The 144,179-nt window shown below is 33.7% G+C and overlaps 1 long non-coding RNA gene across 8 annotated transcripts; it reads left to right on the forward strand.

Moving 5' to 3' along the window:
- Positions 1–3,213: 3,213 nt before the first annotated feature.
- On the forward strand, positions 3,214–79,734 carry LOC140608072 (uncharacterized). Of its 8 annotated transcripts, XR_012010037.1 has the most exons (10): positions 3,214–3,334; positions 38,897–39,049; positions 40,195–40,290; positions 44,821–45,040; positions 48,060–48,114; positions 50,805–50,884; positions 74,441–74,535; positions 76,436–76,586; positions 77,939–78,137; positions 79,522–79,734. It is a non-coding gene; the product is annotated as an uncharacterized lncRNA (long non-coding RNA). The 8 variants fall into 8 exon arrangements; XR_012010035.1 differs by having other exon boundaries at positions 74,441–76,586; XR_012010033.1 differs by lacking the exon at positions 50,805–50,884.
- Positions 79,735–144,179: the final 64,445 nt, after the last annotated feature.

Raw genomic sequence — 144,179 nt, forward strand, 5'->3', positions numbered from 1 at the left:
ATGGACTTTCTTCAGAGAGTTGGAACAACTTATCTTAAGATTGGTGTGGAATCAGAAAAGACCCCAAATAGCCAGGGGAATTTTAAAAAAGAAAACCATAGCTGGGGGCATCACAATGCCAGATTTCAGGTTGTACTACAAAGCTGTGGTCATCAAGACAGTGTGGTACTGGCACAAAAACAGACACATAGATCAATGGAACAGAATAGAGAACCCAGAAGTGGACCCTCAGCTTTATGGTCAACTAATATTCGATAAAGGAGGAAAGACTATCCATTGGAAGAAAGACAGTCTCTTCAATAAATGGTGCTGGGAAAATTGGACATCCACATGCAGAAGAATGAAACTAGACCACTCTCTTGCACCACACACAAAGATAAACTCGAAATGGATGAAAGATCTAAATGTGAGACAAGATTCCATCAAAATCTTGGAGAACAAGGAGTACGCAGGCAACATCCCTTTTGAACTGGGCCACAGTAACTTCTTACAAGATACATCCACGAAGGCAAAAGAAACAAAAGCAAAAATGAACTATTCGGACTTCATCAAATAAGAAGCTTTTGTACAGCAAAGGATACAGTCAACAAAACTAAAAGACAACCTACAGAATCGGAGAAGATATTTGCAAATGACATATCAGATAAAGGGCTAGTATCCAAGATCTATAAAGAACTTATTAAACTCAACACCAAAGAAACAAACAATCCAATCATGAAATGGGCAAAAGACATGAACAGAAATCTCACAGAGGAAGACCTACACATGGCCAACGAGCACATGAGAAAATGCTCTGCATCACTTGCCATCAGGGAAATACAAATCAAAACCACAATGAGATACCACCTCACACCAGTGAAAATGGGGCAAATTAACAAGGCAGGAAACCACAAATGTTGGAGAGGATGCGGAGAAAAGGGAACCCTCTTACACTGTTGGTGGGAATGTGACCTGGTACAGCCACTCTGGAAAACTGTGTGGGGGTTCCTCAAAGAGTTAAAAATAGACCTGCCCTACGACCCAGCAATTGCACTGTTGGGGATTTACACCAAAGATTCAGATGCAGTGAAACGCGGGGACACCTGCACCCCAATGTTTCTAGCAACAATGTCCACAATAGCCAAACTGTGGAAGGAGCCTCGGTGTCCATCGAAAGATGAATGGATAAAGAAGATGTGGTTTATGTATACAATGGAATATTACTCAGTTATTAGAAATGACAAATACCCACCATTTGCTTCAACGTGGATGGAACTGGAGGGTATTATGCTGAGTGAAATAAGTCAATCGGAGAAGGACAAACGTTGTATGTTCTCATTCATTTGGGGAATATAAATAATAGTGAAAGGGGGGGAGAAGAAATGGGTAGGAAATATCAGAAAGGGAGACAGAACATGAAGACTCCTAACTCTGGGAAATGAACTAGGGGTGGTGGAAGGGGAGGAGGGTGGGGGATAGGGGTGACTGGGTGATGGGCACTGAGGTGAGCACTTGATGGGATGAACACTGGGTGTTATTCTGTATATTGGCAAATTGAACACCAATAAAAAATAAATTTATTATTAAAAAATATTAAAAAATAACCACGGCTTCTTGAGAATAAGAATGCCATATAAATGTTAAAATAATGAACATGAGAAATTTTTATTTCCCAAAAATACACAAACATAGAGATGAAAGAAGCCAAACTGGGAAACCAAACCGGGACCCCCCACTTTGCCCAGCATGTTCAAAGCTGCTACCAGTCATTCAGAAATAGTTGCAGGGCAACCTCACATTTCTATGTATCTACAGATATGTTTTTAATTCTTTCTTTAATTTATAAATTCTATTTCAAAAATTCTGTATACTGAGTTGCAATATGACAACAAATCACTATTCAGATTAGGGTACTAATGACAGATAGCAAGGTTCATTTAAATAAGGACCGGGAATAAAATTGAAAATTATGAAATGGATAAGTTTTTGAAAACCTTCAATCATGGATAAAATTGGCATGTTAGACAAAAAATGACTATGGCAAACGATTGGCTACTTGTAAATCTTTTGCATAACAGGTCCAAAAATGTTACAAGTGGTTTGGGGGATAGGTGAAATACATAAAGAGGATTAAATTAAAACTTACAGTTAGAAAATAAATAAGTCACAGAGATGAAAAGTACAGCATAGGGAATTTGGTCAATAATACTGTAATATGTTTGGTGTCAGATGGTGATTATACTGTGGGCAGTGAATAATGTATAGAATCTTTGAATCAATATGTTGTACACCAGAAATGAATATAACATTGCATATTAATTATACTTCAATTAAACAAACGCTACAGCCTACATATACTTGTACCTTCAGCTTGAGTAAGCTGTACTCCTGGAAACTTAAATTAATAAGTGTATAAGTTTGTTCCAGTCTTGTAATACTGGAATACCATGACTTCCACTTTGCTAAGATAAAATACAGTTACAGTGTGGTGAACCACAGCAAAATGATGCATTTGGTGGTCATAGTACCTTAACTTTTGGTTGTCATAGCTGATAAAAACCGGGCATAAAAACAATAGGCTTTATCAGGGAAACTAGCAAAGCTATGTATATACACCTACTATTGACTCATAAAGTTTACTTTAATTCAAATGTATTTTCAATATCATTCCCTGTAGGTACAGCTATACTAAAGAAAATATGAGTTAAAAATAGTGATAATTTACTAATCCAAAAGCACTGTTGGGGATTTACCCCAAAGATACAGATGCAAGAAATTCTTAAGCAATAAACCTGAATGAACTTATTTCATCCCTTCATTCCCTTAATTTACTGCGCATCCATAATACGAGAAACATACCGGGACATGCAATATCTTAAGGACTTAAGGAAAATAGAGCATATGCCCAGTGAGTTTTGCACATAAAATGAGTACAAAGAAAGTCTAACAAAATATAGGAAAGGGAAATACAACTTAAAAATGGGAGTATGATGAAGTTTCCTGGAAGAAGCTGATATTGAGGCTTAAAGAGTACACAACAATGAGGAAATCTCTTCTAATGCTTAAGGAAAACAAAATAAAACACCCTAAAGAGAGTGGGAGGTACTATTTAGGAAACCTTCCCCTCTTGAGAGAAATAGGTGATGGGGTCACACTAAAGAGAACCTTCCATTTCTGGCTACAGCATTATGACTTCAGATGAGGGTCACTGGGCACTAGGGAACCATTCTTAGGTCGAACAGGTAAGAGCCAAACTACATGCTATGCTCTTCCGAGGATAATCTGACAGTTACAGTCTGGTGGGATTACGGAAGAGTGGTATTGAAGATATCAAGAAAATACTTTTATTATAAAGGTAAAAAATAAGCTAAATTGCCTTGGCTAGAGTGTGAATAAAATGAAGCAACTTAAAAAAAAATAAGAGAATGAGGAATGACAACTGATGTGGCTTAATGAGTGGGAAACAGTGAAAAGATAAATCTTTGATGTCAAATGTGGGAAATAAAGGTAAGTAGGTATCTGGGTCATTGAGATAAAACAAGGAAATTAAGAAAAGGCATACTAGGGACTAGAATAATCAGAGATTCTAGGGACGCCTGGGTGGCTCTGTGGTTAACAGACTGCCTTCGGCTCAGGGCGTGATCCCCAAGTCCCAGGATTGAGTCCCACATCGGGCTCCCTGCATGGAGCCGGCTTCTCCTAATTCCTGTGTCTCTGCCTTTTTCTCTCTCTGTCTCTCATGAATAAATAAACAAGATTAAAAAAAAGAATAATCAGAACTATTATTTTTTATTTTAACAATGAAGAAACAGGGTTTGAATAAGTTATAATAATTTACCCATTGTCACAAAGCTATAGTCATAAATGGATATTAATCCAGACTGCCAGACAAGATCCTAAATTCTTTTTTTTTTTTTTAAGATTTTATTTATTCATGAGAGACACAGAGAGGGAGAGAGGAAGAGAGGCAGAGACATAGGCAGTGGGAGAAGCAGGCTCCATGCAGGGAGCCTGATGTGGGACTCGATCCTGAGACTTCAGGATCATGCCCTAGGCCGAAGGCAGGTGCTAAACCGCTGAGCCACCCAGGGATCCCAAGATCCTAAATTCTAAACACAATATTGTGTTACCATTTTGCCTGAAACAATTTAGTACTTTCTGTGTTAGGAGCACCATTCTACATACTTTATAGGCATTAAATCCTTAAGTCTTCAAATACTCTTATGAGGAGAATATGCTCATTATCCTGATTTTAGTAAATGGTAGAACTAAAAAACAGCTTCTTGTCTGCAGAGGCTGTACTCTTAACCACCTACACAACCTGCCTTTATAAAGATTGGTTTTAGACTTATTGAATTTTAAGTATAAATGCAGCATTCGAGTGCAAATACCCAGTTGGAACTGAGGCATGGATCTCAGGAGAAATTTGACCTGGGCACAAAACGAAAAAGTTTTAACTTAGAAAGATGGTACCTAAAATCATAGGAAGGACTAAGCCAACAGAGTAGACAAATAGAGAAGAGAAATAGTTTTATATACAGTTAATATTACATATTATACAAAACCTACAAGCAACAAACTTCCTTTATATGTTAAGGAGAATTAGGGTATGTTTGTCTACCAAAGTTTGCTAGCACCGAGTTAAACAATAAAAATTTTAATTTAGTAGTCAGCCATAGCAATAACAAAGCCATATGTTAAATAGAACTCGTGAAAGAAAGTTCACAAATGCAAAAAAGAAAAAAAAATCAAATATTTCTCAAGTATTTTCATTGCATCATTGTTATAATGGTCACTTATGATGTAGGAAGGACATTAGGGTTCAAAGTCAAAGCCAAAAGCCGAGAAAGAATTCTTGAGACAACTTTGGTGCGCAAAGGTGGTTTTATTAAAGCCTGGGGACAGGACCCACTGGCAGAAAGAGCAGTACTTGGGTCATGAAGAGTGTCCCATTATATATACTTTCAATTTGGCAGGGGGTTAGGGAGAGCATAAGTCTCTAAGGAATTTTGGAACCAAGATTCCCTGGACCTTGAGGGAACTAGCTATTTTTGGGAAAAGGTCATTTATTATTGTCTAATAAAACCTTAGTCATGAGACCCTTCAGATGTATATCGGTGGTGAGCCATGTGCTTGAGGGATGATTGCCAACACGTACCTTGAGGAGTAGATATAAAGGAAATTCTTTCTTTTCTTTTCTTTTCTTTTCTTTTCTTTTCTTTTCTTTCTTTCTTTCTTTCTTTCTTTCTTTCTTTCTTTCTTTCTTTTTCTTCCTTTTTTTTTTTTGATTTTATTTATTTATTCATGAGAGACAGAGAGTGAGAGAGAGAGAGGCAGAGACACAGGCAGAGGGAGAAGCAGGCTCCATGCAGAGAGCCCAATGTGGGACTCAATCCCGGGTCTCCAGGATCAGGCCCTGGGCCAAAGGCAGGGGCCAAACTGCTGAGCCACCCAGGGATCCCTGATAAAGGACATTTCTAAAGGAATTTTATATGTTAAAATAGACTTAGAGAATCCTAGAGATTAGGCTAAGATTGCTGCTGCCCTTAGCTAAGTATTAGCATCAAGCCAGTTGAGTCCCTAGAGGAATGTCACTCTGCCTGTTTCAAGGATTTGTCAGTGGGCTGCAGGAAGTAAGGAAATTTAATAATTTTTCTTCTGCCTTTGTTTTCTCCATCAATTTAGGGGGCAAATCAGACAATCAAATTCTAGACAGCAGGGGATTTAATTAATACCCCATGCCCTTTTTATTTCTTCTGCTTGACTATTTTGGGGATCTAGAAAAAGAGTTTGTTTTCACAACTTTTACAACCAGAGGTTCTAAGTTAGGGAGAATCCAGTATTGTTTCTGAAGTCATTACACAGTAACTTGATAATATATTTGAGGATTCAGCAATATTGATCATAGAAACAGTGTTTTAAATTTATTTTCAACTCAGTTAGTTTTATAATCTTTAAATATTTAACCTGATACTCAAGATTTCTAACTGCCATAATAATAATAATAATAATAATAATAATAATAATAATAATACAGAAGGCAGAAATGACAGAAAGGAACCAAAAGGATTTGTGTGTGAAATATAGACATCTTACAAATAGCAATAGTGCACAACAGGGAGTCGTGTCATTTTCCACAAGTTTTCAATTAAATAAGAATTAAAATTTTAGTGAGCTACGGTCATTTCACTCACTATAATGAATAGGGATGCATTTTATTTATTGAGATAAATAGATTGTTGCCATTAGAACTAGTTTTATTGCATTATTCGCCAATTTAACCATTTTTATGAATTATACTAATTTTATTTTTTCTTTAATGGACTCTATACCTATAAAATTATTTTTATTTTATTTTTTTCTTCACAGAGGTAGGCTCTATGGTAATAAAAGAAGTGCAAAATTTTTGAAAATAAGAACTGAGCCATCAGTAGTTAGCTAGCCCATTACTTATTTATATTGTCAATTAATTATTTCTAATAGAGAGTGGAAGCTGCCAATAATCCTCACCAAATTACTGGAAGAGAAAGTGGAAAAAGATCAGTTCCCAAAGTTCCCCCATTCCCTCTCAGAGTCTACAGATTCCTCATTAGCCCCTCTTTGATCAAGTCTTAAAAATGTTCAAGTTTAAAATTAATATTTCAAAACATAGTGTGTTTTGTTCACAACAAATTACAAAAAAGTGTGTCTGGTACATTCCAGTGCTCAAGAAATGTTAACCGAATGGATAAACACAGTCATGTTATGCTTTATCTAATAGAATACTTCTCTAGAAATGTAATTCAGAAGTAAATATTGCAGTAATTTAGTGAAAGTACAATGGACCTATGTTATGAATTTGCCCAGGGTCTGCCAACAACGATTACCCTATTAAAAAAACAAAACAAAACAAAAACAACAACAACCTGCTCATCAGATTAATTAAATTGATTAACTGATTGTTATTTTAAAAAATTCTGACCGTTCAAACTACCTGCTTCCCTTCTTATCTCTCCCTTTTTCCTTTCTTTATTTCTTCCTTCCTTCACACAAGTAAAGGAATTGTGATTTATATATATTCAATTCCTATATCTACTTATAAAACTGAATATTAAAAAAGTTATCACAAGGATCCCTGGGTGGCGCAGCTGTTTGGCGCCTGCCTTTGACCCAGGGCACGATCATGGAGACTCGGGATCGAATCCCACGTCGGGCTCCCGGTGCATGGAGCCTGCTTCTCCCTCTGCCTGTGTCTCTGCCTCTCTCTCTCTCTCTCTCTCTCTCTCTCTCTCTCTCTCTCTGTGAGACTATCATAAATAAATAAAAATTTAAAAAAATAAAAAAAAAAGTTATCACAACGTGAATCTTAAAATTTCCTTCAATATTAAACAATTTCCCTATCTAGGGATGAAGTGACAATATGGCCTTTATTTCTTTTTTCTTTTTTTTTTTTAATTTTTATTTATTTATGATAGTCACACAGAGAGAGAGAGAGAGAGAGGCAGAGTCACAGGCAGAGGGAGAAGCAGGCTCCATGCACCAGGAGCCCGACGTGGGATTCAATCCCGGGTCTCCAGGATTGTGCCCTGGGCCAAAGGCAGGCGCTAAACCGCTGCACCACCCAGGGATCCCTGGCCTTTATTTCTAAGAGAAGAAATAATTACAACAAAATTCTGTAATACATGTAGATAACCAGTTCCCCCTGAAAACCAAGCAAGCAAATAGAATTAGCAATCTGACTAGAGTGGGACAAAGTCAGGAATCAAACCATTTAGAAGCACTACACATAACTGTCATTACTATGACTATTGTCATTTATATTCTATATTCTAGCCCAGATAAAATAGCTTTACTCTAAATCTGTCAAAAGATCTTGTATATGCTGGTTCTCCTGCATGAAATGGTCCTTTCCTTACGGTATTTTATTTATTAACTCTTAATGATTCTTTTAAATTAAAATGCTACTCTATCCAAGGGGTTGGGGTGGAGGACACTTCAGTTTTATTAGAGCATTTTAATCTCTCACTCATGTTTCCTTATGACTCTGGTCCTTTTGCAAGTTTTTACAAGATATTCTTTTTTTTTTTTTTCTTTTTGCTTCTTTCCTGCCCTGAGCTTTATTGAAACATACAACAGTGTGTAAATTTAAGGTGTACAATTTGTTGATTTGATATACTTATATAATGCAGTATGATTACCACTATACCATTACTTAACACTTTCATCATGTTATCTAATTACCATTTCATTTTTCTTGTTTAAGAGCATTTAAGATTGATACTCTTAGCAACTTTAAGGTATATAATACAGTATTGCTTATTGTACTGTGATATATTGTAACGCAATATATCGTCATGTGGTACATTAAATTCCCAGAACTTTTCAACTTCTAACTGGAAGTTTGTACCCTTTGACCAACATCTGCCTGTTTCCACCCCCATTCCAACTCCTGGTAACCACTATACTACTTTCTAAGAGTTTGGTTTTTCGTTTATTTGTTCCACATAAAGTTACATCATGCTGTATTTCTCTTTCTCTTCTCAACTTATTTCACTTATATAATGCCCTCTAGGTGTATCCATGTTGCCACAAATGCCATAAGTGGAACTTTGTCTCACTCTAGTCAGATTGCTAATCCATTTGTTTGCTTGGTTTTCAGGGGAAACTGGTTATCTACATGTATTACAGAATTTTGTTTTGGTAATTATTTCTTCTCTTAGGAATAAAGGCCATATTGTCACTTTATCCCTAGGTAGAGAAATTGTTTAATATTGAAGGAAATTTTAAGATTCATGTTGATAAGATTTTTAAGTTTAGTTTTAGTAGATATAGGAATTGAATATTTCATTTCTTCTGTGGCTGAATAATAGTCTATTGTATATATATATATATATATATATATATATATATATATATATATATACTATGTTTTCTTTTTTTTTTTATTTATGATAGTCACAGAGAGAGAGAGAGAGAGAGAGAGAGAGAGAGGCAGAGACACAGGCGGAAGGAGAAGCAGGCTCCATGCACCGGGAGCCCGACGTGGGCTTCGATCCCGGGTCTCCAGGATCGCGCCCTGGGCCAAAGGCAGGCGCTAAACCCCTGCGCCACCCACGGATCCCTATACTACATTTTCATTATCTGTTTATCTGTTAATGGTCACTCAGGTCATCTCCCTATTTTGGCTCTTGTGAATAAACATGAGAGTAGAGATATCACTTCAAGATTCTCTTTAGTTTCTTTTAGATATATCCCCAGAAGTGGGAATGCTGGATATATGATAGCTTGATTTTTTAAACTTTGAGGAAACTCCATACTATTTTCCATAAAGGTTAGAACAATTTACTTTACCACTAGCAGTGCACAAATATTCCCTTTTCTTCACATCCTCACCAATACTTGTTAATCCTTGCCTTTTTAATGCTAGCCATTCTAACAGGATGCGGTGATATCTCACTGTGATTTTGATGTGCATTTTTCTGATGGTTAGTGATGTTGAACATCTTTTCATGTGCTTGTTGGCCATTTGTATGTCTTACTTGGAAACATATTTAGTCAACTCATCTTTCCATATTTTAATCTGATTGTTATTTCTTCACTGAGTTATATGAGTCCTTCACATATTTTGAATATATGATTTGTAAATATTTTTCTCCAATTCTATAGGTTGCCTTTCCATTTGTAGTTTTTTGTTGTTTTTTTTTTTTTGACTGTGAAGAATAAGTTTCTTTAAGATTGACTTATTTATATAAGAGAGAGAGAGAGGTTGAGCTTGAGCAGGGGAAGGGGCAGAGGGGGAGAATCTCAAGCAAATTTTGAGCTTGACATGGGACTTGATCTCATGACTCTAAGATCATGACCTGAGCTGAAACCAGGAGTCAGACACTTAACTGATAGAGCCACCAAGGTGCCCCCTGCTCCCCCCACTTTTAAGATTTATTTATTTGAGGGAGAGAGAGAGAGTGAGTTTGAGCAGGGGGAAGTGCAGAGGGAGAGAATCTCAGGTGGCTTCATCTTCTTTCATTTTCAACAGAATATAAATTATTTAAAGGCAAGAATCATGTTTTATTCAATTTAGCATACCAAATTCCTAACATAATAAGGTTCATGCAACAAACACTTATCTATTCAATTAAAGAATGATGCATAAAGACCAGAGGCTATAACTTTGTTAGAGGTATAACCACCATGTTTTATAGCACAGTAAGTTAGAAAAAGACAACGTAAGGTAATTGGATTCCAATTCAAGTCAAGAAGCATATATTGAATATTTAAGTCAGGCACTGTTTCAGAGAGATCATGTTGAGTAGCAAACTTCAAAATGTATTCCTCTTGTACTTTTAACTTATGAATGAGACTGTGGTATATATACATAATAGGATATTACTCAACCATCATTTTGGATTTTTAGCAGTAACATCTAAAAATATGATAAAATTATATTTTAAATGATTATGACAGATATCAGAAACATAAGTACTATTTTTAAAAAATTACATGTTCATAAGGGACTCTTAAAATATAAATTATTAAGGAACATATGACAGTAAATATAAATGGAATTTATACTGTTCTCTTATCAAAATTTAATAGATTCTTAATACAAAAAGTAAGTGTATGGTTAAAGAATCTCAATAGTGGTGGTGATGATTTTTTAAAAATTTATTTATTTTTTTTGAGAGAGAGGTGGGGTGGAGAGGCAGAGAGAGAGGAAGAGAGATACTCTCAAGCAGACTCCCCACTTAGCTTGGAGCCTAATGGAAGGCTTGAGCTCATGACCATGAGATCATCACCTGAGTCAAAATCAAGAGTCAGATGCTTAACCAATAGAGCCACCCAGGTGCCCCTCAATGATTTTAAATATAAAGAACATATTTTTTTCATTTAAAATAGTTAAATTAATCATAGGACACTGAAATGGAAGGGAAGGACTGGGTCTAGCATATAAAACAAAAGGAAGAGATTTCTCCAGAAATCTCCAGATTTCTCCATTCAGATATGTAAACCCAGTTTATGTACAAGTGGATTTATCTGATAGTCGAATACTGCCATAATTCAAGGCCATATTACAGTAAATGTAATACATTAAAAAAAAAAACATCAATGGCTACAGAAAAATCTTGCAAGTTGATCATTAAAAATAAACCACCACTGGGGTACCTGGGTGGAACAGTGAGTTAAGCATCTGACTCGATTTTAGCAGTCATGATCTCAGTGTTGGGAGATAGAATCCTATGTCAGGCTCCATGCTCAGCACAGAGTCTGCTGGAGATTCTCCTCCCTCACCCTCAGCTCCTCTCCCTGCTCACATTCTCTATGTCTCTCAAGTAAACAAATCCATCATAAATAAATAAATAAATAAATAAATAAATAAATAAATAAATAAATGGAAGCCCAGGTGGCTCAGCGATTGAGCATCTGCCTTCAGCCCAGGGGTGTGATCCTGGAGTCCTGGGATTGAGTTCCACATCGGATTTCCTGCATGGAGCCTGCTTTTCCTCTGCCTGTGTCTCTGCCTCTCTCTTGAAGAAATAAATAAAATCTTTTAAAAAGAAAGAAAGAAGAAAGAAAGAAAGAAAAGAAAGAAAGAAAGAAAGAAAGAAAGAAAGAAAGAAAGAAAGAAAGAAAGAAAGAAAGAAAGAAAGAAAGAAAGAAAGAAAGAAAGAAAGAAAGAAAGAAAAGAAAAGAAAAGAAAAGAAAAGAAAAGAAAAGAAAAGAAAAGAAAAGAAAAGAAAAGAAAAGAAAAGAAAAGAAAAGAAAGAAGGAAAAAAATAAGGGTGCTTGAATGGCTCAGTTATTTAAGCATCTGCCTTGGGCTCAGGTCCTGGTCCCAACGTCCTGGGATTGAGCCCCACATCGGACTCCCTGCTCAATGTGAAGTCTGCTTCTCCCTTTCCCTCTACCATTCCCCATACTTGTGTTCTCTCTATCCTTCAGTCTCTCTCAATCAAATAAAATCTTTATTTTTTTTAAAGATTTTTATTTATTCACGAGAGACAGAGAGAGAGTGGCAGAGAGACAGGCAGAGGGAGAAGCAGGCTCCATGCAGGAGCCTGATGTGGGACTCGATCCTGGGACTCCAGGATCATGCCCTGGGCAGAAGGCAGACGCTAAACCACTGAGCCCACCCAGGGGTTCCCCAAATAAAATCTTAAAAATAAATAAAAATAAACCACCACCACCTCCAAAACAAAACATGGGGAAATAAATAAATATTTAATAATTATAAGACTTCTTTTTTATTTTCTTCCGTTAAAATGGCATCAACAGAAGAGTAAAATTTCTCCATGGCTACTGCATAAATGAGGCAGAAAGAAGCCAATCCAAAGAGAGAGGCAGTCCCTGTGTATGTTTTCAGAATATATAGAAAGGGAGAGAACTACTTTGTAATTTAACATAGCCTGAATTCCTAGGCTAACGAATTTACAATAGTAGTAAATACTGTTATAGATATATATTTGATAAACATTATCCATAAAATATGAATGTAAAGCAATTCAGAGAGTAAAAGAAAGAAACTAATATCCACTGATCATCCATCATGTAACAGGGTATAATTTAAACTTCACTGACAACCAATAATTTAGAATTCTTAAATTCATATCATAGATGAAGAAAGTAATTCATTCACCCGGCAAATATTTAATGAGTTGCTACTACATGTCAAGTGCTATTTAAAGTCTTGAGAATGTAGCAACTAAAGTTCCTTTCCTGTTAGAGCTTATATTTTTGTGGGGATTGACAGACAATGAGTATATAAACAAATATATGTATTATATGTCAGTTGATGATGTGTTAAAGTGAGGAACTAAGAATAATTAAGCAAGATTGAAGATGTCAGAGATTAGGGGGAAGGTTCAGAGAGTCCAGAAAGAGTGTCATGTGAGTATTTGGGAAGAAAGCCAAGCATGCCCGTGAAGAACCAGACATGCTCCTCTAATGGAGGTTTTCTGATGTTTTCTAATGATTACATGGGGGTTATGGTTTTAGGGGGCAAGATCATAGAGGTAACCACTCTCATTACATCACACCAAGAGTGTATACTATCAATATGGTTTATGAATATTGCTATTGACCTCGATCATCTGCCTGAAATATATTTGTCAAGTTTCTCCACTGTAAATTTTCTCTTTTCCTTCCCTTTCCACACAGTAGTCATTGGAGACAGGTCCTATACACAAGCTTACACTTAGTGAGAAGGTATGCTCTCCCTTCTTTAGGGTTGAATAAAAAATTTATTTAGAATTCTTCTGCACAGGAGATTTGTCCCTCCTTACCATGTATTAATTGATTTAAACATTTATTTATATCAATATGGACTCATTGATGCTTTTATTTTTCATACTTTGGATTATAATCCAAACTATTCATTTGGTTGCTCAAATTGTTCCAGTTTTGACAATAGGGAGCACTTTCAGTTGATTCTCATACCTCTTTCACATATCTGGATCAGTGATTTATTTTTTAAATACTAACATCTCTCTGGCTGTACAAAATGTTTCAAGGCCATATTGTATCTTGTCTGCTGTAGTCCTGGAATCAGGCATTTCTCCAAAGGTCTCTGGTTCCTTTTATTGGAGAATGGTATTCAAAACCAGTGTCAGGGTGCTTTCAGGTGTTTGTCAATGCTATTTTTATTTGTTTGTTCTTTTGTTTTGTTCAGCTTTATTGAGGTAGAAGTGACAAGGTTATAAAATACATAAAGTGTAAACGGTTTGTGAAAAGGGTTCACATATAATTAACACATCCACCAACTATTTGTCTATTACTTTTGGTGAGAAAATTTAATTTTTACTCTTAGCAAATTTAAATTATAAAATACAATGTTATCAACTACAGCCACTTTGTTTTACATTTGATCTTTAGATCTTATTCACAGTTGAAACTTAGTACCCTTTTACCAGTCTCTCCCTATTTCACATCTGTCTGAGTCACTTATATTCTCAAACTTGCAATGCCTGAGTGGCTCAGCGGTTGAGCCTCAGCCTTTGGCTCAGGGCGTGATCCTGGGGTCCTGGGATTGAGTCCCACATGGGGCTCCCTGCAAGGAGCTTGCCTCTTCCTCTGTCTATGTCTCTGCCTCTCTCTGTGTGTTCCTCAGAAATAAATAAACTTTAAAAGAAATTTCAACCTTAAGCTACTGTATTAAACAATTTAAAAAAAACAAAAAAAAGAAAGCAATAATTTTAAATATAGAGTTGAAGTTAGAACTGAATATTTATAATCAAATATCAGTTTTTTATCCTCTCACATCTTGTTCTCTGGTAAAATACTCTCGTAAATCAGAAATCCTCACTCTTCTGGGTTGATGTTACCGATTACAGACAGTGATATAACTTTCTTTTTCATCATTATTTGACTAATACTCAGCACCTTTTTTTTATATGGGTTAGTCATAAATGATCACTGATTACAAACATGATCTGAGAAATATCATAGCATTCTCTCTCCTCTCAGGGATCACTTTTTATATGAAAGTTTAACTATGTTGCTATCTAAACATATGCTTCCCATATAATATAGTCAACTGCTTTCTTGCTTTCCAGGATCAAATTTTACCTTCTGGTTACAAAAATAATATAAAACAAATACAAAACCATAAAATCACTAAAATCACCAATCTGGACAATGAATCACTACTTATTCAATGGCGTCTACATGCAATGTGTACCTCTTCTTCCAGATTATTTGGATATCTTTGCCTTTTTGCATTTACATAAGTTTTAGAGTTAACTTCTTATACTCCTCAAAGAAACCCTAAGATTTTTATTTTTCATCATTCTTATGGAGAATAAAAAGAGACCAAGGACAAACAGTTGGACCTCCAACCATTAAAATAGCAAAACAGCTATCAATAATACTAAAGAATAATTAGTGAATAAAATAAAGAGAAACACAAGGAAAGTAGAGCATCAAAGAAGCTAAGAAAAAAAAATGTTTCACAAAGGTGCATATGGGCAAATGTATGAAACTCATTTGGCCAAAGAGAGAGGGAATAGATAAGAAAATATAAATATTTGCCTGGGAAATAGGGATGGCTTTTATAATCTGATAACTACAATTCAGTGAAATAGTGGAAGCTAAGGGCAAATAGGGTACTCAATAAAAAAAAAAAATTAAAGGTGGGAGAATCAAGACCAAACTATGGACCACTGTCTCCTTCAGTTTTGCTCTGAAGAATAGAGTAAGAAGGTATTACAGAGAGGGAATGTGGGATTATGGAGTTTTTTTCAGGGAATTTTGTTTTACTTTATGATAGGAACATTTGAGGTGCCTGGGTGGGTTAAAGGTTGAGTTTTGAGTTCACCTCAGGCATGATCTCATGGTCCTGGGATCTAGCCTGGCATCAGGTTCCGCATTCAGCAGGGAGTCTTCCTGAGGATTTTCCCTCTCCCTCTGCCTCTCTACACCATTCTGTCTTTCTCTCTCAGATGAATAAATAAATCTTAAACAAAGAAAAAAATATAGAAACTTTGAAGCCTAACTTTATAATAATAGAAGTAATTCATGATTGGAAAAATTTGATGACATAAGAGAGTGAACTAATTTCAGAATCAGAGTTCTTATCTAAATAAACACAGTGCTTTAATTTTAGATGTCATTGTGTGTGTGAAATGCTAAGTATAACTATTTTTTCTTTTACTGGCTATAAGCACAAAACATTCACTTCATCTTATAGCACTAGGATTTTCTTCCTTGACAGTGATTTATAACAACAAAATAGGTGTGTTTTAACCTGAAGTATTTAATAAATGCCTGCACCTATGTATTAATAAGCAGGTAGCAATAATTCTTTCCCATGGTTATATATTCTGGGTGACATACAAGCAGATATTTTTCTTATATATAGATTTATGCTATATAATGAAATATACTAATACAAATACTTTTAAAATATGTATTATGTATCAGTTATAAATGTTACATATTCTTGTTATGCTAAGTATTTTTTGACTGATTTGGGTGGTTATAGTGAAGTTGAGTATGAAAAACAATATAAGTAGATATTCACATTAAAAAAAAAAAGAATCTAGACACAGATGTTACAACCTTCACCTACACTCACAACTGATCATATACTTACTTAAAACACAAAACTATAAAACTCTTAGAAGATAACCTGGAAGAAAACCTATATGACCTCAGTTATGCGGATGCTTTTTAGATACAACACTAAACAAATAGCCCATGAAAGAAATAATTGATAAGCTGAAATTCATTAAAATTAAAAACTTCTGTTATATTAAAGGCAATGTCAAAAGAATGAGAAGATAAACCACAGATTGGAATAAAATATTTGCAAAAGACACATCTGGTAAAGGACTGACATCCCAAATATACAAAGAACTCTTAAAACCCAACTAGAAGAGAACAAATTACCCAATTAAAAATGGACCAAAGACCTCAACAGAGAGCTCAGTAAAGAAGACATACAGATGGCACATAAGTATACGAAAATATTTTCCACATCATATGTCATCAGAGAAATGCAAATTAAAACACAGTAAGAAACCACCGCATATTTATTAGAATGGCCAAAATCCAGAACACTGATAATACCAAATGCTGGTGAGAATAAGGAGTAGCCACAGGAACTCTCATTCATTAGGGTGGGAATGAAAAATGATACAGCCACTTTGAAAGACTGGCAGTTTCTTACAAAACCAAACATACTCATCGTCTGATCCAGTGATCACACTCCTTGGTATTCAGCCAAAGGAATTGAAAACTTATATCCACACAAAATCCTTTTTAAAAAAATTATTTAAGATTATTTATTTATTTATTCATAGAGATGCAGAGAGAGAGAGAGGCAGAGACACAGGCAGAGGGAGACACAGGCAGAAGGAGAAGCAGGCTCCATGCAGAGCCTGACGTGGGACTCAATCCAGGGTCTCCAGGATCACGCCCTGGGCTGCAGGCGGCGCTAAACCGCTGCGCTGCAGGGGTTGCCCACAAAATCCTGTACACAGGTGTTTGTGGTAGTTTTATTCATAATTACCAAAACCTGGAAGCAACCATGATCTCCTCCAATAAGTAAATTGACAAGCTACAGTACTTCCAGACAGTGGAACATAATTCATTGCTAAAAAAGAAATAAGCTATCAGGCCACAAAAACACATGGGTGAAGGAATCTTAAATGCATTTTAGTAAGTGAAAGAAGGCAATATAAAACAGACTACATATTGTATGATTCCCAACATGTGACATTCTGGAATAGGCAAAACTATGGAAAGGGTAAAAAGATTAGTGGTTTCCAGGCATTGGTGGGGTAGGGATGAATAGGTAAAGCACAGAGGAAATTTTAGGGCAGTGAAAATACTCTGTACAATATTATAATGTTGGATACATGTCATTAAACATTTGTCCAAAATTACAGAATGTACAACACCAAGAGTAAACTATAACGCAAATCACGGACTCTGGCTGATTATGATGTGTCATTGTAGGTCCACAGTTGTAGCATATGGATCATTCTGGGGAGGAATGTTGATAATGGCTGTGTCCATACATATGTAGGAGCTGGAGGTATATAAGAAATATCTGTACTTGCCCTTAGTTTCATGCTCTGAACATCAAATTACTCCAAAAATATAAAGCCTTTAAAAAATATTTAATATACACAAAGTCACAGGAAAAAAAGGAGGTGAATGATATTTGGAAATTCTAGATCATTTTGTAAACTATTCAAAAACTTTAATCTGATAATTATTTGAAATGATTTTTTGAAATTAGTATTATTACCTCTTACCAAAACCAGACAAAAACACAACAATAAAAACAACAACAACAACAACAACAAAACATCTAAAGGCCAATATCCCTCAAGAATATAGACTTAAAAACTCTTAAACTATTATCAAATAGATTTAAAAAATATATAAAAAGAATTGAATGCCATGACCACTGGATTCAAGGACTAATATCTAAAAATGTAAAGATACTTAAAAGTCAACAATTTAAAAAATTCGATTATAAACTGGTAATGGGAGAAACATTGTACTGATTCACCCAAAAGATATGTGGAAACACATAAGAAAAACTGTTGAGTATAAGTAGCCATTATGGAAATGTATACGAAGACCACCATGAGTTATCCCTACACAGCTATCAAAACAGCCAGAAAATGTGCCAATTACAAATGCTGGTGAGAATGCAGAGAAACTGGATCTCTCATACATTGCTGGTAGGTTTGGATATTGATATAGCACTCTGGAAAAAAAACAGTTTGTTTGGAAAACATACATTTATATAAAATTAATTTTTAAAAATATTTATTTATTTATGAGAGACATACAGAAAGAGGTAGAGACATAGGCAGAGGGAGAAGTAGGCTCCCTGAGGGGAGTCTAATGTGAGACTGGATCCCAGGACCCTGGGATCATACCCCGAACTGAAGGCAGATGCTCAACCACTGAGCCACCCAGGCGTCCCTACATAAAATTCAACAGTCACACTCCTTAGCATTTATCTTAGTAAAATGAAACATGTATAACCACACAAAATCCTCTACACTAATTTTTAAAGAAGTCTTATTCATATTCAATAGCTAAATACAGGAAAGAACCAAATGTCCTTCAAAAAGCAAATGTTTATCCAATCTGTGGTGGTAAAGCCATTCCATGGGATACTCAGCAAAAAAACAGGTGTGAGCGACTATTACATGCAGCAACTTGGATAGGCCTCAAGGGTATTATGTTCACTGCAAAAAGCCAATCCAGAAAGGTCATATACCATATGATTCCATTTATATAACATTCTCAAAATGGCACAATTATAGAGATGGGGAATAAATTACTGGCTAACAGGCATTGGGGATAGCGGAGGGGAAGTATATAGAGGGGTACCGAGAGATCTTTTGCACTGATGGGATAGTTATAGATCTGGCTTGCAGTAGTGCTTACATGAAACTATACCTGAGATAAGCTGCAGAACTATACACACACATTTACCAGTGTCAATTTCCTGGTTTTAATATTAGATTCTAGTTACATAAAATATAATCTTTGGGGGGAAGGGCACCTGGAAATCTCCATTTTATACTTGTGATTCCTAACGAGTTTAAACTTTTAAAGAATAAAAAGTAAAATGAAAAAAGAAAATATATTTATGGAAGATTAATGCCTGAATATAGTCCTCACAGGAGAGAGTCTTAGATATAATCAGGGCTGAACGTACGATACTTGAACTTAGTGTACTGGTTTTGGTCAATGACCTGATTTTTCTGTAATTAAAAACCTTAACACCGACAATAACAGACATGCAGATCGCAGTGAAATCTCTTAAATTTCAATGTTTACCTTTCCTGGCTGTCAGTGGATTTGACATTCTGTAGTGATTCAAAATAGCTAGTTAGAGAGGCAGAAAAATTTTATTCTTTAAAACATGTTTTATGTAGTGTTAAATCATGCAGAATGCTTTGAAATAAAAGATTACGCTGGATTTTTTTATTTTAACATTAATTTACTTCTAACGGGGATGAAATTAATTCAAATTGATAGAGAAAGTGAAGATGGTGAACTTCATTGCCCAGATGGAAATTGAACAAATACAAGCAATCCATCAGAGCTGTCCTAACACAAAACAAAATATTCATTAAGGAACATAAATGTGTTGTTTATTCCTCTTTCAGAAAAAAAAAAAACCAAAAAAAAAAAAAAATAAAAAAAAAAAAAAATAAAAAAAAATAAAAAAAAAAAAACAAAAAAAAAAAAAACAAAAAAAAAAAAAAAAAAAAAAAGAAAAAAAAAAACCACGTAGCATACTAAAATATTCTACCTTGAACACACAACTACATAAAATATGCTATTATATGTAATAGGAAGCAAATGTCCTGATTATTAAATATTATGTTTATAAAAGGAAAATCATCCATTTTAGCTCCATTTTCTGAAAAGCTTTTTTTCTGAAAAAAATTTTTTAAGATTTTATTTATTTATTCATGAGAGACACACACAGAGAATGAGAGGCAGAGACACAGGCAGGGGGAGAAGAAGGCTCCATGCAGGGAGCCTGACATGGGACTCAATCCCAGGACTCCAGGATCACGCCCTGGGCTGAAGGCAGTGCTAAACCTCTGAGCCACCTGGGCTGCCCTTCTAAAATGTTCTTAAAAAATGAGTTAACTTTAAAGTACAAAATACTCAGACATCTGGGAAATGTAAGTCTAATCTAGCTCTTCCACTACAACTATATGGTTTCTGTGTTATCCTTTTTTCACCATTTTCTGTGTTAAGAGAATCGATTTCAGCATATTACACTGTCATCTAAGAGATTTTTTTTTTATAACCAGCTGATCAACTTAGAACAACTTTTGTTTTCAACTCGCAATGATAAAATCATCCTTTGTGCATATAATTGCAAGGTGTGATATTTAGCATTGTGCCATTCTAATTCTGAGATTCATCCTGTCTGGTGCAGTTGCTCAAAAGGGTTGTTCTGCTTTTGTACTAAAATGTGGCTCTCGGCTTTTTGTAGCTCCACTGTAGAGACACCCTGTTGCTCTTTTGTGGTGGTGATCAAACTCTAAGTTATGTCCTTCCTGGACCTATAATTACAACTTAAACTATGAAATGAAAATTGGTTTTTTAGCTTCTTTCAAGATCTTAAAGATAGGCTTAAACAATCGAACAGGAGAAATGGCAAGATTAGCTCTCTTTTACCCGTTACAAGGGGCCTTATAATCACATTTGAGGAAAGAAAGCTATAGGAGTGTCCCCCAGTACATCAGTGGAAATGGACAGTCCTGGTTAGACTCAACAGAAAAGATGCTTATTAAAAACACTGAAAACTGTCATAAATTGAAGAGACAGTGCTGTTTTTACAGCTATTTTTTTCTGAGTATAGCTGACACAGTTTATATTTGTATATGTGTAATTATAAATTATATATGTAAATTATATAAATATTATGTGCATAATATAATATTTACATATAATATACACAAATATTAAATATTGACACAAATATGTTGACACAAGTTATATATATACTTGGCCATCACAGGCATTACAAATAGATCAGCTCTATTGTTCTGTGAGCCATGTTTTCTTAAGCACCCTTCTTTGGGCAGGTTGTAGGTAACTGTTAATCACAGCATCTGCATTTCTCAGAATTAGAATGGTAAACAGCAAGCTTATGCATCTTTTTCCTTAAGTGGCTCTTGTAAGTGTAACTTCAGTCCATTATAGTACTGTGTGGCAAATGCACATCCTGTCTTCTAGCTTCTTACTGAGTATATAATTCCTTTTTCATTTTTGTTATGAGATAAGGTATCTTTGTGGTTATTACATACTGCCTATTAAGGATGCTGTATCCTATAGTAATTACTTGTTGTGAGAATGTACATTTGTCTATTTAAGCTTTATAGCTTTACTTTTCTCTATGAAAAGTACAAATCTGAAAACATGTAGTCCCTTACATATTAGAAAATAAATCAATTTTTATATCTTTAGATGACTATATTAAAAAATCCATATACATATAAATATACTTATAAACTCAGATCCTAATTTTGCTTATAAAAATATTAAAGACTAAGACATATTATTAATCTTTTATTCAGTAATGTTGAGGGTTTTAACTATGATGACTATAACCTGGGCTTTCAAAATATTTCTGTAGGATAGGAGAAGGCTATAGTGTCTGTATACCCAACTGACAAACTTTTAAGGTGGATTTAGGAAAAAAATATCGATATCCTTACTTTCTCCTGAGGCAATGCATCTGACCACAAGGACAAATTTTCCTCGTAGAAGTCTGGAATTTCACTTAGATTCTGTGAGGAAATGCACTTGTCTGAAAAAGTTGCCAAGCAAATACATCAAAGCACTACTGGTATGATCTCCTGTTCTCAGTTCTCCTGAGGGAGTAGCCAAAAGGATTGAGAGGTACTTTGTGCAAATGGAAAAGATTTAATAATGATAGTTCAGTCGCTAAACAATGGTAATATCACAGAAAGATCTGCAATTAATTTTTGGAATTGCATACTTAGCTGATTTTTATACTTTAATTTCACACTGGAAGACAATTTTTCTGCAGGTAAATCAAGTTACTTGTAATTGAGTGTGAACGAATGAATAACATCACCAGATTGTGCTATTCTAGAGAAGCAAAATTAATATACTTTACAAACTAAACATTTGTAAGAAACTTAACAACAGCAATTATTACTATATAATAGTTGGGTTTGTTGAAATTTCAGACATGATACATTGTTCTAGAACATAGAGGCAAAACTGCTAGCAAAAGCAATGACTCACCCCCAGATGTATATTTTTTTACTTCTGATACAGTGTTGTAAAGACAGTGTATCTAGGCATTGTAATACTTTATTGTAATGTAAGCAGAATCACAGGGCTTGTCTTACACCTATTCCTTATCACCTATTTTTATTAACTGCACATATACTGAAGGAATTTTAGTTTATTAATGCGCTTAGTTCAGTAATGACAGTTTTTGAACAAAGTGAGTCATACAAAGTGAATTAGGGGAGTCTACAGACAATGGGGACAATGGTACATGTCTTCCACCTGCATTCTGTAGAAGGCTTTTATAAAAAATGAGTTTACTCAAATATTTTATTTTTTTCCTTTTTAAAAAAATATTTTATTTATTAATTCATGAGAGACACACAGAGAGAGGCAGAAACACAGGCAGAGGGAGAAGCAGGCTCCATTCAGGGAGCCCAATGTGGGACTTGACCTCAGGTCCTGGGATCACACCCCTGAGCTGAAGGCAGACGCTCAACCGCTGAGCCACTCAGGTGTCTCAAAGATTTTAATTTCTAAATAAACATTTGTTAAGCTAGTCATAAAACAGAGTGCAGCAAAAAAGTCTAAGAAGGTAATATGAAACTATAAAATTCAATTTACAAATACTCTGTGTTCCTAGACAATACAACTCAGGGCATTTTAAATGTTACTGTGTATAACAAGGATGTGTTTTTCTTTAAAATGCAGATGTCCAAATAATGCCCTGAGATAATAATTCAGTAGGTGCCCATCAGGATTTTCATAGACCATCTTTGGGAAAAGGCAGATTAAAGACATCATCACTTCTTCATTGCCACAGTTTCTAACAACTCTTTCATTCCTATTCACACTTTCCCTTGTAACCTAGGGGTATAATTACATATGAAATGTACTTACGTGTAGCTATGTTGCAAGTGGCTGTGACTATATTCCTTCCCTGCAGGTTCATGTTTGAAGGAGAGACAGAATGGTGCTAGTGTTCCAGATTTAGTAACTATAATTCTTGATTTCTACTGGCATCATGTACAATCACATTTAAAAATAAAAAGGAAATGGATATAAACAAATAATGGCTTGAAAATATTCCATATATTGCTAGAAAAATGAATGTAATTTTCGGTGGAACATTATTTTTAAAAGATCCCCAAATGTAGAATGGGACACAGCTCATTACCCTTTTTAAAAATTATTTTTAGAAAGATGTTATTTGAATTATTTCTGTGAAACTTTGTAACGCCTTTCAAAATACCATGAAATACGCTTTACAAGTAATTTAGTCTATTACATTTTTTTTAAATCTAGAAAGGGCACATGCACATTTCTGATTTTGCCTAATTCATCCCTCCATTGCAACCTCATACAACATAGTACAGTAATCAGTAACGTGTTTATATCCACAGTCAAGTGATTTAGGGATTTAACCATCACAACATTTCCAGGCCAACGAATACACTTGTTGCCGAGATACTGTAGGTAGAAATGTTACTGTGATTCTCTGAAGATGTGAGCGTATTTAAGAGCTACTAATCTTCAAAGGTCTGTACTACAAACAATTTTATGCTTCATTTCCAGTGTACTTAACCTTTATTAAGTAATAACTATTCTACAATAATCATGTGTGAGTTAAAGCTGTTATTTTGCTAAATGAATCAAAGATGAAAAAGTTACATATTCATTCAAGAAATAAATTTATTGAAAGCTTGTTATATATATTTATATACATATATAAATATAATTATTTTATAGATATCACTGTATCTGGCTCTATTGTAATGTGCTGAGGATTTTTGAAGAAGATGTGCTAAGCCAAAGTGATTTTGGGAAGAATTCATAAGACAAGTGACTTTGGATGATGAAAAGACTTGTCCTACCTATGTTATTCATGAATTATCATTAAGTTAGTGTTATACTTTCTTTCTTTTTATTGAGATTATAGGGCTGAATTGAGCCAAAGAAGAGCGGTTTCAAATATGCCTGTTTAGAAGGATGTGATTTCATTTATTTTGTAAAAACAATTTTATCTTATGTTCTAATTATGTAGTTATTCTAATTATCTAGTTTTCTATTGCTGAAAATTTTGCACATATTCTGTGTTTGGAGGAAAATAGAAAGATGAACAAAAATAATACAAAATTATATAAGTAGAGCCAAAAATATAAACCCATCATGTATCTGGGGTTTCATATACTTTAAAAATATTTGTGTGTGTATATATATATATTTTTTTTATAAATATATAAATATGAGTGCTCTTTGATTATTTAGTTTTTTGTTATTTCTACAAAAAGTGAATCATGAGACTATCCTTTCCCCATTCTATATTTTTGTCTCCTTTGTCATAGACTAACTGACCATATAAGTATGGGTTTATTCCTGGGCTCTCTATTCTGTCCCACTGATCAGGTATATATTTTTGTGCCAGGCCCGGACTGTTTTGGTTTCTACAGCTTTGTACAATACCTTTTGGAAAACAGTATGGAGGTTCCGCAAAAAAATAAAAATAGAAATATCATACAATTGAATAATTCTACTACTGGGTATCATCCAAAGAAAACAAAATTTGTAAAGATATATGCACCCCTATATTTATTGCAGCAGTATTTATAATTGCCAAGATAGGAAGTAGCTGAAGTGCCCACTGATAGATAAATGGATAAAGACCATGTGGTATGTATATATATATACAATGGAATATCACTCAGCCATATAAAGGATGCTGTCTTTTTCTTTTGGACAATAGAGCTGGATCTAGAAGGCATTATGCTAAGTAAAATAAGTCAAACACAGAAAGACAAATACTGTATGATTTCACTTGTATGTAGGGTCTTAAAAGCAAAACAGATGAATAAACAAACAAAAAGTAGAATCAGGCCTTTACAGGGAATATGAGTAAATCATGGGAGTAAAAAGTAGAGTGTAGGGAGCGAGTCATTGGTATTGTGATAGCATTTCATGGTGACAACTGGTAAGCTACAGTTGTGATAAGCATAGCATAATGCATGGCATTGTTGAATCACTATGTCTATACCAGAAACTAATGTAATTTCACGTATTAACTATACTCAATAAAGAAAAGAAGTGAGTCATGAAGCCAGTTATGACCTCTTTAGATTTTGTACTTGCTTCATTTTTAAATATAAAGCTAAAATAGCTATTTGTATATTTTAACAGATAATATATTTTATCATTTATTTTTAAAAGTTTAAAAGTAAATAAAAACAGTGTTTTATTGAAATTGTTTTCTTCCTCAGTGATAAGACATTAATATATAGTCATTTTCATATTGTTTATTCCTTTTACTTTGGTTTAAATTCATTGACTTCATATTAGTAAACCTCATTAAAACAGTAAACAAAAAGTAAAAAGTGTATATATATATATATATATATATACACATATATATACATATATGTGTATATATATATATCCAAGATTGATGATAGATTTTAGTAGGCTTGCCCACTTTATATGAATATTTAATGAATACATATATAAGGTAAATGAGCCATTTACCTTACTCTGACATACAATAAGGCAGCTAAATATTGGTTCAATTGAATTACAATAATCTGGATACAACTTTTGGATGACTATTATAAAAATCATAAATAAATGTATTCAATGAAAATTCATATACAAACCTGGAAAGCCAAAACTCTTGAGGTCATTATAATCTCTTTCTTTTATTCATAATTCTCATTTCAAATCACTAGTAACAGCAAATGCTTTGTGCTACACTTTCAAACATATAATTCTTAACACTTCCTAGCACTTTCACTGCTGTCACCCTAGGCCATCTCATCTTCATTTCTCATCCAGATTATTCTAAAAGCCAACTAATAGCCCTCTTTTTAATTAATTAAGTAATTTATTTTTTATTTTTTTGACATAGATACAGAGAGAGAGGGGATCAGAAAGCACAAAAGGGGAACAGCAGAGGGAGAGGGAGAAGCAGACTCCATGCTGAGTAGAGAACCCCGTGTGGGGCACCATCCCAGGATCCCGAGATCACGACCTGAACCAAAGGCAGACACGTAACTAATTGAGCCACCTAGGCTCCCCAATTTTATTTTTTTAGGGATGTATTTATTTTAGAGAGAGAAAGAGACAGACAGAGGGAGAGAGAGAGACAGAGGGAGATAAAGAGAGAATATGAAGCAGACTCCACACTGAGTATGGAACCCAATGAGGGGGTTGATCTCACGACCCTGAGATCATGACCTGAGCCAAAACCAAGAGTCTGATACTTAACCAACTACCCCACTGAGAAAATCTGGCTAAAATTTTATTCTTAATCAAATGTTTAAAAATACTAAATTAATTCCTGGACTCTAAATGACTTTTTTCTTTTCTCTTTGACCCCATTCACTACTATGTTGCATTTTGGAACATGCAGAATGTACTTCTTCTTTAAGGTCTATATTAATGTAACAACATTACCATAGATACAGTAGTTGAAAACACTCATTTAACAACTCAGTCTCTAAGGTCAGAAGTCCAGGCATAACCTAACAGGGTGGTCTTCTGCAAGCTCCACAGGTGATAATCAAAATGTCAGCTGGCAGTTTCATCTAAGGCTTGATTCAGAAGGATCTGAGTCAAAACTGTGGGGAGGAATTACTTTTTTAAGGCCTATTGACCTAAGGGCCCCTTTCTTGCTAGCTACAAGCCAAAGGCTGCCCTCATTTCCTTATTTCATAGCTAGTTGCTGGCTGGAGGCTGTCCTCAGTTTCTTGCCACATGAGTCTCTATAAAGTAACTTCTTGTTTTATCAGCCATCTAGAGACATAGTCTTCTAGTAAGATGGATATTGCAACCTTTTGCAATGTAACTGGAGAAGTGACATCTAATCACCATTGTGTTATTCCATCAATTAATAAATATCAAGAGCTGAGGATCACGGGATCCTCTTTAGAGGGTGTCTGCCACAGGATCTTTCTACCTGTCATTTTTGTAGCTTCTCTGAAATATTTTTCTTTGAATATCAGCCTTGTTCCTTCTTCTCATTTTGCTGAAATCTGCACTCAAATGTCACTTTATCATAAAAGTGTTACTCATCCTCACTTCTATAGAGTACTGGCAGACAGTTTTTACTACATTACCTTGCTTTAGCCTTTTTGTTCATAGCGTTTATCACCACCAGATATAGTACATATTTTGTTTCACTCTTCCAGATATAAACTTGGTTATTTTCTATGTATTATTCTCAGATATATTCCCATCTTCTAAAACAGTACTAAGTCCGAAAGAGAAGATAATAAAAATTCAGGATTTTTGAAAATGAATCATGTATTTCCCAACATATAATAATATTTAAAAAGCTTTAACACATATCTGTACTGTCCAAAATGATAGCCACTAGACATATGTGACTATTTATTTTAAATTATTAAAAATTATATATATTTTAAATATTAGTTTATCAGTTATGCTAGTCATATCTCTGGTGGTCAGTAGCTGCCAGCAGCTACCATAATGGACAACACAGGTACTAAACAATTTTACTGTTGTACAAACTCTATTGATCAACTTTACTTTATATATTCACCAGATTTTTTTCTTTCCTTGCGAAGTTTTGAACTTCCATAGAGAATAAACTATCTCTAAATTATCCTTATATCTTCCATGTTGACTCTAATATAAAGGAGCCTAGTTCATTTTACAGAAAGGTTGGTTGAATGGATAGATAGATAGATAGATAGATAGATAGATAGATAGATAGATAAATTTAGCTCCACACCCAGCATGGAGCCCCATGCAAGGCTTGAACTCACAACTCTGAGATCAAGACCTGAGCTGAGATCAAAGTCGGATACTTAACCAACGGAGCTTTTGTCAGGCACTCTGAATAAACAGATGAATAAAAATATAAAAATATGTATAAAAATATACATCCAAGCTAATAAGGGATTTATCCTAACTAATGCAATGAATTAATCAGCAGATATAACTGCTGCTTTGATTTCTATGTTACTTTCTTATATGAGTTCACAAACATTTGTTTTATTATTAACAAAATGGGCAAGTCAGTATGAATTTTGTTTCAGAAACAAGAAAGTCACTGATGAAAAACATTACTGTGAGTATAAGCAGAGGGTAATACATAGTATTAATTTCCCAAATACTATATATAATAATGCTCTCTTTTAAGAAACCACAGTGATATATCAAATCATGCCTGCAGCCCAGCAGATCTCAGTAGCACTAGGCTTGTTTCATCTTGCTCTGTGCCCCTTGAAGCTCATCACAAAATCAGTAGGATTTCTCTGTTTAAAGATAGATCAAGACAGAAAACATTCCCTTCATTTTTGTGAAGCATAAAAATTTTTCTGGTAAACAACCTGTCAATTTTTTAAAATATAAACTATTATTTTGGGAAAGAGATTGTAACAGAAAGAAAGGATTGTAATAGGTAAGATGAAAAATATGATTGAAAGAATGTTTGCTAATACATCTCTATCATACAGATATATGTGTGTGTGTGTATCTATGGCACTAAAGTTATTGGTTTGTTAAATCTTATAATATTTGTATTTGCAAAATATTTATAAATTCTAAGTTTTGGAATTTTTGTTTTATTCACCAATTATATATTTAAGACTTAATTATGTATTCTTCAAAATTAAATTTAATTCCTCTATTCGTGCACTGAATAAAAGATGTCTGAAAAACATGTTTCTGATATCCTAGATCACAAACAATAAAAATATTTTTTGTAGTAAGTTCTCTCAAGGCCCATTCACAAACAAATCAGAAAATAGCATATGAAGACATAACTCAAGCTTAAAACTAGAAGGCTTATGGAAACAAATATAGTGCAGGCATACGTTGGAAATAGGGTGAGTTGGATCCAGACCATAGCAAGACAAATATTTTTGTCAAGACTAAGTGAAACAAATCTTTTTGATTTCCTAGGATGTATAAAAGTTTCGCTTACATTATCCTATAATCTATTAAGTGTGCAGTAGCACATGTCTAAAAAAAACCCCAATGTGCATATTTTACCTAAAAAATACTTTATAGCTTAAAAATGCTAACAATTATCTGAGCTTTCAGTGAGTTATACTATTATACTATTTTTGCTGGTTGAGGGTAGTTCATTAATGTTGATGGCTGCTGACAGATCAGGGTAGGGGTTGAGGAAGACTAGTGTAGTTGTGGCAATTTTTTAATATGAGATACAATACATTTTGCCACACTGATTGACTTTGCCTTTCAGAAATGATTTATCTGTAGCATGTGGTGTTGTTTGATAACATTTATCCATGATAGAACTTCTTTCTAATTGAAGTCTATCTTCTAAAATCTTGTCACTGCTTTATCAACTAAGTTTATGTAATATTACATATCCTTTGTTGACATTTCAGTAATCTTCCCAGTAGGTTCACCAGGAGTAGACCCCATCTCAAGAAATCACTTTCTTTACTCATTCATAAGAAGCAAGTTCTCATTTGTTAAAATTTTATTAAGATATTACAGCATGGATGTCTGGGTGGCTCAGCGGTTAAGCATCTGCCTTTGGCTCAGGGCGTGATCCTGGAGTCTCAGGATCGAGTCCCACATCGGGCTCCTTGCATGGAGCCTGCATGGCCCTCTGTCTATGTCTCTGCCTCTCTCTCTCTCTGTGTCTCACATAAATAAATAAATGAAAAAAAAATAAATAAATGAAATCTTAAAAAAAAGATATTATAACAAATGAAATTATATCTTCAGGTTCCACTAATTATCTTGCTATCTCCACCACAACTGCAGTTCTTTCAACCACCGAAGCCTTGAACCCCTCAAAGCCCCTCAAGGTCATCCATGAGGGTTGGAATCAACGTTTTCCAAACTCCTGTGAATGATGATATTTTGACCTCTTCCCATGAATCATGAATATTTTTTCTGGTATCTAGAGTTTTGAAACCTTTAGTCTTGTACATCTTTATCAGAGCTCATAGGTGATCAGGTGCATTGCCAGTGAGCAGTAATATGCTGAAAAGAATCTCTTTCTGAGCAGTAGGTCTCAACACTGGACTTAAAATAGTCAGTAAAATCATGGTGTAAACAGACTGTTACACAGGCTTTGTTGTTTCATTTATAGAGCAGAGGCAGAGTAGATTAATATAATTCTTAAAGACCTTGGCATTTTCAGAATGGTCAATGAGCACTGACTTCAGCCTAAGGTCACCAGCTGCATGAGCCCCTAACATGAGTAGGCCTTTGAAGCCAGGCATTGACTTCTTCTCTCTAGCTATGAAGGAACTAGATGGCATCTTCTTTCAATAGAAGGATTTTTGTAGGGGCCCTTGAGTGGCTCTGTCAGTTAAGTTTCCAACTCTTGATTTCAGCTCAGGTCTTGATCTTAGGGTCATGGGATGGAGTCCAGCACTGGGCTCTGTGCTCAGCAGGGAAGTCTGCCTCTCTCCCTCCACCCCTTCTGCCCCTTGTGTGCAGGCATGCACTCTCTCTCTTTTTAATAAATAAATAAATAAATCTTTAAAAAAGTGTTATTTTGTCTCTAATGAAATTTTTTTTTTTATTTTTTTTTAAGATTTTATTTATTTATTCATGAGAGACACACACCCCGGTCCGAAGGCAGCGCTAAACTGCTGAGCCACCTGGGCTGCCCTCTAATGAAAATCTATTGTTTAGGGAAGCCACCTTCTTTAATTATCTTAGCCAGATCTTCTAGATAACTTGCTGCAGCTTCTATATCAGCACCTGCAGCTTCATCTTATACTTTTATCATATAAAGATGGCTTCCTTCCTTAAACCTTATGAACCAACCTCTGCTAGCTTCCAACTTTTCTTCTTCAGCTTCCTCACCTGTCAGAATTGAAAAGAGTCAGGGTCTTGCTCTAGGTTAGGTTGCGACTTACGGGAATGTCATAGCTGGTCTGACCTCCTATCCAAACCCCTAAAACTTCCTCTGTATCAGCAATAAGGCTGTTTTGTTTTCATATCTATACATTCACTGGAGCAAAACTTTTAGTTTAAGAACATTGCTTTTATATTCACAACTTGGCTGTTTGGTATAAAAGGTCTAGCTTTTAGACTATCCTGATTTTTGACATGCCTTGTTGACTAAACTTTTGATTTAAAGTCTGAGGTGACTCAGACTGTGACTCTTCCTTTCACTTGACCACTTAGAGGCCATTGAAGGGTTATGAGTTTGCATAATTTCAATATTGGTGCTTCTCAGGGAAGAAGAAGGCCTGAGGAGAGGGAGGGAGACTGGGGAACAGCCAATTGGTCCAACAGTCAGAACACATGCAACATTCATTGATTAAGTTTGCCATCTTACATGGGTGTGGTTTGTAGGGCCCCAAAATAATTACAATTCCAATATCAAAGGTAATTCATCACAAATCACCATAACAAATATAATAATAGTGCATTTGATATATTACAAGAATTACCAAAATGTGACACAGAGAAAGTGATAAAATGTTGGAAAATGGCACTGAAAGAATTGCTCATTGCAAGGTTGCCACAAACCTTCCGTTTATAAAGAATCCTGCAATATCTGTGAAGCACAGTAGAGCAAAATGCAATAGAATTAGGTATGTCTATACATATGATAATTATGGCTGAGGGCAAAATAAAGCATCTTTGGCATCTTTTGAAACCTACCATCTAAGAAGATTCTATCGCTCTCTTAGAAGACATGGAAACATTACATGTATGTATATACATGAAGTAATATGAAGAATACCTGAGGATGGAAACTAAAATTTGACCTTTCTGGTTTTTTTTTTTGTTTGTTTTTAATGAAAAAAAAACATGCTGAGATTTTTATAGTCTTTGAGGATTAAGTTGAATTTTCACACAATATTTATATTATCTAGTGGATAATATTTCTTTAGTCAGACATCTGTCATTGTTAGATTTACTAAAAAGCACACTCACACACAAAGAATTTGACTTATATCTAACTATTCACATGGATTTTTTTCTTTTTGCATTGCACAGTAATATAAAATGCCCCCAATTATATCCCTTAGGCTCACAAATCAATGATTTCTCTTCTTAGCAGATGGATATATTTTTTTTCAAAATATGGTGATAGTAAGTTCTTCTATTTTTGATGAAATATTTCAGTAACACTCTATTAGAAGAAAAATAAGAATTATTTAATTATTTATAAGAAAATTCATCAGAGGGAATACTTGTAAAAATAATTTCAAGTTCAATAGAGCCGTATGGAAAATTCCCCATTTTTTTAACCTAAGAAAATGCTATATTCATCTGTGTTAGAAAAACTGAATCAAGCATATTGGATGTCAAGTATCTCTGAGTCAATTTCTCACTTTGCTCTGCATCTCTGCAGAGCTGATCTGAGCATACAGATCCTTTGAAATCAATGGGAGGTTGGCAGTTGGATTAGTTCAGTGCCATCATGCATGACTAAGAATTGGTCCTTTGTGTCATTTTCAATGTTTTCTCTCCTTGTGAGCTAATAAAGACAAGAAACACTTATTCAGCAGTAGCATTGAATCTTCTTATTAATTCAAGCTTTGTCATTTAAATTCATATATAAATTTCATGTTGTCATTGACTTCCCTAATCATCTGATTTTAATATCTACCCCACATATACATAACTTTATTTTTTTTTTCTTTAAAACATTTAGCACTACTTGATTTTATATTACAGTATATTTACTTATATTTTGGGAGCTTTTTTTCTGTTTTGCTTATGGTTACAGCCCCCGTTTTAGAACATTTATCACAGTGCAAGTACTCAGTATATAGAAGTCCCTAATTTATTTATAAATATCTATAAGCAGTGAGATATTTTGATAAAATTGCTCAAAATTAAGTTTGAAGTATAGTGGTATCCCCTTTATTCATGGTTTTGCTTTCCACAATTTTAGTTACCTTCAGTAAACCATTGTCCAGAAGAAGATGATTCTCCTCCTGATGTATTAGAAAGTCAATAATAGCCTAATGCTATGTCACAATGTCTATATCATTTCCCTCAGTTTATCTCATCATGCAGGCATTTAATATCACACCATCACAAGAAGGCGGCAGACTATAGTAAGGTATGTTAAGAGTCCACGTTCATATAACGTTTATATCATATTGTTATAATTGTTCTATTTTATTATTAATTACTGTTATTAATCTCTAACTGTGCCTAAGTCATAAATTAAATATTATCATAAGTATATATGCATAGGAAAAGAAACATAGCATGCGTAGGGTTTGGTCCTATCCATGGTTTTAGGCATCCACTAGGGGTTTTGGAACTTATCCTTCATGGGTAAGTGGGGGGACTACTGTATTTACTAGTGATGACATAGCTGAGACTTTCTCATTATCCTAAACAGTCTCATTATGCAACAAGAAATGGAAGCCTTTGTAGGATTTTTTAGGCAATGATTGTTGTTGATAAAGGAATTAGTGATCTTGACATCCAATTCTAACTTCTAATACTCCTCAGAAAGTATCTGGGACTCCCAAATAAAGAACCATTCATCTTTATTCATTTCTTCTTGTATTTCTAATGAATGCAGGCCACACACTCTTATTTATAATATATAGTTAGTGAAAAATTGTGTTGATTTCCGCCAGCAGATGAGGAGGTGGTGTGTGAAGAGATAAAGCAAAATTCTCTGACTAACTCTTTGTTTATGACACCAAAGGAAAGAAAGCAGCAGATTTTTATCTTGAGTACTATAAGGCACCAAGAATTCTCTACTTTTCATGCAGAAAAGGAACCCCAGTGGAAGAATACTGATTATAAGAGTGATCACTATAGATAATTTTAAGAAAAAAATTTTAAAAACATGCCTATCATACAGATATAAAAGTAAACATGTTAAAGATTTTCTTAACTCATGAAAGAACCAGACAGATTTTATAACCGTTTCAAAAGATAATTGAAAGATTAGATCAGGAATACTGAAATAAATATGTAAATGAAAGCAAAACTAATTGTTTTCCTCATGATGGGAATAAATATAATAGAATTTCTATTGAACATTATAGAACCTGCATGTCTACAACCAATCCCAACTTGTCTTTGCAATATAAAATAGGTATACTGTAGACTACTCCTTAATGCTACACATGTGGATAATTCTGGAATATTTTCCTCACGTGGGAATACCCCTTAAATTCTCCAGTTCCTGAGTATACATTACTGACAGCTGCAGTCTCTGTATCTCATCTACTGACTATACCTGGAATTTGCTTGCATGTTAAACATTGTGCTATACTTCTGATAAGTGTTTATATGATATGATTAGTCACTAAGTCATTTTTGTAATATTTATACCATTAAAACTTATTAATTTAACTTTTTTTGAGTTATTAAAATATTCTTGAAGATCTATGATACATAATTCATATTTCTAGCCTCCTAGGCTAAAATAAAATAATTACAAAGTGAGAGATACTATCATTTGCTTCACTTTGTTTTCAGTTGATGGAGTATTAATTTAATAACTCCAAATAATCACATGGAGAATTTTCACATTTCAGAACTGAGGAAATGAGCTTGCAATAGTGATAACCAAGTTGTTGAATATTAAAGATCTCAGGAAGTATTTGTCTAGAATGTCAAATTTACAGAGAACAATCATATCCAAAGATTTTTAGGCATCTGTATAAGTCATGGGTTATGTTTTCATACTTCCCTATAGAAAAAGGGAACTGAATAAAGGGGCAAACAATTGCCTTACACTGGTGGTCAAAACAGAAAACTCCTTAAATGTTAGTGTTTATTATAAATTTTAGAAAATCAAGTTAACTTGGAGGGCTTATAACTTCACAATTAGATAATCTGTCTTCACTTAGGGGTTCCAATTAGATATTGTGATGGAACTGACTGCTTTTTGCTTCTGCTTTACCATGCTAAGATAATATAATGGTGTATATTTCAGTGGGGCTATTTTAGGTTTAAAGAAACAAAATGCTTTAGAGGAGGAAACATAAGATTAGTAGTCTTTTAATGCATTTATTCTATTTTGATTCCATCCAGAAGGCATACAAGTGTCAACTCATGACTATTTTTTTAAAAAGATTTTATTTACTCATGAGAGAGAGAGAGAAAGGGGCGGGGGCAGAGGCAGAAACACAGGCAGAGGGAGAAGCAGGCTCCATGCAAAAAGCCTGATGTGGGACTCGATCCCAGGTCTCCAGGTACAGGCCTTGGGCTGAAGGCAGCGGTTTAACCACTGAGCCATCCGGATTGCCCAACTCATGACTATTTTTAAGAAACAATATATCTTAAAAAGTATGTGAAAGTTTTCTTTTTCATTTTCTTTCTTTTTTTTTCTTTTCTTTTCTTTCTTTTTTTTTTTTTTTTACTGGATAGGCATTAGGTTTTCAAATTAAATTCTGACCTTAATATCTGCTAATTTTTACTCCTGTCTGTACCAGAGATAAGCTTATCTCTAGGTAAGTATTGAAAGTATGTTCTGTTTTATTTTAGAACATATTTATTAGCTATTATGAAGAAAAGAAATCTCTAATGAGTACCTGTGATGACAATTGCAAAACTACTGTGTTTTCTTTATCTTGCTTTAGACCATTATTATCAAATAGAATTATTAGCAATAATGTAATGTTCATAGTTTTCCTACCCTATACAGTCACCACTAGTCACATATGACTGTGGAGTGCATGACATATAGTTTGTACAACTGAATTTTTAGTTTTATTTATTTTGATCAATTTAAATTGTCACATGTGGCTAATGGTGAACATATTAGAGCAGTTCCAGACTTTGAATGGGGTTTAAAAAACATTTCCTGCAAAGCAAGAATTCATTACGCAGTTTCAAGTCTGTTTCTCCCAGGGGAATTCCTGGAATAAGAATAAATGAGGAAGAATCCGTGAATAAGCAAGAGCCGTGGGACCTCAAATACTGTGTTAGAGAGAAGGTCTGGAATAAAGCTGTTTCTGGTGCTTTTTCACAAAACTTAATTGGTTTGTGTGACTTCCTCCTTTTCCCCAGAAACTGAGCCAATCTTTCAGAGAAAAAGTCCTTTCTTAGTAATAAAGGGCCAGAGATTAGATTGATTCATATAAATCTATTATTTCTACTGGAAAAACAATCAGGTCATATGCTAGCTAGAAGAAATGTCAACTACACATATAAAAGACATTTCATGGTTTTGGCTCTAAAGCTCAGGACATTAAAATACAAACAGTTTTGAATTATAGGAATGCCTGGGTGGCTCAGTTCAGCATCTGACTCTTGATTTTGGCTCAGGTCATGATTTCAGGGTCATGAGTCTGAGCTCTGTGGCAGGTGCTGCAATGGGTGTGGAGCCTGCTTAAGATTCTCTCTCTCTCTCTCCTTATGCCCCCCCCAACCCTGTCTCAAAAAATTTTAAAAAGTCTGTTTAACAAAAATAAAATTATATATGTATGTGGTTTATATTGTGTAACTGGTGACATTGACAGTATTTTGACTTTCCTAGTCAATAAAAATAAAATATATATTAAACATTCAGAATGAATAAAATAAATGAATATAATGGGAATAATGATGGAGGGATGGGAAGAGATAGTATATCTATTTTAGTCCCACTAATTCTATAAAACTAAATGGATGTGATGAATTAATAGACTAATTGAAGCTTTAAAGATAGTTTTTTGACTCTCTCATATCGGTGGTATCAAAGGGGATTGGAACTGGAACAATTGAATGAGAAGATAAATATTTTCTTATGCGTGGGATTAAGAAAAATCCACCAGGCTCTAATCAGCCAAGGTGATATCTGGGGCTACTATAATATTGTTCATTCACATGCAAAAAGAATGATTTTCTAGAAGACATTTTCAGTAGAATTGGTTTGCTTTACACAAATTTATTTATCTAAGGCAGAGGCTGTTCCATTTAGGGCCTGTTTGTCATGACTTTTATCTGAATGCTCCATGAATTCTGAAGTATCAAGGACTCAAGATGCCATGCCATGTAAAACCATCAATTGCCAATCACAGTTCCATTGATTCCCAAGTGAAAAATGGTGCCTCCATAAGAGTGTACCACTCAGTGCCTCCACTCACTGCAAGAATGATTATGCTAGGAAATTCAAAAAGAGAGGGAAGAATTTAGATAAACTCAATGTACAAATAAGTTTAAATGAATTTCTACTTTTAATCTAGTTTCTACTAGGTTTTCACATTTAAGTCTTGTGCTGGTTATTTATCTAATGTCTACTGAGCTCCATCCATGTCCCTCTGTGCTAATTTTTGTAGTGCTGGAGCTGAAAAATCCATAAACTACATGTCTCAGATAACATTGTATGATAGATTCATATTTGATACTTCTGATTTAAGGCTCTGTTAGAAGATAAAAAAAATCAGGAAGGAAAGAGAAGTGTCTTAATTCTAACTCTAATAGTAAAAGTGGTGGCAGGAAGTTGATAGAGATGTTAAGAATGAAGCACTTAGAAATTCAAGGAATTGTTAAATAATTATATTAAACACCTGAAATTAAGATAATATTATTTATAATACTTGTGTTATAAAAATAAACACAAAAAATAAATAAAAATTAAGAAATAAAAAATGTGTTACAGTCAAATAGTAACGATGATGATGATGATGATGATGATGTAATGGGAGCAGGAGCAACAATATGTCAGTGGTTCCAGCACTAAAAGTATCAGTGGACCTAGCGAATTGGTCAGTGTGGACTGGTGAGCTCCAGCAGAATCGTACAAGCAGCCTTCTGATCAGATACCACTACTGCTTTTTTATCTATTCCTACAGTATTCACATTACTATTTCTGTGCATTTGCTCTTCAAATTTTTTTAACCATTTCTCTTCATTAAACCCATGCCTGAAATACTTTGTTCCTTTACTATACCAAGCCCAACACAAATGTCCACAGAATTTATCAATTTCTTCTCAACAAAATGTTCTCTTTCAATCTTTTCAAGATCCCATGAACATGTTATAGGCCTCTTGTCTTTCTCGACTTTGTTTCTCCCATTTTCTTATGTAAAACTTAATGTGTTGCATATTAGGCACACAAAACTTAGACCTTCTATAAGTATAAGAGGCTTTAATTACAAAAAACAAACAAACAAACAAACAAAAAAACGTAAGAGAATGAAGGCCTTGAGAAGTTAAAGAATAGTTTCCATAGGTGAAGAAAGAAAACCATTAAAAAACAAGACATTGTATTAAATATTTGGCTAATGAATTTTAACATTTTCAAAGTGGTATGGTTGTTTACATTAAAAAGGTACAGAGTGTGATCACTGTTATGGAATATAAGTGAAAAACAACTCCATTTAACAAAGCCCAAGAACTTCTCCCTTCATATTTTAATTAGTATTCCAGATAGATTTTAGTGGTCCTGGGTAACCACATACTTAGTTGTAGGGAATAAAGCTGAAATCCTTTTTACCTATGTTCTCAATGAATGTAGAAAATTGATGCTACAAGTTAAAAGGTGTCAAGGACAGCACATAATGAAAATGATGGAATGAGCCTGCATAAAATCCCAAAGAAGCAGAATTTATTCTGTGTGAATTGAGAAATAGTGGGCTGCAAATAATAGCAATCTAATTCCACTTCTGGGGTCTTTATGAAGCAGACTATGGGAGAAAACAGTTTCTCATTGACAAGTCTGCAGAAAGACACCAATGGGAGACACTCAAGTTTTAATTATGCAAGGAGGGAGAGAAACTTTTCTATGATGAGAATGAGGATGGGGTTTTTGTTATAACAGGATGGAAATTCTAGATGATGCACGCGGAAGAGGACATAAGGATGCATGCAGAAGAGGACCCTGATCTGGAAGGGCATGATGAAAGAGATAAGTGAAAATACTGAAGCAGAGAATAAAGACATCTAAGAGGCCTGTATTTTCTTCAATAGCTAGGTATCACCAATCCCATAATAATGCAATTTTGCTCCAAAACAAAGTTAGGTTTAGGATTGCAGCCTACGTATTCAGCATGGAGACAGAGATTTCCAAACACACCAGTGGCGTGCCAGCAAGCATTTTTAGGAGAGTGGAAGTAATAAAACTGAGTTACAAAGTAGATTTGAGGATAGTAATGTTTAGTTAATGGTCACATCAGATTCATCCCCTTGGTGTTCAGGCAGTGAGATCATTAACTCAAGGGTCCCACACCTTATTTTCTTTACCTAGATTATGAATTTTTCATGTAATTGTTGCTCAATTAACATTTTACTTAATTCTCTTATTATAACACTCCTAGACTGTGTGAAATTGAGCAGGAAAATAATATTGAGGGTGCATATGTTCATAAATAATCCAATTAATACATATTAATAATGTTTTACATATCAAAGGTGTTAATGTAATATTTAATGAGCAGTAACACCAAAACTATATTATGGTGATGCTTAAAACTGAAAGTAAATGTCAGCAGACTTGATATCCCATCACAAGATAATAGTCTCTGATTCTACAAAAATGCTCAGTCACAGCCAAACCATAGTTTCAAAGATATTGATCTTGTGACAACATTCTTTTGAAATGACTTTATTTCAGTTCAAACAAATGACTCAAGCAGATTTAAAAATGAGGTTGAAGCCACATAAAGGAATTTACCTTGGTATTATGAAACTGCTTATTTTGACTGGCTGGGCGAAGTAGTATCTAATTTCCTTAACAGAAATATGAAACACTCAAAATGATGGAATGCACTGTGAGCTTTATGGATTAAATAGTTCATAATTGGCAATCAAGTTTCTAAACTATTTTCTTCTGATAATCACCAAATATTATTGCCTTGCTGAAATTTCATTTCACAAAAATTCAATAACTTTTAATAAAGGTACAGTGAACTTTATTATGGACACCATTGTGAATTTTTTATAATCCATAATTTCTAATAAAATCTCTATAGGGACTACAAACTTTTGTATAGACTTGCATAAGACTATGTATAATCATCCTTTTTTAGGAAGTCTAATCTAATTTAGAAATAATTCTAATGTGTGATATTTAAGTGTAAAGCAATGTGACTACATTAAAAAAATGTATTCCATTTTCAGATATTCATTTCCATTCATGTTAGTCTCTTCAGAGCAGCAGATACATGGCATAACGAATGTGAAAAACTGGGTATGACAATGAAGTAAAGATATATGGTAATGATAAAGTTAGTTATCAAATACCTAAATTGTTTGAAGTATAGTTCTGTTATCATTTTCTTCATCTACTCCCCATCTGCTTGTTATAGATAACTGGTTGTGGCTTTTAACAGCTTGAAACAGTTGTTTTTGATCTTAACAACATTTTCACCCAGATGATAAGATAACACTCACTGCACAGCACTATGTGGACAGGTGATAGAAAAAGACAAGGCAGTGCTTCATAATATTATCTGTAAATCTATAATAAAATAACCTGAACAAGCAAGTACGTGATAACACAGAGACTATGCATGCATGAAGCCTACATGCAGCATTTTATGGTGGGAATGTACTTAGGAGAGCCACCAGGAGGAAATCTTAGCTGTGTGAAGACTTGCTATGTACACTGTTGGCAAAACATTTACTAATTAGAAATCTAACAGTAGATGGAAAATTTATCAAGTGCAAGCGAGAGCCTAAAGAAGGAATATAGAAAATTGGAATTGATGCATGGCCTCCTCAACACAGAATAAACATTGAATTGACCTTAATGTTATGAGCATCTGGTAATTTTCCAGAAACAAATCTAATCATTATAAACACAGCAAAATATCATTTGAAGTGGTGCTAAAGGCAACATAATTTTGGTATGTATTTTTATAACTATTTCCACATTTTTTTTTACATGATCAGAATTGTTTTATTCAATCTGGTATCAGACTCTCTATTTGGGTATTATTACACCCTCCACCTTAGAATTTAACATTCACAAAACTAAGTAAATTCCGAGGACTCAAATACACTTTTTTCAATGGATGATTCTAAATAGTCATTTAAAGCATTCTTTTTGTGTTTGAAACTACCACTAGCAAATGACATTTTGAGGTCAAACAATACGGGAAAAAATAAAATATTTATCTTCTACCTGATATTAGCTTGTAAACAAATTCTGAAAAATATTATTGCTATTATTCGTTATACCAATTCATCCATCTATCTTCTCAGAAATAAATCTGCTGAACATCAGGTGTATGATAAGTATGTGGAATAAAGAGATTAATATGGCCTAGTTTTGTCTATGTGAAATGAAGTGTCTAGAAATAAAAACAGATGTGAAATAGTGTAATAATTATATTATCATCTGGGGTACATTTATCATCTGTAAAGTATTTTACATATGCTTTCTTATTTACTTTTCATGATAATTATATGAGTTAAGGCTCATTATTTCCATTGGGATTTAAAATATCTGATATATTTCAAACTATCTGCTCTTACATGCTTTAATAGTACCTTAATGCCATGGTTGCAATATGAGATTGTGAACACTGTTTCTAATAAGCAATTAAATAACATCCCATTGATATTAGTTTCCTAAAATGACTTTAACAAATTACTACAAATGGGAGCTTAAACAAGAGAGACTCATTCTTACGGTTCTGGACACCAAAGACCGAAATAAGTTTTGCTGCACCCTGTCAGCATGGTCATGGTCTCTTCAGAGGCCTAAGGGTTCAGAATCATTCGTTGCTCTCTAGAAGCTATCATTCCTGTCCATTCTCTACCTCTATGGTCATAATACCTTCTCCTCTTTGAATGTCAAATCTCCTTCTGCCCTCCCTCTACTTATAAAAATATAGGAGGATTACATTTAGGGTCCACTCAGATAATACAGATAATACAAAATCTCCATATCTCAACATCCTTAATATGTAGTCTTTTTTTTTTTTAATTCTTTTCTCCCACATTGGGTGTTACACTATATATTGATAAATTGAACTTAAATAAAATAAAATAAATAATTTCTTTTCTCACTTCCTTCTCTCCTTTACCCTTCCACCTTCCCTCCTTACCTTCCTTTCTAGAGTAACATTTACAGGTTCCAGAGATGAGCATGAGGATATGTTTTAGGTGACCATTATACCACACTATTCTAGACCATACTAAACTTTATCCTGAATTGTTGCAATAGGTGTTTCTTTAACTGGATTCCCAGTTTACGATTTCCTCTTTTCTAAAAAACTTCTATAAACTAGCAGATCATCTTCCTTAGATCATTTTTTCTATTGTAAATTTTTTATAGCTCTAATATGCACTGATTCATATCTGGAAAATTCTCCCCTCTAAAAGACCCTTTAGATCTTACCCTTCCCCATCCAACTACTTTCCTTCTCTATCAATGCACATTCTTGATTTTGGTCAGACCAACATCATCACTCTCCAATTAGTACATAATGCTCATTCCTTATACTGTTCCTTTGCTTATACAGATTATTCTCACTTGAAAACTCTTTTTTTTTTTTTTTTTCCTGATTTAGCTATCTAAATTACTTTCAGGGAAGGCCAACATCTCCAAAGGAAAAAGAATAGGCAAAGAATGCAAAGAGAAAAACAATAAAATGATTAATATGTAAAACTGTTCCATACCAAGCATAACAAAAAAGGGAATTTAAAAATATAAAATGAGTATTTCTTTTTTTTAAAAAAAGATTTATTTATTCATGAGAGACAGAGAGAGAGAGAGAGAGAGAGAGAGAGAATGGCAGAGACAGAGGCAGAGGCAGACAGAGGGAGAAGCAGGCTCCATGCAGAGAGCCTGATGTGGGACTCCATCCAAGGACTTCAGGATCATGACCTGAGACGAAGGCAGGCACTCAACCACTAAGCCACCCAGGAGTCCCTAAAATGAGTATTTCTATATTCATTTCAGTTGTATACCTAAGTATTCACAGGTGGAGTAAAATAGTCATGCTCATACACTGGTTTCCATATTCTCCATTTCTTTTCTTTTTTTTTTTTTTTTAGTAATTACATGCCTGTTGTAATCCATTATTTGCTTAAATTCATCCAATCTAATTAATATCTCAATCTTAGCTTTCTTGGGCTTTTCTATGATTTAAACTCCCTGAATCTAATATGATATAATGAGTCAATATTAAAAATTCCCCCTGTTATGAAAAAGTTTTCTGTATTATATTTGAGTAGGAAAGCTGACTATAAGAGAGTAAATTTTTCATATGGTTTTAAAAGAAATTGGATGTCCAACAAAATATGAAATCTTTTTGATACAGAATCTAAACCATATACTAATTCATTCTATACAGTATTTAAATGATTTTGGAAGCATGCGTAATGTTAAATACTGTTTATAAACTAAGATAAATGTATAGCTTCTTCCTTTCCACAGCAAAGTGTAGTTAAAATGGAAGATTATCTACCACAAATGTAAACAAAGACATTTTCATATGAGATAGTCACATATTGCATTGGCAGAAAATGTACAGTTGTACACAATATATTTTTCCCCAATCACTACTAACAATAACAACAGAATAAAGCCAAATGTGTAGGGGAGAATTAGAAAATTTGGAATGAAAATGCATTTCAATATCTAAAGAGAAGGCCCTAACTAGGATTAAAGAGGCTAAGAAGTCTTTGATTCATGTCATACTTAGTGCCACTGCTTCTCCAAATCAAAGGAAAGTTTTTTTTATGGAAAATTTTCATGTTTTCATTGCTACGTTGTCCCCTATGAAGAGTGGTGTTAGAGATGTATAATTTTCTCTTTTTCTGGTAGTTCATCGACAAAGTATTTTTTCTGTCATTCTCTTAAAACAAAATTGATTCTCATAAAATAGAGTACAAAAAAATGCACATTAAAAATGCACATAAAAAAAATAAAAAATAAATAAATAAAAATAAAAATAAAAATAAAAAATAAAAATGCACATTAAGTGTTAATGTGTTTGTTATACCGAAATTTTCTGGATTTCTTTTTTTTTATTTTCTGGATTTCTAAAAGAACTACTTATATCAATTCTACTAAATGAAATATAAATAATTAAAGCCAGATCTTTTCTGACATAAAATAGATACCTGAAATATTTCTAGCTTATATTCTTCAATTGTAGTTATCTGTTCTTTAAAAGCCAATTCAACATTTCAAAAAAAATATTTAAAAATACATTTATTTTTATATACCACCTAAATGCTCACTGAAGCGGTTTATGATTTCCTCCTACTTATTTCTGAGAATATTATTACCTGGCATTATTATTCTCATAAGGCAGACATATTTTAGGATTTAAGAATGCCACTTAAAATAATTAAACATTATAAATTAAGTGTTTCAATGCTATTAAAATTATCATGATATTCTTGAAAAATTTCCCCCCTATCAACACTGGTTACCTCCTCACATGAATTCCCATCATCATCATGTCATGTCAAGACATGAGCATAGCTCTTTTTAAATCACATTTTTATTAAAAAGTTTTCTTAAGAGTCTTATCTCTAACTTAACATGTATAACTCTTTTTTTTTGGCCTCTGGAAGACTCTCTTCACTTTTGGTTTTTGTGTTACCCTTTGTCCTCAACTGTCTCATACTTGACTCTATGCTCTTCTTTTCAGTCACCTTTCAGAAGAAAATCCTCCTCCTCTGTGTTACAGTCCGTATGTTTGTGTCCTCTCTGAAATTCATCTGTTGAAATATAATGTCCAATGTGATAGCTAGGAGAACTAATACCAATAATCTTTGGTTTAGCTAGGAGGCCTTTGCAGATCATTATCTCATGAGGGTGGAGTCCACAAGATTGGAATTAGAGCTCTTACAGAAGAGGCCCCAGACAGCTCCCTTGTCTCTTCTGCCATGTAAGGATACATTAAGAAATCAGCAATGTGCAAATTGGAAGAGGATCCTCCACAGAACCTGACCATACATTCTGGCATTCTGATCTTGGGTTTCCAGCTCTAAACTGTGAACAGTAAGTTTCCGCTATATATAAGCCAACTAGCTTATGGTATTTTGCAATAGTAGCCTAACTAGACTAAGACACCTCTCTTTACCCTTCAATTTTTTTTTTTTTCAAAGTATTGCTCTTTGCTGTGTTCTCATTCTTTAGTCATCACATGGCAGTTACCCATGTGCCTATGAATTACACTGTTACTCTAGCTCAGTAGTTCCCATCCAGGGATGATTCCGTCCCTCTTTACAGGGAACATTTGGTAATGTCAACAGAATTTTTAAGAATTATTTTATTTTATTTTATTTTATTTTATTATTATTTTATTTTTTACAAATAGAAGGTGGTACTAATGGGATCTAGTGGATTAAGGCCATTGACACTTGCTAAACATTCTATAATATACAAGATGTTCCCCTCACTACAAAGATGTATCTGTCCACCAAGCTCAGTGCACCATAGTTGCTATAGTTTGAGGTATTACAAACTTCTAAGTCAAATGTTCTGAGAATGAGGTAAGTACACTACAACTGCCTGGAGGTCCTAGAGACCACTAAACTTCAATGTGCTCATCACTGAGCTCATGGTGAGAAACCATATGTTTTTCTAAAATTTAAGCACCAAATTCATGAACATCAGACCAACTATCAAGTTTCATACCCTGATTCCAGAAACACAAACAAGTAATAAGCACCTGAATTATAACTGCCAATGTGTTTCCAATATTCCATATTCATTCCTCTTTCTACCTAAGTCACCTTTTTATGTAAAGAATACTACTTCTTGGGCAGCCCGGGTGGCTCAGCAGTTTAGCGCCACCTTCAGCCCAGGGCCTGATCCTGGGGAACAGGGATCGAGTCCCACACTGGGCTTCCTGCATGGAGCCTGCTTCTCCCTTTGCCTGTGACCTCTCTCTCTCTCTCTGTGTCTCTCATGAATAAATAAATAAAATCTTTAACCGCTGAGCCAACAGGCTGCCTGACTCTGTTTTAAAACTGAAATTTCAAACAATCCAATCATGAAATGGGCAAAAGACATGAACAGAAATCTCACAGAGGAAGACATAGACATGGCCAACATGCATATGAGAAAATGCTCTGCATCACTTGCCATCAGGGAAATACAAATCAAAACTACAATGAGATACCACCTCACACCAGTGAGAATGGGGAAAATTAACAAGGCAGGAAACAACAAATGTTGGAGAGGATGCGGAGAAAAGGGAACCCTCCTACACTGTTGGTGGGAATGTGAACTGGTGCAGCCACTCTGGAAAACTGTGTGGAGGTTCCTCAAACAGTTAAAAATATACCTGCCCTACGACCCAGCAATTGCACTGTTGGGGATTTACCCCAAAGATACAAATGCAATGAAACGCCGGGACACCTGCACCCCGATGTTTCTAGCAGCAATGGCCACTATAGCCAAGCTGTGGAAGGAGCCTCGGTGTCCAACGAAAGATGAATGGATAAAGAAGATGTGGTTTATGTATACAATGGAATATTACTCAGCTATTAGAAATGACAAATACCCACCATTTGCTTCAACGTGGATGGAACTGGAGGGTATTATGCTGAGTGAAGTAAGTCAGTCGGAGAAGGACAAACATTATATGTTCTCATTCATTTGGGGAATATAAATAATAGTGAAAGGGAAAATAAGGGAAGGGAGAAGAAATGTGTGGGAAATATCAGAAAGGGAGACAGAACATGAGAGACTCCTAACTCTGGGAAACGAACTAGGGGTGGTAGAAGGGGAGGAGGGCAGGGGGTGGGAGTGAATGGGTGACGGGCACTGGGTGTTATTCTGTATGTTAGTAAATTGAACACCAATAAAAAAAAAAAATAAAAAATAAAAAAAAAAATAAAAAAAAAATAAAAAAATAAAAAAAAATAAAAAAAAAAATAAAACTGAAATTTCCTAAATTTTCCCATTAAAGTGGTGCTCTATTAATGAAAATAAAAATACAAAGAAAACATTTGTTCTGTCTTCATTTATTTCCTTAATTATCATGTCCTTAAAACCATCCTCTCTCATGATACTAGAATCTACCAAATTACAGAAATGTTTAGGTTTGATTCAACATCTGATCCATTTTACCCAACATATCTGATAGAAGCTCCCTTCAGGGACAGTGGAGTGAAATGGAAAGGATGCATGAGGAGCTTCAATGTGGGATATATGAGACTGAGAATTTTCCTGTTGTGGTTCTGCTTACTGAATAACTCGTCTGCAGTAGATTTATTCAATGCATTGGTCGGCAGAACCCATCTTCTTAATAATCTTAACTAGTATCCTTCTCTTATCCAATCTCAAATAGCCATGCAATCCACATTTTGTATGGAAATGTAGGACTCTTCCACTAGTGCAATCCTCTCTTGGCATTCAAGCAAAATACTGTTCATAAACCTCCTTATTTAGAAAATCCTATGTATTTGCTTGCTTATTTTAGTCTGATTCATGTGTAGTCCATTATTCTTTCTGAGGAAAGGGGCAATGGCTCATTCAATGACACAGGCTAACGTTCCAAAAGGTATTGGTATTAGTTCTATTAGATTAATTAAAGACACTTCAGGTAAAGAGTTGATAAAGAAAATGCTAGGGAATATAGAATTATCATTATTAACACTATAGAGTAAAAGAATAATATCTCCTTGACATTTTCTGAAAATTATATGAGTATACATTATGAAACAAGTATGTCTAGGAGACGGTAATCTCATAAAAACAAGAGTTTGGTATAATTATCTCTGAATAATTATTTTGATGATTTAAACTAATTAACAGTTAACGTTACCATAAATAAATTATATAGACTCATTAAAATTATTATAGTTTTTATAGGTTTATAAAATATCTATTTTAAAACTTATATTTTGGCAGCCTAATTAAGGGGGGGCACTTAAAAAGCCACATTTCATAAATTTTGAAAGTTAAAAAAGGAAAAAAGTCATGAATGAAGAAAAGCAACTTTGATATCCTGTGTAACATTTATGATTTTTTTGTTTGTTTCTTTTTTTTTTTTTTTCGCACTGCCCAGAAGATATGTTTGGCATATCTTGAAGAAGTGGAAATATCACTGTAATATCCATCAGGTAAAGCAATTTTTATCCTATTAGGAGGTCTATGAAAGACATGAAAAGACAAGAAAAATAATTTTAGGTTGAAGAGAAAATGTACATTAGTGTTACCATCTGCTTTGAAAGAATGCCACATAGATAAGAGTGAAAACCCATATGATGGTGATACCCTGTAAGAAACTGGAATAATGAAATTTTATTTCTTAAAGACAAAACTCAGAGATGCTTAAGAAAATTGGAAAATGCCAAGCAGACTGGCAGTGAACAAGACAGACATACTGTCTATGTTAAAAACAGAGTCTCACAGTGATAGACAGAGCTCTTCAACTACATTTGCTTAAAATATGATGCATGGAATCCATGAATTATCCTATATTACTCATTATAAAGAATATAGCTACATGTTTTGAATCAATAACTATTTTAATGAATGCTATTTGTAGTTAAATAAAAATGGGATTTCTGCTTTGGATGTTTGACTGTTGACAGATTTCAAACCCTACCATCCCTCCTTATCCTTCCTTCCCACAGCTAGGCCTGATAAGAGAGAATTGGTGTTCCCTCCTATGGCGCTAGTGTTAAAAATATGCAAATCCTGCCCACCTGGGCACTCTCCTCAGTTCTACTCACCAACTACAATAAAAGACAAAGCAGTTGTCCCTTCTGCTCTCTCAGATCATATTAAGACCTGTTTAAGGGTCTGTACTATTCTTGCAAGGAAGCCTAATATATAAGTAATAAATCTCTTCAGAACTTCTTGGTATATGTGTGGCATCATCAGCTCTAACATTTGAACCTAATTCTGTGTGGTGGTGCCTCCTCCCACCTTACAGGGTGACTATAACACACTTTTAGACATGAACATATACGTAAGATAACTCACATAAAACACATATGATAGAAGTTATAGACTATAGAACACATCCTAATGCAATATAGCTCACAAATGTTAACCTAAGAAAACATTTTAGCTTAGTCTTAAGTATACATTAGGTTAACTACTTAGATTAAATAGTTAAAGGTATCATCCTCCAATCACAATTTTATTTTCAATATATATATAGGTACTAAAACAGGAATTAAAGTTTAATGTTTAAATGAAATCCTTAACTAGGAGAGTCTGCAGTCACAATGATTTGTAGAATATAAATTATGAATGCTTCCTGAAGACACAAAATCTGCATATTAATAAGTACATTTAGAGAAGAGAAAAATATAATCATTAATTTTGTGCCTTGATTATTCAATCTTAACCTTGACAAATATTTACAGAATACAGGGTTAATAAGTTGTGGTACAAAAGAAAAAATACATTATTTTTGTTCTTCACTGAGTTAATTCACATGTTTCTATCTGTATATCTAGATATAGATGTGTAGCTGACTGGGATAGGAACTGATATATTGGATTAATATTTCTTCACTACTACATCTAAATGCAAGTTGATTCCAACCATGGGAGTTTAAATTAGTTATGCACACAGAGACATACAGAGACATGCATACACAGACGACATTGGTACAGACATACATGTATATATAGACTATTATATGATATATGTAAAATACAATATAGAACTATATTTATACATGTATTTATAAGGCACACCAAATTTAAAGTGCTCAGGGATACATGATAATATATACTCACATACTTTAATATATACAATATAATGCATTGCTTGATCATTCCTCCAAATATGGACATTTCTAATAAAAATAAATAAATATTTAAAAGGATCAATAATATTTCAAAATGCCTTCCAAAATATACGAGCTCTTAATATATTTTATCCCTGTTAGTGAAGATCTAAAAATATGAAAACCGAGTCTTCATAGCGGCAGCAATGAATCAAACCTATTACTGAGGCTTTAAGCCACTCCAGCTGCATATGAAGGAGGTGTGAAAAAATGAAAGTTCAATAATCTAAAAAAACATAGTGCCTTTCCGCACTTTGTGGGATGGTGGTGATTGTGGAGCACACAGAGTAGTATTCACTCAGTGGGTGATTTTTGCAATAGCAGTCTGATCTAAGACTAAATCCTAATCCAAAATTAAAACTCAAAATGTGTTTCATTGCGTCGGAGCCAACATTTTTCTAACATGTATTCTCTAACTAAGCTCCCTTAAATCTCTGATTGTCTTAAGATTTTACCTTATTTCAATGTACATCTTTAAAATATCTATTTTGCAAAAAAAGAAAAAAGATCCCATTTTAAAACACATCTGTTTGGATGATTGCTTCTTATCTCACTATCTCATTTGGGAAATTGTAGATATTCTCTTACATATGGTAGAATAATAAAATGTAGGTGAAAATATCTCCAGAATATCATGTTTCTAATTGTGATAACCTGGAAGATACTTAACAGAATATAACTAGACAGATTTTTACTTTTCTAATTTGGGGTGCTAGAAGTGATTTAAATTGTGACAAACATTAATTATTATAGTAGCTGAATTTTCTTTTGGTGGAATACAAATATTAATTGCTATTTTTCATTCATTTAGTGTTCTGTCATTTAAAGAAAATAATGCAGTAATAACTGATACTTTTTAAAGTGAACTCATTAACGAAAAAATCATAGTTTTAAAACTACTGAACAATTAGTAATTGTTAATCTATAAGTACATGGGGAAATAAATTAATAGTTTGAGCTAAGTCCTTTGTACTTAAACTACATCTAATAGAGCTTTGTTTCTAGAAGGCAACATGAGATATACGGCTTATGAGGAACATTTTCCTAATGTTTGATACTTAACACAAGGATGAAATCAAAGCAAAGTAGGTTGCAAATATATGTGACCACTTAGATGACAATAAATGCTAAATAAAATTTCAAAAGTGTAAAACCAACATTTGTTATATACCAGTTATGTTTATTGAAGCAATAGTCACAACAGCCAAAATTTGGAAATAGCCTAAGTGTCCATCAACAGATGAATGAAGAAGATGATATGTGTGTGTATGTGTGTGTATATGTCTATGTTTATATAGGTGTGTGTATATATATGTGTATACACACAGTGGAATATTATATGATAAAATCTAATACCCCTTTATGATAAAAATATTTGACACACTCAGAAAAGAAGGGAACTTCTCAACCTCATAAACGGCATCTAGGTAAAAACCAAAGCTAGTATCAAACTTACTGGTGAAAGTCTGAAATTGTCCCTAAGATCAGAAACAAGACAAGGATGCCTACCTTGAATATTTGTTATTCTTAAGATGAATACTATCCAAATTGACTTATAGATTCAACACAAGACCTAACAAAATACAAGCTGTCTTTTTTGCAGAAATCGGTAACCTGATCTTAAAATTCCTCTGGAAGTTCAAATGACGCTTTGAATTTTCTGTACAGAACAAGATTAAGACAGAAGTACATAATTAGAGGACTTACACATCCTGATTTTACAACTTATTGCAAAGCAATAGCAATCAAGAATGTGTGGATCTGGTATAAAACTAGGTTTATAAATCAAGGGTATGAAATAGAAATTCCAGAAGTTAAACCTATAGATTGTATAGTCAGTGATTTTTACTATCCAATAGAGAAAGAATATAAGATAGTCCTTTATATAAAGAAGTTATGCAACTCAATACTAAAAAGCAAAAAGCTCAATTAAAAAATGGGCAGGGGACCTGAACAGTCATTTTCCCAAAGACATACAGATGGCCAATAGACACATAAAAAGATGCTCAACAACACTCATCTTCAGGGAAATGCAAATCAAAACCACAAAAGGATATTACCTCACACCAATCAAAATGGGTACTATCAAAAAGACAAGAAATGAGAAGTGTTGGGTAGGATATTGAAGAAAGAAAACCTGCATGCACTGTTGGTGGGAATGTAAATTGGTGCAACCACTGTGGGAAAGATATGATGGTTCCTCAAAAAATTAAAAATAGAAATACTACATAATCCAGTAATTCCACTACTGAATATTTACCAAAATATCCCAAAACACTAATTTGGAAAGATTTATGCATCTCTATGTTTATTGTAGCATTATTTACAACAGCCAAAATACGGAAGCAATCGAAGTATGGTTCCATAGATGAATGAATGAAGGTGTGATATATATACATATATATACATATGTATATATGCAGATGTATACACACAATGGAATATTACTTAGTCATACAAACAAATGAGATCTTGCCATTTGTGATGACATAGATGGACCTAGAGGGTATTATGCCAAGTAAAATAAATCAGACAAATACCATATGATTTCACTTTTATGTGGAAAACAAAACAAAACAAAAACAAATGAAAACCCCACAGACATTTATAGAGAGAGAACAAACTAGTGATTGCCAGAAGGGAGATTGGTAGGGAGATGTGCCAAATAGATAGGATTAAGTAAAAACTTCTAGTTATAAAGTAAGTCACAAAGATGAAAAGTACAGCATAAGAAATATTAGTCAATAATTTTGTAATAACGTTTTATGTTGACAGGTTGGTGACTATGCTCAACCTGGTGAGCAATGAGTAATATATAGAATGGTCAAATCAATATGTTGTACATCGAAAACTAATAATACATTGTATGTTGACAAATAAGTAAAATATAATTTTACTTAATCAATTGTAAAATAACAAATAAGTTTTTTCAACAAATGTTGCTCCGGCAACTGAAAAAAAATAAGTAAATAAAAGAAAAAATAGAAAAGAAAAATGAAATTGGACCTCATCCCATGCCATATGCAACAATTAATTCAAAGTGGATCGATGATCTAAATATAAGATAAACTCAAGAACAGAAGAAAACAGTGTAATTCTTTGTAACCTTGACTACACAATATGTTCTTATATATGACACATAGGGCACAACAATTAAAGGTGAAATAAAGTGGACTTTCTCAAAAATCTCCTTTAAAGAAACATCATGAAGAAAGTGAAGAGAATTTATATAATATATTAAAATACTTGGAAATTATAGATCTGATGAGGTTCTAGTATCCAGAATATAATTTTAAAGTCTTTAAACTCAACAACAAAAGAGAAATAAGTGAATTTGAAAATGAACAGAAGGTTTGGGTAGAAATTTTTCCGAAGATTTACAAAAGGCTGATAAGCACAGGAAAACATGCTCAGCATCATTAGTCATTCAGGACATGTAATTTGAAACTACTATGAAATTTCATTTTGTATCTATTATAATGGTTAAAATTAAAAACAGATGATAGCAAATATTGGCAAGAATGTGGAGAAACTGTACTTCTTGTGGACTGCTAGTAGAAAGTATTTCCTCAAACAGTTAAATGTAAAGTCATCTTGTGACTTAGAAATTCCATTCCTAGGCATATACCTAAGAGAAATGAAAATGAATCCACATGTTTCACACAAGTACATATTGTACACAAGAAACATCTAAATGTGTTCATAGAAGCATTGTGCATATCAGCCAACAAGGAAAAACAATCCAAGTGGTTGTCTAATGTATAAAGAAATTATCTATCCATGTAATGAAATATTCATCTACCAAAATAAATGAAATACTCAAATCCTTCAACATGAATTAACCTTGAAAACATCATGCTAAGTGAAAAAAGACACAAAAGGACACATTATATGATTCTATTTACATGGAAGGCACAAAATAAGCAAAGCAAAGGATAGGAAAGATTATTAGTTCTTGGTGATTATTAGTTCACCAAGAAGAGGAAAGGAAGGAATGGTAAATGAATGCTAACGAGTGCAGTAATTTTTTTGAAGTAATAAAAATGTTCTTGAACTAGATAGCAGTTATGATTGAACAACCTGTGATTCTAAAACAAATCACTAAATTATACATTTTAAACCGATACATTTAATGGTATGTGAATTGTACCTCCATTAAAAAGTGTTTTATCTCATTCTCTACTCTCTACTACAAGATGCTCTCTTTTCAAAATAAGAAAAAAAAAAAAAAAACAAAAACAAAGTAAGAACAAGTGTACTGAGGAAAAGGTAGTATTAGGATCAGACACTGATGATGGAACTAACACAGAATTAAAAACAACAATACATTAAAAGTTCTGATGGGAAAGGTAGATAATACACATGATCAGATGATACATTTGAATGAAAAGATGTAGATTTCAGAAAGACTTGAGTAACAATTCTGCAAATAACAACCAAAATCTAACAGAGATAAAGAGTGTCTTTATAGACTCATCTATAATTGACCTGGCTGAGAAAAGAATCTGAACTTTAAGATAAATCAGTAAGAATTATGTAGTCTTAAATCCAAATAGAACAAAGTGTGGAAGAAGGAGAAGGTAAAGAAAAAGAGAGAAGAGGAGGAAGGAGGAGAGGGGTAAAGGAAGTGGAAGGGAAGGATAAAGAAAAATGTGCTAACATACATATTTTTGTAATCGCATAATACCCTACACAAAGCCACATACCTCACAAATGGGAAAGTTGTATTTTACAGTGTTTCAAACTTTAAAAAAATGTTTTATTTATTTGAGAGAGAGAGAGTGAGCAGAGGGGAGGGGCAGAGAGAGAGAGGGAGAAACAGACTCTCCACTGAGCAGGGAACTCAACTCGGGGTTCAATCCCACGACCCTGAGAACAGAGCCTGAGTTGAATGTAGACACTTCACTGACTGAGCCACCTCAACTTTCAAACTTCTAACTCAGATATTATACAAAGTATCATATTGTCTTTCAGGCAACCATATATACACTGTAGTAGACTGGATAAATTAATGCCAGTTGCATGACAATCCCAAATCTTTGGCTTAACCTGACTAAAGTGTCTATCTTTGCAAAGTCCAGTACTTCTCCAAACCCAGAGTTAATCTACAAATGGTACCCCAGAGTTCAGGAGAACCTTATTATTTGTTATTCTTCCATAACAGGAGAGAATTTGGTATATCTCAAAAGATATTTTATGGCCAGAATTGGATATTGCATATAATACTTCTGCTCTTATTCTACTGAATAGAACCCAGTCACATAACCCCAGTACAAATGCAAGTGATTGGGGCATGCCTCTTACTTATTTGGCCAGGAGGAGAAAATGAATGTGATGCATATTTAGTCATTCTCTATGAATATATACATATCATGTACATATGTATATGTGGTATCTGAATTTACACATGATTGCCCTATATGTGTATATAATATCTAATTATTAACACTTAGGTATATCATTGTTTTCTTTTTTATATATTACTTTTCTCTTGTTGCACAATAGTTAACCCAAACTTAGTAGCTTAATAGAAAAACAATACAAATTTATTACTTCAGTTTCTTTGAGTCAAGAGTCTGGACACTAGGTGAGTCCTCTGTTTAGAGTCTCAACAGGTTAAAAATCAAGATCTTGGAAAAGGCTCCAATCTCATTTGAAGCTTGGAGTTGTCTTCCAAGCTCACATGTTGCTGGCAGCAATTAATTCCATGTAGAGGTAGGAGTGGGTCCTCAGATCCAAGAGACTATTATTCCTGCCATGTGGCCCTCTCTAGAACATAATATTTTGCTTTTTCAAGTCCAACAGTAAAAGCAGACATACTGATTCAAAACTCTTCAATTTATTTGAAATAGCTCTTTAAATTCTCTTTTTAGGGGCTCGCATGAGCCTCATCTTCTATAGGTAATCAGTTAAAAGGATCCAAAGGCTATACTCTAAACTTGTTTCTCATACCATATGGTGGGCTATCAATGCTCTCCTTACTACTGGAAACAGAACCATTAGTGTCTTTAAGTATAATCAAATTGGAAAATCAATTCCAGAAAAATCCAAAAAAATTTTAAATAACACATCTTTAGGATTCTGTTCTTCTGGAATCAGTTGTGGTATCAAAATACTATATTAGCTGGGTCCAACAATAGAACTAGGGGGAGAATAATATAATATAACATATTATATCATATTATATTATATTATATTATATTATATTATATTATATTATATTATTGTATTATATTATATATGAATTGGATGCTAAAGCAATTGTGAATATTTGCCCAACAAGTTCAAATATGGATACTGACTCAGCAGGTTCAGAGTTGGAAATGTCATGACCAGGTGAGAACCACAGAAACACGGGCCAAAGCTGTTATACTAGTGGGTATCTCTTTCTCACTAAGAAGGTCCTAATCTCACTTTTAAGAATTTACAACTAGAGAGTATCTTTTATAGTCCATCCTACCCAGACATACTAGAAAAGGAAATCTGGGGCACATAATTTACCTAAGCTAATCTGACAAACGGCCAAGTCGTTTTAGTCTACTCTGATTTAGCACTCATACACATCTCTTTAAACAGCACCTAATTTTAAATACAGACAATAACAAATTAATATTTCCACCTATAAGATACTAGGCCTTTCCCCAAAAAAGGATATAGAGTCTTTGGATGATATTCCCTTTTCTCCATTGGTATCCAAACCCCTGACTACCCAGCCAAATCAGTAGCTATAGCCCATGCATAATAGGATTTTATTTCTGACCATCTCTTTCCAAACAAAACAAATAAAACAAACAAATAAATAAATAGATCTCCTAACTGGGAATTTTCTCAATTAATTAATTCTTATTGGGAATCTGCCCAATTAGGAATTTAGAATAACATTTTTTTAAAAGATTTTATTTATTCATGAGAGATACAGAGAGAGGCAGAGACATAGGTAGAAGGGAGAAACAGGCGCTTCAGGGGAATCCCGATAAGGGTCTTGATCCTGGGACTCCGGGATCACACCATGAGTCAAAGGCCGACTCTCAATCCCTGAGCCACCAAAGGTCCCAGTATAACTTGCTAAAGTATTCCCAATCATAGAGCATTAAACTTGCAGAAAGCTGTAAGGAATATTTCAAGAAATACATTTCTCAAGCTTAAATTCTAGTTTGGCCCTGAGGAACAGTGGTAAAGAGAAATCCTCCTGGTGACAGACCTTGAGCCATGCATTTTAGCTCTGGAATTTGATTTTATCCTACTTACAAGCAAACTTGGCCTGTTACTGTTTCATGCATGTCAGCAGATAACATGAGATTCTCAGGGGGAAACAATGGTCTTTATTATCACAACACAGCAATGAGCATAAGTGTTAGTATATTTGCATTAGTTATTCTTGCTCCTCATTCACTGTGGCAACCTGATAAACCCAAGTGGATGTTACACAAGCAATGGATTTGCATCACAGCTGAAGAACACTGAGTTTGGGGAATCTATTGCTTTTATACCAGTTAGTCAGACAGCCTGATCCTTGGCTGAAGGAAGGGAGAAGCATTACCTCACTTTCCAATCTTCAGAATGAGAAAAAGCCTAGTGGCGTTGGGTTTGCAGTCTGGCACACCCAGGAACACATATAAAAGTGCAAGAGACCCAAAGTGTACCATCCCTCCAAACACTATATTTTATGAATCATTTTCATTCACTTATTTATTCATTCACTTGTTGCCTTTTTAAATCTGTTCTATTTTTCTTCATGACATTTTCATCAATATTTCCTATCTGTGTCTCCCATCTGAAGAGAAGATCTAAGAAAGCATATTTTGTTGTTGTACTCACTTTTATCCCTAGAAGTATTCCTTGCTCTTTATGTTTTATGAAATATTTGTGGTTGAATTTAAATATTTATTTCCTGAAAGCTGACTGCTTTTCTTGGTACCAATGACATAGCAATTAACACGATGAGCAAGGTTTCTATTTAAACCCTTAAAATCTTTGTCAGTAAAGTATCTATAATAGTGTCTATCTCGTGTTGAGATGATTTAATGAATAATACAAGTAAAATTTTTGGTAGAATTGCTGTCCCATAGTGAGTACTCAATTAGGTATCAAAATATGCTACTATCAATAGTTCTTGCACTATTCACACTTTATACTTTGAAAAATTTTACTACAATGTTTTTTCTTTTTATTTTTTTTAAATTTTTTTTATTTTTTTTTTTATTTATGATAGGCACACAGTGAGAGAGAGAGAGAGAGAGAGGCAGAGACACAGGCAGAGGGAGAAGCAGGCTCCATGCACCGGGAGCCCGACGTGGGATTCGATCCCGGGTCTCCAGGATCACGCCCTGGGCCAAAGGCAGGCGCTAAACCGCTGCACAACCCAGAGATCCCCTGTTTTTTCTTTTTAAAATAAAACATTGAAACACGCAAACTTGTATAAAAATAATACAATGCAAGTTAACTGATGTAAATATTTTACTTTCCTTCCCAGAATACTGTTAAATTAAAAAAGAGTCACAAATGCAGCCAATACACCATCCAGTACTGTCCTCTCTTCTCCCTCTCCAGAGGTAACTACATCATGTCCATCCCTGTTCTTGAATAATCTGGATTTTAAAAATACTCTTACAGGGCAGCCTGGGGGGCTCAGCTGTTTAGCACTGCCTTCAGCCCAGGGCCTGATCCTGGAGGCCTAGAATCGAGTCCCACATTGGGCTCCCTGCATGGAGCCTGCTTCTCCCTCTGCCTGTGTCTCTGCCTCTCTCTGTCTCTCTCTGTGTCTCTCATGAATAAATTAAAAAAAAAATATTTTAAAAAATAAATAAATAAAATAAAAATAATCATATAAATGTCATCATGCTGGAAGTAGCGTTTTGTAACTAACTTTCAGAAATTTAAATCCAAAAGTATTTCTTTAAGGCATGTCAGATCTTCATCCTTCCTGAATTATCCCAATGATATATTTCTGAGTGAAAAAAAATGTGAAATGGTAACTGAATTGGTTACAATAAAGTTATTTCACCTCCCAAAAAAATCCAAATTGAAAATCTTGACCCTTCATTTCCTTTAAGTCCCCACAGTTTCTCTGTCCTTACAAGCGTTGCAGATTTTATTGTCCAAATATGAAATCTACAGTTTTTTTTTTTTAAGTATTGGAAGATTCTAACACTAAGCAATGTTCAGGCTGAGCAGATCTCAACACTGGCAAATGCACGTTTGAGTTAATGTTAAGGAAAAACCATTTATAAAGAGAAATGCCTTCTTTCTATTAGTGGGAGTTATCTTTAATCATTTTTATTATAATTTTAACATTATAGCCAGTAAACATGATCATCAAGAACACTGATTTTAGTCCCCACAGAATGAAAGAACATTCCAAGAACTTTTCATAGATACGGTTTGACTTATTGGAAAAAAAAAAAAAAAAAAAACAATGCATAGTCTTTCATCCTACTAGTTTGACAGCTTGTTGTATTTCCTTTAAAAATACATCTTTCTGCAAAATGTCACAATATAACTAACACATAAAATTGTTTATATTTAGACTATAGAAAAACAGGGAAAAATTAGTGTGATTCAAATCAGGCAATAACGATAATTGAAAAGAATACAACTATGATCATACAAATTCTGGACAAACTATAATGACTCTTAGAGAAATAAATTTTCTATGATATTGAAAAATGTCACCTGTCTCTAATATCTATCTTTCATGTATAAATATGGTTGAGGGAGTAATATCTGTCCTTAACCAATGTGATACAAACTTACTTATTAACAAGGTCATCTGTCATTTGTATTTTCTTTGAAATTGTGTATTTTAGTTTGTTTTATGTCATATTCAGGAAATAAGAATCAAATATTAGAGGAATACTAGAGGATCATGGCTATTAAGTATAAATTTACCATAATATATTTTATTTGGTTGGCATAAACTTTTATCTTAGAGTTAGAAACACCAGCCAGGATATATAATGTGAGCATAGCTTCAATAATAGATGGTACTAACAGGATAAATTGGTGAAAATTCCACAAAAAAATAGAATTAATAAAAATCAGTAGTCCCTAAGCAGTATGATTTTTTTCCTTCCTGTGTAGTAAAATAATGAATCGTAAATCAGAAGGTGTTTTCAATGTCTAGCCTTCTCTCTCTATTTTACATACATATATCACTTTCATCATGAGGAAATGAATTTTCAGGTGATTATGTAATGAGATTTAAATATGTTGGCATCACTCTTTCCAATTTTAATGGAAAATAAGACATAAAAAGTGTGTATTCTTCACACTATTACAAGATAGCATTTTACACAGAGAACTGCAGATAGATTATAAGACTTAAAAGTCTAACATTTTTAGAAATAGTATAAAGAGCATCATTCATTAAATAATGATTTATTGAGTCTAATTATAAAGTATTGTGTTCAACTACTAATGTTTTTTCAACTCAACAAGTAGCTATTCTCTATTAGGACTAAAATAATAATCAAATACCTAAATCAGATTTGAGAAACAGTTGTGATATGAATCACAAAAGTATAAAGATTCATTCTTTTTAATTTTTTCAGTGACTTATTTAATAGTGGCTTATCTATGAATAATTTCATTGATGAAGACAACGGATATATGAATAAACAACATCAAATTAAAATGTCATATACTTTTAAGTATGAATAATTATGAATGTTATACATTCTTCATCCTTACTTTTCTTGACATTTTGTCTCAGGTTTTTAAACTCTTTTTGAGCAAAATTTCCAAAGATCATCCTTCCATTCCTTTCAAGAGTTTATGTTGTTAACTTTTTTTCCTCATTGTGTATGTGTGTGTGATTAAAGTATCAGTAATTCCATGATTCTTAGATGTGCTATCAGGTGGCTGACGTCAGAGTTTGGTCAGTGTTATATATTGTTTTCACCCACATTTCTTTCCACAAATTAAAAATAATGCTGCCTTATCACAAGTTCACTTTGATTTGCAAACTTATATTAGGGAATGATGCTGTGATAAATAAATCTCTTGCTTAGATTTAAAATTAAAACTTGCAATGTAATCCCCCATTTTGAGATAAATTTATACAGGAAAGAAATCCCTGAATTACTAGTCATGCGACATATGAAACCATAGCCTCCTTCTTTCCTTTTTGAATCATTCTTACTTCTACGTCTCATGTAACTGGATTCAATTTCTTTAGTATTCTTTTTTTTATTTTTTTACTTTATAATAAATAAATGTGCATAGTAAACATTCATATTACACAAAGTTCAATTTAATGTAAATTAGTTGTATTTTATACATACAAATCTTTCAATTGTAGAAAATTACCAGCCTTCATAAAAGCAAATAAAAATTCTAAACATATATATTTAATATTATTTTAATTTTAAAATTATTGGGTAATTGTGATGGACTTAATCTGTTTAATTATTAGCAGTTTGTGCATATCTGTCAGTACCATTATTTTACACATATCAAAAATAAGTTCATTATGTCAACACTTCTACTTATAGTAGTAAATGTTTACCTTCCCAAGGAAAAATAGATTCCTATCTATTAATTTGTAAAAAAGTGACAGCAATAATTTTGTGGTGAATTTTGTACTTGTAAAAATCTGTGAAACTACTGATTTCTATGAATATGATATTGCCTATGCTTTAGAATTTCTGAATTATGTAACTTTACTGAAAAAGGTACAGGAGTTTTACATAGAAGAAAATAATCTTCCAAAAACAATTTATTTTCATTCTGAAACCTGTTTGATTAATGAGAATATAGCAGCACACAGAGACTTATAGTTATGTACTAACAATATGAATATTTTATCATTAGTTTTTCAAATCAAAAGATTACCCATACAATAACCTAAACCTGTTTCATAATAAACTTTGATATTATAAATTGTGTACTTTTATTTTCAACAAGATGATATCAAAATTTAGAGAAAAATATTGCTAAATTCAATTTTTTAATTGTGAACTGTGTGGTCCTAGCCATGAAATGATATTCAAAAGGAAAAGCCCAAGTTAAAGAAACATTTATTGAAAACCCATTAGGTATTGTTCTCAGGTGATGCATAAATAAATAATGCAGTCTCTCACCACAAGTTTGTTAAAATATAATGGAGAGAATAATATGCAAAAACAAATGATTACTAAGTGATATATTAAGTATTAAACTAGATTATAATTGACATTCTTTAGGAACATGATAATCTACCTTTTTATCAAGATAATAATATTTTTCATAAAGGAATTGGCATTTGTTCTCGAGGTTAAAAGAGACTATTTTTATAAGCCTTGCAAGTGCGAAACCACAGGGAGAGATGGTAAATTAAGAGTGGATACAAACAAAATGCTTACAATTTTGCCTCAGCCAAAAAGGAAGTTGCCAAAGGATACATGGATGGCATGGTAGGGCTTTTAAAACTAAGGGTGTAATCAAGAATTTACTCCCAGAAGCTTTTAAAGCTTATATTAGGGATAACATAGAAACATGGTTCAAATTTTAAATATACACAGAGCCTACTATGCCTAATACTACTGTGGGGACAAGAAAATCATTATTTTTCCTGTAAGAATGAGGATATCCAGCTTTTCTAAAAAATTGGGATATCTGACAACACTGATCCAACATTTTTCAAAGATAGCAATTGGTAGGGGCTGTTTTCTGCATTAAGCAGGGCATGGTTCCTCATCCAATATATTTTTTGTACCTCCTTGTGGTTTCTATGACATGATGATAAACTCAGTTGCTATTTACCATTGCACTAGATATATTTGGTCCTGATAGATCTTAGAGAAAAGTGAAATATTTTGGTACCAATCTCTGCCAGAAGTTCAAAGTCACCATATACACCATGAAGGTTACAGTGTTGTATAAAAGAGGATATAATATTCCCTTGGGGAGAGTGTAATACTCAGACATGTTTATGTAAAATATGTATCTGAGTTAAAATAACAAATCCTGAACATATTATTAACCAATCTTCATATCTTCATCCAATATCTTATTTACCTAACTCCTCTAGTTATTTGAGTAATAAATTCCGTTTTCAGAAAATACAATATTAGCTGAAAACTCACTAAATTATGGATGAAAGGATGAAACAATAAATTTGGTTACTGGGATCCCTGGGTGGTGCAGCGGTTTGGCGCCTGCCTTTGGCCCAGGGCGCGATCCTGGAGACCCGGGATCGAATCCCACATCGGGCTCCTGGTGCATGGACCCTGCTTCTCCCTCTGCCTATGTCTCTGCCTCTCTCTCTGTGAGACTATCATAAAATAAATTAAAAATTAAAAAAAAATAAATTTGGTTACTATGACAAGATATGATAGAGAAAGAAATATTGGTACTTTCAGTAATCATAATGAAATGTTAAATGTCATTCCCACAGTTCATATCACTTCAGCATCTCTAAACGTATGGAGATTTCCTTTAATTCACAATCATTCTCTTTATATTAAATGGAAAATATCTTTATAGACTACACAAAAAACCTTTTGCATTAGTGTATAACTTTTGTTGGTAGATTTGATCAATCAGATATATTTTTACCTGTGTAAAATTTACATATCCAAATATATTTTTACATACCCATCCTTCTTTGGCTTTGGAAACCAAATGGTGTACATTATTCTTGGCTACCCTTTGGCAAGAAAACAAAATAAAAACAAAAAAATAAAACCTCTTCAAGAATTTCTTATACTGTGATTCTTTTCTGAGAATCCAGATAAAATTACATTCTATTTTTATACAAATTGCATAGGAGGCAATTCCAAAACTAAAGCGTTATCCCTTTCTAATTTCTAGCCTTCATATCAGTATGTGATCTACATAATTAAAACATTCCTTGATTCCTTTATATATTGTAATTCACTCCTTCAGTAAGCAGGATATTTTAGGTAGTAATTTATTAAATAATCACGTTACAAAAGTTAATAATCCATATTCTCTCTCTCTTTTTTTTTTTTTTTTTAAGGAGAAGCAGGCTCCATGCACGGGGAGCCCGATGTGGGATTCGATCCCGGGTCTCCAGGATCACGCCCCGGGCCAAAGGCAGGCGCCAAACCGCTGTGCCACCCAGGGATCCCCATATTCTCTTTTTATAAAAAAGATTATTCAATAGATAAGCAAACAATATACAACATAATACGTTGATATGTAGAAGGTAAGAACCATAACCATAGTATAATACTCAACATTCATTAAAATTGCATACACACACACATGCACATACACACACACCCCACATACAATAGAGTATTTTTCAGCCATAAAATGATTGATATCTTGGCATTGCAATATCTAGAGGATATAATGCTAAGTAAAATAAGTCAGAGAAAGACAAATGTCATATTCTTTTACTCATATATGTGCACTTTAAGAAACAAAACACATGAACAGAGGGAAAAAAAGAGACAATTCAAACCAAATCAAAACCAAACACAGACTGTTAACTATAGAAAACAAACTGATGATTACCAGAGGGGAGGTAGTGGGGATGGGTTAAAATAGGTAAAGAGGATGAAGAATAGACTTATATTGATGAGCAGTGAATAAAGTATAGAATTGCTGAATCACTGTATTGTAAATATGAAACTAATGTAACGCTGTATGTTAACTATAGTGGAATTAAAATAAAATTAAATAAAAATTATATGCTCTACCTTAGCACTTGTGACCCAGTTAGAAAATATGGTGATTAAGTATTCCCTTATGTGTTTTTATGTGATTTAATACCTAAAATATAGATTATGCAACAATGGAACAGTGAAATATTAAACACTGAATAAAAATGTGTATTATGCAACATCATGCTATCAAGAAAATAAATTGACATTATTTAAAACAAATGATAAATTCTTAAAAATTTAATAAAATTATTTGCTGTATAGAGATTTAAAATCCCTAATTCATATAAATCAAAGCACAATTAGGGAATAAATTTATTTAATTCCTAATGCTTATAATGATGTAGTCTAGACATAGTAACAATCTCAATTAAAATGTTTTAACTATATAATATGAAATAGTGCTTGCCTTGTAATAGTTCTATTTTTGAAATGATAGATTTTATCACTTAAAATTGGGACATATGCATAAATAATTTCTAAAATGATTTTTCAGGATCATTTCCATTAAGATGAAAAGATGAAAATTGCATTACAACCACATTAGGGTCAATTAACAAAAATTTTTAAACAACCACTACTGTTTTTCACTTATAGATGATATCTTTTTAAAGTCTTGTATGATTTTGCAATCAACAAAAGTTTTAACTTTTTTTTAAGATTTTATGTTATTTGAGAGAGAGACAGAGAGAGCAGGAGCAGGGGGAGGGGCAGAAGGAGAAGCAGACTCCATGCTGGGCAGGGAGTTCCACGTGGAGCTCCTTCCCAGGACTCTGGGATCATGACTTGAGCCTAAGGCAGACTCAACCAACTGAGCCACCTTGGTGCCCCAAGTTTTAATTTTCTAAAAAAGTAAATGGATCTTATAAAATACATACTTTGTATTATTTTAGAAGAAATTTCTTAAACTTGATTGTCATAGATTTCTCATTTTAAAATAAAATATTAATATTAATATTAATAAAATATTAATATACAAGTTACTCTGCTTTTTCCTTTCAACTGTCATTTCCCACCCATTTACTAATGAAGAAAGTCATATATTGAAGATTATTACTAGTATGTCCAATTCTCTCATTCTTCAGATATCAATACTCTGAAAACTCTTATCTTCCTAAGAACTTAAAGAACAAGAAATCAAGGAAATTACAAAATATAATGCAGTAACTGTACATGGAGTGTGTATATTAATTTAATGTATGTTGTGTGTTATAGTTTTAAAAGTTGCTTCCCACTTGCTCATAACAGAACATTTAGAACAACACAGTTCTTTTTTTTTTTACACGATTTTATTTATTTATTTATTTATTTATTTATTCATTCATTCATTCATTCATTCATTCATGAGAAACACAGACAGAGGGAGAGAGAGGCAGAGACACAGGCAGAGGGAGAAGCAGGCTCCATGCAGGGAGCCTGACCCCGGACTCCATCCCTGGACTTCAGGATCATGCCCTGGGCCAAAGGCAGGTGCTAAACCGCTGAGCCACCCAGGGATCCCCAGAACAACATAGTTCTTAATTGTCTGAACATCTAGACTAATATATATTTTTAAGGGGTGGGGTGCACATATTTGAGTTGCTCTGAACTTAATCCTATATAAATATGTGGTCGGCCAAATAATGAAGTGTATGAAGCTTTTGTTTCTCATATAAGTAAATAAGGGAAAATAAGATTTAAAATAGAATTCTAGCACAATCAACCATATAGGATAAGAGTTCTGAAAAAAGACCTAGTATTTCTCATTTAGATCTATCATTTAACGTAACTGGAACCTATTTATTTCATATTATATGACTTATATGCAATATTAGTTCATACCTAAGATTTTTATATAAATTTCTTCTATACGCAGGAGGGTCTATGTCTAATTTTATTTTATATCGATATTGTTATAGGGTCATCGGGGTGGCTCAGTTGGTCAAGCATCTGCCTTTGGCTCAAATCATCCCACAACCTGGGATCAAGCCCCCCATTGGGCTCCCTGTTAAGCAAGGAGTCTACTTATCTCTCTTCCTCTGCCCCCATGTCCCCATTCATGCTTTCTCTCTCACTCTCTCTCTTAAATAAATAAATAAAATATTTTTAAAAATGAGTTTATACTGATATTGTTATATATTACATTTCAGTTCTAATATGGCTCCCATAAATATTGATGAATGTGTAGAATGATACCAAAAAGCTATTTTATTTTATTTCACTTATTTTGTATGTAACTGATGTTTTACTATAGTATGCTATATTATAGTATTAAATAGTATATATTGGTAATTAAATGCTATATTTAATATAGCTATAATATTAGACAGTATATATTATTAATTAAATGCTATATTATAGTATTAAATATTACAATATTTAATCAAAGTATCCATCATAAAGCAAATGTACTAATTTATAATTGTGCAAGTATTGATACATATAACTGTATTGAAAGCAGAAGCTAAATTGAGATTATGCAGAGTTGCTCAAGCTAAAATTCATTTTCAATTATTTTTAATTACAAAGATATATCATTGTAATTTAATTTGGTTTTCTAATATCTACCACTTAAAGTGGTTCACACAAATCTACTTATTTTTCAGTTTCTGAAATAACAACAAAGTTAAGCTGATTAATAAATAAAAACTAGCCAAATTGCAGATCAAGCAAAGGATTTCAAGTCATTAGAATTCAGTCTTTTGTTTGTCTAAGAAAAATTGACATCGAAGCTTTTTATATCTTCCAGAATGAGAATGCTTTAAATAAAACAACAACAACAGCAAATAGCAAATAAATGCAGTTTCAGCAATGCTAAAATTTTTACTCAGGAATGAAATTATACCTATTGCTGAATTCAAGGATGATAAATTGAAACAATATGAACAATAAACAAGAACTAGTACTCTGAATCACTTTCTGCAGATTGTTTACTTACTACTTTAATCTAACACTATATTATCATATATATTTCCTAGTGGACACCTTCTCAGTTGTCAGATTGTCCCTGATCCCCTTTCCTGAGAATTCCCTATCCTCACAGCCATTGATAAAATGGAGACTCCAGCAGGCTCATTAGCACTACGTGCCCTTTAAGTTTATTTTGTTTGCTTTTGGTTGGCATTGACTAACTAACCAATTACTTCATGAATTCTGCAAAAGCAAATCCAGGAGGCTTCAAAAAAAAGGGAGCAATTTTACATTCCACAACACACACAAACCAAAAAAAGAGAAAGAAACTTGGAAACGGTACTAACCACTGTAAAGAATGAGGGGTTTTAAGTGATACTTGTTTAATAGGTAGAAAATTAACCATAGTTTAGTAAAATTTCTTTCCCAGGTTATTAATGATGCCATGAATGGGTGTTCTGAAGAGAAAGAACTATGGAATAAGGAAAGATGTCTTTACCATACAATCAAAATGATTAATTCTCACCAAGTGGACTGAAACACACACACACACACACACACACACACACACACACGTACGTGTGTGTGTGTGTGTGTGTGTGTGAAGCTATGTCCTCAAATCACTCTTTTCCCCCCTCGTATCACATAACTGGCTCTACATAAGCCATTTGTAACCAAAACAAGTTCAGCTCAAATTCACAGTAATGAGAAACTTCATTTTTATTCTTGAAGATATCATTTGAAATGCTTGGGACACAGTATCGTTTCGAAGATACTTAAAGTACTTGGATAGGAAAAACCAAAGAAAAATTCACACCAAAGATTTTATTTTTGTACTGCTTGTGCAGATTTCAGCATTGTAGAAGCAAGTGGCATTTTATATAATTAAATAATCACTGTAACACTACCCCACAAACAGGGGGTGAGCTGACATAAACTTAAAGTTGCTCGTTTTCTGGCTGCAATTGAGACTCGTTCCCCAGTCTATTCTTGGCCAGTGGAATTTCTTCAGAGCCAGAAGGAGTTTCTTCTAGAGAATGGGCAAATTATAGTCCCTTTGGTGTTATTCAAGGTCCTTCTGCCACTATCAAAAAATGTAAAATTTTGTCTTTTGGTGCTTTCTTACAATTTACACCTAATTCACTTTTTATGGAGTACATATTGGTGAATATAATGCTACCTAGTAGATGTGAACTATGCCTCAAACTAGGATTCATATTCCATTTAATTTATTTTATATTATGCCAGACGCTATGTGAAGCCGAAGGATAAATATAGTTCATGCTCCTGGAGTGTTAATTTCATCAATGGAAGTTGATAATTTCATCATTATCTTTATATTAAAATCCAAACACATAATTCAGTAGAAACACAAAATGAGAATTTGTTAAGGTAAAAGATGAGAATTTACAGATATATTGACCGTTCAGGTGAGCTTCTTAGACTTTAACCCACACATTCAGCAACATACTAAGTCATTATCCAATATTAATTTCTTGGTTAAAATGAATTTGCAACCTTTGGCAGTGTCATCCAGGAGAACTTCAATGTAACATCATAAAGGATTATCAGGATTTGATAAAATAGAAGTTGTTCAAAACTGTTTAGGGGAAAATAGCAAGTGGGAACTAATATGTTAAATCTGGTTTATGATGTACTTTGTTTAGCTGAAATATTATTTTAAATAAATTTAAAACACCCACAAAAATTTACATCCAAATTACATCCTCCAAAATTTTAAACATCCTCCAAAATTTTAAACCTTAGAAAAACACAACACAAAGTGAATTTCTAGATTCTCTTGAACACATGCAAATTCAGATAAGATTGCTACCACAGTCTTTAAAGACAACCAGGGTAAGCTCTCTATTTGTGAGCTTTACTATCTCTCCACTGGCTTCATTCACTTGGAGGACTGGCATGTAATTATAAGACTCCAAAGTCTTACAGATGGAAAAGTCTTGACAGAGAAATGCCAAAACACAGAATGAGATGTCACTGGTTTCTTTTGAAGGGCCATCCCAATAAGAATATGCAAAACCATACGCATATCATACCATATTCCATATAAATGCAAACACAGCTACCATAATAGATTGTATCAAAATTGCCATTTGGTTATGGTAAAATTAGTAAAATTACCAGAGGAAGTCTCCCACAAATTCCTTGTCTGGAAAAAAGGCCGCATTCACAAAAAGTCCAAGCCTTTGTGAGTAACTACTTAATCCATGTATAAAAAGAAGGATCATCAAAATGTTATGACTTTCTGAGATACGAAAAAATTATACACTATTAAAATAAAACCATTTGGGCAGCCCTGGTAGCAGTGGTTTAGTGCCACCGTCAGCCCAGGGCCTGATCCTGGGGTCGAGTCCCAAATCAGGCTCCCTGCATGGAGCCTGCTTTTCTGTCTCTCTCTCTCTCTGTCTCTCATGAATAAACAGATAAAATCATTTAAAAAATAATAAAAAATAAATAAATAAATTGAATTGCCTATCCAAAAAGTCTGGAGTTTTAAAAAATGCATATGATGATATATATATATATATATATATATATATATATATATATATATATATATATATATAGCAACTATGTTCTGACAGGAGAAAAATGTGAGATAAATTTCAGTAGTATAAACTTTTAGTTTATGCCTGAGAAGATGAGATTTGATCAGTGAGGCTGTAAGAATGACATTTATTAGTAAAAGGAAAACCACTTTCTTATGTTCCATAAAACAGATTTAGTAGTTTTCAAAACCTTGCTGTAGGCAAATGAAATTTGAAACAACTCTCTGCCAATGTAACTTTTGCTCCTTTGCAGTGAGCCACAACAGTTCCTTGACTTCATTAAAGAAAGCAAGAATTAGAGAGAAAAATCACCAAATAAGAAACATTGTTTCAATGCATGCTGTCCTTTTATCTTTTCTCCGCATACTTCTTTGTTTACTAGATTTCTGCTGGTCGGAAGGTATCATTGAATCCTAATATGTCACTGCTTGTCAAGTTTAGTTGCTTTATGTACTAAGCAACAACTAGTTCATTAATCAGAGCATTTGGGGTATTTATTTTACAGTTGGGACCCTCAGAAGTGTAAAAGTGTATATGAATAGATAGGTCAGGGCAATGATTCCTTGTATCTTTTAACTTTTCCTATTATACCAGCTCTTGGTTCCTTTTCATTGTAAAATTAACTGGTTTCTCCCAAACAGAACATAATTTCTGTCATGCAATTTCCTTGTTTGGTGAGCTATTTCTAAAATAAGAAGTGGGAATATTGATGGTTGTCTCAGAAATAGTGTGAATGAGAAATAAGTGGTACTGAAGATGTAACAGGTTTAAATTTAATCATTTTTTGAATCAGTATCCAAACCTCTGTTACTGATGCTCCATTTGATCTGAACTTATTATTAAGTATTTTTTAAAGCAATATGTCTTTCCAAGGAGAGGTACTGAATACAACTATGTAAACCATATCAGAAAAAAAAAATAGTACAATCCAAAACCAGCTAGAAAAATTCACGTCTTTTTGCTTCCAACCCAACTGCTGTTGTCATACAAAAAAGGCTCAGATAATCAGATATCCATCATATCTTCTTTCAGAAAAACATAGACTGCAATGCTGGTTCTACCTAATAACTATACTGCTTTTCATCTCAACATATACTGGTTTTCCCTAAAAGAAAAAAAAATGGGCTGAAACCACAAAAAACTATAAACAAAATAATTAAAACAAAAAAAACAAAAACTTTTGGTATAATGTAGGAGATTTCTTCACTGGCCTATCCTTTTACATTTGCTATATTTAAGAAAGAATGACAGGTAATGGCTTGAGACTGTAGTTAAACTTACAAATTTTATAAATGATTAATATTAAAATCTTTGTTTCATAGGAAATAAAAAATAAGAATCATTCACAGATTTAAGAATACAAAGTCAGGAGCCTACAGTCCTTGTGATGCTATTTTCATTTATTTAAAAATGGATATAAAGGCCTACAAGAAACAAATTCATAATACAGTGAATGTAAGGTTACATATAAAAAAGTATTACACTGTTGAATACTATTTTATTTGTTTTGACTTTTTTGTGTGTATTTCTGACAAATACCATCTGAAACTATGTTGTAGATGGATTTCAAGAAAAAAAGTAGAGTATATGCCAACAGAGATGAAAATGTTTGTCTTGAAATTCCATAAATTGGAAACATTTATTTCAAATTACTGTTTTTAGTAGGAATTTCTCGAAATTTATTTTAAGTATATCATATACTATGTATACTATTTCCCAAGCTATTTTTTCATTTATTAAAAGTTCCAATGAATGTCTGAACTTTTTCTCTAAGGACTAGTTTTATTCTAATTATATTGTGTACTCTTCCCATCAATCAAATAAGACATTGCATAATCCTTAAGAAAAGGCATAAAGATCATTTATCTTCTCTGTTTATAATTTTAAATATCTTACTGTTAGGAACTACACAATAAATTGGCACCAATACTCTAATATTTTAGTATAGTTTGAAGGAATTTTATTTCATGTGTAAAAATTTTTATATGGCCAAATTATCTCATTTCATTAACTTAAATATAAGCTATTTAAGTTATCCCTCTTATACTCTCCTGGAAGTTCTAATTATTTTCAGGGTGTTAGCAGATCTGACATTTAAAAAGACAAAAATTAAAGGAAAAGTAAAAAAGAATGCCAGAATTTGGTGTTTAGGCATGCTGTATTCTATCTGGGGGTAATTTAGTATTTTATTGGTCTTCATTGATTTACAAATATATATATTACTTATATATATGTCAGTATATACAAATATATATTTTTATATAATGTTTTACATATTATATGATTAATATATAATATAATACAATTATCAATTGGATATTTAATATAAATTTAATAAACTATATTTACATCATAACATATAATTTTATATTTAATATAAATATACTTCTGTAAAAAAATCATATGTAATATTGTAAATATATAATTATATGATATAATATATGATCATATATTTATATATTAATTATATATTATATAAATTTTTATGATTATTAAATATATATTTATATGAATACAATTAATACTAATCATGTGTGAATAATTATTCCATATTATATTTTATAGGATTATATAATTATAATTATATATAATAATATATATTATAAAATATATAATATATAGTGATAATATATTATATAATTTAATTATGTATATTATTATATATATAATATGTGTGTATATATATATATACTTATTCCTTCCCCTCCCCACAACTATAACAGGATGACTAAGCAATGACTAATTATAGGCACTATCATTGGATGTACATATCACCATTAATTTTATTGCAATGAATGTCATTGCCTTTCAGAATGTAGATCATTTAACATTCCATTTAAATAGCTTAATGAATAAAGTCACTTTAAAATAGTTCATTCTCTTTAGGAAGTCACAAGTTCTTTTTGTTTTATCAAGATATGATTTATATAACATTATATTGATCTATTTAAAGTATACAATTCAGTGTTTTGGGTGGATTTTTGAAAAATTTGGCAATTTTGTCTAAGTGTGGATTTCTTTGGGTCTACTCCAGAATTCATAGAGCTTCTCAGAAGTGTAAATTAATACATATCATTAACATGGGGATATTTGACCATTGTTTCTTCAAATATTCTTTCTGCCTCGTTTTCTGTTTCCCACCCTTGGGACTCTCAATTTGTTTAGATTGGTATGCTACTTCATTGCCCACAGGTCTCAAGGATCTTTTCACTTTTCTTCACCTTTTTTATCCTCAGAATGGATAATCTCAAATGACTTTCATTTTGATATTTGCTTATTTCATTTCCTGTCTGCTCACTTTTTTTTGTTGTTGTTGAGCTATTACATTTCATATTCCATTTATTGTACTTTTCATCATCATAATTTCAATTTGGTTTCTTTCTATAATGTCTGTCTCTTTACTGAGTGATTTAAGGTCTTTGTAAAGTAAGTTCAATGTCTGGAATTCTTTGGGATTTCTATTTTTTCCATATATATGCCATATACTCTTGTTGCTTTGCAGGTTTTTTTTTCCTTTCAAAACTGTACATTGTAGGGATACCAGGGTGGCTCAGTGGTTGAGTGTCTGCCTTTGGCTCAGGGCATGATCCAGGGATCCTGGATCCTTGCATGGACCCTACTTCTCCCTCTGCCTGTGTCTCTGCCTGTGTGTGAGTGTGTGTGTGTGTCTCATGAATGGATAAATAAAATCTTTTTAAAAAACTACATTTTAAATAATATAGCATGGCACCTTTGGAAATCAGATTATATACTTTGGACAGGATTTTTTGTTGTTGCTCTGCTATGTTTATTTATGTTATGAACTAATTTTCTAGTGTGTATTCTATGTCATGTAGGGTCACTAAAGTCTCTGCTCAGTTAGATTAGTAGTCAGCTAGTGATGGGTAAGGGGTTTCATTAAATGCCTAATACCTCTAAGACTCTGAGCACTGAGGGGCTCGATGTGTTTATTGAGGGACACCTTCAACATTCAACTAGGCAATTTACAACTCTGCCTTAGATATACTCCCTGATTTCACAGAACTTCAAGATCCTCCAAACATAAGAATTTAGGGACTTTTGAGATTTTCCTAAGCATGAGCACAGCTCTGGTTATGAATATAGTACATGGCCTTCTAGATTCCCAGGAATATTTAAGAGTTTTGACAGACCCTGATGAATATCTCATTATCTGGTATCTCCTTTTAAGCTTTCTGATTAACCTATTGTTTGCTGAAATTGTTATCTGTATGTAGTTGGTTTGAATCCATTGCCTCTAATTATTTCCAACAAATGCCTTTGCATAATAGACAAGATCTAAGTTAGTCAAATAAAAACCAACAGAAGTGAGATTTCAAGAAAACAATAAATGGGTCTATTAATAAGAATTCTATGGGACTGGGATTTTGAAGGAGCTTTAACTTATCCTTCTCCATCAGTGGCAAGAAGGCTGCTGGTTTTCACCATGAATGCTGTTGATTTTCAAATATTTAACTGGGGGTGAAAGGATGGAATGGGGTAAGGTAACAATGTCATAAACCTTGCTGTTCTTACTGAGATTCAGTTGTTTTTTCTTCATATTTTACCCCAGGTTTCAGCAAGACCTTGATTAATTTTCCAAATTCTGAAAATATTGATTCTGCCAAGTTTGACCTTGTTCTTTTCATGGAGGAGAAGAGATTTGAAGTACTTTATTATGTTATTCTCACTGATGTCACCTCATGATTTTATTATTTGATATAAAATACAGGGGAAAGAGATACTTACAATATCCTAATGTCCTCTCATGTCACTTACATTTTATTCATTAATTGATGGCTTCTAGATAATTTTTAATATAAAAGTTAATAATCTGCAGATGATGGACAAACTCCTCACTGTTGCTTCCCTATTCTTCCAACATTGTCACCACACACACACACACACATGCGCGCGCACGCACAAACACCTCTTACATCTACTCTTACATTAATGTGTTTCAACTAAAACTATAGTCAAGTGTTGTGCTTTCTCCAAATGTGCTTGTTCCACTAGAGGGTAAGGATGCTAGAAAGCTTTACCCATATTCTAGCATCTTTAAAATTTGAGCATAGGCTAAATATATACCCATGCTTCTCACTATGTATAGACTTTTATGAAGTCAGTTAAAGTTCAAATTCATATTATAAGCATAATCAACATCTAAATAACATTTAGCTCATAAAAATAGAATCCTTCAGATGAAGTACTGCTTTAAATTAAAAGTAACTTACTATTTCATTTATTCATAGGAATTAGTACAGAAATATCTCAATAAAATATTTTGAGTGATATAAAATTTTCAAATATTATTCATTCTGTGCAACTTATTCAATATTAAATTAAAGATTAATCTGCTGATCCTTGCTGATCTTAACATCTTATCAATGGTTTTAAAAGAAAATATTTCTATATAATTTGATTTTAAAAGTCTATTAACATTGAGATGATTTTCTTTGGCTTTATGTTATTTTGCCCTTCACATGTGTCCTAGGAAATTATGTGGAAAAAAGAGAGAACATTTTCCCAAAAATCTATGAAAACAATGAAACAAGTTAATAGGATGAAAAATAAGTATATGTGGGAAGTAAAGAATGTACCCAGAAATTTTGCCTGGAGACAATTTCCTAAAGTAGAGTTTATATTTTATATCAGTAATCTGCTGATGCTGATGGTGACTCTCCCAGCCAATCTTACACCATCACTGATTGCCCTCCAAGAGAAATCTGTAAACCTGTGTAACCAAGCAGCACATCTCCAATCTGTGTTCCAACCTTCAGGTTCAGAGTGGAGTCAGAAAGAAATGTTCATAAGTCACATTCATTCAGAGAAATAAATGTGACTCTGAATGAACATAGCTTCCATCTTGTAAATGGAAAAGTACACTTTAGTTACTGTCTATTGACTCTAACTTCAGTGAAAGGAATAGGTAGGAATTTAAAAAAAAAAAATTATTCTGCTCATCCTCTTCTCCTTTTGAGTGCGTTTCCCAAGCCTATTTTCCCACATATTTTGTTAAATTGATTTAAAACATATGGGATACATTCTCATTCCAAGAAATGGACATTGATCATTATTGTCAGAAGTCCTTTCTGTATGTAGGAAGGAGCATGGCTTCCTCAACCCTCAGTAGTAATCCTACCCCATCTCTGTGTTTACTATCCCCTTGATTTTATCCCTCACTTTACTACTTACATTTATGTCTCTAAAAATATGCATTATTTAGCTTTGCATATTTTGAAGTTAAATCATATTAAATTTATCTTGCAACTTGTTTTCTATTTTCCATATTATGTTATTGAGACTTATCTATACTGCTGAATGCAGTGTTTTTCATTTATTTTCACAGCTTTATCAATTGTATGAATGAAATGATATGTATTTATATAATTTTCTATCATTTACATTTTTTCTTGTGTTTTGCTATTGGGAACAGCATTTATAAAACTATACTCGTACAAGCTTCATATGGAACATATGCAAACTTATTTAGGGTGTATATCAGATAAGAAATTGTTAGATCAAGGTAAGTACATTTTTTTATGATTTACTTATTTATTCATGAGAGACACAGAGAGAGAGAGAGGCGCAGAGACACAGGCAGAGGGAGGAGCAGGATTCTGGCAGAGAGCCCAATGTGGGATTCAATCCCCAACCCAGGGTCACGCCCTGAGCCAAAGGCAGAGGCTCAACCACTGAGCCACCCAGGCATCCCGAGGGTAAGTACATTTTTAACTTTACTCAGTAATACTATTTTTTCCATAATTTAAAAATTCCTATGTCTTTCTACAACATGAGACAAGATATTAAGCATACCCTCACATCCTCTGTTCTCTGCCTGCCACTAACATAGGTTGATACTTAATAGAAATCTCTCACTGTGTGCCTATCATAAATAAAAAAAAATAAAATAAAATAAATAAAAAAAAAATAAAAAAAAAGAAATCTTTTTCTGAGTTATTATATCTTTTTCCTATGATCTCAGCTATTTTTAATACAACAGTAAATCTTTAAAAACTGATCAATATACTTCAAACATCTCTTGCAATATCTATTGAATATATTACTTTTGTTATATAAATATTATATCCAAACTGTTTTTCAGTATTTGTCCATATATGTCAGATATTCTAAAACATACATGCCTAAATGCCTAAGAATATTTTTAATCTAACATCATATCTGAATGACAGTTCTATTAAAATTCTATCTCCCCTGTATTTATAAAATTTGCATTCATTTAGTTAATATCATCACAGAAAAATCTCATGACATTCTGATTTTATTTATTTTAATGGAAACACTCTTTTCTACTGAGATTTTAAAACTTTAGTTTGTCGTTGATATTTTAAAAGTTTACTATAGGTGTCTAAATCTGAAATGTTCTTATCTCTTTTTTTTTTTTTTTAACTTTGAAGGCTTACCTGTTCATTTTTTATTCTAGGACACTTAATAGTATCATACAAGCAGATATTTTTGAGTCTAAATTTTCAAAATTTTCTTTTATTCTATAATCCTATAATCCAGATATTAACACTTCTACATTATTTTTTATTTCTTTTTATATACTTTTCATTAACTTATCTTCTCTTGGTATTTCTGTGAGAATTCTTCAATCTGATATTTCCATTTTCAAATTTGTTTCTCACAGGTAAATTTTCTCTAATTACCCCATCTTAAAAGAAAGAAAGAAAAGAAAGAAAGAAAGAAAGAAAGAAAGAGAGAGAGAGAGAGAGAGAGAGAGAGAGAGAGAGAGAGAAAGAAAGAAAGAAAGAAAGAAAGAAAGAAAGAAAGAAAGAAATTACCCCATCTACTGTGTTTTTTTTTTATTTCAGTTCTTTTACAATGTATTCTGGATTTTTTTTTTTTTTTGCCCATATATCCTAGTACTAGTACATATACCTCTTCTATGTTTAATGTATGAAGTTTGATGATGATACTCTTCTTCAAGAGTATCAAAACATTTGCTTGTAACTACATCTATGTTTGATCCACCTTGTTGACTTCCTTTGAAATAAAGGTATTCCTCAGAGAGTGTATTGATTTGTTTATAAGCTCCTATTTCTTGCAGTGAGAATGAGAGAGGGAGCCAAGGATACACTGGTGTCTGTATTAACTCTATTCCACAAAAAAAGAACCTGGTGAAAATAACTCCTGGAGGAGAGAGCTCTAGGCTGAAAGAACAATATTTATCCTTCCACATCCCACAAAATAACTTCTCTAGAGAAGGATTTACTCTCATTCTTCCACAGAAACAGCATCAGGAAGAGGTACTTGTTATCAGTGTGTCCAACCTTTGATGAGTATGAGGAGGTATTGTTTTCTGTTTTTTTTATTTTATTTGTTTTTAATCTGAGGAGGTTGAAATAATACTGATGACTGTATCTCATTCAGATATTCTGATTTAATTGGTCTGGTATGTAGCTCTGTATGAAATTTAAAAAGAAAATCCAGGTGACTCCAATGTACAATCCAAGTCTAAGAACCACTGCCTCCAAATAGATTCCTCAGCTTTGTGTGTAGAAAGGGTTGAAGATGGAAAATGGACTTTACAAAGCTAGTCAAACCACAATGTTTTTTTTTTTTCAGCTTCTCACTTTAACCAGGCTTTTCGGAGTTGTCCTGATTTTGATCCTATGTGTTCTAAAAACAGAGGATTAAGATATCACTTAAGAGGACAGATTCTGAATAACCTAAAACAAGTTAGGAGAGAAACAAGAGCAGAATTAGAAGTTTCTTTACTGTATCATTCTCTCACTGACACATCTAGTCTGGAGAAACTGCTTCTCAGTCACATTTCAAAGAAGCATTTATCTCCCACACTTTACAGTTTACCCTTATTTCCTTGATTTTTGTCTTTGGTTGGAGTAATTCTGACGCAGGAATTAAGCAGTTTATGCTAGTTCGGAATCTTAAGAAAAAACACACACTATTAGAAATTTAAGAATGAGGTACAGTGTACACACATTTTCTATCCAAAGTATATAATGGTGTCACTTGTTCATAGGCATCAATAAACAAATACCAGTTGTATAAATAAGTGTACTTTCTTCAACATGGAAGCTAGTACAATTGAAAAAATTAAGAAATTCACTGTCACATCTATATTATGTGATTTGAGGTACACTAAGAAGGACATCATATTTGCCTTTTACTAATCACATTTTCCAAAATAGTGTAGTTAAAATTCATACATTAAGTATATTTTCAGATGCATAAATATCTTCAGCATGTAGTCTCTCTCCATATACATATTATTACACTGAGAAACCATACTGTAAACCCAAAAAAAAGCTGCCTAAATTATTTCTAAAGAGATTGATTTCTTTGGCATACACATTATACTCTGTCCAATTCCTTTTATATTTATGCATGCTCATCATTTGTTTTGTGGTTTTGGATAAGTCATGCTATCATCTTGGAACTCATTTTCCTCACTTGAAATTTAAAACTAGACATAATGACCTGTGAGTCAGTTCAAAGTGTGCAAATTTCATACAATTATATTATACTAAACAAATAAAATTGCCAATACTCAACTCTTTTGACTTATTAATATGGCAATTCCATAATGTTTAAGTTAATATTTTTGGCCTTATTTTTTGTGCACTTGGTTTCAGCCAGAAAATTCTTTTTTTTTTTTTTTTCGGCCAGATAATTCCAAATGTATTACATACTTGGAAGTTTGAAGTGTTTTAACAACTGGAATCACTGAAAGTGGAAAGAGCTGAAGGAAAGAATGTAGGAAAACAGACTATTGATGGAAATATTTCTGCTTGAAAAGTTAATCTACAGCTATCTCAGAAGACCACGTATAGTTACTGCCAATCATCAAGACTTATGGAAATAAATCACTTTGTGTTACTATCCACCTCTTCTTCCTGGCTTTAGGGTGTCCCACATTCTTGACACAATGAAACTGGATTGCTTACATAGTTACTGACAATAGAATATATCAGCATTCTTATCTCTTTGTTTTCAATCTTGTTAACTAAGGGTGGTGTTTTGTTTTGTTTTGTTTTGTTTTTTTCCTTTCATTTTTCCTTTTGTTTTCCCTACTAAGCGTTCTGTAGTTTTGAGTATAGATCCTTTACCTCTTTGGTTGGGTTTATTCCCAGATACCTTATGGTTTTGGGTGCAACTGTAAATAGGATTGATTCCCTAGTTTCTCTTTCTTCAGTCTCACTGTTAGTTTACAGAAATGCGACTGATATCTGTGCATTGATTTTGTATCCTGCCATGTTGCTAAATTGCTGTATGTGTTCTAGCAACTTTGGGGTGGGGTCTTTGGGTTTTCTGTATACAGCATCATGTCATCTGCAAAGAGGGGATAGTTTGACTTCTTTGCCAATTTGAATCCCTTTATTTCTTTTTGTTGTCTGATTGCTGACACTAAGCCTTTTAGTACTATGTTGAACAAATGTAGTGAGAGTGGGCATCCCTGTCATATACACAGAATTTTAATATCTCTTACAATGGAGGTAATCACATACCCATTACTGAGAAGTGTATATGTGTGCTCTATTATAGTGCCTGAGAGAATCAAAGGTATTTAATTCCCCGTAAAAAAATGGTATATCTGGGATCCCTGGGTGTCTCAGTGGTTTAGCGCCTGCCTTCAGCCCAGGGCATGATCCTGGAGACCCGGGATCAAGTCCCGTATCAGGCTCCCTGCATGGAGCCTGCTTCTGCCTCTGCCTGTGTCTCTGCCTTTCTCTCTCTCTCTCTGTCTCTCATGAATAAATAAATAAAATCTTTTTAAAAAATGGTATATCTGTCCTTGTACTACAGCAAATATGTATGTAGGTAATGTATATTTTAAAGCTAATCTTCAGTTTGAGCATTTAAAAAATAATCACAATCCAAATTAGTACATTTGGATTAGGACAACCTCCTTATTACAAATGAATCTATACTAGGAGTGATGTGCTATTTTTTTAATGATGTGCTTTTTTTTTTTTTAAAGACTTTATTTATTGAGCCACCCAGGAACCTGGAGTGATGTGCTATTATATAAGTGATGTAAATTTAAATGACCACCTATATATTTAGAAGCCTTATGTTAAAAGATTGATGTGAAAATTTCAGATATTTGTAGACATCTATTTCTTTCGATCGTCAAAATAAAAATCTATAATTTTTAAAATACTCTATGTAGCGTACCTATATATGTATGTATGTATGTATGTAGTGTATGTTTCTACCTACATGCATGTAAGTGAAAGAATAGTAATATATTAAATATACACACAATATGTATTGTTAACATTCATTTTACAGGATGTATATATTTACCTTATTAAAAACTCATATTTATTTCATTTCTTATTACAGTTTGGTGAGTAATTGACTACCCATAGGCTTTCTATAGAGGTATATTTCATAAATAGCTACATTTCCCTAGAAAATATCCATTAAAAAACCAGATCTTATAAGTTCTACAACTCTGAAGTATGATTTATAAAAATTTCATGCTCCTGGGTAGATTCTAGAATTAGATTCAAATAATCACTAAAGGGCTGTGTTACTGCAGATATGATTTTAAACAAAGCAGTATCCCTATGTCTAAAGAATTTCTTTCTTTCTTTTTTTTTATTTTATTTTTATTTTTTACCTAGCCACTTTCATGAATCTGCCTCTGGTGCACATAAAATGAATCCCTCTTTGATCATGGGAGTGAAATTCAATAGCCTCTGAAAATATGAAGTCTCAGACATCTACTGTTTCTTATCAGATGGATTTATCTCTTTAATCTATTCACATTTATTTCTTTGGATCCTATATATAATAAACAGTATTTTTCACCTATGCAAAAGGTGAAAATTATCTTAGGACAATCTTAATTATCATAATTTAATAATGAGGAATGGAATTTAGTAAGTGACTTAAATATCTTTCCATGAGGAAAATAAACAAAAATCCACATCAATAAAGTTCATCCAATATACTTCAAGAAAAATGCATAGCTATATAGGATCATTTTTTATTTACGATTTCTCTTTTTTTGCTACCAAATTAATGTATTTTTCTGTCAAAATCAATTACTTGTTAATTGAAGGGGAATTTTTAGAGTTTAGGGAAGAAAGAAAATATATAGCACTAACTCCTTAGATCAATATTTTCTGACTTAAAAAACTTTAAAAGGATGTCCAGATACATAGAACTCACTTTTAAATATGGCTTATTTAAAGGTTTCTTCTAAGAGTTAACACATTTATTTATCTATTTTAATTTTTATTTATTTATGATAGTCACACACACACACACACAGAGAGAGAGAGAGAGAGAGAGGGGGGGGGGGGGCAGAGACACAGGCAGAGGGAGAAGCAGGCTTCATGCACCGGGAGCCCGACGTGGGATTCGATCCCGGGTCTCCAGGATCGCGCCCTGGGCCAAAGGCAGGCGCCAAACTGCTGCGCCACCCAGGGATCCCGAATTAACACATTTTAAAAATAATTTGCGTCCTATGTCATTGAGCTGAAATTATATATTCCTGAATTAAGTTTGAGCTAGGTAGGCTAGGGGAGTATACAGGAAATTCTCCTTTTTAACATCCTTTTCCTATTTAGAAGACCTAATTTAGACTAGATCACAAGATCTTTTTACTCTTTGGTTTCCTCTAAAACATGTGTGTAATCACACAGTCCAAGAACATGAGGGCATTCATTACAGGTGTAACAACCAAGATTATATTATGACAGGTAATTAAAATGGTATATTCCAAATTGATCCTACTATGCTATTGCTCATGTCATTTTGTAATTATTGATTAATGTACTCTGAGATTCAGAGGCAACTTTCATAGCACATACATTTCAAAATAATCTTACAAAAATGGTATATACTATTTTGCCACTTTAAAAAGGTCTTCTAGTTACTAAAAGAATTATATTCATCTGTTAGATGAAACTGCCATAGGAAACACAAGTTTTCTGAAAATTGCAAGGATTTATAACCCAGAATCTCAGTTGGAGACTTCAAAATTTTACCATTTTTTGGTTAGCTGTCTTTCTTATACCTGTCAATAATAACTTAATTCTGAAATTCACCCCTTGAACTTCATCCACCTCTCTCTTCTAGACCTTTTTCGCCCAATTCATCTGGGCTTAACTGCTTCAAATCCCTGCCCCTTCACTCTCCCACACAAATCATGTACATCTCTCCTAAACCTCTGTTCCTTCATCCAATTTAACCAAATACATTCCTCCTCTTCTTACAGAGACCTAACTTCTCTGCCTCTATAATTGTTACTGTCCTTGGTTCATTTCCTCAGGACTTTAGTTGTGGACATCATGCAAAATTAGCAGCTTTTTGGATCCTTTATTAAATGGTCTGGAGTAACAAACCTGAAGGAGAATATGCTGCTTACAAAAATCCAAGAGGCCCACTGGTCTGTGTACTTCTTTATTAGCTGTATTAGAAAAGAAATGTTACAACTTACTCTTTACCTTAGAAGGGGGACCACTGGATTTGTAGAAATTTCACTGAAACTGAAGGTCCCATAATGTTGGTCAGATTTATTTCCCACCCTCTGACATATACATAGTTTACCAATAATTCTAGAATAGTAGGTACTATGTGCGCATGTTGTTACTTTGGAGAATTCTGATGCAGATTTTTAGTACCAGGAGTGGTTCTCAAGGAACAAATTCTTAAGCCTGAGTCTTCTGAATGGTCTCTGGGTTTTCTAGAATTATAGACTTGTTCCTCTAATCTAATTAGATTTAAAGGCACTAATAACACTATTTCCACGTATAAAGGGGTCTCTGACTGCCAAGGTCATGATGTGGCAAGAGAGATAAAAACCATCATTGGATATTCCCAAATACTTATATAAAACAATATTCTCAGTCACCTTATATTTGATAACAAAAAGATTTTAGCTAAACTAATGAGTATCAAGAAATTGGCTGGTTACTGCTAACTTTTTTAATTGTCTCACTTGATTGCATTCACATCAGTCATAATAGAATCATTAGTTACCTTAATGAAAGATATAAAAGCTGTCAGGGTTATATACACTAAAATTTAACTACTATGTCTCCTAAATACTGTCTGGCACATCCATTTCTATCACAATTGCTTTTTCTTAACTGCTAATCAAAATTCTACTTTTTTTTTTACCTGTGAAAACTTGTCATTTCTTTGGGATATATTGGGAGATAGATATCCATATATCTGCATCTACATATTATATAATATATACATCTTATACATTATATTATATTATTATATCATATATTATATATTATATCATATGTAGTGCATGTTTTTATATATCTATATCATATATATCTCTATATGTTGTTGGTTAGCAGTTAATAGTTGTTATAGAAAAATATCTCCATTAATTGTATCTCTTGTGTTTCTCTTCTAAGAACACTAAGTGTTTAAGTGTTCTCCTGAGCTTTGATTTGTTTCATTTTTTGACATGTTCACAAATACTGATTTTATTATGTTTGGGGCTTTGTTTCTTTTTTAAAACTTTATTTCCCTGGGCCCATATGTGCATCACTTACCAATATAGTACATTCTTTTTTTTTTTTTTTTTTTTTTTAGCTTTACCAAGGTATGATTGAAGCTAATATAATTGAAGCTAATATAATATAATTGAAGGTAATATATTTAAAGAGTTCATTGTGATTATTTGATCTATATATATACTGTGAAGGGATTTTCAACATTAAGTTAATAATTTCATGACCTTATTTATTGATTTGGTGAGAACTTAAGTTCTCATCTCTTAGCAAATTTCAGTTATACAATACACTGTTATCAATAATCTTCACTGTGTTATACATTAGATCCTTACAACTTATTTATCCTATAACTTAAAATTTGTATCTTTTTACCAAGTTCTTAATTTCCCAGCCCTCAGATGTTGTCAACAACCATTCTACTACTCTCTGTTTATGAGTTTCTGTTTGTTTATTTGCTTACGATTCTACCTATTATTGATAAAATGCAGTATTTGTCTTTTTTTGTCTGGCTTATGTCACCTAGCAAAGGGCCCTTCAGTTTCATCTACACTGTTGTAAATGGCAGCATTTCTGTCTTTTTATGGCTAAATAATATTCCATTGTATATACATTTACCACATATTCTTTATCCATTCATCTGTCAATGGAAACAGATTATTTCCATGTATTGGCTATTGCAAATAAAGGCTCAGTGAACACGGGAATGCAGATACCTCTTCAAGACAGCAATTTTGTTCCTTTGGATATATAACCAGAAGTGGGATGCCAGATCATATGCCAATTCTATTTTTCATTTCTTGAAAAACATCCATATTCTTCTCCATAGTGAATATACCACTTTACATAACCACCAACAATGCACAAGGGTTTCCTTTTCTGCACATCCTCATCAGAATACGTTATCTCTTGTCCTTAAAAAAAAAGATTTATGTATGTATGTGTGTATGTATGTATGTATGTATTTGAGAGAGAAAGAGAGAGAGAGCAAGAACATGAGAGCAAGTGGAGGGCCAGAGTGAGAGGGAGAAGCAGACTCTCTGCTAAGCATGGAGCTGGATGCAGGGCTCAATCTCACAACTCTGAGATCATGACTTGAGCCAAAATCAAGAGTTAGTTGCTTAAAACTGAGCCAACCAGGTGCCCCTCTTGTCCTTTTGATGAGACATCCTAACAGGTATGAGGTGATAGTTCACTGTGGTTTTGACTAGGATTTCCCTGATGATTATTGATATTGAGCACTTTCAGTGTACTACCTAGTCATTTATATGTCTTCTCTGGAAAAAAATCTATTCAAGTATGTTGTCCATTTTTCTTTTTTTTTTCTTATTTATTTATGATAGTCACACACAGAGAGAGAGAGAGAGATGCAGAGACACAGGCAGAGGGAGAAGCAGGCTCCATGCACCAGGAGCCCGCCGTGGGACTCAATCCCGGGTCTCCAGGGTCGCGCCCTGGGCCAAAGGCAGGCACCAAAACGCTGCGCCACCCAGGGATCCCTGTAGTCCATTTTTCAATTGAGATATTTGTGTTTCTGCTATTGAGTTATAGGAATTCTTTATATATTTTCGATATTAATCCCTTATTGCAGAGTTGGTTGGCAAATATTTTCTCCCATTCCATAGGCTGCCTTTTATTTTCTTGATGTTCTCCTTTGCTGTGCAAAAGTTTTTTTTATATCGTTTTTATGTAACCCTACTTTATTTTTGTTGCTTATGCTTTTTGTCAAATCTGAGAAATTATCTTAAGACCAATGTCAAAGAGCCTACCATCTATCTTTTCTTCCAGAACATTTATGTGCTCAAGTCTTACATGAAATCTGCAAATCAATTTTAAGTTTATTTTTATGTATGGTGTTATATAGTGGTTCAGTTGCATTTTCCAGTATAACCAGTATCGAACTGATCTTTAATCAGGATTGTATCTGCACCCATTGCTCAGGGGATTGTTTTTATTTAAGGGAATCTAAATCCTTAGCATTGAGTCATCACAGTAATAACAATCATCTTGAAGTCTGTTTTATTAATTCCTAAATTTAATATTAACAAGCACAAATACCTAGATTGGTAATAAATTCCTTGACATAACCCATTAAGGTGGAAATCTTTTTGGCAGCGGTTTGGTGCTGCCTTCAGCCCAGGGTGTGACACTGGGGTCCTGGGATCGAGTCCCATGTCAGGCTCCCTGCATGGAGCCTGCTTTTCCCTCTGCCTGTGTCTCTGCCTCTCTCTGTCTCTCTGTGTGTCTCTAATAAATAAATAAAATCTTTTTTTTTAAAAAAACGGTGGATATCTTTTAATTATGTGTGCTCATATAAACTTATTTGAATTACAAACACTCCTTGAATAATTTTTGTACATTAGCAAATATTCCCAATTCTCTAACCATACCAGCAGGATGTGATCCATTTAATAATTTTGATATGGACCTCATATTCATGGTGAACACAAGACAATGTTTTTCTCACTTCTATTCTAGGGGTGGTCTCAGTGGTAATTTTGATTAGAGTTTTTCTAACCAGGGCAGGAATCTCTAGTACTGATTTGTTCTTTTCCAAATACGTGAAGAATTAGTAGACACTCTCCTTTGGACTTTCCTAACTATGAAACTTATTTCCCATTTCTCTAATATTCTTGAAGATCTTCACAAATAACATTGTAGCCATTTCAAAATTGTTTTGCTCACAACGGCCCCATGGAAGTACCAAATCACGATGTCTGTCAGGCAAAGGCACTTTGATTTTTATCCCTCAAAAATAAAAGAATTAGCTCCTTTTAAAGAGTTTACAGGTACTGTGGCATTGATAAAGAACTGTCTCAAATTTGAAGCTACTCAGATTGGCCCATTTTAGTAAAGGCCCATCTTGCTGAAGAAGCCAGACATAATTGCCAGTAGTTCACAATTCTTTTCCTTGATCTTTGATTACCTAACTTTCTAACTTAAAATGATTGAGTCAACAGCATCTACTTGTCACAAGAAATAAACTCTATAATCATTCTCCTATCTTCACACACTTCGTTTAACACAATATCCCCTTAAAAACTCCACAGAGCTGCCTGAGACTGATACCAACAGCTTTGGTAACATAATTACCTGTTTACTACCCCCAAACTTCCTTGCTGAGAATATGTTCTCCCCTTTAAAAATGTAGTCCCAGCATCTCTTTCTGGCATGAAAACGCACCTGCTCTAATTCTAATCTAGATCTTAAAAAAAAGGATCAATATGTACTGTTAGCCATTGACTTCTATAAACTCCATAGGAGGTGATTAATTTTCTCTGAAAGTAATACATCAGAAAATCATTTAGGGCAGGGAATTAGCCTTAATATAGCTATAACATTTCTTTTATTTCTACCGGAACTACAAAAAGTCTCTGTTCATATACTACAAAATGTCAGGAGACACTCCATAAATTATATGGCTAGTTGACTACTGCTACAGTGAAGACTCAGACTTTTACAGAAAAATTGCAATTTCTCCAAAATCCATGATAGAATCAACTTACAACTTTTGAGAATTTTAATGCTCCCATTCTAATATCATCATAGAAGCCAAATAAGCTAGAGACCAAGGGAGGAATACCTAGCTATATAGGTCTTGGATTTCAAATACTATCATGCATAGAATTTCTGCTTCAGCTCTCATGCTATAGAACTCTGAGCTGGCTATCTCCACAATTGGGAACTGCACTAAAAGCTATGTTGGGTAAACCACTGGAGAATAGTAAAAAAATTAATAATAATAATAATAATAATAATAATAATAATAATAATAAAATCACAATTCTGATGTTTGATTTACATTTATTTGCATATATTTTTAAAATATATGTTTTCTACATAATTCAATGTACATTTTTATATTTGTAAAATTGCATATATGAAGTACTTATATACACATATGTGTGTATTGAAGTGCTTTCAAAAAATTTTACTGGTAGGGCCAAATAATAAGGAAAATTGTAGAAACTATTGCCATTGTAGAAACTATTACTACTAATTGTAGAAACTATTAGTCTAAATGACTGCTTTAACTCCATAATTCCAGAAACCTGGGAGCCTGTCCTAAGCCCCAAAAGGGAGATTTAAAATTGATTTGATGCTTGGGAGATTTTGAAAGAACCACCATACTATTTTCCGGAGTGGCTTTGTGAGTTTACTTATCTCACCAGCACTGTATGAATGATCCAGTTTCTCTACATCCTCATCATTTGGTGTTGTCACTATTTTTTAAAATTTATTTTTAGCTATTCTTATAGGTAAGTAGTGACATGTAAACAAGCAGCTATCATACAACCCAGCAAAGTGCTTTCCTGGAATTAATTTCAGAAAAATGAAAACTTGTCTTCATTTAAAAACCTGTATATGAATGCATATAACAACTTTATTCATAATAACAAAACCTGGACTCAACCCAGATATTCTTTAACATGTGAATAAACAACTCTAATACATCTAAATCATGGGGTCTGATTCAGCAATAAATACAGAATCACTTTTAAGAGACACACAAACCTGTATGAATCTCTAGAGAAGTATGCTGAGTAAAAAAGTAAGTCCCCAAATGTTACACACAGTATGATTTCACTTATATAATATTCTTGAAATGGAAAAGTTATAGACATGGATAACAAGTTAGTGGGTGCCAGAGGTTAAGGAGAAGGTATGTGAGTGAAGGAGGTATGGCTATCAATGGGCAAAATGAAGAACCCAGGTGCTGATAGAAATGTTCTGTATCTTAATTCCATCAATGTCAATATCCTACTCATGATACTGTCCTACAGTTTTGCAAGATGACACCCTTAGAGGAAATTGGATTAAAGGGTACATGGGATTTTTCTGTATCATCTTTTACATCTGCATGTAAATCTATAATTATCTCAAAAAAAAGAGTTTGATTTAACAAGCAATGTGTGCCATCTTTTCCTATTTTGGCCAATCCTCCAAAAACAGAAGTTAATATTTTTATGCCCTGGTGGTCCTTCCCTAAAGAAACAGTGAAAGAGGAGAAAATAGGCTACATTTCATGTAGCCAAATGAAGATTGTTATAAAGTTCAAAACTCCTGAACATATTTTCCATCCCATATCATCTTTACAGCAATAAAAAACACTTTCCATATTTTGTAATTAATATATTCCAATTGCACTTTTCACATATCTGAATTTCAAGGTGACATTTAATATGATAGTAATCAACTCTTCACATTGACCTCTTTTCTAAAATATTTCACCTTCAAGTATTTAAATTTTTAAAATGCTTACTAAGTGGCTCTTTCAATAGTTTAGCTAAATGAATTGATTCTTCAAACAATACAGTATGTTAATTCTCTATTTCTTAATCTCCATACTTGTTTCAAGGCAAACACCCTAAAACAATATATTCTGAATGTATCATCCTAGCTCTCTCCAGAATGTAAAGTCAAGCACATATCGTTTTTATTGTCTCAAATTTATATAAAATTATATAGAAAACTTTATAAAAATTCTTTATTTTAGTTGAAACTCCTGGAATTATTCCTACAAATATGATATGGAAAATAATAATGTATCTTTCCAAAAATGTCTTAAAATATAAACTTAAATTCCACTCTGAAAGGATGAAGTAGATCTACTTTTTCCTATACCTCTACTAACTATAACTAAAGGTTCTGGATATCTTTTTTTTTTTAATTTTTATTTATTTATGATAGTCACACAGAGAGAGAGAGAGAGGCAGAGACACAGGCAGAGGGAGAAGCAGGCTCCATGCACCGGGAGCCCGACGTGGGACTCAATCCCAGGTCTCCAGGACAGTGCCCTGGGCCAAAGGCAGGCGCCAAACCTCTGCGCCACCCAGGGATCCCTGGATATCTTATATAAGATAATCTAAGAAGATACTTACAGAGACTAAGAGCATTGAGGAAACTTCCAACCCAAGAAAATTCAGTGGTTACTTCCCTGGGTCTTCTTTTTGCCTCACATATCAAAGACTTGGAGCCTAAAAAGATGGAAACCTATAACAGTCAAGAATGGTCTAACTGAAGCCTGCTTTCTCAGAAAACAAAACAAAACAAAACAAAACAAAAAACAAAAAAACAACTTAGCAGGAAAGTAAAGCCCTTAGAGGTAACAGCTTTTCAAAGCAAATATCTCAGAAAAAAAAAAAGCCTGAATCATTCCTATATTGCTGATGGAAATGCGAAAGACTATAACCATCCTTGAAAATTTTGGCATGCAACCACCATATGACCCAACAATTGCACTCCTGGAAATTTATCCCAGAAAAGCAACAACTTAGGTTCATACAAAAACCTATAAACGAATTTTTATAGCAACTTTATTTTCTGTAGCCAAAACATCAAAACCATCTATGTGTCCTTTAGTGGGCAAATAGTTAAACTGTAGTTTTTACATATCTTGGAATACTACTCAGCAATAAAAAGGAACCCACGAATGAAACATGCAACAACCTGTCTGAAGATCTACTAGAGAATTATCCTGAGGGGAAAAAAATCCCCCAAAGGATGGAGATTATATATATATATATATATATGTATATATATATACATATATATAATTGATTCTATTTGTATAATACTCATGAAATGACAAAATTATGAAAAACAGATTAATATTCTACAGAGCTAAGTCTATTCCCCAGAAAAAAAAAATTAGTGACTCTGAAAAGGTAAAGGGGCTGGGGGTAGAGGTGAGGGGGGGTGGGGGTGGCTACTGGAGGGAAATGGGAGGAATCCTCCTGGTGATGGAATGTTCTGTATCCTGATTGCATTAATAACAATACCCTGCCTGTAATATTTGAGCCACATTTTTATATGTTGGGAGCACTGTGGGAAACTATGTCATAGTAATTAGGTCTCTCTGTTCTATTGCTTAAAACTACCTGTGAATCTATAGTTATCCCAAAATAAAGTTAAAAAAAATTAACTCTAGAGTATAAAATCATGTAGTAAAGATGCAGTTATGTAATTGTAAACATCTTTCCATTTTGTTCTATAAATAAATGTAAGAACTTATGTGCTCATATATATAAGGATATTTAAGAAAGTAATTGCTAATAAATATATTAAAGTGAAATAGTAATGGGGAAAATTATTGTCAAAATTAATTGAAATGTATTATTCTTAAAACGTAAGCATTAAACTTAAAACTAGTGAAGAGAAAAGAAGTCTTTCTAGTAAAATAAAAAAAACTGGTTAATGTTATACCAATATAATAGAAATATAATATTTATATCAATAATCACCTTTGAAAAATAGAAAATAAATTTTTCTTAGAATTAGTATGACATATATTACATGATTAGAACTGTAATTCTGAAAAATCATTTGTATTGAAGTAAATGCAAGAACTGAGAACCACAAAAATAAAGGCAAATGTTGATAATTCTATGTACATAATTGACTGTCTTGATGAAACTGAAAATTTATAATATTGTCCAATTTAGCATCAGCATTTAAAACCACATGCATTATTACGAGGACATTCCTATTCTAATAATAGGTTATTGCAATGCACTAGGCCACGAAAGAACCTACTATTATAATGAGTTCAAACTAGATTCATCTGAGTCATAAAAATATAATGATAATAATATAATGGTAATGATGATAAAGTGACTTGTACTAGGTCACTATAGTGAGTCAGGAGTAAATGTAGTTAGAAAACTTAGGTGATCAGCCTATCCACTAAATCATGCTGCCTTTCCAATTTTAAGCACTCAATAATAATGCATATTCATTAAACATGTAACAGCAAAAATTAAAAAGCAATACATCCTGGCTGTTTAAAGGGGAATAAATGGTTTCCACTTCTGGTCATTTTCCTTCTGCACCTATGGTATTACCTAAGATATTAATCTCCTTTATTATTTCTGGAAATTGTTGGCTTTAACTGACTGCCTATTGCCAGCTCTATCTTTTGCTATGCTTAGAGGAATAGAGAAATTCAATTCTGAACCAGATCAAATGAAAAGGCTATTGTATTAGTTTTTAGGGCTGCCAAAACAAAGAACCACGGGGTGCTCAACAACAGAAATTTATTTCCTCACAGTTCTGGAGGCTAGAAGTCCAAGATCAATGTGTCAGCAGATTTGGCTCCTCTTAAGTCCATAAGGAAAAGATCTGTTTCAGGCCTTTCTCTTCGGCTTCTAGATGGTCATCTTCTCCCTGTATCTTTGCATCATCCTCCCTCCATCAGTGTCTATGTCTAAAGTTCCTCTTCTTATACCACCACCAATCATATTGGATTAGGGACTATCCTAATATCCTCATTTTAACTTCATTGCTCATGTGAGGATCCTGTCTGTAAATATGGTCACATTCTGAGATACTAGAGGTGAGGACTTCAGCATACAAATTTTGGAGGATTCACAGTTCAGCTCATAACAAACAATGCCTTAAATTTTGTTTCGGTGAAAGCATGAGAATGATAAGAAGAAAGTGAATGCAAGGATTTATGACTTTAAAAATACTATCAGGGATGCCCCCTAGGGGGGCTCAGTGGTTGAGTGTCTGCCTTCAGCTCCGGTCGTGATCCCAGGGTCTGGGATCAGGTCCTGCACCTGGGTCTATGCGAGGAGCCTGCTTCTCTCTCTGCCTATGTCTCTGCTTCTCTCTGTGTGTGTCTCTCATGAATAAATAAATAAAATCTTAAAAAGATAAAAAAAAACTATCAAATATTATATTAAATGACCATCTTTGTAAGGGCAAGAAGTTAGGATTTTATTTAACTTTGGTAAACATTGATATATCTTGTAGAATTTCCTTTTTTTTATAATTTTTTAAAGATTTTATTTCATAGAGACAGACAGAGAAATAGAGACAGAGAGAGAGACACAGGCAGAGGGAGAAGCAGGCTCCATGCAGAGAGCCTGACATGGAACTTGATCCTGGGTCTCCAGGATCTCACCCCAGGGTGCAAGCAGCGCTAAACCACTGCGCCACTGGGGCTGCCCTCTTGTAGAATTTCAAAGGAACATCAGCAAGGTATTAGAAGGATTATTCATCCTATGTATAATTAAAATCTATAATTGAATTATATGATTTTATTAAGACTGACTAGGTAAAAATGAACATTTTGGGCAATTAATTCTTGCCCTTAAAATGTAATTGAGTTGTAGTTATCTTTATCCACACAATTACAAAAGAAAATATATATCCAGAAATGTTTTCTGATGTATCACAGTTTAGGAGATGGAATAGTCTGCAAGCAATTGACTCAAATGCTTCCATTGTCAAGATTATTTTTAGAATTATCATCATCAGTAGGGCATTGATGCTACTCTATGTCAATTATTAATAATATCAAATATTAAATTTTTTAAAATAAAAATATACTCGCCCTTCATCATCATTTTCTGCTATCTTATAGGAAAGACATGACACTCCTCTGTATAGTAGGATCATTCAGTTTTCTCCTGAAAACTAAAGGTCCATAAATTAAAATAGTTAACACTGATTAATTTGATAGAGATTCAGATTGAGGTACTAGATAAAAAAGCAATGTGGCTAAGGTATCATCAGATTGACTTCATTGCCAGTGAGGAAGATGCCCCATTTGGCTTTAATGTAGAAACTTGTTTTAGAGTTTGTTAGAAGAGTAAAATAACTCAAGAGCAGAAAAAAAAAATCAGTTCTTCTTTACTTAAGGCACACACATGCATGTAGGTACACACACAGGAGAGGGAGAGAAAAATAATCTTAACAAAAAGCAGAAATAGCAGTCTATGCCCAGGATCATCAAGCTCTGAGTTCAGTTATAGTGTTAAACATATAGTATTGTAGAATGTGTGTACTTTACATACAAAATACTTTAAAGGTCAGAATCAATCAACTGTATTTTACTTGTCATGCCTGCTGGGCTTATCCAATATAATAGAACAAATTCTGTTCTGTATTTTAGTTCTGTCCCAGCCTGATTGATACTCTACAAACCCATTATGAAGGTCAGTATATTTTGGGTCAAAGACTTGTGAAATGAAAAAAAAAATGAAGTGAAAATAAGCACATACAACTTGTGGAGATAAAGATTTAATCAACCCTATAGGTAACAAAGTGTGGTAGCCATGCAGTAGTTCCTAAGAGCCTTGTAAAATGTTTATGTGTCACATAATTTTATAATATGAAGAAAACTTTCCTCTATCAACTTTTTTTTTGTAGCCTGAGGACTAAAACAGTTATTTACAGGTTTTATTATTTGGGACATAAAAATACACTAAACTGAAAGAGTGAAAAGAAGTTCTGATGTAATGTGCCAATCATGGCCAATTTCCAATATAATACTATATTAAAAAATCTGAAGATGCAAACTAGCACTTGTTATATACAATATAAAAGGACAAGTAGTAGTAACTACTTATTGTCACCATTTATAAAGATATAAAATAGGGACTAAATGCATCATGATATTATAGAACTTTTTCTAGAGTGTGGAAGAAAAATGCATGAATACAATGTATATGGACTAATTGATAGAATCACATTAACATTGTACTATAGTTTCTAGTCCTCTATTTGGGGTGTATGCTCTAAGGGAAAAAAATGATCCTTTATTCAGCACTGGCTTGCATTTATAAATAAGGATAATTATTTATGAAAAAATGATTAAAAATGCTTTATGATGATTTTAGAGTAGCCTCTTGGCAACACTTTCCCTGAAAACTGAGCAATTAATTCAGATTTGGTTAGCTCTTTAAAACTTTGAATGTACTTTTATATATATTATCCCAGTTCCTATTTCCTACAGACAAAGGCTGTATAAGTCTTACTACAAGTCTATTTTTTTTAAGATTTTATTTAAAATTTTATTTAAAATTTTATTTATTTGAGAAAGAGAAAGAGCCTGAGAGAGACAGCATGAGTAGGAGGGGTAGTGGGAAAGGGAGAGAGAATTTTAAGCAGACTCCCCGCTGAGAGTAGAACCTGACAGGGCTCAATCCCATGACCCTGAGATACAACCCAAGCTGAAACCAAGAGTTGGATGCCCAACTGAATGTGCCACCCAGGTGCCCTAGGATCCATAACTTCTTAAATACAATAACGAAATATAAAAATATAGTAAAATTTACATTTTTCTCACCACTCTCTAGGGAGTAAAACTGACTTGAATTGAGGTGAAAAAACCTATGGATCAGTCTGAAAATACATTTCATTAAAAGGTAGAGATATGTTAGCTGTTGCAGATCATGCTGGGGCCATTTTATATATCTAACATGTGGAACAAGCAAAATAAAATTGAAGTCTGAAATATATGTAGCCCCAATATACTTTTACCCCAAGGTAAACGATTGCCTACCTGTTTTCCATGGAAATGAGGACAGCAAGGCTGGTAAAGTTTGAGCTGCTCAAGATTATATAAACTACCTCAACAGTATAAAGTAGCTATTACTATTTCCATAGAGCCACTGTGAAAAAATTAAGACCAAGAGTTCTAGTAATTTGCCAAATGAACCACAACTAAAGGTTGTTTGAACGGACAATAGAATTTCTGTCAAAGTAAATCACATTCTTAATTGTATACTATCTGGCTTCTTAATACTTCTGGTTCGTATTATTTGCTTGCTTATTTCTTGTTATTTCTATAAATCATTTTGTGGCTCCATTACGACTGCTATACAAATGTCAACTCCGATATGGTTAAAAATAGATTTTATCATTTAGCTAATGCCAAAGTAAATCTACTAATCAACTGACAGAACATTGGTTTCTGTAAATCCAATAAGCATCTTTTAAAATGTCTTCTACATTCCTTACTGTGCCCTACATCATACTTTTCTATTATGTCCTCATATATCCTTAGACATTCCCTTTTAAACTACTTCACTTTTTGGGGGCACCTGGGTGGCTCAGTGGTTGAGCATCTGCCTTTTTGGCTTATGTCATCATCCCGGGGTCCTGGGGTCAAATCCCACATCAGGTTCCTTGCCGGGAGCCTGCTTCACTCTCTTCCTGTGTCTCTGCCTCTCTGTGTCTCTCATGAATAAATACATAATTTTTTTTTTAAACCCAAAAACTACTTCACCTTTTTGATTTCTCTTTCCCTGCTAGGGCTCTTTCCCTGCTAGAGCTACATGGTGCACTCTCAGGTTATGTAACATTGTGCTCCAGAGTTATCTCACTTAAAAGGGCTCCCTTAAAATCGTCTTTCCCCCATCATTACTGTGCCTTCTTTTCCTTTATTCTTTTCATAAGAATAATTTTCCTAATTTATACTGTAATTTTATTTATTTATTTATTTATTTATTTATTTATTTATTTATTTATTGTTTGGTTGGTTGGTTGGTTGGTTGGTTGGTTACCAGTTTTCTCCTATTAGAATGTAAGTCCTCTGAAAGACTTACTTCCATGTACTTCCTCCCATCCTAGTATCATATAGTAGAAGGACAACATGGTGGACAAAAGCATGCAGTGAATGAATAATCTGTTCCATCACCAAGATCAAGAAATCATCATCAACAACTTATCTCTTGCAAGTAACTTGGTCACCTATGTCTTTGATCTCTTACATGTCCCCCTCATGGCAGCCTGTTTTCTATTCTGCATCTAGATTTATTACTTTAAAAAATAAATTTAAAAATAGCCTTATTTAAATCTGTTTATTTTCCTCCTAATACTCCATTTGCAAGAGCTTAAAGCATTTGAGTGGCTTGTTGTTCTAAATCCATAACATATTCCAGAACATTCTTTACAGACTGATCCCTGCCTACTTCATCAACAAATTTGTCCTCATTTGGTTTCACTCCTTATTTCCTTTTTCTGTTATCTCAGTATTCTTCCTTCAGCTCTTATATTAACTCTCCAATTGCTTCCTCCATGTAGGCCGTCTGTCAGAGAGGCTCCTCTGCCCAGAAGAGACCCTTTCCTTTCTACCACATACCCCTCTCTCTTAGATACTTCTCTTTGTTTGTTTCAGATCTAAATTTTCAGATCACTTTCTTTAACAAATCTTTCTGTGACCCCTGAAAATGTCAAAAGTCTTTCTAAACATGTTTCCAGAGCCTCAAAATTTCTTCTTCTTTGTATAGTTACCACAGTTATAGTTTCACATGTATATGTACATAAACATATGTGAGGGTATTTGCCAAATGCCTATCTCATTCAGTAATCTGTAAATCTCACAAGAGTGGGTGCCTGGTTTTCACTTTGCCATTGCTATGTACTGAATATATGTGTCCCATGGGCCTCCATTTATATGTTGAACCCTAATTCCCAACATGATAGTATTTGAATGTGATAACTTTGGAGGTAATTGGATTTGGATGAGGTCATAAGGGGTGAAACCTCCATGATGGAATTAGTGCTCTTATAAGGGAATGAAGAGATACAAGATCTCTCTAACATGGAGGATAAGCAAGAAGATGACCATCTATAAACCAGAAAGAAGGGTTTCACAGAAAAATCAATGAAGCTGGCATCCAACCTCCAAAAATGTGAGAAATAAATGTGTGCTGTTTAAGCCACCTAACCTATAGTATTTTTGTTATAGTAACCTGAAGTAAGAGACTCCTGTATCAACAGTTCTTCACACAATGCCTAACATAACAGGAACTCAAATACTACTTATAAAGTGAAGAAATGGCTGGTTGAATAAATGAATGATATATTGGACCTTAAGATACCCACTCTACCACAAAGGAAGAAGCTGCCATACTAATATATGGCTCTGACTGCTCTTTTAAGTAAAAACAACAAAAAAAAGTATGAATAAAAAGATGAATTTTGCAACATGATTTAACTTTCTTTCCATATATTTCCTTTATACCCATTCCATCTTTTCACTAAGGTTATAGAAATATTTCATTACAATATCATTTCCCTGGTGGTTGGAGGCATTCTGTGAGTCTTTGGTGGGGCGGGAGGGAGTCTTGCTATTAATGATGAGCATCGAAGGAAATAGCATTGAGATAAATCATAAACAAATACAGATAAGTATCTTGATGGGGGACAGGAAAGCATAATCAATAAGAAATCTAGCTAATATAATTAGTGTCTTGGTGTATATGATTATAGGATGATGTGTTCCAATATAATGCAAAGGGAGAAGACTAATTAGCTTATCTTTTTAATGGACAGAGCAGAAACATAACTTGCAAAGGCAAAAAAAAAAAAAATCCAACCAAACACACACAGCAGTTCAAAACCAGTAATATCTCAGAAGGTAGAACACATTTATGGTTCTACTCTTTCATACAAACCGATACATACATTTGTGTATTTGTATGTACAAAATTAAACTAAGTAATTTCCATAAAAAGAGATAACCAAAATTAATTGCCAACCACAGTTATAAAGATTTGACTTTTTTTTTCAAATAGGATATTGAATTATTTAGTTCTTCTGATCCAGTACTAATTAAATATTATGATATATAGGGTTGCCTATTTTTAACCAACAGTTTTGAGTCAGGAAAATATAAAATGTGACAAAATGAATCCAATTATATCTATGTCACCTCAATCACCTGATTTTTAATATGATCTGTAGTAAGTGGGAGAAAAATAAAATAAAATCAACAAAGTTATCCAATTAATGAATTATTTTAAAACACAAATATGAGCTTCTTGTTTTTTTCCATTTTTCTAATGGAGATTCAAGGTGTTTACTTAAACACAATCAATTTAGCAATATATAGAATGAATTACAGATTTGGATATAACAACATATATTTGTGGGCATGTAATGATTTGAGTCATAAAATAATTAGAGCCTTAATTTCTGTGAAGCTGTGCTCTAAGGATAGAGAATCTAAACATATATTTGCTAACAATGGCATTTAAAGCATTTTATAAAAAACAAGTTACTTAAACTCCATAATGTCTGTTTAGGGAAGACAAGACAGATTCAAAGGTAATAAATCAAAGTAAATGCACAATTTTTAGTGTTCACAAACTCCCACAAATGCTAACCAAGATTCCGGATGTTTTAATTTCTGCATCACATTTTATTTTAGCATTTATTGTAGCATTATCTAAGGGAGATGACAAATAAGAATTTGAGAAAAGGAGAGGATATAGAAAGTAGAAGTATAAGTATACTTGGATTACATTCTGGCTTCCACCAGTTACTAATTGTGTTATATTAAGACAATTAGAAAATGCTCACTAATACTTACTCTAGATGATCGTAAGGATTAAATCTTTCTTTTTTTATTTAAAGATTTTATTTATTTATTCATGAAACACAGAGAGAGCAAGAGAGGCAGAGACGCAGGCAGAGGGAGAAGCAGGCTCCATGCAGGGAGCCCAACGTAGGACTCGATCCCAGGTCTCCAGGGTCAGGCCCTGGGCTGAAGGCGGCACTAAACCGCTGAGCCACGTGGGCTGCCCAAGGATTAAATACTTCATGTAAAACATGTAACATGTTAACAAAGAGAAATAATGTTAGGTAAAGTGCTATAGTTTTTAAATAAAATGTTCAATTAATTAAATTATTAATTTTAATTCAATTGAATATAGCAGGCATTATTTTTCTCTGCACTATATTGTTTAGCTTTGACAGTTTTTTTTTTTCCTTTTTGCCCACAAATACTAAATTGGATGCTGATTCAAGCCTGGTGTGAATTGTTATTGGATGTTTGTTGTACACAGATTACTCAGTATGGCTGAATATGGCCATTCAAAGTGAGCTTTGATAAATTATTTATAGGGCAAAAACTACAAACAAACATACCTATGCACCTCATATCTTACTAAATGCATATTTATGGCCAGGTTGATACAGTGAGGTAAAAGACTTTAAGTTCATTTCACAAAGGCTATTCTAATGGGAGCAGACAACTCTGTAGATAAAATTTCTTCATAGAGTAATTTTGGACAGTTTTAGAAGTTCCACTAGAGCCTCTAATCTGTTGCCTGAAATTATTTTTATTAGTAAAAAAAGAATTCTGTAACTAAACACAATGCTACAATACTACAGATTTACAACCCTACTATACAATGATTTGAATTTCTTCCTTTTGATCTGATGCCTTATTACTCCCACATATCTGTCACACCTGAATTGATAGCATCAGTCTCACCTCAGATCTTGAGGGAACACAGAATCTCAGGTCCTGCTTCCTACTTACTGATCTGGAATCTGTATTATAACAAGCTTCTGACTTGATTTGCATATACATTAAAGTCAGAGAATAAGGAATCTTAAAGGTAGATGACAAGCAGCAGGACTGCTGCTTAAAACCTAAGTGGATAAGAATGAGAAATAAGCTCTTTCTGGAATTATGAAAAAAAAATTCTGGAGTTACATAGGAAAAAAAAGGAGGGATGTTATAAACACAAACTAAATGAAAGATAAGACAAAAAAGAGTGCTGAATTGAAATGATTTACAATATGTTTGTATCCCATTTTTCTCCCTCTCAGAAAATATAAATGCCATCTTCTTAGATGATCAGACCACAAATCCAGAACTTACTGTTAATCATTCCCTTTTTCTTCACATCCTAAATCAAATCCATCAAGTACAGCAACTCTATTCCTAACTTTTATACTTATTATCTCTACTCTCACACTAAGTCCACACTGGTCAAGACAGACCTGACATAAAAAATCTGATATTGATATTCAATTTTGTTCCTATTCAAGAAGTCCCAGTTACCTAGAAGCCTCTGCTGCACAAATTTTCACCTTCAACATTCCTCTACAAGTAAGATATGGAGAATGTATGAAGCAGGATCTAGTTAATGAAACTTTTCTGGAGATTACTTCAAGGAAGAAAAAGATGAAATAAAGCATGATTTGTTTTATGCCAATCCATTAATGGGGTGGAGGAAAACAAAATAATTCATTGAAGATATTTAGTTTAAAATACTCAATAACCGATATGATAATTGAACTGTTTTTTAGAAAATGAGTTTTTTGGTTTTGTTTTTGGTTTTAGAAAATTAGACTTTTAATTGATACTTACTAAATGAATGCGTACAGTTGCTGAGTAGGCAGGGTTGTGGGGCTTAGAATTTTTTAGGCACAGGGAATTGTAGGCATATTTTCTGAGACAGTTCTGAATGACAGCTCTGTGGTGATGCATATTAAAACTTTGGATTTTAACCTTAAGGCAACTGGAAATTATAAGTTCCCTTATAAAAGATTTTACTTCACACAATTACCTTAACAACAACAACAAAACTAATCTTATCCTGGTAATCACTTTGCAGTGTATGTGTACCAAATCATCATAGTGTATTCCTTAATCTTACACAATGTTATATATCAATGAAGATGGAAAAATAGTGAGTGAATAGATGAATGAATGAATGGTTTCACATTTCAGTTTCACACTACAGCAATCTCTTTTCTTACAATGTGGTCAATAATTTTGTTGTTAAGACTGTTGAGAAGGAGAATAGTTAAGGCACTGTTTAGCAGGGTAGGTGCAACCTGATGAGATCCAAGGCTTAATACTAACCAATGGAGATGCAGAGAAGTGTAGTTAAAATATAATTAAGAAAGTAGAATTGATAGTTTGTAAGTTTGGATATACTATCATGTGTGATTCTCAAATTTATGGCTTCTGGATGTGGTGACTGATGACACATATTACTGAGAAAAAGAACATAAGATCAGAAATATGGTTGTAGGTCCTTAAGTAGTAATTTCGCAAGAAGAAGAAATAGTGTCCATTACCAGCATCACAAAAAACCACTCTCAAAACTAAGATGAAAAGTTTTTACAAACAGGAATGTTATATTTACATTTATATGAAATTAATTTGAATTAGATTCTATAAATAAAGTATGCTATATAATAGTGTCAATACTTGAAACATACTATATGTCAGAACATAACATTATGTACTTTAAGGTATTATTTCTTTTAAACCTTTAAAGAATCCTATGAGGTAGGTTCTATCATAATTTCCATTTTATAGATGAGAAAGTGGACTTAAAAAAAGATTTTATTTATTTATTATTATTATTAATTATTATTATTATTTTATTCATGAGAGACACAGAGTGAGAAGCAGAAACATAAGCAGAGGAAAAAAGCAGGTTTCTTATGGGGAGCCTCATACGGAACTTGATCCCAGGATCACGACCGGAGCCAAAGGCAGATGATCAACCACTGAGCCACTCAGGTGCCCCCAAGAAAATGGACTTTCAAATGATTAAACAATTTACCCCATTTTACAGCGGTTATTGAATAAGCCGATATTAAACCAGAGCTACCTAAGGTCTGCATTTCACCTGTGTCAGTAAGAATTCCTCTTGAAAACAGATGGTGCAATCAAATGTGCTAATAGGTAGAAATTAATGAGGGGACTGATCAAAGACATGTGAGATGGACCAGGGAGAACCAGCAAGGAATGATTGTGAAACTATCTCTCACGGTCCAGAAGGGGCAAGATGACAGTGATGACTGTAACCCAGCAGCTAGAACACCGGCTATAATGGTGGGAGAAGTTTTCCTTAAAGGATCTGGGGACTCCGTAGAAGAACATCGAACTTGCAGCCTGGAATCACACAGGGAAATAGGTAACGACCTTACCTCTTTTAAAAATGAGATTTTATCCTGATGTAACCGACGTAATAAGGAACATTTGTGCATAAGAAGAATTTTGCATTCACTTGTGTGAGAATTTATTTGCAAGAAACACTATGTAAACACAGAAAACTATACCTAGCTGAACAGAGCAGTGTAAGGATATGCAAGCAAACATGTACAAACAACTCACATATCTATCAGCTACTTCAGTTCATTGTATGTGATAGAAGTCATGCCATCTACATTTGGTGTTATGATTTTCTTTCCCCTTTCACACAATTCTTTCTCCTCTAGAATAACCTCCAATTGGGGATCCCTGGGTGGCTCAGTGGTTTAGTGCCTGCCTTTGGCCCAAGGCGTGATTCTGGAGTCCCAGGATCGAGTCCCACATCGGGCTCCCTGAATGGAGCCTGTCTCTCTCTCTCTCTCTCTCTCTCTCTCTCTCTGTCTGTCTCTCATGAATGAATAAATAAAATCTTAAATAGAAAATTAAAACGAGAATTTTTTTTTAAAAAAAGAATAACCTCCAATCTACATCTTTTCCACATCCACCTACCTTCATAAGCAAACTTTGGGTCTTTTTCAATGGAAAAGGCTGTATTTATTGCAGATTTATGCATTTCTTAACCTTTTAACATGTGGAAAAGTGCTACCAGTTTCATTAGACTTTTTTTTTTTTTTTAAGATTATTCATGAGTGACACACAGAGAGAGAAAGGCAGAGATACAGGCAGAGGGAGAAGCAGGCTTCCCACAAGTAGCCTGATGTGGGACTCGATCCCGGATCCTGGGATCACGCCCTGAGCCAAAGGCAGACGCTCAACCACTGAGCCACTCAGGTGCACCTAGACCTGTTTTTAATGTAGGTTTTAAATATATAAGCTGTGAGTGGTATACCCATTTTGCCATTAGCACGATGGTTTTAACTGCATAAATTTACACAAAGCAGTATTAATTAGGAAGATATAGATCACATTTTAGCACAACTGACTGTACATGCCCTCTCTGAACTCAAGTATAATCCACAGAACAAAGGAACCAGCAAAGTCCTTAAGTTCAGCTCCCTGGGGCACAGACACTAAGAGAGTAGCGGACATGGAGAAGCAAACAAAAAACATCTATTATCAACCTCTATGCTGTGCTGCTTCTCACATGAGAAATAAACAACATGTTCTCAAAGATCCACAACTGAGACTATTAAAAATTATTAGAACCAAAATAGAGGACATAAATAGGTCAGAAAATCTGTGTTTAAAAAGGCCACACTATATAAATACACAAGTTACTGACATACCTAGAAGTATAATAGCAGAAAACCCAGAAGAATAAAACAAGAAATATGAAGGACAAATGTATTCAAATATAACAAACATACTTTGGAAGTTAAAGACTGAAGCATAAAATTCAAAGTCTTTGGTGAATTTCAGGGATCAAGATGTTTAAACTAATTGTATAACCTGTAGGAAAAATGAAACAAAGTCAACATAGAAAAAGAACAAGTTATGTGTATATTAGTTGGAAAGAAAGTGAGGACTCAGGTTCTCCTGTATATTATTAAGTGTCAGAGGCAATATTAGAATTTTCAGAAACAAATGTAAAACCAACAAATTCCATACCAAATTATGTCATTGTGCTGGGCAATGGTAATAGAATGGATGCTTTTAGACATGAAGGCATTCATATTCTTTACGAGTGACATATTCTTCTTTGGAATAATACTCAGAACAATATTGCATAGGAGAAATTATGCAAAAGAGAATATCCAAAAGTATATGGCATTTCTAAAATAAGGCAACAAGTAGTAAGAGCACAGTTTGTCTAACCCACTGCTGTAATACTTTCTCATATGACTCTTTATATGCCACCAAATTAAGCCCAAATTTATCAGCATAAAGGAGAATAAAATAAAAACCATTAGCAGAGATGGAAATAAGGTAACCAAATCATACAAATTCTTTAAGAGAATTTATGATGGAGTTAACTGGACCAGATTGAAACACACACACACACACACACACACACACACACACACACACACACACAGGCCTGCCACAAGGATATGAGAGGTCAAAAAACAAAACAGCTTTCTGAGAAAATGTTGGAGACTTATAGACAATAACTAGATGAAACCCCAAATAGACCTCCACTCTGGTAGTTTTAAAAACATATCTACAAATTCTTTGACACTTCATCAAACGATAATATCTGATTTTCTTTCCTTTGAACGTGGGCCAGCTTTAATAACAAGCTTCTGAAAAAATTAAATATGGTGAGATTGATGTTGCATGACCCTGAGGCTAGGTTATAAAATGGCATAAAGCCTCCACATGGTTCTCTGTCTCTTGGGATGCTCACCCTGGGTCAATTTACCAGGTAGTGAGGAAATATGAAGAGGTCATGTGTAAATGTTCCAGCTGACATTCCTGGCTAAGGTCCCAATGATAACCAGCATTAACCATTAGACACGTGAGTGAACTAGAATTCAAATTATCTCTCCCCTATCGTCTTTGGGCTAACCCAGCTGATGCCAAATGGAGCATAGCTCATCTGTCCCCATTGAACCTTGGTCAGATTGTAGATTGATTTATTACAAAAGGATATTTTTGATGTTTAAGGTACTAAGATTTTTGTGGCTTGTTAAGCAGCATTAGATATATGGGATATGACTATAATTTTAAAGGACAAGAACAAATGGTAAGGGATGGCTGTTTAAGAGATTTGCAGAAGTTATTTTTCAAGGAAAAATCACATGTTTATAACAAGTCAACTGTTCAAGGAGGCCTCAAAACAAGGACAGACATACCAGATGATTGTGGAGACACTGAACTATCCCAGAAATAGTTAAGTGTTTCCATATTCTGGTCCAGGAGGGAAGCCAAAACCCAGCCACATCATGTACCAGGAGTTGAAAACAAATCAGAGAGAAAATCTTGTTGGAAATCTGCCACTACCAAAGTTACTTCAACATTAGAAAGAAAATAATTTATAGAATTCTAGGTATGTCTAGGATCATAAAGTGCTGGAAAACAAACATTTTGATATTTTCAAATTGTTTAATTTTATAGCTTACTATAAATCTAGCTTACTAGATTTTCATATTAGAAAGAACTAAATAGTCCTATCTATTGGAGAAACCTAATATGCATTACATTTTAAAAGCCTAACCACATGACTAATCATCTACAAATACTTCAGTTAGGCATCTAATTATTGCCTTACATCCCTTTTTATACAAACTGGTATAAACAGTGAGTTTTAGGTTTCTTTTAGAAGAAAAGTATATAAATATAACTAATATTGCTCAATATAATTTTAGAAATCCTGGCAAGCACCCCAAAACAACTAAGGACAGAAGTATTATTATTCATAAGTTTTGTCTTAAATGATTCTATGATATGATCAATAATCATAAAATATTATAACTCACAAGAAAGCTTAACATGTATTCCAAATATAAAGTTGTAAAAAAAATAAAGTTGTTTGACAAAATTCAATAGCTTTCTTCTCATCAGTAATAACCAAACAGAAAATATGACAGTATTCCATTAACAATAACAATGTAAAATATAGTTCACTGTTATTTACTTCTTTATACAAAATTGTGTTGTCAAACAACTTTATATAACACAGTTAACTTCCTTTAAAGGTTGTGGTTTAATAACAATGATCTGTTTTTTTCCTTCTGATTATTTGGGTTGGCTGGATGATTTCCCTACTGTTTTGCCAGGTTTCACTCCTGTGGTTGCATCCATCTGGTTGGTCAGCTGTCTGATAAGGCCTCACTCTCGTCTGGTAGATAGATCTGGTGGTTAACTGAGTGGCTTCACTTCTCCTTCCTGTTGCTTTCTTACTTAAGTTAGTTTAGGCAATATCAACCTCTATATTTGAAGCATCCTTCCAAGCTTTTGAAGATGAAAGCTGCAAAACCTCTTGAGGGCAAGCTCCGTAACTTACTTGTCACTTCCACCAAATTCCTTTAATCAAAGCCACAAGAGTAGCCCAGATTCAAGTGATGGGAATAGTTCCACTCTGGATGGGAAGAAGTACAGAAAAATTTTGGCTATATTTAATCTACTGGAGGGTTTATTCTTCTGATTTCGTAGATATGGAAATAGATAAATTATCTAGAATAAAAGTTATCACAAAATGTTTTTAAAACTATTAACAAGTCTCTTTAGTAGCAAGTTGTACAAATTATAGGACATGGAACTAGAAAAATATTAGAGTTAAATACCTGTGAGTGCTGAGTGTGTGTCAACAGGTACAGGGGAAGGGGAAGAGGGATTTTTTTTTCCTTTGATATTTCAGGCCATTTCTTCATAATTTTTTTTTACCAATATACAGCAATATGATATATTTTAAAATTCCATTCATTACCATAGGACTTTTGGTGGTTTGGTTGCTTGCAATTAGATGATTTAGCAAAGCTACACAGCAGCTATTAGAATGTTCTATTGTTTTCTGAGAAAAATGCCATATTAAAGCCAAAAGAGACATGTAGCTGTAAAACTTGCTACCATTAGTATATGATATGATGCATTTATACAAGCTAGGTGTTCTGAAATACATTTGAGATCTTTTGACAAAATGCTCTAGATTTGATTTTCAGAACAATGCCACAGTTGGAGAACTTTACAGAAAGGGAAAGAGAAAATGCTGATTGAAAATTAGTAGACAAGAATCACAAACTGCTTGTACCCAAGTGTCCTAGCCAATGATTTAGATTGACAGATATCTTGGAGAGTTGCTAAAATGGGACCATATGTCTGATAATTTCAGGGTGATGACAGTTGAGAAAAGTGAACACTGCCTTGATTGGGTTGTAGAACTTGTGAATATCAGAATCTCTGTCAGAAATTTGAGAGGCACAGACACACACTCCTCCACACCAGCCAGAGGCAGAACATGGCACTCGGATGAACAATTCACGTAGCAGCTCCATGACACCCTCAACCTTTTTCATGTCTGTTTTTTTTTTTTTTTCCCAGACAGACTCACCCACTCTACCATCTGATCATAAGGGATGAAATTTTCTTTTATTAGCACTTTGGATTGACAGGCCTAAAATCAGAATTTTAAAAGTACCATTAGGAAACGGAGAAAACAATTCATTTTGTATTTTTCCCAAAGCTCTAAGTGGTGCTTATTACCAAACAGCTCTAACATAAGCATTTTAATAAATGAAAGTATTAAGTGAATGATTTTTAAAGCTTGTGAAATATTACTAATGTGGGAAAACAAAAAATGCCAGATTCCATATTAGTTTACTGTGCATAGAAACAAGCCACAAAAGATAAATCTCAAACTGCCTTCATCTCCAGTAAAGATAAAACTTCAATTATAAATAACATTTAAAATCCAAGATTCTTATGAAACATGTACTAGAAATATTTAAACAGATGCCTTCTCTATGACAGTGAGAGAGTTTTAGGGCACAGTTCATCTCCTCCTATAGCTGAACACTAAAGTATTGAAATTCATAGCACAAACAATGTTATATTATCTTCAATAGGGAATGGAAGGTGAAGATCATGTTTCAAATTAAGTGGTGGTTTGATTGTTTTGTTTGTTTGTTTTGATACACTTAAGGTATCTGTGTGGTCTTGACATTGAAGTCAGTGGAAATGTGTGCAGAATCAAAGACATTCTATGGGTGGTGAGGGGAGGGAGAGGGAGAGAGAGAGAAGAAGAGAGAAATCTCCTAAGGAAGAAAAACATCAGTGAACTTGAAGACAGCAGTAGGAATTATACAATGTGAACAGAGAAAAAGCATTCTTTAAAAAAAAAAAATTAAAAAGGAACACATTCTCAGGGACCTGTGGGGGTTATCCCCGAAGGTCTAATGCTTGTGTCACGTGAGTCCTGGAAGAAGATGGGAAGATGATCATGTTGAAGCTGAAAAAAGTATGGAGAGAAATAATCAAACTTACAAAATTGGACAAAAGATAAAGTTTCATAGATTCATGAAGCTGAGTGAACTCCAAGGAGTATGATTTCATTATATTCAAACTTCTGACAACTAAAGAGAAAGAAAATATCTTAAAATCAGCAAGAAGTCACAGTTTTCCTATAAAAGGGAAAATGGAAGTCCAAGAAAATGATGTAACATTTTTCAAGAGTTGAAAGAGAACTGTCAAAAAGACTTCTATATCTAGAAAAAATATCTTTCAGCAAAATTGGCAGAAATCTAGAAATTCCCAGAGGAAGGGGGAACTAAGAGATTCTGATATCAACAGCCTACTCTAATAGAATGCTAAAGGAATTTCTCTGAACAGAAAGAATGTGGTACATAAAGAAATTTTGGAATATCAAGAAGGAAGCAAAATCAAGAAAAAGCAAAAAATGGATACATTCTCCTCATCTTCTTGATACACATAGCCTAGATAAATATCCAAATAACTATGCAGTTGAAAAAAAAAAAAGCCATAGACATGGCCAACATGCACATGAGAAAATGCTCTGCATCACTTGCCATCAGGGAAATACAAATCAAAACCACCATGAGATACCACCTCACACCAGTGAGAATGGGGCAAATTAACAAGGCAGGAAACCACAAATGATGGAGAGGATGCAGAGAAAAGGGAACCAACCCTCTTACACCGTTGGTGGGAATGTGAACTGGTGCAGCCACTCTGGAAAACTGTGTGGAGGTTCCTCAAAGAGTTAAAAATAGACCTGCCCTACGACCCAGCAATTGCACTGCTGGGGATTTACCCCAAAGATACAGATGCAATGAAACGCCGGGACACCTGCACCACGATGTTTATAGCAGCAATGGCCACGATAGCCAAACTGTGGAAGGAGCCTCGGTGTCCATAGAAAGATGAGTGGATAAAGAAGATGTGGTCTCTGTATCAATAGAATATTCCTCAGCCATTAGAAATGACAAATACCCACCATTTGCTTCGATGTGGATGGAACTGGAGGGTATTATGCTGAGTGAAATAAGTCAATCGGAGAAGGACAAACATTATATATGGTCTCATTCATTTGGGGAATATAAATAATAGTGAAAGGGAATAGAAGGGAAGGGAGAAGAAATGGGTAGGCAATATCAGAAAGGGAGACAGAACATGAAGACTCCTAACTCTGGGAAATGAACTAGGGGTGGTGAAGGGGAGGAGGGCAGAGGGTGGGGGTGAATGGGTGACGGGCACTGAGGTGGGCACTTAACGGGATGAGCACTGGGTGTTATTCTGTATGTTGGCAAATTGAACACCAATAAAAAATAAATTTATTATTAAAAAATAATAAAAAAGAAAAAAGCCAATTACAAAACACTGCATTCTGTGTGAGTCCAATTATATAACATTTTTGAAATGGGTAAAACTGTAGAAATGAAGAAAAAATCAGTGGCTTCTGGGACTGCAGGGTGGGAGAGATGGTGTATGTATAAAAGAGTAATATGAGGCCTTCTTGTGATTATGGGGATGTTCTCCATCATGATGTGATATTTTCAATATCCTGGTTTTGATACTGAATTACAGTTTTGTAAGATAGCATCATCAGAGGACCTTAGGTAAAGTGTACAGGGATCTCTGGTTTTTCTCACAACTGCATATGAGTCTATATCTAATCTCGAAATAAAAAGCTTAAAATATTTAATGGTGATAATCACACAAGAGAGAAAACTGATCAGCAAATTTTATAAAGTGTCTAGGCCTTCTCATTAGAAACTGAGAAAGCATTTCCTAGATTATTTCATTTTTATCCTAGATTATTTCAATAATGGAATCCAGTCTAAGCATATCCTAGCCATATTTGCACTGACACATATATGGGTTAAGATCTCATGTTCTTAGTTGCTACACGACAGTCTAGTGTTCAATATCATAGGACATGAAAACTTACATGCAATATTGGCAGTAAAGCAAAGTAAGGCATGAAAAGAAGTAGAGGAAGCAGGTGACTCTCAATGCCTTTATCTGGACAATCTACAATGTTAGTCTATGATCATGTAAATCATTTTCTCATTTCATAATTCATAAAGTGTTTCTTTTAATATTATTACTATTACTAATCACAGAAGTAATTAGCACAATTTTAGACTAATATAGGTAGGGCAAGGCACCTAATTCTATTAAACCTTAGTTTGATCATTTGAAATAGATTACATAACTACCTCAGAATATGACTTTGAGTTATATATATATATATATTTATAAGTTATATATATAAGTTATATATTTTATATATGAGAAACACTCGTGAAATGTCAAGATTATAGAAATGGAGAAGAAATTAGTGGTTTCTAGGCATTATGGATGGAGGATGGATAGGTCCATAAAAAGGCAGTAAGGGGTCCTTATCTCTTACATATGTTTCTATGTACACAAGAATTATTTGCATATAGGTGTGTATATATACACACACATGCATGTCAAACTATTTAATCTAGTTTCAGATAGATGGTTAATATATAATAGGCATTGTTTCAATAACTGTTATTATTCTCAATAATATGTTTGCGATGAAAAATGATTATATTAATAGAAGAATACCAAGATAATAAAAAGTAGTAGTAACACAGTCATGCTTTGAAGAATAAGCATCATTTTCAGAAGCAGAGAAAAGAGTGAAAAATAATTTCAATCTAGATCAATTTACTGTCATCTAGTGCAGTTCCATAAACATTAGCAATATCCAGGAAACAGAACAAAGGGATCAGTGATCATACAGAGTTGCACAGAGAATTACAGCAGAGTTCCAGCATGACACCAACGCAGAGCTCTATATCACTAGTATTGAATTTGCTTCATATTGAAAAAGTCATCCATGACATCCTCAATCACATTGATTCCAAAAAGATAGTAAACAGGCTTTTAACTAAAATAACTTATTATCCTAAATTGTCAGCCTTGAAAATCACTAAAAACAGAGAGAAGCAGAAAGGAAATGAGATATGTTACGAGATATGAGCAAATGATACAGTGTGATTCATTTTTAAAATAAAGAGGCTATTATGCCCAGTGACAGAGTATCTATGACAGATATATCTAATATAAGGGGAATCTTAAAAACAAAGCTGAAAAATATACTGAAATATCAAGGTGCTACAAATCAGATTTAAATTCACAGCTCAGTAATATAAAGTTGAAAGGTCAGTACAATATCAGCGTAAAACTCCAAAATCACATATTGAGAGATATAGGCTTTTTTTTTTTCTGATGCAGCTGCACCTAACCAGGAAACGTCCCTGTTCCAAATAACCACGTTATTGTGTTCCAAGTTTTGAATTAATGGAAGCATGTTTGAATTATAATCTATTATTTATGTATATTATGCAGTATCTATTCTGTATTATATAGTCTCTATATGCTATATCCATATTATCTATATCTATGAAATGTCTACTATATAATATCGTTTTTTTATTTTTATTTTTATTTTTTTTACTATATAATATCTATTACAACCCACTGTACCTCCCCTGTGTCTTAGGCAGCTTTTGAGGCTTTTAAAATTTATAAAGTCTTCTCAACTCAAACTTTTGATTTCTGTATTCCCATCCTTATCTACAATCAAGGAGAATGCCTGTAAGAGGAACTCATTATCTTGACACAGGTTGCTGTTTTTTCCACTATGGAAGAATATGGATTAATAAAGAAAAAACATGTTCTATACCTTCAAAAAGAGATGAATATGCATTTATTTATACACTGAGTTGCAAATTTGCACCTGTTTACTCTCCAAATACAAATTTCTTTTTATTGTATATTGTTCACTCATTCACAAAGCCAATTTCTCAATAATTCTCATATGCCACATATTTTGTGAGATAGCATCATCTGCTCCAGTTCCAAAAAAGCCTGCCTAAGGTTAAAATTATTAACTACTCTTGGTTTCATTTATATATGAGATAGAAGTAACAATATAAATCATACATATTGCCTCGGTGATCAAAGAGATAATATGTGAAAAGTGTCCCACATGGAGAAGTTTAGAAAATGTATGCTTTATTTATAAGATATTATTATAACAGAAAACATAATAAATTTGAATTCTGGAAAGTACCGAATGATATTAAAGGGAAAAAATAAGTTTCTTTCCCCTTCCTATATATTGTTTTCAACTGTCAAATGTAGTCATTTTTATTATACCAGTGTTCAGTTCTTAGTATTCTAAAACCACCTTAGCCGATACAGTAGCCATCAGTCACATAAAGCTGTTTAAACTTACATTAATTCAAATTCATTTTGTTAAAATTCAGCTTCTTAGTCACAACAGCCCTATTTAAAGTGCTCACTAGCCATATGTGGCAAGTGGCTATCCAACTGGGAAGCCAGAAATAAAACATCTCCATCATCACAAAATGCCTTACACAATATACTTAATACGGTGGTATTATTAGAATCTTGACGAGAGTGTTAAGCTATCCTAGATAAAAGTTTCATATAGTCAAAATTGTTCTTGGAGCTCTCTGAAGTAATTAACACTTAGGAGGCCGTAATTAAAATCTGTAGATATTTCATAATGGCATTTTTTTTGTTCCCCTCTGCTTAGGAAAATACTGGTTTCCCCAGAAAAAGCAGCATATAAAGTAGGTAGTTTGCATCTGGTTCCATTTATTTTAATTAAAAATACATCTTCTGTAGATACTGGACTCACAGAGGATGGGGGAGACACAAGGGAGTCACCAGGGAGCTAACAGTGAGAGAGAAAACAATTTTCTGTCTGGCTTTAAATACTCACTTGGGGAAGTACTCATTAGCACTATGCACTATTGATGGATTTATAATAAATTCTCTCCCTAATTCTCTTTCTCTGTCTCTTTCTCCTAATTACTTATAGGTAAGTGCCACTTTGTTAAATAAATTTCTGAAGTGAATCCACCTCTAATTCTTGATTTAGCTACTTGTGACCATATATATGGACTCTCTAGAAAAGAGATTTGGAAATCTGGGACTTACTTATAGACACATTCCCTCCTTTTTCTTTGACATTTCCACCACGTTTTTAGACCTAGACCTTTTAAGACAAATTATGCAAAAGAACCTTTCTTTCTTCTTTTTTTTTAGCTTAAACAAAATAGCCTTGTTAACAGCCTTTGCTTGTGGGTAGGTGAGTTGAGTAGGAACAGGGTTAATTGAATCAGGTTTCCCATTAAATGTCCTTGATTAATAATTCTCCCAAAGCTTGTCTACAAACTCTAAGCTTGAATAATTCCCATTCTTCCACTCAGCAGAATAAGCCACACATTTTTTTTTTCTTTGTCTTCTTCAGTTCCATCATCAGATTTCAAATCAGGTGGATGTTTAATGACAAATCTATCAGCTTACTGCATCTCAGAAAATAATAAAAAAATCTGCTTAACCAATAGCCTATCCTCTTAACCTTTGTATCATTATAAATTTGCCACATGTATTTTCTTGCTATCATAGTAATAAATATTTAAGAGGGAAAATACATTTATGTATGGTCGATCTGCTACCCGAACCTGAAAGCTGAATACAATTTTGAAGTATTTTTTTATTACATGGAAATAATATTTGGGCCAGCAACTTGTGTCTAGTGTTAGATTTTTTTTAAAGATTTTATTTATTCATGAGACACACACACACACACACACACACACACACACACACACACACACACAGGCAGAGACACAGGCAGAGGGAGAAGCAGGCACTATGCAAGGAGCCTGACATGGGACTCGATCCCAGGACTCCAGGATCAGGCCCTGGGCTGAAGGCGGTGCTAAACCATGGAGCCACCTGGGCTGCCCTAGTGTTAAATTTTAACCATAAAATACTGTTTAATCTCTTATAAAAAGAAATAAAAGTGCTAGGAGTTTTATGTTAACTCTTCCACTGACCAGGAGTGTACGAAGCCCAGCTCTTTGCTCGGCTGCATAAGGAAAAATGCTTTTCCAGGGCTTGTTGCAGAATCAGGCTGAGTCTGGGACCTAACTTGAAAGTACAAGCTTGCTTGGCTTCCTCTCCTGCTCCTTCAATTCCCCCCAGACCCCAAAAGGTTTCTCCTGAGAACACTTCCTTAATGTATCACTCACACCTTAATCTTTGGTTTGGCGGCTACTCTGTGAAAATCTCACCTAAGACATTTGATATTGGAAATGGTCCTGGGAAGCAAGCTCTAAAACAGTAATTGGATCACTTGCCATCCAGATGTTAATGAGGACTCATGATCGCTGGTGTTAGGCAAAGTGGCAAAAATCTGGTATGCATCCAATTTTAATTTTAAAATAGCATTTACCATATAACCTGAAACACCTTTTATTTTGGATTTTTTTTTTTCCTAAAGGAATGGGTAGGTATCTGCTTTGTTTCTGGTGACTAAAAGATCACTGCTCAGATGCTTCCCAGAATAAAAAAAAAGTGGAGGCTAAAGACTAATTATGCTTTCCAGTACAGAACACAGAAAGTGGTCATAATGTCCCATTGGCAGAATACCAACTCTAGAGAGTATGAGATCATACCTCCACTAAGTACTTTATTACCCTTTCCTTCCTGACTTCTTTGATTATGACACTTCTGTGTCCTGGAATACCATCAACTAACCACCCTTTCTGCCTTCAAAAATCTGTAAGGACCACCATCAATGTCATAGAGACAGTGAATCTCTCTAATCTTCCTTTCCAATGGACAGCTCCCATTATTTTTAACCCATATGGATTTATTGCAAATTCATACTATAAAGTGCCAAATCACTTGCTCTATAAGACTCTGAATAAACAAGACACTACTAATTCTCCAGTCTCATCTCAAGCCAGTCTTCTAGCTTATATATCCCAACTTCACCGGCCTGCTTTCAATTCCTTTAGTTCCTCTCACTAGTTTTCTTTCAGGACCCTGTTCACATTTTTCATATTCTTTCCTTTACTTAACTAACTCTGACACCTCCTCCAGGGCTCTGAGAAGCCCTACATGGTGCCTAAAAATCATTAGTCCAGTCATGCAATCTTGTATTAGACTCTACTTTCATTTTCCTACTCATACCATTACTACAATTTAAGAATTTTTGCATTTGTCATAAACATTGGTACAATCTGATCAACCTATCCAGTTCTTGTGCTATTGCACATATTCAATAAATATTTATGGAACAAATGAGCAAATGAATAAATGCCTCATCCCATTTAATATATGCTGTTTGTTGCAACTGAAACTGAAATAGATCTATGTATATTATGAAGTGTTTACATCCTAGAGTAGAAATATTTTCAAGAAAAAGTTTTTGCACTTCGAGGTACTTCAACAGAGTTAAGCATATTCAGAACTAAAACATGCGTAATATATATTTATTTTTTTAAGATTTTATTTATTTATTCATGAAAGAGAGAGAGGCAGAGATACAGACAGAGGGAGAAGCAGGCTCCATGCAGGGAGCCTGATGCGGGACTTGATCCCAGGACCCCAGGATCATGCCCTGGGCCAAAGGCAGGCGCTAAACTGCTGAGCCACCCAGGGATCCCCAATATTTATTTAAAGACAGCTATGTTGTAGATAATATTAGTTGGAGAAGCCCTGGTCTAGTGATGGGGGGTAGAAACCTCACTGAAGTGGGTCAAGGACTAAATGAGAAGTCAAAGGGAGAGCAAAAGGCATTATCTCAAGAGAAGTCATGAGATTGTGTATGTTTATGTAGATGGTGGATATTCATTTTTAGATGGGAAAGATGTGTGTTTAATGTTATGGAACTGTCAGTAGAGAATTTGGAGCCATGGAGGATAGCCAAAATAACAATCCATGTCCCTGAGAAAGAGGAACAGACTGGGATCCATTTTTTGGGGGGGGAGGATTAGCCTTAGTTTGTGATATGTCTTTTCATTGTAATAGAAGGGAACAAGAAATGTGTAGGTAGGGTTGCAAGTTTAGTGACAAGGACCTGAAGGATTTCTTTTTTTGGTAAAAGATAGGATAGTGGTAGTGAAGTAGGATTAGAGGATGATGGAGAAATATTGCAATCTTTGCTATATTAAATTGCATGGACTATCAATGGATATACAAAATTTCTGGTAATAAAGTAAACAGATCAAAATTTCTAATGTTCTCAGTCTATATATATTTTTCTAAACAGTGTCTAGGAGTTCAATGATAAGTTCCAACAAAAGAGGGCAAGAAAGCTGATATTGACAAGAGAATGATTAAAGTTGTAAACCATGTAAATGGGATACAAAAAGAAGCAAAGAATCGAACATTTTAGAAGAAGTAGGGATAAAAATAGGGAAAAAAATAGGCTAAATGAGTGTTTTGTGTCAGATTTTTAATTCATTCACTAATGATCTCCCAAAGTAAGTTTAGTTCTTAGAGAGGCATTTGTTATGATTCCTTAAGGTGATGGCTATTGTTTCAATTGCTGAGTAGTTGTACACGCAAGGAACTACTGTTTTTCATTGCTAATCCTTAAAGATGAAAAAGAGAGGGATATCAGGAGGACTGCTTTATTTCAGTATTCAAGTATTTATGCAAGCAGGAAAGAAAAATGATAAATTTCCATTCTATGTAATTTTATTTTATTTTATTTTTTTTCTTTTTAAATTTATTTATTCATGATAGTCACACAGAGAGAGAGAGAGGCAGAGACACAGGCAGAGGGAGAAGCAGGCTCCATGCACCGGGAGCCCGACGTGGGATTCGGTCCCGGGTCTCCAGGATCGAGCCCTGGGCCAAAGGCAGGCGCCAAACCGCTGCGCCACCCAGGGATCCCTGTAATTTTATTTATGGAAAGATTTGAGTTCCTCATGGAGAGCAGGGAAAAAATGTGTAGTGAAAAACTTTATTGGTTTGTATGTGTCTATTTTACCTGATGCTTTAAATGTGGATACGCACTAGATGAAGTTTTTTAAATCCTATTTTACTCCTGCTGCTGAAAACTGGAAGGGTCTGTGTGAGGGCAGAGCTACAAGCGATGAAAGAAAATGCGAACAAATTTCTATGGAAATTGTGAATTGTCTGGGAAATACTGAGTAGTATATTTATTTTTTCTGTTTGTTCTGTGGACCAAAATTCATTGGGTAATTGCATTCTAAAGCAGTAACAATAGAGCCATCTTCAGTAATGAAAGTAGTGAATATTTGTTAAATACTAATTTTGGTCTGGCCATTGTGCTAATAAGAGCCTCGTGCAGATTATCTCAATTATAACTCTAGCCTTAGTTGTAGGAAATATTTTCATCAACGTGTAATAGATGAATATGGAAAAAGCTTGAGAACTTAACTAACTTTCCCAATGTCACAGTTAATAAAAAAAAAAAAAATCAGAGACGGCTTCAGGTGCAGGAAACAGTCTATTTCATAGTTAACACTCTCTTCTCAGAAGTGTGTAGCAATCATATATCTATGAGTGACACCTCTGCCAGGTAAAGTAAATATCATTGCCAACTCCAGTGTGTCGGGGAGACATGGCTTCTTAAATGTGGTTTCCAGAACAGTGGCAGGGCCATCACATGGGAATTTGTTAGGAATGCAAGTTCTCAGGCTCCCACCCCAGACCAGCTGAAGCAGAAACTCAGACCGCTAGCTGGGACAATCTGATATGATTCTGACACATGCCACAATCTGAGGACAACTGATGTTCCTGAAGTCATTTGATGTCCTTCACTGATTGTCCATGACAGTGTTACTCACATTTAAGAGCACTGGATTCTATGCTAAGGAATTTTTTTATTTCCTGAGCAAGAACTTCCTATTCCTGTACCTTTGGCAAGGAAGATCAATACTTAATCTGACCCCATTTTCACTGAGTCATTTAGACATTTTCAAATTTTGCTGAACTATAGGTAGTATTCTTCTCATCTTTTATCTGATACCGGTGCTCAAATTTGCTTGGCTTCAGAGAATGCCTTTTGTTATTTCTATGGGAGGAGATGTTAAGTGATAATTTTAAGTTCTCTAGTAATCCATTCTTTTTCTGCTTTGTCTATGACCCCACAATCATTCTGCAACATTCTTCCAATGCTCCTCATCTGGCCTTACTTTTAAGAACAATTTTCTACAGAATTTTGTACTCGATATTCTCTAAACAGAGTTTATAGGTGGACTGTACTCTAAGATTTGTGAATAACCCATGTCAATATCTAATACACTATGATTACTATTTTAAGAGACTCATGAGAAAGTTTGAATTATACCCTGAATAGATACTCCCCATGTCTTTCACACATTCCTGTGGGCTGGTCAAACTGGAACACTTTTGAGATCTACTTAGATTCATCAGTGTTCAGGATATTTGTATTTTAGAAGACGAATATTTTTAAAGGATGAACATTTACAGATTATTTCCTCCTTTAGGAAATAATTTTTCTTCTTGAAAAATCTGCCCATTATTTATAATCAGTTGAAAGAAATTAGAAACAAATACTATCTTAGATTTTCATTTTCATATTAAGCATACTTTCTTTTCTATCTTTACTATTCTTCTTAAAAGAAAGAAAGAAAGAAAGAAAGAAAGAAAGAAAGAAAGAAAGAAAGAAAGAAAGAAAGAAAACAAAAACAGTAAGTCAGGATTCCAGGGTGGCTTGGTTGGGCAATCAACCCTTGATTTCAGCTCAGGCCGTGATCTTAGGGTCCTGAGTTCGAGCCCTGCATCGGGCTTCCTGCTCAGCGCAGTTTGCTTGTCCCTTGGCCTCTACTCTTCCCTCCACTTTTGCAATTTCTCTCTCTCAGTAATAAATAGATAACCTTAAAAAAATCAGCAGGTCATGTTTGAAATATTAATCAATGAAGAGTGTTTCAAAATAACTTCTTTTTGTCTTGACCACAAATGCATCATAATATTTTTGTTTTCTATAGTAAACTTTGCTTTGTTTGTAAATATACATTGGTTACCTTAAGTAGACTGCTACACATTTACCAACAAACTGATAAACACCAAATTTATGTGTACGTTCTCTTAATACTACATCTCCATACATTTTACATTGCTCCTTATCCATTGCTACTAGTATTTTAAAAACACTTTAAAGCAATCAGGGACTATATAATGAATGATACCTGTATTCTGGTGTCTAAAAAATGTTTATAAAGATGGATATAACATTGCTGGTGGGGAAATCTTTGCTTACTGAGTAAATCGCAGACATCAGTAATGGAGTTTTGGCTCTGATATGCTGGGGAATTCATTCTCAGAACACTTCATCCTACAAATAACTCATCAATAAATCATTTCAAATAAGTTGGTACACTCTTCCTTTGCAATGTAACTGTTCAGTTAAACGCAATGTGCAGATTTTATTCCTGCTACCATCAGTGCAAAAAGAACCTGTGTCATATGCTATAATTATCATATTAACACAAGAATTCCGTGAGAATTTTTACATAACAGGAAAAGACACATTAAGCTTGAATTCAAACTTTTTATATTGATCCAACAGCATATTTGAATTAAATATTAGCTATGTTAGACTGAAAACATTTTTTGGAAGCACATTTTCAGTGATCAGTTCAAGGAAATCCCTTTTGTTTGAAATTAGTATCCTATTAAACACATCTTTTAATACATCAAAACATCTTCAGGCTTTGATACTCTTGTAAATTTTCTTCATTTTTATAAAAAAATAAGTTGATAAGTATACTTCACTTTTCACTATTCTGGTCATTCACAGCATTATCTGAGTTCTAGGTGTTTCCATTTAAGAATTGTTGCAACAAACTAAAATTATCACACAGAGATCACAGGAAAATAATTTTGAGTAAAGAGCTTTTTAGGATGAGACTTAGGTCAGGGACTTACACATCATAGACTTTTAGAGAGTCTGTCCACCATCAATTCCGTCATCCAGCATATAATAGTATAAACATCGATCCATGATCTGACTTCTTCCCTCCTATGCCAGACACAGAATATAGAATCAATGATGTTTCCAGACTAGCACCACTACAATTGAATTTGACAGAAAAAAAAAAAAATCTTCAGATGAATAAAAGTGGAAATTCATGAAAAGTACCTCAAAATACATGTTTTACTTTTGTATTCTTATTCCTCACTTTCAATGACATAAATCAACTTCAGCAAAATCTCAAAGAGTTACTTATTTCTCATCTTTCGTAAAAATTTGCCTAATTGTCATTTTCTGGTATTTTCTCTATGACTCCGAAATATAAAAATCAGATTTTCTGAGATCCACGTATGTCAATGTGTAGCACTTTGCCTCTGTTAATATTTTAAGAGGCATTGTAATGTTCATCTAGTACATTGTATTTAGTGTCAATCCTTCCATTTCTAAACAACACAATAGCCTATATCCCTCACTTTTCTCTATTATTATACAGTTTTCTTCTAAAGCTCTACCTCCAGAGGCATATGTTACTTTTTGATAGGTACATTTTACAATTTGTCTCAAAGAGAATTTCCTTTTCCCTTGGGTTGGGACACCATAAAAGTTTTGACAGATGAATAACATGACTTACAATGCTTTAACATTCATAGTTTCCTAAACTTAGCATTGTGTTCTTTCTCATTTTAAAACCCTATTTATAAAAGAAAAAAAATAAAGATTGCAATATCACTTTTGAGAAATCACTCCCTTACACATTGCTTTTCTCTTCCACTTCCCCACTTTGCACAACAGGCTCATTCTTACTTTGCTGCAAGCTTTTTGCCCATTATGAGGTGGAGAACTCCCATCAAGTCAAGTGAGGAGGACAGGTGTATGACAAACTGGAAAAGAAAGCATCAGTGTAGCACTCCAGTTATGTACTCATTACTTCTTAATAAAATGTCTTTAAGAAAACCACCATTCCCCTAGTAACCTGGATAAATGCAACCTTTACTTGCTTCCCTGAACCAATTTCATTTCAAAGTGATGATATATCAAAACCATATTTCATCGTAATGAAATCACTATGAAGCAAACAGCATTTGAAAAAGTAGGCTACTAGGACCTTTTCTCTACTTTCCCCCTCCATCTAAACACAAAGAAATACACATAAAAAATGTGTAACTGGACAGTTCTTCTCTGATAGTAAGGTTCCTGTGTCAAAAAGAAAGAGATAGGATCTTAGATAATAAGTTACTCATGCAAGATTGTTCTTTGCTGATATTCCAAGAGTAACACAACATCCATCTAACTGCTCCAGTTTGGGGCTTCGTTCCCCTTAGGATTGTTCCTCACCTTTGTCTGCTTACTCTGGAACTGGAGTGCTGCTCACCGCCACTAAATCATCACGGTTTCCACACCAGTTAAGCCAGCAGAGTCACTGCAGCATGCTCGAGGGTGGGAGGGAGAAGGGAGCAGCCTTGTTGTTCCATTCTCTCTCTTTGTCCCCGGCAGAGTCTTCAGTAATAAATTGAATATTCTATCAGGGTCCCTTGTACTTGGTCTCAAATAACACTGCTTCCTCTGGCCTAGAAGATTTTTTTTTCTCCCTGTTGCTGCTTTCTAGGCTTGTTCACCACATCCAGTTTGATTCTTCAGCTCTTTCATTATTTTTGCAAGGAATTATGAAGTTCCTTATGCTTAAATGCTAAAGTGTAATTGCTAATTGTTTAGTTGTTCCCTGACCAATACACTGCTTATAAAATAAAGAGTTATAAGGAAGATCTCCATTATACATCAAATGGCATTCAAGCAATAAATGTTTTTCCATAAAACCTCAAATTTTCAGGGTTGCAATGGATCTTAATATCCAGGTATTATGAGACTATCATCCTCAGTATGGTTCCTAGCAGAGTCATGCAAGGACTTGTTATTTTCAATCTTTGTTACATCTAGTTATGTATTTTACCTGTTAATTTTTTTAAATTTATTTATTTTATTATTTCTTTACAAATTCTTTCTTCCTGTCAAATTGTAATCTGACCTATTTGACTTACATCCATTACTCTTTCAGGTCATAGACTGAATTTAAAAAAGCCTACACATTGCATTATATCATCTTATTTGCTTCATCTCAAAATACTGCCTCAAAGGTTTTGCTGAAATATCTAAATGAGATGAAGAATGTTAAGCCATTTGTTTACTAGAACTACCAATTTTCTCCCTCCTTTCTTCTTCTATTCCTCATTCTCCTGCTTTTCATATTATACTTCTTGGATATTTGATGAATCTCTCTCAAATTTTTCTTACCCAGTTCAAGATTCCCAGACTATTCAAATATTCCTTGTAGTATGTATCAACTTTTTCTTTCAGGCTATCATTCATTGATCTCTTATGTATTAGTTCCAGTTTGTTGCAATAACTCTTCAAAAGAAATACCTGGGTGGCTCAGTTGGTAAGCATCTGCCTTCGGTTTGGGTCATAATCCCAGGGTCCTGGGATCTAGTCCCACATCGGGCTCCATGTTCAGTGGGGAGCCTGCTTTCCCCTTCTCCCACTTGGTTCCCCTCTGTCAAATAAATAAAATCTGGGCAGCCCGGGTGGCTCAGTGGGTTAGTGCCACCTTCAAGGGCCTGATCCTGGAGTCCCGGGATCGAGTCCCATGTCGGGCTCCCTGCATGGAGCCTGCTTCTCCCTCTGCCTGTGCCTCTGCCTCTCTCTCTCTGTCTCTCATGAATAAATAAATAAAATCTTTAAAAAAAATAAAATAAATAAAGTCTTAAAAAGAAGCACCTAGAATTCATATAATTCTGTGTATGATCAGAACAACACAAAGTTGTATATATAAATTCATTCAATCATATAAATGAAGAAAATATACAAGAGCATACAAGAGAGTATTATAAAGGAACTGCTGTTGTCATTAAGTTGAAGATTTCAGTGATCATTAGGCATTTTGATTTTAGATGTGCTAAAATATGGGGGAAATGACCAATACCACTATAAGATATCATCAGGCATAAGATTCATCCTGAATTCAAAAATGGAAAAAATGTGAAAACATAGTTAATTGTGTCATGCTACAGATTATCCATATTTCAAAACATAAATTCAGGTAAAAAGAGTGTGTGATAGATTTATCAAATCCATTCTGCTAACATAGGTAATGTTGCCTAGCAAATTTTTACCTACATATTTCCTGTTAGGATACTTTGACAAATATTGTTTCTAAAATTTATATTTCCTGATACCATTGCAAGAATAGAGAAATACTAGCCATAGCCTTTTCATGCTGCTATATCAGCATGATACCATCAATAAAATGGATCGATGTTTTGATCTGTGAGTTGATGTAATGGTTTCAATCTCCTCTGACTATATTATGACAAAAGTTAGAGAATTAGCATAACCTATGACAAAATTATAAATATTTTTGACTGTTCAAGTGAATGCAAACTGTCTCTAACAATTTTTTCTGATAAGAATAGAAAAGAATTCATCAAATCTTTTTTTTTTTAAGATTTTATTTATTTTTCATGAGAGACACAGAGAGAAAGAGGCAGAAACACAGGCAGAGGGAGAAGGAGGCTCCACTCAGGGAGCCCGATGTGGGACTCCATCCCAGGTCCCCAGGATTATACCCCCGGCTGCAGGCGGCGCTAAACTGCTGCGCCACAGGGGCTGCCCCCCCCTTTTTTTTCTTTTTGAATTCATCAAATCTATAGCTATACAGCTTGTACCTGAAGCCCTGTGCTCTAATAATGCATGCACATGCAGCACAGCAGCTGCAATCATGGATACTAATTGCTTAAGCTTGTGGTAACATTCTCTTTTTGGTTTTTGCAGGGACCAGATTAATTAATCAGGGTGATGATATGAACCACCACCAATCTTCTTTTTGACTATACATATTAAAGAGCACCCTCATTATCTGTTAATTTGGGTCATGTTCCATTAACAATCTCTACAGCTTAAATGGGCCAAATCCCCTTGGTTGGCCTTCTACTCTTCCAGTTGTCTCTGTAATTAGGCCTGCTGCTTCTGTCTGGTAAGTTCCACTACCTAGTCACTATTACTTTGGGATCTCATCATCCACAACAGTACTAGCAAGACTAACTGAACTACTACCTCAGCTATAAGCCCTGACCTGAAGAGAAGAGCCACAACTAAACTTCTTACTGATGTTGGAGCCCCACTCACTGCACATATCTAATGGATTCCTTCATCAAGCACCTTCAAATCCAATCTCAGAGATCATCCATGGGCTTCCAATAGTGTCTTCTAGATAATCCTTTTAGCTATTAGTTTTCAATTCTGTCAATTCTGGTCATCTGAGAAACAGGCACCATGATGGAATATGATGTGTGAGAGAATTATTAGGAGAAATATTTGTAAAGGTTAAAGGGAATACTGGACAAAAAGAGGTAGGAAGACTCTTAAGACTGTGATTTGAGTATCACACAAATGAATGGTGACAGAAAATGGGAAGAAAAGAGATGGTGTAGAAAAGTTTAGACTGCCATTTAACTCTGAGAAATCTTGGCAAAGCTTGTAGTAAGTCCAGGCAGAAATGTAGGTCATTACTAGAACCCCCGCGCCCCCATAGGATAGCAAGAGCTTTGGTCTAGTACCACCATCATCACAGTTGTCTGAGAAGAACTCAAGACAGAGTAGTCCCATCAAAAATACTGTGGTGGATATGAAGGTGCATCAAGTGGATGTGTACAATGGTGCTCATTGCAGCATTCTTTGTTAGGTAATATGAGAAGAACACTTCTACGGCTGCCATCTGCATCAAGGAAAAATGTGTGTGAGTGGACCATCTATGTGTAGGCAATAGGAGGAGGTGCCCTATCTGTATGCAATTTAAAAACAATCATAGACTAAACATCAGTCCATATTTTTTAATGGGCATCAGTAATTCTACACAATGTCAAAGATAAAATAACCCTCCTCACTGGGGACCTCTGCTTCACTACTCCTTCACATGGGTATGCCATTGCTGAATACTCTTTTATTTCTTAATTTCTTAATTTGCTACTTTCTGTGAACTGCCAAGACACAGAAACTTGGACAGAAGACACCCGCTTGTGAGAATTATCAATATTTGTCACAAAGAGCGTTCTAATACAATATTCTTCATAACAAAAACATTAGGAATTCTATGTTATTCATTATGATAGAATTCGCCCTATGGGGGCACCTGAGTGGCTTAGTCGGTTAAGCCTCTGCCTTCTACTCAGGTCATGAGAGTCCTGAGACAGAGCCCCACATCAGGATACCCGCTGGAAGCCTGTTTTTCCTTCTCCTATTCCCTCTGCTTGTGCTCACTCTCTGTCAAATAAAAAAATAAAATCTTAAAAAAAAAAAAAGAATTTGCCCTATGTTACAACAAATATTCTGAATGTTTACTCTCTAGCAACCGTGGAATAGATATTTACAGCTTTAAAATTGTTATTGTTCTTTTAAATGAATCTCTTTATTCTCCCTCTTACAGAACTAAATATCTGCAATACCTCCAAAAAGCACATGTGAAAATATTGTGCCACTAAACAGGAGGAAACAGAAATTGATATAGTGTATATTTCTTGAACATGTATTTAAAAACATTTAACAGAAAATTTGTGTGGGGAAGCAAATATAATAACTGGAGTTAGAAAATTTATATGTAACTTACAAAATGCATAATTTTTTATAGTTTAGTGAATTTAAGCAATAGCCCAACAAATAAAATTTTAAACTTATGAATCTGTTCGCATCTTAGGAAAGATATTTAGTTATTCTATTAATAGTTTAAATCATCAGACATTTTTAGAGAACTATAATAACTAAAAACAAATTAAAATTATTATTATAAGAGAGAAAATGATGCAAGGGCTTCTATTAATGCCTACCACAGAGTCATAGTCTAGTTTGATATAACGAAACTTATTAGTAGGAAAACAAATATTTTAAATATTTATTTAGACCGGATCATTAGATTTAAAATACTGGCCAATGATTATAGGGGAAATTATTCAAAATGGTAATGCAAAACATATTAATCACAATATTACAGCAAATGAACTAATATTTTCTACACCCAATGCAAATTTTTGCTTATGTATCTGCTTATGTATAGGGCAATAGATGAAAGTATTTATTTGGAAACTTTAGAAAGACATCCTGCTGGAAATAAAATCACTTCTTGAGGATATTTTGGCCATAAATCTTGTAGGATCAGATTACATGTAGATACTGATTTACCCTTAACTTTTTGAAAAGGGAGGAAGCACTTTATGAATCTATATCTGTCTATCTAATTATTTGTGCACTTATATGGAGGATTCAGGCTTCTTTGAGAGTGGCAATTTGCTGATATATTACAAAGTACACGAAGGACAGCAGGGAGGTTCTAAAGAGACTATCCATCAGGAACAACATAAAGCTAGAAAGGTAGCTTAGATTCCATCCACATCAAAGGGCCCTTGCAACAAATAATCCATCCACTTTATTCTAATTGTGGGTTGGATTTTCCAAAAGTACTCACTAAGATGGAGTTTGGACTGCAAGATATTTGTTAGGGAATGAGCTATATGATGGGAAGGAGGACGAGGTAAAATCAGGCAGATGGATAAGCTGAGCTGAGATTCAGGACAACAAAACTTCAGCTATTCCTGTAAGAAATTCTGAGCAAATACTGTCCCCATAAAAGTTGTCCCACATTGAACCAAACTGCTTTATTTTTTAAATTTTTTTTAAAGATTCTATTTATTTATTCATGCGATACACACACACACACACACAGGCAGAGGAAGAAGCAGGCTCTATGCTGGGAGCCTGATATGGGACTTGATCCCAGAACTCCAGGATCACACCCTGAGCTGCAGGCAGACGCTTGACCCCTGAGCCACCTAGGAGTCCCTAAATAAAATCTTAAAAAAAAAAAAAAAAAGTTATCAGACAGTTCTAAGTTGTGTAGACCAAAATAAATAAATGATGAAATAGAAATAGAAGAATCCTTTGGGTTAAAAATGGGCTTTTATATTTTATTTTAAACTGAGAAAAATAGAAACATAGACAAACATTGTATCAAAAATAATTAACTACAACTGCAATGGATTTTCTATGGATTACCGAGAAGCTCTGTCTCATATTTACTCTTCTATTCATTGCTTGTGATCAATTTAACTTTAGATTGATTGCAGGTTCCAGATAGTAAACGTTTTACTGGAAACAGCATCCTTTTCTCTTTTGATCATCTCCAGATATACACTAACCTGAAGATTTTCTTTGTAAAAGAACAAATACTATCCTAATCCCTTGGGTTGTTTTTCATTCAAGCTCTGATCAGCTACTCCATATATCTGGCATGTTGCTTTAAGGGTTTTCTATTTAAGAAGACCTTGATTTAACTCATTTTCAGTCTTTAAATGGATTTTTTAAAATTTATTTCTCACAATAATGATGGATAATTGAATCATAGTTGAGAATGGATTGTGGATGAAAAAATCAATCAAAGCACATTAAATGTTAATTGGATGGGGGAAAAGGGAGAAGCAAAGAAAAGACAAACACCGAAGAAACATTAAAGCAACAACTAAAAGTACTCAGTACGAGAAATAATGCAAATCTTCTTTCATGAGCAAGGTAAAAATAGCCTATGTCATTTTTCCCCACTTCAATGGAGAATTACTTAAGGAACAACACAATAAAGAAGATAATATAAAACTACTAGAAGACTAGCAGTCTCAAGGTTAATTTCACATAGAGTGTAAGTTATAGGATAATTTGTATTTAAGATAGCTTTTAGATATTCTTAACTCTTTTTGTGATTCAAATGAAATAACTCTTCTGAGAATTACTGCCTACTGTCTAAGATTACTTTTTCCATTTTCCAGGTGGAACTCAGGAATTGTCATTCCATTCCACCCTCTTCAAATCACTTCCATCTGTTTCTTTGACTATACTCCTGACCAATGGCAAATGATTACCACTCTGGGAATAAGTCAAGAGAGAGAATTTTAGTACTCTGAAGTAAGAAATTTCCTCAGAAACCATAATTCATTACCTTGGAAATATATGTCATCAACATCACTTTACTCCCCAGAATCCTATTTTTAATCTTACAGAAATTTACATTTCCAGAATTTAGGAAACTGGTATTTTAAGTATGAGTATGGTTCTTGTGTGTGTGTGTGTGTGTGTGTGTGTGTGTGTGTGCAAAATTTGACAATTCACAGTTTGGAATATAATGGCTATATGAAGAAGTACATACTCATTTACCAAAATAAATTGATGCCTGCGATCAAAAACTTATTAGGCAAAAGCAAAAAAAAAAAAAGATGTTTAAGGATGACTTTTCAATGAAACTACTTGCTATTATACTCAAAAGCAAAAAATAAATAAATAAAAATAATTTATTTTAATAATGTTATTACTTAAATGAATAATCCTCTTTAATCTTGTTCTACAATGCAGATAAATGTGAATATATAATAGGGGAGGAGGACCACAAATTTTTGATAAACTAAAAGAAAAAAAAAGATGGTTTTGCACATCCTAATATAGAATGAATACTATATCAACGAGACAGTAGATGTCTCAAAAAAATGGATTTAAAGTAAGGATGAGGGGATCCCTGGGTGGCTCAGCGGTTTGGTGCCAGCCTTTGGCCCAGGGTGTGATCCTGGGGACCCGGGATTGAGTCCCACATCAGGATCCCTGCATGGAGCCTGCTTCTCCCTCTGCCTGTGTCTCTGCCTCTCTCTCTCCCTCTCTGTCTGTCATGAATAAATAAATAAAATATTTTATAAATAAATAAATAAATAAATAAATAAATAAATAAATAAATAAAGTAAGTAAGTAAGTAAGTAAGTAAGTAAGTAAGGATGATTGCATGACAGTATTTACCTGATTTTTAATTTTAGTGGTTAGGAACAATGATTCTGGAGTCACACAAACAGTAATTTAATACTGTTTATTTTTGAAGACTTTGCATAACTTACCTAAACTTGAATTAGGTAACACCTCTGTGTATCCTGAACATTTCCAAGATTTCTAGACCTCTGGAATTGAATTACCCTTTCCTTTAAGACTTGAACTCAAATGCCATGTGACTCTAGGAAATACAATTTCTGGGCAGGCCAAGTGGCTCAGCAGTTTAGCACGGCCTTCAGTCCAAGGTCTGATCCTGGAGACCCAGGATAAAATCCCGCGTGGGGATCCCTGAGTGGAGCCTGCTTCTGTCTCTGCCTCTCTCTTTCTGTGTCTCTCATGAATAGAGAAATAAAATATTTTTTAAAAAAGGAAATACAATTTCCTTCACAGTACTCGTAGTGAGTCCTGAAGTTGTGTAAACCAGGAGATATTTGTGCACTACTGTGGTTGTCTGTCTCTGTTTGCAGAGACACTAATGTAGCCTATACTTTAAAAAGTGAGCTTCTGAGGATGGGAATGCATTACATTAGAGGAAGGGCTTGGCAAATCCTATCACTAAAAATAATTTCAACTGGACAGAATTTTCAAGATAACCATTTCAAGGCTATGAAAATCAACCAAAAAAGACAGAAAACTGAGAAGAATTTATTCATTTTAAAAAATTATTTGTATGTATATGTATATGAGAGAGAGAGACAGAGAGAGACAGAGGGAGAGAGAGAGAGAGACAAAGAGAGAGAGCGAGAGCGCTCTTGCATGAGTAGGGGTGGGCAGAGGGTGAAGGAGACTCCTCCTGGAGCAGGGAGCCCCACAAGGGGCTCACTTCCAGTACTCTGGGATCATAACTGAGCCAAAGGCAAAAGCTTAATCAATTGAGCCACCAAGTCACTCAAGAAGAATTTATTCATAATAAACAGCTGCTTAGGTAGAAACAGTGAATTTATTATATGAGGCTAGTTCCCCCCACCACCTTCTATCAGTAGCTTAGTCAACATTGACTGAAAGCCAGACAAGCCATGAAAACCAGAAATTTTGCTGCTGGAAGGTGCCCACTTGATTTAAAGTGGAGCTCAAAAATTCTATACCCTGCAGCATGTTCAGTAACAATGGTAATTTGGGGTAAGAAATGACAAAGAAGGTCAGAGCCTTAGAGAGGCTAAAGATGCAGTCCTAATCAAGAGAAGCAAAAGACTACCAGAAGAGGCTGAAATATAATCTGGATATCTGAGCAATGAGACAGTGATGGGGGCAATGAGAACACCTACATATGCCTATTTGATTGGAAATCTATATGCATGTACTAAACAAATAAAATATTAGACTAAGCCATAATAATAGGGCCCATACTTAGAGCTAAAATTAGTAAAATAGAAAATCCCTTTAGAATAGTGAGTTCCAAACATTGGTTTGAGAACCAAACATTGGTTCTTCAAGAAGAATAATTACTTTTATAAACATACTATGTCAGACTAATTAAGAGTCACTGGGGCACCTGGATGGCTCAGTGGTTAAGCATCTGCCTTTGGCTCAGGTCATGATCCCAGGGGTCCTAGGTTTGATGCTTCCTGTGGGAGCCTACTTTTCCCTCTTCCTATGTCTCTCACGAATAAATAAATAAAATCTTAAAAAAGAAAAGCCATCGATGTCATAGAAGAAAAAAAATAACTCAAGAAAGATCATATTAATAAAGATAAAAAAGAGCCATAACAAGTTTTATGTAAAAAAAAAACATTAAAAAAATCTAGAGTTACAGTTATACAAAATGATTAAGTTATAGATATCTACAATACAGCACAGTATCCATAGTTAACAGTATGGTGTTACATACTAAAAATTTGTTAGAGATTTCATGTTAAGTATTTTTAACACACACACATATATATATATATATATATAATAAAAACAAAGAAACCCTAAGAAACTTTTGGAGATCATGAATGTATTTATCACTTTGAATATAGTGACATACACATATGTCAAAACTAATCAAATTACACATCAAATATGCTCAGGGTTTTTTGTGTATATCAATTATACTTCAATAAAACTAAAAAGATAACAGAAAGGAAAAAATCTAAGTAAACTGGCAAAATGCTTTGAAAAATACTAACAACTGACACAAGAAAGAATAGAAAAACCTAATAATTATGTATCTATTTCAGAAACTGAATGAATACATAAAGGAACTCCAGACCTAGATATCATTAATGTTTAATTTTCTACATATATAAAGATGGGAATACAAACCAAATTGTGCTATTAAGCCACAAAATATAATTTATAAGCTCTAAGTTTTTAATTATACTATAAAGCCAGAATTTATAATTTGTAGGATTGATTGAGGTTGTTCTCTGACGTTCTATATAATTTCTACTTTATCTAGGAAAAAGCGAGAGCATTCTCTTAAGATCTCTGTATGCAAGTAGTTACCTGTCAGACTTCTTGGCATGTACAATTATTTTTAATTAATACATTTGAATGTATACTGTTAGACACAGAAAAAGATTCATGCATATTTTCTAAGTTTTTTATCAATATTCATGTTTCACTATATTTAAGAAAATAAATTCTTAATTTCCAAACAAGGTTTTACTACTATTACACCATGAAGAACACTCTAGTTTACCAGTGATTTCCAAGTTCATAATTTGCAGTCTTTACCTCCCTTAATCTATCAGCGACATGTGACATTGTTGGCCACTCCCTCTTTTTTGATATATTTTCCATACTTGAGCTCAATTTTCTACTTTTTTTTTTTTTAGATTTTATTTATTTATTCATGAGAGACACACAGAGAGAGGCAGAGACATAGGCAGAGGGAGAAACAGGCTCCCTCCAGGGAGCCTGATGTTGGGACTTGATCTCAAAACCCTGGGATCATGATCTGAGCCAAAGGTAAGATGCTCAACCACTGAGGCACCCAGGTGCCCCTCAATCTTGTACTATTAATTCTACCTCACTGGTAACTTATTCTCAGGACCCGTTGCATGTTATTTTTCTTCAAATAAATTTCTTACTGTAGGAGCATCTTTGGAGTTCCCGTCTTGCTACTTTTAATTCCATTTTTCTAAGCCATTGTAGTGTTTTCTGCATTTCTGGCTTTAAATAACTTTTAATACCCACAATTCCAAAATAGACTTTCTAACATTTATGTGGCATAGTATAAAAATTCCCATGGAGGCTCACATAGCATTTGTCTATTTAAAGTTACAGTATTATGAAACTTATTAATATAGTAATCTCAAATAAAATCATTATAATAGCATACTCTGGTATATACCAATAATATGAATAGCCAAATTTGAGTTTAAAAATCTTGGAGTGATTCACTGTAGTAATATGGGGATTAGGGGCATGGCCCCTAACCTATGGGACATTGCCCATGTCTTTCCACAATAGGCTCTCTCTTGCTCTTAGAAAGGCCTCACATACATGTGATAAGATATCCCTGGATGGAAATATAAACTCTAACTATACCCCTGCAGAGTCATTGCTTATCCTCTGGAGACTAGACTCAAGAAAGGTCCCACACAGGCACTATAAGTATCCTGGAACATTGTGGTAGAATATTCTGGCATCCTAAATATTTGAAATTAGTAGGGGTTGTGGGGATTCCAGGTAGGCATATGCCTGCTCTGCACAAACTACATTCATTAAGAGAAGTTGAATAGTCAGACAAAGACTAAATCATGGACCTCTAAGTCTTGAAGCCCAGGACAGAAACCACCTTGGTATTATCTACAAAATATTACCTCAGATTGAAATCATCATGTCAGACCTCTCTCCCATACTTGAGGCTTATTGATCCAACTGTTTTACATCTGCACCTGGATGGTGGATACTCAGCTTAAGCTCAAAATTCCAGTCTCTCATCACTTCTTAAATAATAAAAGTCAAGGTCCTGGCAATGGCCTACTAAACCCCAAATAACCTGGCTCCCATGATATCTCTAACTTATATTGCTTTTCTCTCTCCTCACTCACTTGCTTCCATGCATTCTGGGTTTTTTGATGCTCCTGAATGCATCAGGCATATTTTTCCATAGTATCTGTGCTTCACCTGTTTACTTTGCCTGTATTAACACAAGAAAGTAAGAAAAAACCCTCAAACCATTATCAAAAGATAAAGTAATTAATAGAATAAAATTCTGAAATGACCCCAAAGTTAGAGTTACCAGGGAAACTTTAATTATTAGTAGTATAGTCTAAGAAACTTGTGGACAAAGTGGAAATATGCAAAAACATCGGAAAGACTTTAGCAGAAAAAAAGGAAATTTTAAAAGGTCAAATGCTAGAATTTTTAAAATACATGATAGTGAGCATTATAAATTATTTCTTTGGATGTAATAGGAGATTGGACACAGCTTAGAAAGATAAGTGAGCTGAAAAACAGGCCCATGATAATTATTCAAAAGAAAAACAGAGTGAGAAAAATTTAATGCATACCATATAAGAGCTATTGGGTGTTACTAAATTATCAAATACACATATAATTGAAATTTGAGAAACATAAGAGAGAAGAGAGGGGAAAAATGTTTATTTCATTAAAAAATAGATAGGTGTGTTCTAAAATTATTGAAAGACACAAAAAAAGACATATTCAAAACCTCTTAGATCCCCAAGCATAATAAAATGCACATTCTAGTCAAAATTAATTTTGAAACTCTGAGTTATTTTTCTAGTTTTCCATTTGACATTAGAGTCACATGACTTAATTGCTCTGTTTGCTTCAGAATGTATTTACTGACCAAGAAAGGTAAAAGAAACAGGCATGTTAAAATGACATCATTATCTTTTAATTACCTACTAGGAAAACATGAATACAAATTACCAAAGCAGAATTTGCAGTCATTCTAATAAATTATTTTTCAAGATTTATAATACTAACGGAATCTAACTAAACTCGCAAGAAACATAAAATACTATTTATCAAAATGCTGTTTTTTAAGTGTGAAAAAAGTTAAAGCATTTATATATGGTTCAGTTATTTAGAGAGAAATTTGGGGTGTAATTTTTATAGTTTATTACATAAACCACAATTATTTTCTGCCATATTATCAACTATAAGAAAAATGCAAGCAGGATAAAGTTACCATCAAAAAAGAATACCTGTATTGAATACTTTTCAGAACAGTATATGTCATTCATTTTTCTTTCAATATGCTATAATTGGTAGGTGACATAACATTGACACTGAGTGCTTTAAAATTATCTACCATATTTAGATCTTCTATACTAACATGATGGACAATCTAATATTAAATACTTTCTCAAAACAAAATTAGACACCAAAGTAGCAGTTTTCTGTCAATGTATACTTCTAGATATGACAGTTTTAATCTTTTCAGTGTCTCCTGATAATGAATGTTCACAGAATCTATCAGAGAAAATGACCTCCACAACTCAGTTTTTTAAGGCAGTAAAGACATTAAAACAAGAAGCACCTAGGAAAGACTAGATCATAAGGAAAATTAAATAATTAGGTCAATGTTTCGAGTATAGATATTTTTTCCTTCACTGACTTCAATAAAACTATGTTTTGAGTATGATCATTAGACACTTAAATGTTAATATGTTTAAATATTATATTTATTAAATTTTACCTCAACAAATGCAGACAAGTTTTAAGTAAATTTATTTAAATAATAATGAAAATTTTGAAACAAATAACTCCCTTGGTTTAAAATGAGTATACTAAACATTTCTAATAAAATTTAGTATTATTGATTTTATTTTTTTTAAGATTTTAAAAAATGTATTTATTCATGAGAGACATACAGAGAGGCAGAGACATAGGCAGAGGGAAAAGCAGGCTCCCTATGGGGAGCCTGATGCAGGACTCGATCCCAGGACTCCGGGGTCATGACCTGAGCCAAAGGCAGATGCTCAACCACTGAGCCACCCAGGTGCCCCAGTATTATTGATTTTAAAGGTTAGATTATTTATAAGAGTATTTTAGACACCCTGATATGAGAGCCAAATTTGTTGAATGTCCAAGCTATATTCTATTTATCTTTAATTTAGCCCTTTGTAAAATCTTATTAACATTTCAGTCAACCCTAGTAAATTATCAAATAGTCCTAAACTGCCCCCAAAATAACCCCTCCTAGTAGAGTGTATAGAATGTATAATTTACAACTAAAGGGCAGCTTAGATTTTTGGAAATGATAGGTTAATCATAAAAGTTATAATCTTACTTATAATTAATACTTTATTTCCAAAGGAATGATTTTTGGCAATGAAGAAAGCACCTATTAAAAACTACACAGCAATTTCATTTAAAGAATATATTTAACTATTATTGAGAGTTCAATCTACTCTGTGTTTTAAATAATAGAAGCAAAAACTGCTCTGGTTATCATCTAAAATGTTGATATTAATATTAATAGTTACCTAAGCCAAATATTCCTTCCTTTATATTGTGATTTATTTTACATTTTTAGCACACTCTTGAAAACATTTCCTTTCAAATCATCTCTTTGGCATTAATATTAAGACTTCTTTCTGTTTCTCATAGAATTAACTCTTGTTACATTAATTTTTTTATGAGTTGGCCAAAATAAACCCCACCATGGTACACAATATTACTTGATAATATCTTACTTATTTATTCCCAAAATATTTCTTTTCAGTGGAAAGAAATAATATATTTCAAGGATATTATAGCTGACATACAGACTTAGATTCAAATTAACAGCAAGGTTGTGGTTATGGAGGGGGAACATAGTGGTTTAAAGTGAAATTATTATGCTCAATTGAATTACTGGTTGAATTCTTTTAATCAGAGGTATAGTTTTTATCCTTTGTTTTCATGAGTCTATTTCAGTTTTAATCCTAAAGTGTGGCCCTTACTCTAGGCTATGGCCCTTATTTTTAAGGTATGTCTCTTCTTCAGACCCAACTAAATACTTGAAATGCTCAGTAAGATCTCTACTTTGACTGGCCTGAAACCCAATGTCCCCAGGGTTGCACAACTCTGGTATCTTTCTTCATCTCTCAGTTGTTCTCCTTCTGAAGTTTTATATGTAAACTGCAGGCATTGGCCAATAAAATACTGATACACTCAGATTTCTGAGCCTCTCTTCCTTTTGCACAATAGGCCTCTCTGATTCCCTGCCCAGCAAATTCTAACCATCTCAGCAGCCCTGACTATAACTTGTCTTCACACTCACTGAGAATCCCTTATGCCCCTTTCTTTACTGCCCCTGAGGAAATATCCCAGGATTAAGCTGCACATACTATAAGAGTAAACTCATGTGTTTTATCTTCTAAAGGATATGGTGATACAAGGCCTGAAAACTCTTAAGCCAACATATGGATTTTATGATGGATAATAAGCCTGATTCATATGACAGAAGCAGAACCAAAACTATGTTATCTTCACTAAAGCTAAATAGATAGGCATCTGATCACCCCCTCTTGGGGGTGACTTTTGAATCTGTAAAACTTAACTATTAATAGCCTACTATTGACCTTACCAATCACATAATCAATAATATTTTGTATATTTTATGTGTTATATACTGCATTCTTACAATAAAGTAAGCTAGAGAAAATAAATCTAAGTCCGCCTATGTCCTTCTTATAACCAAACTCTTCCAAAGGCTTATCCTTTCACTTTGAATATAAGCCACATCCTCGGAGAAGTGTACAGGTCTACATAGGTTATGGAACCCTTCCTCTCTACACCTCACCATCAGTATTTCTTTGATCTCAAGTCTTCACATCAGGATTCAAACAAGGATCTGCTCAATACTGAGGTCCACCATGTAAAGCCTTTGAATGACTTATATTTATATGTAAATATGCACAAGTTTCTTCATTATTTGACAACATAATATACAGAATAAAATTTTTAAAAAGTATCTTTTTTGATTTTCTAATATGATAAACATAATGGATTGAGTATAAAAAATGAAATAAACATGTTACATTTGTGTATGTTTATATACAACTTTAAGGATGAGTTTAAATAAATGTAAATATTTTAACTAGAGTATTCAAGTTGTTTCTATAGTAGGTATTTTATATGTGTAAAACTGTATTTTAAAAATCTGTTGGGACATCTGGGTGGCTCAGTGGTGGAGCATGATTCCGGGGTCCTGGGATCCTGCTTCTCCCTCTGCCTATGTCTCTACCTCTCTTTCTGTGTCTCTCATGAATAAATAAATAAAATCTTAAAAAAATAAAATAAAAAACTGTTACTTTTTCATTTTGGTAGATGTTTACACTGTAGTATAATAATATTGATAATAAGATAAATGGACTCAGAATTCATAGAGAAGTTATTAATTTATAATTATATATATATGTACTCGCTGAAGCTTATTGGTAGCAATGAATATGCATTGCTTTGTGAGTATAATGTATGCTAATACCTAACCCACTTTAGGGATGTAATAATAAGTTAGCTAGTATAAATCATTTGTAATCAATCTTTCTATGGTCTTTACTCAATCCAAAGGTAGAAAGCTAGTTTACAAAAGTCAAGCAAAGGCTAGAAAGCAATAATCAGTCATGGACTATTCCTTCCTTTGATTGAAGGCACTGCTAAAGCTTTTGAGACTTATCTTAATTATTACTTCCTTTTTGAAATCTTTCTTGAAGATACTAAATATTTATGCAATGAGATTATGATTCTTCTTTTTCTTGTACATTCAAAACACTTTACTCATACACTTCTTATAGAACTTACCACATTATATTGTAAAAATTAAAATGTTTGCATGTCTCATCTCTTCACCAGACATTAAACATCATGACAACTATAATTACATGTTCACACTTTTGCATCTTCAGAAGGAAGTGTAGACTCATACAAAATGGGTGTCAAAAGATGTTTTCAGAACAAATGACTAGCCATGCAAGAAAACTAGATACCAGATTCATGTACAAATTTTATGAATCCTGTGTTTATTGGTGGTAGAGAGATGAATTGAATATCCATAAATCATTGATTTTAAGATCTAATCATTGTTATTTGGAAATACAAAAGTTGAGCCCCATCCAAATAAATATATCCTAGATTCTTAGGTATTTCTTTTATAGAATCAGAAATATACATAGCAATAGAAACTATATAAAATAAAACACAGGAAGAAAAGAGAACCAAAAATAATAATCAATGAGCTACAGGACAATTTTGAGTGGTTTGAAATCCAGATAAAAGAAATTCTAAAAGGAGAAAATAGAGGAAAGATAATAAAAAAGGTTTCAAAGAAATAACATCTAAAATCTTTCCAGACAATGAAAATTATGAACTCACAGATATAAGAAATCCAATGAAATCCAAAGACAATAAATCTGAAGAAAACCATACTAAGGAATAGCATCATCAAATTTCTTAAGGCCAGTAATAAAATCTTAAAAGCAACCAGAATTGGGTGGATAGATGGGCAGTGCAATAATTACAGAGGAACAACAAAAAGGAAGAGAGCATATTTCTCTCAAACAATGTGGGCAAGAAGATGTGGGTCAATATATTTAAAGTAGTAAAAGGAAAACAAAATAAAACAAAAAACACTGCAACCCAAAATTCTATACCAAACAAAAATACTAATAAAAAAAGTGATGAAATCTTCTCTATTAAAAAAAAAAAAGAAAGAAAAAGTAAAATGTTGATTTTTTTTTGCAGACATACAGAAACTGAAATAATTCACTACCAGCAAACATATTACTTGAAATATTATTTTTTAATTTTTTTAAATTTTTATTTATTTATGATAGTCACACAGAGAGAGAGAGAGAGAGAGAGAGGCAGAGACACAGGCAGAGGGAGAAGCAGGCTCCATGCACTGGGAGCCCGACATGGGATTCGATCCTGGATCTCCAGGATCGCGCCCTGGGCCAAAGGCAGGCGCTAAACCACTGCGCCACCCAGGGATCCCTACTTGAAATATTAAAGGAAACCATTTGGGCCAAAAAGAAATGATAACTGATAGACACGTAAATCTACACAAGAGAATAAACAGCAAAAAAATGCACCTGATTGTAACTCATATTAAAACATCAGATATGTGATGCCTGGATGGCTCAGGAGTCGAGGTTGCCTTCAGCCTAGGGCTTAGTCATGGAGTCCTAGGATCTAGTGCCGCACTGGGCTCCCTGCATGGAGCCTGCTTCTCTCTCTGCCTATGTCTCTGCTTCTCTTTCTGTGTCTCTCATGAATAAATAAATAAAATCTTTAAAAATAAAAACATAAGATATGAAGAAGACTTTAGAATAAATAAAACAACTTCAGTTTTTCTTATCAAATGCAATTTTACAGAATTCAATAGTAAATTCAACTGCAAATACCAAATATTTGAACTTAGGTTACTCAGTTTGTCTAAACAAGAGAAAATAAAACTAATAGTGGTTAAGTTTTGAGAATGTATTCACCAGAATGGAAAGGTCACAGTGAAGCTTTTAGGGGCATATACATTTCTTCTAGTTTTATTTATAAATAGATTTTTTGTGTGTGGTATATGAGCATGTGTATGTGTCTGTGCAAAAATCCATGGATCTGTATAGTTAAAATATATGCCTTTTAGTGTATATTTTTATCTGAATGAAATAATTAAAAACTAAACATGAAGCAAAGTCCATATTGACCAAGTAAGTCATTGCTCAACTGAAAGATGATAATCCAACTCAAAATGCTTGGAAAATAAACTGTTGTGGTAAGAGATATTTCTGATAAATTAGGGTACAGCAAAATTATGAAAATTCACATTTGGGAATCTGGAAATCTTGTGGGCAGAAGAGATATTTCCATGGACGACTAGCATTTAAATTGCTTTAAGAACAATACAAAGCAAAAGACATTATGACCGAAGTTGAAGTTCCTTCAACTTTATCTCATTTTTACATGGCTAAACGCAGTTGGATAGTCTCTCTCTCTCTAAACCCAACAAAGGAAAATATCAAGGATAGCAACTTTAGGAAACTCATTGTAGAAACTGGCTTTACCCATTTGTCAACATGCTACACTGAAATTAATACTTTTACTCTTTCTACCAACTTCTTTGGAATCAACATTATTTTTCAAATTAGCAATGTCATCAGAAAGACTATTACTCTGCCTCAGGAAATTATATTACTCAGGCTAAGGTGAGCAAGACGTCTGTATAGAACAAAAAGGGATTTGAGTATTATCATAGGGTTCAATATTATGTGGGTGCCCAAGCAAATAAAGGCAATCTAGACACTAACTATTGCAAGGGCCAAGTTTTCATTCAAGCCAATGGCTGCTTAATGTTCCAACTACTATAACACAAATGGGTTTCTCTTTAATAAGTTTAGCAATGTTTTTATTCATTTTCCCAAATATATTTCCAGAATTTCAAGTTGTAGATTCATATAACTTTTTAAAAAATACATACCTCAAAAACAAGTGGAGTACATTTGCTGTGATGAGCACTGGGTGTTGTATAGAATTGCTAAAATACTATATTGTATACCTGAAACTATTATTATACTGTGTGTTAACTAACTGGAATTTATTATTTTTAAAAGATTTTACTGATTTATTCATGAGAGACACACACACACACAGAGAGAGAGAGAGAGAGAGAAAGAGGCAGAGACACAGGCAGAGGGAGAAGCAGGCTCCATGCAGGGAGCCTGATGTGGGACTCGATCCCAGGTCTCCAGGATCACACCCTGGGCTGAAGGCGATGCTGAACCGCTGAGCACCCAGGCTGCCCAACTAACTGGAATTTAAGTGTAAATGTAAAAGAGGGAGAGAGAGCAGAATGAATATACGAAATGAGGATGTTTTCTGAGTTGTATTTCTAAATAGCTGTATGAAAAATTGAGGTCCTTTATTTATGAGATAATACTTTTATTATTAGTAATCTACTATTTTCATCACACATTTACTAGTAAAAACACATACTTTTTTAATTATGTAAAGAAAAACTACTCTGGAAATTCCAAGAATTTTAAAATTATCTAATGTCCTAGTTCATTATTATTTATTTATCTGTGGAAAATGTCAAGTGAAATTGAGAAAATGTTAGCAATTTTCATGTAAAGGCCCTTAAATTTTAACAGTTCAGTTTCCTACATTTGATTGACAGATATATCTTTGAAACTATAATTAAATCTTACTTTTTATAATATGTGAGCTTAAAATTATTTACTAAATATTTTGTATGATATTCTAGAAAGTTATGATAGTGAGAAGATTAGCATATGTGGAGTTTTGGCCATTTTCCAAAATTATTACATCTATTCCCTCATATATCTCATATATATTACATAAAATAACCGTAACTCTTCCCCAGTAGGAAATCTATTGATGACAGTATACAAGTTAAATTAACTCTCTAGAGTTCACTATTAAATTAATGCTGCCAGAAGTACTGGGCGGAACAAATCAAAACAAAACCTTCTAAATTTAGAATAAACAGATTCTTGTCATTTAGAGATAAACTGATGAACTTCTCAGCAAGCTGGTGCAGGGACAGCAAAAGAGCTTTATGTATGTATGTATGTATGTATGTATGTATGTATGTATTTATTTATTTATTTATTTATTTTTATTGTAGCACAGACCAAGACCATACTTCACTACTTTCCTTTTAATTAGGTTATGACTATCTGACTGGGTTTTGATCAATGGATGCTGAAATAAAGAGGTATGTACCACTTTCTAGAAAAGAAATATTTACCTCTTGCCCTCACTCTTCCAAATTGATCTGCCACCTACTGATAGCAGAACTGATCTTGGGTCTACACACTGAACATCTATATTATACCATTAACACTTTATGTAAGAATTAAATTTAAACCCAGATGGCTAAAATTCCATAATCTGTTGTACTAGCTGAAATTCATATATACAGAAATTTTACTTTGAAATGAGATGATTTCAAACAGTAACTTAAAACATGTGGTATCAAGTTAGGAATTACATGGCAAGAATACTGATAACAGACAATCCTATGTATGCATTGCCAAAACATTTGGGACAACTGCTTCCTGTGATAATTTGAAAGGCAGACAATGTGTCTACTGATACTGTAGCTTTCTGAAAAGTGGCTGGAAAGCAGACTGTTAGTAGTGGGTGTGTGGATTGTCATCAGATTGTTAAGGAAGTTATTAAATAGAAGAGATTATGTCTGGCAAGAAATGGCTGGTTTTCTAGCAGAAATAAAATGGAAAAACCCATCAGTGCAACACCGAATATACATGGAGACACTATTAAGACTCAGCTTTGCAGGAAAGATTAAATTAAGGATGAGTTCTTAAAAGTCAATCCTAACAGCTTCAAGGTGGTTTATTTAATTTGAGACAAAGAGGCATCTGAATATTTGAGCAAAGAAGTAAGTTAGGCTTAAGAATCATGTTTTGTTAAGAAGATTGATTATAGTTACTGGTGCAAAGAAATGATTGGAAGTAACTAGACCTGAGGCTTATGGAGTCCAATTGCATTTCTGCTTGTGTTATATATTAATTCCACCTTCATCTAAGCTTATTATGCATCTAACCCATTGCCCCGTGACTTTTAGTACCTTCTTATATTGCATACATCTCTCTACTCCAATAATATTGGGTTTGCTTGCCCAGTGAAATGTGAATGGATAAGGCACATGTCACATTGGAGCAAAAGCTTTAAAAGCTATTGCACATTCCAACCAACTTTCTTGTTATTCTTCCATGAGAAGGGCATGTCCAAAATTGGGGCTACTCCAATAGTCTGGACCCAGAATGAAGAAGAGTAAACTGAGAATGAAGAAAAGCAAAGCTGACATGAAGCCTATTTGTAGCCTGGAGGAAAATCAAAGCGGCTGACTTATGTCCAAAATGTAATATGATCAGGAAATAAACCTCTGTTGATGTTAAAAGTCATTGATATTTTAGGGACTGTTTTGCATCATAGCAAAATCAAACAAAAGTGAGTAATAAACTTTTAAATCTTAGTAAATTTTTTGTCAAAGAAATAATCCTTTTTGTCTTCCTTAGCACTAGCATCAAACATGACCCTTCAACTAGCATGGTGATAATTGACCTGGGAAAAGCGTAGAGCCCCCAAAGACAGCAACTCCCAATCACTCTTATCATTTACAGCCAATATATTCATCAGAGTTCTTCAGACAGAACTAAGAGGGTTTATTATAGAAATTGACTCATACAACAATAGAGGCTAAGAAGTCTCACAACCTGCCACTAGCAAGTTGGAGAATCTGTAGAGCCTGGAGTGTAATACAGTCCAAGTTCAGAGGCCTGAGAACCTGTGGAACCAATGGTGCAAGTCAAATTCCAGTTTAAGTACAAAGTTTGAGAATTGTGAGGTCAGTGTTTTAAATCCTGGTCAGAGTTTAAAGGCCTGAGAACCAGGAGAGCTCATGTCCAAGAGCAGAGAAGATTGGATAGTCCAACACAAGGAAATAGTGAATTCACCATTCCTCTATTTTTTTGATCTATTCAGGCTTTAAAAGGATTAGATAATGCCCACTCACACTGATGAGGGCAAACACCCTTACATAGTCTACCCAATCAAATGTTAATCTCTAAAAAAAAAAAACAAAAAACTACCACCAGTGTTAATCTCTTCTGAAAATACTCTAATAGATCTATAGAAATGATGTTTCACCAGCTACCTAGGCATCTCTTAACCCAATAAAATTGACACATGAAATTAACAATAGAAGCCAAGTAGGACCTGCAAGAATGCCGCAGACTAAGCAAACGGCAGATAAGAACATTGTTCACAAAGAACAATCTTGAAGTTAAATCCA

The sequence above is a fragment of the Canis lupus genome, chromosome 17, assembly GCF_048164855.1.
Source record: "Canis lupus baileyi chromosome 17, mCanLup2.hap1, whole genome shotgun sequence".
In the NCBI taxonomy this organism is placed as follows: domain Eukaryota; kingdom Metazoa; phylum Chordata; class Mammalia; order Carnivora; family Canidae; genus Canis; species Canis lupus.